This window comes from Mya arenaria, chromosome 11 (assembly GCF_026914265.1).
Source record: "Mya arenaria isolate MELC-2E11 chromosome 11, ASM2691426v1".
Classification (NCBI taxonomy): Eukaryota; Metazoa; Mollusca; class Bivalvia; order Myida; family Myidae; genus Mya; species Mya arenaria.
Genome location: NC_069132.1, coordinates 8,185,535 through 8,322,753, shown reverse-complemented (window position 1 = coordinate 8,322,753; position 137,219 = coordinate 8,185,535). Strand labels below are relative to the sequence as shown.

The 137,219-nt window shown below is 36.3% G+C and overlaps 12 protein-coding genes and 1 long non-coding RNA gene across 21 annotated transcripts in view; 6 read left to right on the top strand and 7 right to left on the bottom strand.

Annotated features, from left to right (window-relative positions):
• Window positions 1-5,213: 5,213 nt before the first annotated feature.
• Window positions 5,214-13,759, bottom strand: LOC128207874 (protein asteroid homolog 1-like). Its single transcript, XM_052911052.1, has 2 exons — window positions 13,708-13,759; window positions 5,214-7,327 (listed from the first exon to the last, which is right to left on the bottom strand). The coding sequence occupies exon 2, from the start codon at window positions 7,293-7,295 to the stop codon at window positions 5,214-5,216; it is 2,082 nt and encodes a 693-aa protein (XP_052767012.1). The 5' UTR covers window positions 7,296-7,327; window positions 13,708-13,759.
• A 14,230-nt stretch (window positions 13,760-27,989) lies between these two features.
• On the top strand, window positions 27,990-31,937 carry LOC128207873 (uncharacterized). Its single transcript, XM_052911051.1, has 3 exons — window positions 27,990-28,325; window positions 28,922-29,610; window positions 30,042-31,937. Exons 1-3 carry the CDS (start codon window positions 28,004-28,006, stop codon window positions 31,797-31,799), a joined length of 2,769 nt encoding a protein of 922 aa, XP_052767011.1. The 5' UTR covers window positions 27,990-28,003; the 3' UTR covers window positions 31,800-31,937.
• A 1,261-nt stretch (window positions 31,938-33,198) lies between these two features.
• Window positions 33,199-34,557, bottom strand: LOC128207870 (neuronal acetylcholine receptor subunit beta-3-like). The gene is made up of 2 exons (XM_052911048.1): window positions 34,070-34,557; window positions 33,199-33,931 (listed from the first exon to the last, which is right to left on the bottom strand). The coding sequence occupies exons 1-2, from the start codon at window positions 34,555-34,557 to the stop codon at window positions 33,199-33,201; spliced, it is 1,221 nt and encodes a 406-aa protein (XP_052767008.1).
• A 7,798-nt stretch (window positions 34,558-42,355) lies between these two features.
• LOC128209669 (uncharacterized) lies at window positions 42,356-52,648 on the top strand. The gene is made up of 3 exons (XM_052913807.1): window positions 42,356-42,499; window positions 49,227-49,946; window positions 50,934-52,648. The coding sequence occupies exons 1-3, from the start codon at window positions 42,479-42,481 to the stop codon at window positions 51,591-51,593; spliced, it is 1,401 nt and encodes a 466-aa protein (XP_052769767.1). The 5' UTR covers window positions 42,356-42,478; the 3' UTR covers window positions 51,594-52,648.
• A 1,532-nt stretch (window positions 52,649-54,180) lies between these two features.
• Window positions 54,181-71,859, top strand: LOC128209028 (uncharacterized). Of its 6 annotated transcripts, none has more exons than XM_052912830.1 (8): window positions 54,181-54,599; window positions 62,231-62,423; window positions 65,173-65,199; window positions 65,885-66,105; window positions 66,501-66,592; window positions 66,733-66,957; window positions 69,667-69,747; window positions 71,015-71,859. In XM_052912830.1, the coding sequence occupies exons 1-7, from the start codon at window positions 54,553-54,555 to the stop codon at window positions 69,744-69,746; spliced, it is 885 nt and encodes a 294-aa protein (XP_052768790.1). In that variant the 5' UTR covers window positions 54,181-54,552; the 3' UTR covers window position 69,747; window positions 71,015-71,859. The 6 variants fall into 6 exon arrangements, with proteins under 6 accessions (XP_052768790.1, XP_052768794.1, XP_052768795.1 ...); XM_052912834.1 differs by lacking the exon at window positions 69,667-69,747 and adding an exon at window positions 69,401-69,450 and having other exon boundaries at window positions 54,182-54,599; XM_052912836.1 differs by lacking the exon at window positions 69,667-69,747 and adding an exon at window positions 70,088-70,113 and having other exon boundaries at window positions 54,184-54,599.
• A 589-nt stretch (window positions 71,860-72,448) lies between these two features.
• On the bottom strand, window positions 72,449-83,949 carry LOC128209027 (coiled-coil domain-containing protein 97-like). 3 transcript variants are annotated; one of them, XM_052912827.1, is made up of 7 exons: window positions 83,857-83,914; window positions 83,573-83,659; window positions 81,993-82,039; window positions 80,496-81,292; window positions 80,030-80,144; window positions 79,666-79,795; window positions 72,449-73,154 (listed from the first exon to the last, which is right to left on the bottom strand). In XM_052912827.1, the coding sequence occupies exons 2-7, from the start codon at window positions 83,620-83,622 to the stop codon at window positions 73,040-73,042; spliced, it is 1,254 nt and encodes a 417-aa protein (XP_052768787.1). In that variant the 5' UTR covers window positions 83,623-83,659; window positions 83,857-83,914; the 3' UTR covers window positions 72,449-73,039. The 3 variants fall into 3 exon arrangements, with proteins under 3 accessions (XP_052768787.1, XP_052768789.1, XP_052768788.1); XM_052912829.1 differs by lacking the exon at window positions 81,993-82,039 and having other exon boundaries at window positions 83,857-83,907; XM_052912828.1 differs by lacking the exons at window positions 81,993-82,039; window positions 83,573-83,659 and having other exon boundaries at window positions 83,857-83,949.
• A 55-nt stretch (window positions 83,950-84,004) lies between these two features.
• On the top strand, window positions 84,005-92,088 carry LOC128208168 (dynein axonemal assembly factor 10-like). Its single transcript, XM_052911585.1, has 8 exons — window positions 84,005-84,277; window positions 87,047-87,147; window positions 87,540-87,670; window positions 88,409-88,510; window positions 89,030-89,145; window positions 89,381-89,515; window positions 89,968-90,065; window positions 91,410-92,088. Exons 1-8 carry the CDS (start codon window positions 84,104-84,106, stop codon window positions 91,615-91,617), a joined length of 1,065 nt encoding a protein of 354 aa, XP_052767545.1. The 5' UTR covers window positions 84,005-84,103; the 3' UTR covers window positions 91,618-92,088.
• A 1,640-nt stretch (window positions 92,089-93,728) lies between these two features.
• LOC128208167 (adenylate kinase 7-like) lies at window positions 93,729-102,281 on the bottom strand. Its single transcript, XM_052911583.1, has 16 exons — window positions 102,124-102,281; window positions 101,610-101,786; window positions 100,886-100,994; window positions 100,672-100,766; window positions 100,290-100,400; window positions 99,230-99,313; window positions 98,838-98,923; window positions 98,395-98,485; window positions 97,948-98,025; window positions 97,455-97,604; window positions 96,390-96,518; window positions 95,901-96,141; window positions 95,378-95,641; window positions 94,948-95,168; window positions 94,277-94,435; window positions 93,729-93,969 (listed from the first exon to the last, which is right to left on the bottom strand). Exons 1-16 carry the CDS (start codon window positions 102,214-102,216, stop codon window positions 93,931-93,933), a joined length of 2,127 nt encoding a protein of 708 aa, XP_052767543.1. The 5' UTR covers window positions 102,217-102,281; the 3' UTR covers window positions 93,729-93,930.
• Window positions 102,272-105,618, top strand: LOC128208169 (protein FAM89A-like). Its single transcript, XM_052911586.1, has 2 exons — window positions 102,272-102,695; window positions 103,147-105,618. Exons 1-2 carry the CDS (start codon window positions 102,393-102,395, stop codon window positions 103,441-103,443), a joined length of 600 nt encoding a protein of 199 aa, XP_052767546.1. The 5' UTR covers window positions 102,272-102,392; the 3' UTR covers window positions 103,444-105,618.
• Window positions 105,619-109,647: 4,029 nt separating this feature from the next.
• Window positions 109,648-117,787, bottom strand: LOC128209328 (ribonuclease H2 subunit C-like). Its single transcript, XM_052913318.1, has 4 exons — window positions 117,587-117,787; window positions 112,799-112,867; window positions 111,998-112,161; window positions 109,648-111,313 (listed from the first exon to the last, which is right to left on the bottom strand). Exons 1-4 carry the CDS (start codon window positions 117,726-117,728, stop codon window positions 111,245-111,247), a joined length of 444 nt encoding a protein of 147 aa, XP_052769278.1. The 5' UTR covers window positions 117,729-117,787; the 3' UTR covers window positions 109,648-111,244.
• An 88-nt stretch (window positions 117,788-117,875) lies between these two features.
• On the top strand, window positions 117,876-123,526 carry LOC128209329 (uncharacterized). The gene is made up of 3 exons (XR_008256976.1): window positions 117,876-118,072; window positions 122,730-122,893; window positions 123,333-123,526. It is a non-coding gene; the product is annotated as an uncharacterized LOC128209329 (long non-coding RNA).
• A 1,777-nt stretch (window positions 123,527-125,303) lies between these two features.
• On the bottom strand, window positions 125,304-127,865 carry LOC128209406 (solute carrier family 52, riboflavin transporter, member 3-B-like). The gene is made up of 3 exons (XM_052913429.1): window positions 127,658-127,865; window positions 125,947-127,091; window positions 125,304-125,705 (listed from the first exon to the last, which is right to left on the bottom strand). Exons 2-3 carry the CDS (start codon window positions 127,081-127,083, stop codon window positions 125,508-125,510), a joined length of 1,335 nt encoding a protein of 444 aa, XP_052769389.1. The 5' UTR covers window positions 127,084-127,091; window positions 127,658-127,865; the 3' UTR covers window positions 125,304-125,507.
• Window positions 127,866-130,029: 2,164 nt separating this feature from the next.
• LOC128208034 (tectonin beta-propeller repeat-containing protein 2-like) overlaps window positions 130,030-137,219 on the bottom strand; it is a 17,803-nt gene continuing 10,613 nt past the window's right edge. For both annotated transcript variants that reach the window (XM_052911319.1, XM_052911320.1), the window contains 4 exons: window positions 136,650-136,837; window positions 135,609-135,699; window positions 131,857-132,006; window positions 130,030-131,526 (listed from right to left, as the gene is read on the bottom strand). In XM_052911319.1, the coding sequence (XP_052767279.1) occupies window positions 131,351-131,526; window positions 131,857-132,006; window positions 135,609-135,699; window positions 136,650-136,837 (605 nt within the window). In that variant the 3' untranslated portion in view covers window positions 130,030-131,350. The remainder of the gene's footprint in view (window positions 131,527-131,856; window positions 132,007-135,608; window positions 135,700-136,649; window positions 136,838-137,219) is intronic.

Sequence of the window (137,219 nt, the reverse complement as noted above, 5' to 3'; positions counted from 1 at the left end):
GTACGGAAACATTTAAAACAATGGAGAGGGTTGGTGACAGTGATGAAACCACAGTTACTTGGATTTTGGGAAGCATTTGGTCGGTTCGATTAAGTTCACAAATCGTCCGTTAGCCAAGATGGAGAAATAGTAGTTAGCTCAGAAATTCCGGCCACTTAACTATCTAGTATTGAATTGTGGACGTGTTTAGCTTCATTTTTCTGGCGGCTAATCCGCATGGAACACAGGAACTTCTTAAATATGTCCGGGACCAACGGTTAGCAGGTAAGAAATATGTAGGATTAGGATGGAGGGGTTGCGACCAACAATTTCGCTTTAGGCTCTACAACATGTTCAGTCCCTTTTCGTTTCGCATTGGCGCGGCGACATCAGCAGCTATGATGATTCCGCTTGTAATCATGTCGACCGCACGCTGGCGTTCAGATACATATAAAACATACATCCAAAATAGAATCAGTTATTGAAATTCCAGTTAAAAATATGAAAATATTGTTAATTTTTGTTGTTCTAATTCCGGGCTTAGGACCGACAACTTATAATTCACTGTGGTGGAATTGACTTAAAGATGTTAAAAACTTTAGCATCTCAAATATGCTTGAGAAAATGTTTGCTTGGTTTAAACTTTTGTTTCCTTTTACATTTATTTTTCTCAAATACTACCAAGAACTCAAGTGCGACATTCACACAACAGAATGGCAATGGAAACGCCCGACGTAGAATAAACTGTGGTGTATGGAATAAATGCGGCTAAATGGGGGATTCAACCTATATAAATACAACATCCCACTTGAAAGCGGATGTGGTGCATCCCTCAGACGCCGGCAATGCCTTATATTTAGCCAGAATATCAGAATGTGTTTTGCGAATTACGGCAAACCGAACCATTGTAGAAATATAGTTATTATCTACACAAAGAGTTTTTTACCAATTTAGTGTTGTTCATTGTAATTAGTTTTTGAATGCTTCCGTGCCAAAAATATTTAGTTATTTTTAGCAGAGTCGGCTCATTCAAACTTTCCTGATTATACGACAAATTGATGGCATTCTACGATTGGTTTATCTGCTGGGCACGTTTATGTTGAGCCGTTCGGCATATATAATAAGAACGTGTTTCAATGCACTTTCTGGTCTTCAAGAAGTTTCATTAACTAAATAATGAGGCAATAGTCGGGCATCGACAACAAAGTGGTCAGTTCATGTATTTTTAAGTAATAAATATACATATAGTGGGCGAAAAGTCCTGTTCCCACAACACTTTCTTGTCAATGAACTGACCGCCCATCCTTTAAAAAAATACCATTCTTAAACGTTTATGTTTTTTGAGATACAATGCAATAGCAAATTTAGTAGTTAAGACTAGAGAAATGAAACCATATCCAATTGTCACAGCTGTGGGACCACTCTAGATGTCATTCATCGCTGGTTTCGTGGCATTTTGGGTACAAAATTACTCCTTTGGCGAATATCCCATCAACCGATGGGGGTAAAACTCCTCCTTTGGCTTCAAAATTATGTGTAAGTCACACTTTAGGATGTGACGGGGTCAAGCCATAATGCAGCCATTATAGGGTGCGGGCAGACCTTTATAAACTCAACAACAACAACAACCTACCTGGGCATATTTGTTGATTTGGCCGTTGGGCCCAAATGTCCATAAAGTTTAATTTGTTATCAGTGAAAGAAAAATGACATTTTTGACATTTTGTGAATTTGAACAACAGTCTATACTTTAAAGTAAGCATAACTTCAGCGTTGTTTACCGCGCTGAGCATTTGTTTTCGTCCGTTTTAAGAAATGTTAAATATCTTAATCAACGTAGAAACTACGCATGCCATTACCGCCAAGTTGGACGGCAGCTTAGTAGACTTGTCGTTTGTGTGTTGCATGTATTGTGTTTTTCACAGAGCCATGCCATTTACTGGCAAACCAAAATAAAACATCTCTTATTGAAAAAATACAGAGTTTTTGTGTTTACCTATGACATTCATAGTCTGGGAGGTGCCATGGTTGTTAAAGATTTAAGATTATTGAAGTGACAACTAAGATCCTTAATTGAAACCAGATTTTTAAATCGCCAATATGAAAGCTTCCGTACGAGAAGGCCATTCATAATTAAAGTGATTGAAGTCTATTCAAAGCAATGAGTAATCTTTGAGCCTTGAACACTGATCGGTTGATTATGTTTTAACTTACCAATCATGTTTTAATCATGTGTTCCAATCGTTAGGCAACGTAGCCTGAGAAAAATTAAAGAGCGATCTCTTTAAGCTCTAAGACATCGATTGAACATACAGCCGACACGTTACAGACACAGTCAGCACTGGCAAAACAATTTTTTTTCTTAAAGATGCACTCTTACTACCAAATAAGATTTAACGCAATAAGTAATATGGTTTTAATATTCCAAAAAGGAGGCATAAATGTCGAAAACAATGCTTCTTATGAAGGATAGCGTTTAATTATTTTGCGTTTTCAGCTATTAAATACACAGTTACAATTTTGTTATCAGTAATTTATTTTTTTCCATAAATTCATTATTAATTAAGTAGTTAAAGGTGTATCACTCAAAATTTATGTTTGCTATGCATGTGTATGTATTGATTTTGAATAAGAGTGTCACTTTAAAAACGCTCTGCTGCGTTCAACACTGAATTAACGGCACTGAGTTTGGACACACGAGTCTGTCAAAACCAAAATTCATATAAATACTCATGGACGTCTATTAAAACTATTATTCATTTTAGGTAAGATAATTACATATATGTGAGATGGTTGCTTGTATCTTTACACACCTCACAATAATTCTAAAAATGTGACACAGTCTTGAAGAGAAGTCGTTAACATTTATCAGTCTCAGAGTCATCAATTAGATTTGATATCATTATCTTTACTAGCCAGGGATCCGTTTCAGTAAAGATCTAAGCCGATTTTAGTCGTTAATTGAAATGATAAAATCAGTGTGTTGCCGTTTGTGAAGATTATCTATGTTTAAGATTATTGAAGTTACGGTTAAAATCCTTTATTGAAACGGCTTCATAAACAAGGAGTTCTGCTAAATCAGGGGGTGCCTTTGTGTCGGTTTTGATCGCTTCTAGTGAACAAGGTCAGTACTGGCAAAACAGGATGCATATTCTTAAATTAGTCTTGATATAAGATTATTACCTTAATTTAAGCCGATGAAATCGCCAAACGGCCTTTGATAAGTAGTTATACGCTTAATCGTTGAATCTAATCTACATCTTTAGATACGTCATCATTTGGTTCCCCGCCTTCTAAACACTGGTTTAAATCTAAATCAGTTTGAACTCTTTTTGTAAATCTTTCCTATGAATGTATACCAGTAAATAATCTAATGTTACATGTTAAAACACTGATAGCGTATGCGCGCTGCGTGTCATTGTCCGTATCCAGTGTATATATATCACTGTCAAACTAAATGTAGGACTTCACGGCCTTCAACCCGGTTAAACATGACTAAGTTTCGGGAACGAACTGTTCAACACGTTCGAAATACACGTTTTATTGTCAATATTCACACAGTCTACATATCAACACTCAAAAAAGGTTATCCGAAATTAACAATGAACTTAAGTTTGATAATGGTTCACAATTAAACGATGAAGATTTAACACACAAAGCTATTGAATACGCATTGGACAATAATGTAGTTTGCGTCTACACAAAAATAAAATGAAATTGTTAATAAAATGTTTAAAGTAAATATAATTTGGTTTTCATTACTTTACAGAAAACACAACAAACGTGAACTTACTGAACAATGTCATCTTTATTCGAACAAAGATCTGAATGGCTGAATGCAAATGTAGCATTTTAGGTGATTGTTTTTGCCAAAAATATTCACTATACATAGTGTTTGTCCAATAAAATGCTGAATCATGGTCACGAGGCAAATGACGCCTTCAAACATTTAGAGTCGAGCATTATTCTGAAATATTTTAAGACCAAAGAGCAATGATGTAACACAGTCAGCCAGTCAGCAATAATATATTGCTCGATTAACACTACGACAATTGAAACAACAATTTATCTATCAGAAATGGGTCATAGAATATCTATTCTCCTAACACTCAATACATTCTGATAATTTTTTGAGTTTAGATCAAAATTATTTAATATTTTATATCTTAACAATAAATTAATCATAAACATTATTTGATACAAATTGTCACTATAATTGTCAAGGCAAGTACACTTCATTGAATCCCTCCGGCCCTTTATGCGGCCACATGAGCAATGCTTCTACTCAAAACTATATGTAGAGTACACTTCAATTGAAATTATTTGTAATAATACTATTAAATAGTATAAATAGCAATTAAAAAACAATACAGCAACTCTAAAGTTTAGATAACCATAGCATATTTCAACTTGTTCATGTAGTGGGAAAAGCAGTTTGCAAAATGGTAGAAAACGAGGAAAAACCGTTGGTGACATTTCAAATTCATTATTTCATGATTTCCTTTTAACAGATTCACAATTTCAACTTCACGAATTCACCATTTCACGATTTCAACTTCCCGAATTCACGAAATCATAAATTCGCGAAATCATGAAAGGGAAATCATAAAATACTGTATTTGAAATGTCACTGGTCTCTCGTAGATACTGAATATATTTGATTTTGTGGTGATTTCAACATTTAACGGGATACATTTTATGTATCATAGCTACATATGTTTACTTAAGTTTAAGTGTTCAAAAACTAAGGAAAATGCATAGCGAAAAATGGATGTTTATATATGTTTAAACGGTTATATGTGAATTAGCTATAATTAAGATTTTGTTATATTTATCAGATATTCGACGAAAATAGCTTTTCGTAGAAGTTTAAAATATTTTGCCTGCATCAACTCTTTACTCTTAATAACATTCAGTTTTATAAGGTTAGGTTTCTTTTTCTGTGAAATACTTGAGATTTAAAGCGGCATTTTTAAATACATGCATTGATTGAGATCTAATATGTTACCAAAAACGAGACAGAAATTAATTAAACATATACAATTATAAACATATTGAAAACAAACAGGCTTAATTATAAATGGCAACCTGTCGAGAATAAATCACTTTTAAATTTGTGTTCCCATTCAAGTTGTTATAGAAAATCATCGCCAGTTTAGAAATTCATCTCGAAATTAGTATTCTTTGAGTCCACTGAAGAGTGATTGTAACCATATATGTGATGCAATATAGATCTAACATCTGAGTATTTCCATGTTTTCTCTCTGGTATATTACTTTCTCGTCAACTGCCGGGCGGTCTTCAAGCTCGGTGACAGCGGTTTTCCATGACTTAAACAAATCATGCAGCGGTGACTCCAAAGGGAACATGTCTGAAAAGTCGTTATTTTGTAAAGTCTCAAGGCTTTTGCAAACATTGAACATAAACGTAAAATTGAAGAGAACGCCAGGGCTGGGGAGGTCAACTGGAGACATCAGAGCCTGGTTCAGGTACAAAGCGCTTAGGTAGCAGGTCTGTAACTGTGAAAAGCCGTGAATAATCGTTATTTCTTCGTTGTCCCGTGATGCTTGATCGGTACTTTTGTCTTTGTGTTTTTTTATTTCACTAGCAAACTGATTCATCCGAGTTTTTCCTTGGCCTTCGATTGCTTTCACGATACTTGGAACTAAGCATGGTAGTTTGACTGTTTTACCAACATCCGGACTACATTTCATATCTTGAAAGAAGTGAGAGTGCAATGAAATGAAACCAATAACAGCGGAACTCAAATAATTTTCTGTAATCTTTGGATCTGCATGTGTCCACCAAAAGCGCAGGACACCTATAAGGAACTTGGTACACGGGTCGGCAGTTAAAGAATCGACAAGTTCAGAATTTAGTCCTAAAGTGCCAAAAATGAATTTTTGATTTTCCTCTCCGGTAATACCCGGGACATTTCGAAACGTAGGCCTAATACGAACTTTCATCATTTCGTTTTCCAGTCTGTCATTTTCTTCAATGCAAAATTTCCTTATGTCGTTTGTTAAAAAAGTTTTCCTTTCATATCTTGTATATTTGGGCCTTTTGAATTGCGTTATTAAACCATACAGGACACTTCTGATGTGCTGGGAGCATTCATAAGTGGACGGGTTAGCCAAGTGTTCTATCTGGCAATTGAAGATAACTCTGTGGTTCACAGCTACATTCTGCAGAAAAGTTGCCATTTCGCAGGTTCTTAACATCTCCGAAAACCAAGCTGGCAATGGATGCTTGGTGACGTAATCAATCAGCGTTCCCCGATCTGGTCTCGATTCGTCATCTGTGTTTGCATCGAAGAACTTAACCAAGTCAATGGTAGCGAAATTCCTGATGTCTGTGTAGCTATCTATAGAGTTCCTAAGGGCATCTCGCAATTTTGATTTCCCAACGGGAGCTAGGTTTTCAACGTGATTTAATACGTAATTAATAGCGTATTCTTCCGATTGTATGCCCATTGCCCAATGTACGACCGACATCAATTTCGGACTGGCTGCTCTCAGGTTAAGCTCTTTATTTCTATGCTTCCATCGTATCGCTTCGTGGAAACCCTCCAAATTTCTGGGGTCTACATAATCATTACCACTAAATGTAGCAAGAATTGGTAGGAACTTCCATGGAACATTGATAGTCTTAATTAATGTGCTATATCGGTAACATTTTACGGAGATATATATATCTTCCTGGTCGGTTGGTGAAGTCTCTGATTCCTGTAAGGCCGACTGCTCCGTTTGAGTCTTGAGAGGTCGTAATGTCAAGTCGATTCCTTTGATAGGTATAACTCCATTTTCCAGCTTGAAAATAAAGAAATCGCTATCATCACTAAGAACTGGGCAGTCCCACTTATTGGCCAATACTGATATTTCTCTGTTTGCCTCATATGGACACGCGACGTGTGGTATCTGAAGCTCACGTAGGACATGGTAGAAAGTTTCTTCACACAAAATCGGCAGAACATGATCCGTGGTTTCTTTGGGGCTCCTGCCACAAATTGTACCAACGCTTTTTATTCTAGATGCCTTACGTTTTAAGACAGTCTTCCATTTTCGGTCATCTGGGTCATAACCGCCATCCATGACAACGTACGCATCCACCTTACATTTCGTGAGGGTTCTGAAGAAGGTTTTACACGTGTTTGCATAAGTGTCATAGTTTCCACCATACTCGTTTGGCACATGATTGTTGTATAAAATGTGGTACAGATTTGAGCCATCAATGATGAGTCGAGTGTCATGAAGTCGGATCTTTTCAAAAATATTATTGTTGGTGTATATCAGTGAAGATAAACCTAGCACGCCCATCCTTCACTTCACATGATATGGATTCGGTCGCTCTGCAATAGGATTACTTGTAATCGTAAGACATTTAAGTACAAATTGCAACATAATGCCTGTTTTTCTGATCGGCTACTTTGGTAATTGTTCATCAAAAGTTAGCAAAAACTGCATTATGATTCCACAGCAATTTAAGTCAAAGTCGTACAACTCGAGTATCTTGTATCGTTGTCTTAAGTAGGGCTATTTCGATAAATGAGAGATTTTAGAGGAATTGATGTCTGATGTATGTCAATCTATTGGCTTAATCTTGTGAAATTCTTTGGCCGTTTTGATAAAGCAGCTAAGTGAACATTTTAACTTAGTCAAAATATGTCTTTTCAAAGCAACGTTCAAATAAAACTAACAATGTTTATAACCAAATAAATTAAAATAAGCAAGACAATACTCTAAATGGAAAATGCATATGAATATATACTCGGCAAAAAAGTCATGCCACAACGTGTTCCCTAACGTTTTTTGGGGGGCACTTGAAATATTCATCATAAATGGTATTTATTTTGTGAAAGAACTGTTATGTTGAACAACCGCATGTATATTAAAGATAATGCATTGGTTATTCACTTAAGATAATACGGTTAGAAATGGGTAGGGGTCTACACTCTACAGTCAAAACTCACAAAATGGAAGTGCTTTTTTTAGATTTACGGAGAAGTTGCATAACTTGTTTTGTTCGCATAATTGGTTCCGTTTTACAAAATGAGGATTTCATTTTGAATAAGGCACATATTGTTTTACTTGTGTACGTCCAAACAGTATTTTAGTAGAAATGAATCGTAACCATTTTTCCGTTGAAAGCATTGCAAGGCGCAAGGTTCATTAAACACGTTTGGGTTGTTCTTTGACATCGCGTTTCTTTGCGTTTAACGCCACATAGCACCCTAGTAGACATATGAAGATTTTTTTTTAAATAAGAATGGGATGCGATTCCACAACATGAAATGAAAAAAACTCGTTTATTCCTCAAGAGCCAGAATGATTAAATGCAGGGACAATTTTGGGTGAATTAAATATTATTAACGTTCTAAAAGAGAAAGTATACCATCTTATTAACAATACAAACTAAAAATAAGGCTTTGCAGTCATATGATATTCTGTTGATATTGTTAACTTTTCATTGTTTTACATTATTTTTGTTGATTTGTATTTCATTCCAAGCAAATTTTTGAACATCGAATCAAAATCTGCACTGAAACTCAATCACACATGGGTTTCCTGGTATTCGAATGAAACTAGGAGCATATGGGAACATGTTTATATATAAATAACTACCAAATATTGTAAAGATAAAAACTGGAGGATTTTTATAGCCGTTAAAGAACCTGGGTGGAAAATCTCAAAGTCGGTCTCTAATTATCCTACAAATTTTATTTTGAAGTTATTTTTTATCGATTGTGGTGGACGATGAAAGCTGAATGTTGAGTCACAATAGGGTCCGTTTTCTAGGAAGAAAGCAATTGCCCGTTATATATGTATAGTGAAAATTAGTGGCCTATGTGGCCTTATATAAATTTATGTAATTGTATGTCCAATTTAAATCGCTTAAATCATTTGTTGAACTCAAATATATAATAAATATTATAAATATTATTTTTCGGTGACCACTCGTAATATAGAATACTGAATTCAACAAATTTTCGTTTTATTTCATGCATATATCGTGTTTTTCCCCCGCTAGAGTAATCTTTTCTGTGGCCTCTTTGCGAAGGGAAGGAACTGTGGCATGATCGCTATGTCAAAGTTACCTCCTTTTCGCGCGAGCAGTCCTTCCACTAAAAAAAGTTCCACATTTTATGGAAATGGTGGTTGGAATTGAAATTATTTTTAGATTAAACCCTACTTCCATTAACGAAACTTATCATGTTTAACATTTTATGAGGCAAAAAACAAGTATTTAAACAAAAGCATTTCGGAAATAAAAAAATGTATCGCGAAGAATATAAGTATCTTCCATGGCCGAGAGTGTAAGATAGGTTCATTCCGACCCGAGCGTAGGGTGTTTTGCGGAAACGAGGTTTACCGAGTTTCCGCAAAACACCCTGCGCGAGGGTCGAGATGAACCTATCTTACACGAGCGGCTATGGTAGATGCTTTTTCTCCCACCTCAGTTAAACAAAATTAAGTAAAATTGTATTTTTTTGCCGGAACTCTTTTGTGCTTAGTGGAAATAATTGCGTACGGATATGCAATAATTTGTGGTTGTCATGGATACTCGCGCAGTGATTCAGAGTATGTAAATAGTCAGATCGGTCTTTAAATAGTTCTAAGAAGAGTGAAGCATTATTTCTTGAAAGGTGCGTGAAAACTGTTTTCTGGTGACATTTGAAGCGAGAAATAATTAACTCGCGTTCTAAATATTGCCACCAGACAAGGTTTCCATGATGCGCTACAGACGACAGTCTTCAACAAGGGAGGTAATTACAATGTGGTGAACTTTAAAAGAAGTTCCATACGGGCATTTTATCTTCGCCCGTGGGCAAGATAAGAATTTCTAGCATGGTTAAATTAATGGATCTACTTATCTGAGGTGGGAGAAATACAATTCAATAAAACATGAGCATGTGACATTTTTGTACATTCAAAAACAATTTCAACAGATTTAAATTAACAATAATGGACTTATACAAGTGTATACTCGTAAAAGCAACGGATGTCTGTGTTTAGTGTTTTTCGTAGTGTATATCCAGTCACTGTCGTTTTCAGACTCTGGATCTTACGGTATTTTTTCGGGGTGAATTTATGCTCAGTACAGCCGAAGTATGTTTTGTTGTTGAGACAGCGAATTAGTTTCATATCTTTTAAAGTTGAATTTCACGTTCCCGTGTGTTTACGAAGACCCCAGAGGAAATGTCAAGGATGTGCCCGAAGATGCTTTTGAGAGGGATGCAACCCAGACTTTGAAAGTTTTTAAAAAGAAAAATGAATTGTTGAACTGATGAATGTAAACTGGAAATTGATCAAATTAAAAATGCTTGTGCATACATTTACGCGGTTAGAGTTTGTGGGAAGAAATGATATATCAACTCTCTTACTAGCACATGTGGCCAATACCTACCAATCGGGTTAATTGTAACAGTATGTTCCATGAAATAGTTTTTACATAAATTGGTAAGCTTGTTCTTTTTAAATAGTTATAATCAATCGCAAAAAATGTTGTTTTTTTATTTAAACTATTGCATAAATTGATTTTGACAATTCAATACGATTCGGTCAATGCGTGTATATTACTGCACTACAGACGACAACAAACATGTACTTGTGACATACATGTATTTTTTCAAAGTCAAGGGAAGCAAATCTTCTAAAAGATTGTAAAAATAGTTCCGAGTTGTCTGTACAGAGTTGAATGAGCAAGGGTTATCAAGTTATCAATCATTAATATTTTTCACTCTTTCACCGGTATGCATGAAATAAATATCGGTTATTGACTATGTAATCGCATCGAGCGATTCGCTTTCGTTTTTGTTTTGTTTTTTCAAGATTTTAGAGTAAGAATATATTGTTCCCTTTTCTCTAATGTCCATTGGTGTATCAATTTTAAACTAGTCACAGAAAAATAAAACAAATCTGATAACGATGCAAATGAAGAAGAAAATCCAAAGAAAAAAGTAAAAACTAGTTTATAATATCAATATGCATACTATAGGTGATGCTATGGAGAATCTATCTAAGAGCGATGGCAATCTAGATTAAACTAAACTAGGTGAAATAGTAAATTCTATTATTAATAAAAGAGCATTAGTAGAATCTGCCAGAACCACATTCCGGGTGTGTAAAACTTACCATTTTAAAAGTAAGAATACTTGTTGAAAAAAATATGGTTTTATAATATATGGTGATCTTTAGAAATAAGTTCCATGCCTGTTAACGTAGGTATTGTCATATAAAGAACACAGATACAAAACATGATGTGACCCAGTCATCGAAAACATACATGGTTATCATTAGAAAATATGTAGTAGCAAATACAAGAGACATGCGGATATAAAGCGTAGTAAGTCTCCAGAAGATTATTGGAATTATATAAAGAGTTTAAACACTAGAAATAAGACTGGTGATGTTAACCTTTATGTATTTTTTTATTTCTTTTAAAACTTAAATGCTTATAACGTTGATGCAAATGAGCATGTTGAAGCTGAATTTCCAAATGTGAGAATAAACCATAATCTTAAGAAAGAAATTTCAACTGATGAAATTATTGTTTGTACAAATAAATTAAATTTTGGCAATGCTACTGGTTTTGATATGGTATCATATGAATATTTAAGCGTCTTGTGATCTGTTAATGCCTTTTTACCATAAGTTATTTAACATAGTCTTTGGCACGGGTTGTATCCCTGAATCTTGGCTAATTGGCTCTATTATACCAATGTATAAAAGCAAAAGAGATAAAGATGATCCTCAAACCTATAGACCTATCGCAATTTTCAGATATGTTGGAAAAGTGTTACTGCTGTGTTAAACAATAGGCTTACTTAATACTAAGAATGCTAAAATATTCTCAATGAAAATCAAGCGGGCTTTAGAAAAAAATCACTGAAATTTGTAAAAGTAAAAATAAAAAGTTGTTCGTTTATTTTACTGTTGTCCAGAAAGCTTTTGACTCTGTATGGAGAACCGGCCTTTGGAGTAAGTTAATGTGTCATAGTATAAATGAAAAAATTGTTAACTATTATAATATAAAATATGTAAAGTGGTATCAAATATTGTATTTCTGTTAACTATTACTTTTCCCCTGTGTTAGAGGTGTACGCCAAGGCGAAAATCTTTCTCCGATACTTTCTCTGTTTTAAATTATCTAGAGACCTACTGTTTGACAAAAATGGCATACATTTAGTCCTAGCTGACAACTTCGACATGTATATAAAACAGATTGTTATATTATATGCTGACGACACAGTAGTTTTGAAAACACAGAGGAGGCTCTCGTGTCAGTGCTTAATACGTTTAACAATTATTGCGCATAATGGAAATAAGATATAAATTTTGGCAAAACTGAGATTATGGTATTTGGAGATCGTTTCCGTAGAAAAAGAAACTTTATCATAAATAACCACCAAATCAAGGTGGTGGATACATTTAAATACCTTGGAGTTCTTTTCTCTAAAAACAGACAGTTTACATCGTTAAAACGCATATAGCTGGACGGACAAGGAAGGCTTATTTAGTCTATACAGAAAATTAAGTAATAAGTAATAGCAATGTCTAGATTCCAGTAAATGCCCTAATAACCGTATGTACACACGCGAACGTATATGTGAACAGTATTTTGAACGATAGAATTTGTAATGTTTCTGGAGAGGTCGGAGACGAATTTTATTACTTATTCAAATGTAGTGGTTATAATCAATTACGAAAAAAGCAAATTTCAGAGCGATTCCAAAGAAACACAAATTGTCTTTGTTTCGGATCGAATGTAACCACTTTTCTACATTATTGCTTCGTTCTTATAGTAAAAACCCATAGCGTGGTTATTGTAGTTATTAGAATACTATTGTATAACCTTATATTACATGTATGCGTGTGCTAAGTGTACCAATAAACTTGTAAAGTTTTATTACTTTACTTACGAGATAATTGTTTGCAACCTATGTTTGGGACATGAAACCACTGATCTGAAGTCTTGTTTTGTTCTTGCTTAGAGATGCAGCTTAACCCTTGTACAGTAATGGATAGATTGTGTCGAACTGATATCAATATTTTGTCATTGCTCTTGTTCATTGTTTAAAGACGCATTGTTATTGCCAATTGTTAACATACAGCGTAATTGGTAGCTTGATACTTGTTAAAGAACTACATTTGACTAGTCACACTCTTAAAATATAGGCTAGATAAGTGCTTAATAAAATTACTTAAAGAGCTTCTGTTGAAGATGTTTGGTTTCTATACCTTATTAGCTAGAATGCAGCAAATACAAAAAAGTATTGTCTAATAACAAGAACTTCATGCTTATAACTCCTACAACACTTAATAATTTATAAAACCTGTTAGAATCATCTGCAGCAACTAACATGTATTAGGTATATTGAAAATATTTATCGCGATCCATATCGTGTATCGCGACACGTGATACTTATTGTATCGCGATCTGGGTAAGGATACGCAGCCGTAATATTTTGAAGTTGTAGCGTCGAGCTCGGGCGCAGAATTGCAAGATTATTTGTAAAGAAGATAGCCAGTTTACGGATGTCGCTGGTTCTTTCAAGACAACTTTTATTTTTTAATATTTCCTTCTTAATGTTAACCATTTTTGCCAAAAAATTATCATAATAAGTTGAGTAGAAAACAGTCAAGATATAATGCAGTACGTTTGTTTGCAGTTTCATTATATAAAATAATAAACTCACTGTGTGTATCAATCACATTCCTTAACACTTACTATCATAAACTTCCTGAGTCTTTGTCCAAATCCCTCAGTTTCTATATATTTACCTTGAATGTAGTCACTGATTGATCACCTAGATCGAAATCACTGCTTTTATATGTTTTGCGTGCGTCTCGAGAAATCACGTGCTTATTTCTGCCAATTAAACTCAATTATGCAAATGGTATTATGTTAACGTTGTTAAGCCCAACTTAAGGTAATTTAAAACCGTAACATAAAATACTCGTTAATTTAATGTACGTGAAGTGCGCGGCCTAGCGGCCAAGCGGAGTGAGGTTAGCGACATAGCGGCCAGCGGCCCAGCGGCGTGAAGTTAGAGGCCAGTTATTGTAGTAAAAATATGTTACTTTAGATATTGCCTTTGCGTTTTTATTTAATAAAGAGCTAATTACTGTCTTTAACCACGTTATGAAGGTACTTATCATTCAACCGTTTTTTTCCTTGTTTGAACTTCATGATGTTTTATATGAATATCGGTCCAGCGGCATAAGGTCCTAAATTTTTCGATTAACCTTTGCAGAAACAGTACCATTTGCATTGAATCAAGTGAGACATAATCCTCCTTTACGTCTTTTTGCGGGACGTATAATAATAAAATTCAAAATTCAAACATATTTATTTAGTAACGTAAACATATTGTTTCTTGTTACATGATAAGTTTAATATACATTATATATCACGTGACATACTTATTTCTAATCAATTAATTGCATATTAAAATATATATAAATGAAAGAGAAAATTAATAAACATATGCATTCATAAATAAAGACATCACAAGAGGTTGGACAGCTACGGTATTCATTCAACAGAGAACAATTCAAATCCATTTCTATTATTGCACTACATTGTTAACAATATTAGAACGTATAACAAATGCTTCATGAATAAATTTACACAACCGTAGGAGAAGGGTTAGGGTTATTAACTGTTTGTAAAAGTTCAATGAATTTGACAACACTTGGTTTTACAGAGTGGGTTTTCGAAAGATACTTTTTCCGATTATTTTCATATGTTTTACAAATACAGACAAAATGATAATCATCTTCCAAACCGCCAGAACCACATATTAAACCATATCGATGCTCATTATTTATTCTATCATTGCCGTTTCGGCCAGGTTCAATACGTAAAGGGTGAGAAGACAACCTTAATTTTGTAAAAGCAATGCGGTATATATTCGGTACAGTGTCCAATTAACCAGAAAATTCAAATATATGTTTTAACTCTCTATACATAAATAAAACAGGCTGATCTTTACAGAGTTAAACCATGTTTGTTTGAACTGGTCTATCAATCTTTGTTTATACAATACATGGAAATATTTTACATTCATGTCATTTGGGTTATACCAAATATCTGTGAAACCTGCATTTTCTAATAAAGTCTTCACATTTGATGCCCAATTACTTTTACCTCTTGCAACATCAACCAACATACTTTCATATAAACGCTGTACAATAATATTATTACTTTCTAATATTTTACACCAAAACATGATCATTCTAACATATCTATTAATGTTCAAGGGGTATCTACCTAGCTCGCCATACACAGCTGCTGTACAAGCTGAGGCTTTAACATGTAATATTGTTTTACAAAATTTCACATGTATACGTTCTATTTCCATTATTTTTACTAAAACCCCTTATCTCACCTCTATAATTTAATATTGAAACATCAAAAGAATCGAATAATTGACAAATAGTATTTGGCTTAAGTATAAAGTGTTTGACATTCACTAACAAAGTATTTAGTGCTTTTAGACCTTTACCAGCTAAAGTGCTTTGATTTAGTACTAAACTTCCGGTCTAATTAGATACAGTGCCCAAGGTTTTATCTCCATATAGCCAGTTCTCAGTAATTTTAACATTGCCTCTTTTTCCCAACACAATGACTTTACTTTTATCAGGGTTAGTTTAAACATATTTATTATGCAGAAAAACAACAATACAGCATTTGTTACAAACATATAAAATAAAGGATTGGAACGGTAGAATTAACTAGGTAAAATTTCAAATTTAAAGGAATTTAATATCAGATAATGAAAGAAAAAAAGAAATGCAAAAGAAGATAATGATAAGCTATGTTGAGATAGGAGAAGGAAAGAAGGAAGGCAGAGTAAAAGTCATAGGATGGATTTAAACTGGAGTCGATTAATCAAATCTTTTTGTTAAGTGAATATATTGGTGGACTGCATCAAACAGTTTGAAATTCTGTTCTTCAGTCAGAGTGTCAGCACCATACAATAGTGAACGAAGAGTTACTTCAGTCAGTGCTTCCACTGAGTCGATCAGAGTTAACATCTAGTCCCCATGTTTGGCAGTATGCATATAAAAGATAAAGAGTGTTTTGTAATTATTCAACCCTTTTGCCAAGTATAGCCATATCGTCAGCAAATAACATTAATATAAATAAAATTTCAACTATTGTAATACCACTATTATAATCATCTTGCAAACACATCTCTTAATCTTCTAAAAACAAAAACAAAACAGTACAGGGAACATAACTTCGCCTTGTTTTAAACCAACAAAGCATTCGAAAAAAATCAAAATATGAAGAACAACACCATTAAACCATGCCAAGATATTTAAAACTATCGACAACTTCAAATTCAAAGTTTCTTATGTTTTATATAACACTGAAGTTTACCGTTCACATTATACTTAATCAGTTTCGACCAGAGTCCTGCACACCATACAGAATCAAATGCTTTACGGAAGTCAATAAATGCACAAAACAGTTTAGATTTCCTATACTTACAATATTCTGACAACATTTGTAACACAAAGATATATATACAGTGCTATGATTTCGTCTAAAACCAGGTTGACTTTTTAACAAAAGTTCGTTTTCTTCCACTTATACTAGTTCGAACATGTTCAGTACTAACAACATGATTATACATTTGTATGGGTATACAAAACACGTTAGGTGTATGATCAGACCAAACATTGAATTGACAAACAGTAAATTTGTGTGCGATGTCAAAATACTGGTCACCTAACAAAAGATAGTCAATATTAATCGAACCACTTGTGCACATATAAGTATAATCCCCTAATCCATGGTTATTACCCAATCCACCATTTGCAATACGCAATGATGTTTTTTTAATGGTACCCAAATAAATACTGTATCTTTTTACAAATACATGGGGTTACTACTAACTCCCCAATTATCGTGGAGTGCAGCTGATCATGATAAATTATTTGCACAAGCACAAAAGGCAATTTTTTAATATATAGCTATAAGAAACATTTTGAAGTATTCCCAACAAAAGAATTATTTTTACTCTTTGATAACATGGTTAAGACAATTTTGGGCTATGGATCGCAGATTTGGGGATATATATATATATATATATATATATATATATATATATATATATATATATATATTGATACCATAGAGACAGTTCAAAATAAATTCTGCAAGAGACATTTGTATGTTAAAAGAACTACAAATACATGTATATATCTGGGCGAATGTGGACGTCTTCCTCTGTGTGTTAATTTTATTTTTAACCGCATTAAATACTGGTATAAGCTATTAACTATGTCTAATCATAGATATCCTAAACACTGCTACAAAATGTTAAAATCGTTAGATGACGCCGGGCGAAATTGTTGGGCATCCAATATTAAATCTTTGTTATTCACGTACGGTTTTGGATATATTTCGATTGCTCAAGATGTAGGAAATATAGATCTATTTAAATATACTTTTAGACAACGGTTAATTGACTGTTTCGTCCAAAACTGGCATAGCGACATTAGTGAGTCCTCAATGTGACATCATTTTAAACATTACAAAACATTATTAAATACAGAATGGTATCTACATCTGGAAAATCCATTAAAATATAAGATTGCTTTTGCTAGGTTTCTCTGTTCAAACCATAAACTGAATATGGAACTTGGAAAATATATAATGGGAGACTTTGTATATACTGTCTGAGTCAAAATCTGACAGTTATTGATTGTGAATATCATGCATTCTTTCAATGTTCTTAATTCGATATTATTCGTAGACAATATATTTTTAATTGGTATTTAATTGGTATTCATCTGATTATAGTTTAAATGTTTTTTTTTCTTTAATATCTACAGAAAATGATAATACAATATTGAAGTACATTCTATGTATACCATCTGTTAGACATGATAAATGTGTAAATCGTATGTTGCAAGTACTATACTATGTTTGTTTTCTGTACATTTTGTGTATTTTGTGGCGGTGGCCTTTATTTACTTGAATAAAATGTATTAAATTGAAAAAAATGATTTTTTTTTAATGATGTCGACTTACAAAGATCAAGTAATTTTATTCCGAATTTGTTGCAAACATGATCTTTAAATAACAAAAAAATTGGTAAATCCGGACATGATTCATCATAGTCTAAATTATCAACAACTCTGTCACATTCGATATAATCCTTTTACCCCCATTTCCGACCCTCGAATTCCAGTCACAACAAAACAGTGCACGCCCTTTGCGTTGAAAGTAATGCACATCATTATGTATTATGTCATATAAATCTTTATTAATTAAATTACAAGCTGGCAAATATACACTCCTGCGAAATAAATGTCATTTTCTAGGCCAAGATACTGCCTTTATAGTTTTAACCATACTATTGTAATCGTGATGATTTCTGACAACAGTTACCCCTTTATAAATGTTATTTCGAATGTAGACAACAACATCCCACTATTCCTTTTTGCCCGACGGTTCTGAAATTTACAAAAAAAGTTGTAACATTTATACCCATTAATTTCAAATTTTGATTGTTTATTACCCCAATTTCCATATTAGAAAATGATATGATTTGCAAAAATGAAATCATTTTCTAATATGGAAATATATATGGAACAAAATATTGGTCGTACCATTTGTTGCTAAGACGATTAACTTTCCATGACATAATGGATAGCCGAACCTCTTCATGCCACTACACCGACCCTCTGTCGCATCGTCCGTTGTCGAAAAGGCCCTCCGTCCGTCTGTCTCGCTGGCCCTCGTCTCCGTGACAGTAGCTCTAGCGCTACCAGTCCTACTTCCGGTACAGGCGCCCTCTGGCCCACCACGCTGCTGGTCGGTGTAAACTGCCGTTAAATTAAAGTCCATCGTAGGCAAGCCATGCACGTTTACCCTGGCGTTTGGCAGCCTTCAGTGCTTACATGTGCGCCCGACGACGAGCGGAAATTTCAAGCGGGGGGGGGGGGGGGGGGGCTCGTGCAAGAAATAATCCGGGTCATGCAGATTTTCGCGTTGACGTCGCATGGTCTCACGGTCCTTAAAGCTGAAGAACTTGGCCACAAACTTCCGGGGATACCTGCTGTTCGGGTAGAAATCGCCCATTCCGTGCACGCGCTCAAATTCATGATTCGATAACAAATCATTTTTCACAAACTTTAAATGTAATACGGCAGAAAATACATTTGCATTTTCGTTCAATACATGGCTAAGTTTTTACCATGTAATCAAACCGCTTTCCTTCATTTTTTCCCGCTTTTCGCCAATTTGAACTTCTTCGATATTTCTTTTTTGTAAGTATCTTTGTCGCGAGCTAGCGGCCTATCGGCGTGACCTTAGCTGCCTGACAGCCTTGGCTCCGTTTCAATAAGATATCTTAGACGTTAACCTTACAGATAGCGGCCTTATAGTTCGTATACCGTAGCATTATTATGAAAAAATCGAATTAGTTAAAAAGTCATTGACTTCTAGTGCCAATATCTTTGCATCCGATGTAGGGATCTTGGCATTCCCGATCTTTTTAAAGTTCTCGACAGGATTTGCCGAAATATCTGTCAGCAATCGGGTCAGGCGCCGGTTCTGGGCTCAAGCCCGAACTTGCGGGCCTGGTGAAAATTGAACGAAGGAGAAAGTAGTCGGATATGGACAAGGCCAATCTCCTATACAGTTATCTCCCCTGACAAGCAGAATATATATCAGCCACCATCAGCGAGTATAACTAGATTTCGTTTTAATTAACGATATAAAAAAAAATCTTAAATATTTTATCATTTCTCTTCGTCGAATAAATTTTATCAAATTTCAGTTATTAGAGGTACATTAAGGTTAAAATAAATCAAATAAAAATAAAGATAATTTTCAATCTTTACCGATATCATGTATGGTCACGTGATTTGCATGATGTCAGTGATTAGTGTACCACTGTATGGGAAGAAGCACTGTATCGAGTCGAGTCTGGGAAAGGGCTTGCCGAGACGTTTCCAATGGTACCTCGATCGTCTGGATCGCCAAAGAAGTTAAAGATAAATTATCTTTCAAAAATGCATGCTTTCACTAATAATCGAGCTTAGAGTGGTGAATGCGAAAAGGTTCTAAGAGACATTAAATAAAGAAGGAAATAAAACCTTTTCGCTCGAGGTGGTTGACCGGGAAGCTTTGCTAACGCGACAGTTTAGGGTATCTTTTGCCGAAACCTTTTTCAGTGGTACCTTGGTCCAGCGTATCACACTACGGGACGAGGAAAAATCTACAACACAGAATATAATACACTCCCACTGTCAACCCTACCCTAGTTTGCCCAGAACGGATCACGATTTCCAAAATCTGTGACGGATTCGTCTTCTATGTGAAAACTGCCGTAAATATAAAGTCGCAAGGCATTCTGATATCAATATTTTAAGATAGATGTAACCAAGCATTATCCATGATCTGCTTTAGCTTATTTTAAAGTGAAAAGACACCAGGTGAAACAATTTCAGAAAAAAAAGATTATTATCTAAATCTTAGGTGAAAATGATATCGTTGTGCACAACACATTGAATCTTACTTACTGGTGTATCCCATCGCAAACGACACAAGAATCTTTCGCGGTTTTTGCGTATTTTTTCCAATTTGAAATTTACTGGGTGTGTCTACCACATAAATACAACTAAATTAAAAAAAAAAAAACATTAGCGTATATGTTTTATATGTATGTTTACTAATCACGTGACTTTCATGTGTTGAATATACACACTATGAACTGGGAAACCGTTATGCGAGCTAGTATCTAACAATACTAGTATTCTTTTTTTTCTTGCTATTGAATCATCAGGTGCCTAGTAACGCAAGGTAGTCGATGTACAGTTATGTTACCTAAACTCATTTTAAATGCCCGGTGACCCCACCTCTGATATCTATCAGTCTATGTAGGAGACATCATAAGTTATTTTCAGTCATTTCATATCAAGTAAGAATATACGGAATGCGCATCTGTACTGTTGAAGTGTGTATCACGGTGCGCTTTACCCTAAAACCAGTGTACTATTGTATGTTTACACCTTTAGTGTTAGTGAATCAATTTATATAAAAAAAAATCATGTATTTTCAAATATGTCGAACTTACGAATAATGTCTTTTCTATGGACAATTCACCACCAACGGTAAACTCAACAACAGTGCCATGACGTTTACAGGAAGATGTAATCACAGCACTATTTTATTGTTGATGTCATTGAGGTTGTTTCCCTTCGATAGATATTTAACATGGATGCCTTATTATGGTATGTACAAGCAAACCTAATGCAGTGATGCATACAAAAATACAATAACTCATTTAGCACCATTATTATCTTTCGTTATCAGCGCTTTCATCAGTTATCATCGCCGTTATGGTCGCCGTTGATGTTATCGAATGCTTTCATTTTCACTAATAAGGTTCGACTTGTAACAAATTAAAGCAGCATCATTATGACAGTTGTCATCTTCGCTGCGTACCATCGTTATCGTTGACTTTGTAGTCATAGTGGTAAATTTCTTGCCTCAGTTAAAGACTGCATTATATGCCATGGAGTGAACAACCAAAACTGTATTTTACGAGCACAATAAATAAAAAGGATATGAAAATAACATTGCATTGTAGATTTTCAGAATAGCGCACCAAAGTGTATTCTATCACAAGGCGTTTGGGAAAGCCGTCATCGAAAGTGTTTCCCAGCCTTGTACGTAATGACGTTTTATTTAAATTTGAAAATGTCTCAAAATTCAAAGAAGTTAAAAATTTGGCAATTCACTCTTTGTGAAGTATCATTTTTAGTTCATTGATAAATCTGTAATAGTATAATAAATCTCGCATTAATATTTCGAATGCACTTGCCTTGTTATAAAAGGTAACGCGCATGGTTTGTTAAATGCGATTTTTATGAATAAAAAATGTATTACGAAATAAAGTGTGGCAAATCATGAAGCGTGTTAAAAATAAGATACTGACAGCTGAAACCCTTCAGCAAATGCTGATATTTGCTCATACATCATATTTGAAGACTATAAGTTTGAAAAGCTTAACTAACGGGATTCAGTGATTCGTTGTAGTTTTCAAACGTCAAACGTCAAAAAATCCACCTTTAGTTGTGCAAGTCCTCTTGGCCTAGTGTTTCAGGCATAAGATGCTACTTTTATTAACTTTACCGGCGTGGGTTCGCACCCCCACATCAATCAAAATATTGTATTTATACTTTCATTGTATTTTTTTGCGATTTCGCTACCATAGAGTGAAATAATGATAATAAGTATTTCAGATGCTTTGCCGAAAAAACTAATTTTTGGTCAGAAATCTGAGCGAGTCCCTTTAAGCTGTTATGGAGAGTGTTATTCCTTTTAAGAATACATGTGGTACATTTAAATCACTCAAAAATTCGACGTTTTGTTTTTCACGTATAGTGCTGTCATTGATATTAGTTTTTGAGTCGAACTACACAAAGCCGTACAATCGTATCGCATTATAGTTTTTTGTTGGTATAACGTGTAGTTGGGATGGGAGTGCTGATATGATGGTGTGAGGGAATGCACTATAATGTCAACCCATCATCATCATCATCATCATCATCATCATCATCATCATCATCATCTTCATCATCATCATCAGCAGCAGCAGCAGCAGCATCACCATCATCATCAGCAGCATCATCGGCAGCATCATCATCATCATTATCATCATCATCATCATCATCATAACTATCATCATCATCATCATCATCATCATCATCATCATCATCATCATCTGACTTTCATAATTGTTGAGTAAACAACAATATCATCCTGCAGTAACAAAACTCTAATACTGTTCGAGCTATTCAACAGAAAATTGGTAAACATGTTGCCAGAGACAAAACGCACATGCATGAATTATCATACATGTCCGATATAACCGACAATATTTAGGCCTGGTTATCTGGACTAAACAATGTTGCCTAACATACGACACATGATATTGTTATATGAATACCCAAAGTGCTGGTGTCGAATGGACGACCATTTAAGACAACCTTCAACTGAACAAAATATTTCGTTATGGTATTTGTCACATAATCACAATCTTGTCATTGTCACGAATTAAAACAGAACACTAGTTTACTATATGTGACTACTTTATCGAAATGTTAGACAAGCAGATGAACATTTACCATAATAGAAAAAAACGGCTAGGTTCCGCCGTAGTGGCAGCGGTGTAACGCCGCATAGCAGCATCGCCGCATAAACGTGTTTTTTTCAATTTATGCGGTGATTTTCAACGCATTAACAGGGCGACCACGTTTATGCGGTGACGCTCAACGCATAAAGCAGAAATTGCTTATATGAGGCGCAACTGTGCCTTTTTGCCACATACAGAGGATTAACTAAACCATTTATTATAAAGCTAAATATAGAGTTCTATTATTTCAACAAAATCGATATAGAGCGGAGAGTTTTTTCGTAGCATGTTCTGTGTTCGTGTTAAAAATGTGCTCTAACATAGCCCAGTTCAAAATTTACTGCGTAGTTGTTGCTTTAAAATTGCGGTCGAGTAAACTGATAGGTAGAAAGATTTCTATCTTTTGTGATAATGAAGCAGTGTGTTGTGTGTTCAATTCTGGTTAAACCAAAGATTCAGTGTTCCTCCCTTTTTTTGCGAGAGGTGGCTTTTCTCGCGTGTACTCGCGAGTTCGAGATTCGCGCCATCCACCTGACTTCCGCAGACAATAGACTCGCGGATCTACTAAGCCGTTGACACATTGATGCACACTATAAGACTCTGTTTCTTAAACATGTTAAAGAAACTTCCACATTGAATACAAAGGAGATTAACGTGGATGAACCATTGTTCATGTTTGAGAATAGATGGTGATGCGCGTATTGCATCTTTAGACATTATTCACTTGTACAGGTGTTTGAGGCAACTGTTGATTTTAGTTTGTTTACATTATCAGTACTGCTTATTTCTATTTGAAATCTTGTATTTGTCAAAAACAGCTAAATTTAATTTGATAAACTTAATCCATTTCTCGTTTCTAGTTTTCTGCATATCATTAAATAATGTTTATTTTGTTCCGTGTGAATGCCACATAGTTTCTTTAATAGTATTTTTAGAAAAATTCATTATCAGATGTTGCTGACGAAGATACAAGTGGCCTTGATTGCCTCAGTAATAAGTTACTCAGAAATCAGCTTTTGCTGTTGAAACTTACAAAAAACAAAAGACGCAAATTCGTTCCTTTTTATTGTTTTGTGAATATTACGACCAAAAAGAATGTCCTGTATTTGTAGAAACAATGTGTTTGTACGCTCAATTTTTAAATAGTGAAGTATGAAGTCTTTACAATCTATCAAGATTATCTATGAATTTATATCACATTTTCAGGGGATTTGTTTTTCTCGACATTTCTAATATTTCTTTACAGATGACTTTTAGAGGTCTAGCTAAGCGTTTGTTTCATTCTCCGCACCAGGCACTTCCGATTACGCCTGGTATATTGCTAAAAATCAGAGACGTTATTGATACAGAAATTCCATTTTACGCCACAGTTTGGCGTGTTCTTATATTTGTTTTTATATGATGTGTAGAAAATCGAGTATTGTGACACCTGCGAAATTGTCTTTAGATGGCGCTTAATATTTATGTCGCAATAATGTGATCTTGTCCGATTTTGGTATTTTTGTTAACCTAAAATACGCTAAGACAAATCAATTTGGAGACAAGAATGGTGTTGTACCGATATATTAGAGAGACAAATCTCCGGTATGTCCAGTTGCCGCATATAATAATATGTGTAATCTAAATCCAGTCAACTCATTAGATCCTCTGTTTTGTGTCGAAGAGTCTCATTCTTTAATTCCGCTTGATGCAAGTAAGCTTGACAGAACTTTTAAGCGCGTCATGAAACTCACTTCTGTATATGGATCCTCTGAGTATACTTTACATTCTTTTAGAAGAGAAGGTGCTTTTTTTACTTGTGGAGTTCCAGGTCAACTTGTTCAATTACTTGGCAACTGGAAGTCGGACTGCTATTTACGTTATTTATGTTTTCTAACGAATCTTTTATTCTCTGTCAATTTAATTTTTGGCCGGGTTTTTGTTTTGGGTGATTTGGCTGCTATTGTTCTGTATCATATGTGTGTAATAATTATGCAGCCTTTTTTCGGCCAAAATCAATTATATTTTCATATCATGTGTTTTAAATATTCCCGACTGAATATGCAATTTTGCTTCAAAAATCTTAATTATAAGGGAGTTAACTCTTGTACCTCTAGTACCTTTAATTCCTTTTCGGTAATTCTTCGCTTGATTTCCTTTATTTGGCGCTCGCATTCAGAATTTAAGTCGAGTTTTATTCATATTTCCCCGATTTAATGATGATTTGGCTGCTATTGTTCTGTATCATATGTGTGTAATAATTATGCAGCCTTTTTTCGGCCAAATAAAATATATTTTCATATCATGTGTTTAAATATTTCCGACATAATTATTAAACTGTTGACATGATGTTTGTCAAATTCATTCATCACTTCAAATAATTCAAGTTTTCATAAAGCTTTGAAACAATAAGAATATGTCCTCTATTCTAACTGTCAAGTAACTGAGATGTTTTGCAGATGTAGTGTCAGAGTTGCTTGCTGCAAATAGTTCATAGACAAGTACAGAGTTGCGTATTTATGTTGAAATGAGTAGGAAATCTCAATTTTTGATCATATATAACTATAACTTCAACTATAACGTGTCCGGCAATGATAATTCAAGCACGTAGAGGCAGCGCCTTAGTTCATATTAATTATATTAAACATGGCCCAAAAGGCCATTACTGTTAGAAATTGATGTACATTTTTATGACGACAGACAGACGGACAGAGTTGTTTATTTTCGAAAATATGTAAATAATGGTTTCTTGACAATACATGATATGCCAAATAATAAATATCGGCTTGTTTCAATATATAATTTATGTGGCGGCAATCTTAGCTGAAAGCCCTGACTATTTTTGGTAAAACATCTAGATAGAATTTCGATTCCAAAGCGTTCCTTTAGGTATTTATACCTACATAGGGTACTACTGTTGTTAACACTGTTGTTAACAAACCATGACTGTTTAAATACATCGAGCACTCTATTTTTAAACACAATATGAAAACTTTTTAAATTAACAGTGTTTGGGTTTATCCACACATAAGAAAAACCATACCCATCTAACAAAGTGTTTACATCGCTGGCCCAATATTATTGAATAGCTAATTTATAATTATATTATCTGAAGAAATAGTTTTACACCAACATTTTATAATTCTAGCATATTTATTAACATACATTGTACATATGTATGCATATCTCCTTTTAGGAGGAAATAAAGATTTTGATTTGATTTGATTTGACTTACAAAAGCGTCAAACAATTAGCAAGAACGCTAGGTTTCTAATTATAATATTTAGTTTTATTAATAAGTACATTTAGAGCCTATAGACACTTCCTTGTGAGGGTTTCTTGGTTCAAAACAAAAGATCCAGTAAAGTGAAAAACAGTACCAAGGTAATCACAATTATCAACCGTTCCAATGTTCTTATTGCCGTATAACCATTGTTCATTCTTACGTGCTTTGCCCCTTTTACGAAAAACCATGACCTTCGTTTTATCTACATTAACTTCTAGGCCCCCTTTAACACAGTATTTGGAGGAAATATCCCGAATCGAGAATAGCATTAAATAAATCAACGAGATGGGACGACAGAATATCAATTATTCGATGAAATAATCTTTTAATAATTGATCGCCTCCAAAAGCTGTTCCCATCTGAGGTGATTCAATGACCTTTAAAATTTCTTCATATGTAATATGATTATATAGTTCCTTAACCCTGCAATGCTAGTTTTCAAAATCATGATTGTTGGTAAAATCGCCTGCCTCATAGTTTTCAGCAGTAGGTATTTCATTTGGCAATGATGAAAATAATTGTTAACATCTTCATTAGAAACATTGTTATCAATAGCTGTTTAGGCTTTTAAAAAAACTTCCAAAAATCACGAGGCTTAGAATGCATTTTAAAACAACGATTTTGTTTCATGGCACTCTAAGTCAAACCATTAGACTTTTTAAAATGACTATTTTGAAAAATCGTGAACAGTATTTTCAATACTTTCGGCATTTTGTATATCAATATTATTGATCAAATAATTGAAATCGGTGAATTTGCCAAACTTCCCACGGCGGAAGTCATTATTCAAATTTTCATCCCATTGTTCTTTTATACGCTCGGATTGTGGCTCTACAAAACATACATCACTATTTGTTTTCAAATGACAGTGAACAATGATCAGCCCATTCACTTAAAGTTGTCGATACTAATGCACCAGTCAATCGTAACCACGGGCCCCCCTGGTCCGGGGGTATACCGGGGATAGCCGGGGAAATGGGCCGTGTTTTTACCTTTCAGGTGGCCCCGTAGTGCCGAGTGAATGCGATGGTTTTGTCTTCGCACAAAATATAGCGGGAAATGGGCCTTACCTAGGGTTCCTTGGGTGCGGGGGCATTTGAGGGGATATTACCATCAGTTCGTCCCCGCAAGGCGGGGATTTTACCCGGGTTGGCTGGACCGAAAGTCCCTGCTATTCCCCGGATCTGAGAGGGCCGTGGTTACAATTGACTGGTGCATAAAACTATCAATACTATGAAAAATCATGCTTTTTCATAATCAAATAATCTATTACGCTTGATCTCATGTGACTCATGAATGTAAATGATCCCGTCGCGTGAAATGGCCGACCGTTAGCTATACGCAAGGCAGTATATTAAATTAATCTAATAATTTTAACCCAAATTGATTATTATCAATAGAATTTCTGAACAAGGCAGAATCGGATACAAAATCTTCACAACATATTACGTACAACACGCATTTAACCGTAAATAGATATAGCTACTGATGCGTGTGTGTGATTTTGCCTTATGACTATTAACTAAATTGCGACTGATCGTGACTTTTAAGCGAAATACGGATGTACTTATATAACTTTACAAAAGGAATCAACGATGTTCAAGAATAAAATCATTGTTTTCTCGTTCGTATTGTTCTGGAAATGTGTTTATTATGCATCGTGCATTTCATTCAATGTCACGGAAATTGCTATGTTAAAAGCGGTGCAGACCGGGTTCTGTGGAACGGAAACGGCTTGTAGCAATTCACTTCCGCCAACGCTAGAGAAGGGCCAGGAGTCGAACCTTCCCACTTTGCCGCTACCGCTTCCCGCTGTTCTACCTGACCGATGCTGTGACAGGTGCTCGTGCAACATTACCACGTGTCCGATCTATGGCAACTGCTGTGCGGACATTCTAGATCAAGTGGACTTTTCCAGTAAGTTTAAACATGTATACGCGCATCTTCAATCATTGGTCGCGTGCCTTATTATACGATTGCTTTGTTATAATATATCATTTGAAACCAAATGATTTAGTGTCCAATAAGATACGATTATCTCCTGAAAGATATAAGACCATGTGCTTAAAGATCTAAATGCTTTTATAGTTGGGTTGTTTGGAAAATCTCATACTGTATGGTCTCTTTTTCAAAAGCAATACATGCACATGTATAACAAACATACATTTTGAGTGATAAACTAAGTTCTTACATAATAATGCATTTATGGAAAATATTGATTACAGATAACAAGATTGTAACAATGTTTTTAATAGCTGAAAAGCTAAAAATATTAAATGATTGGGGATTGCTTAGAGTTTTACTGTGATATCCTATCGTCTCATAAGGTAGAAATACCGTGTTTTCTGCACCTTTCTTTCAAATTTAACTCGGTATCCTTCATAAGAACCATTGTTTTTGACATTTATTTATCTTTCTTGGTATATTTAAACAATTGTATTAATTGTGGTAAATCCTATTCGTGAGTAAGAGTTCATCTTTAACTATCTATCTAAATATAAGGATTGTTTTAGACTGGAAGTATTTAACGTGCGAGCAGGCACAGTACAGGACTGGTGACGACAACTACCAGACAGGGAGGCAGCTGTTCATGTATACCGCCTGCGACCCGCGCTACACAGGAGCAGACGACATAGCCCGCTGCGCCAACCGTGACACCTTAAATGGCATTTCGATACGTCGACCGGTCACTGATTTACTCACAGGCAACACGTACATCAACCAGTTTTGTGCCCGCTGTAACTTCGCCGAGGAGACGGTCAGTTGGCTACCCTACGTAAAGTGCACGAACGACGCAGAAGCAGTCAATCTACTTCAAGCCACTAATGAGGACATTTTATCCTTGCTAGAACAAACAGTGTCCTGCAATATCGTATTCGAAAAGCCACCGGGGAATTTTAACACATCTTATTGTTTCAAATCGACAAAAGACACATGTAACTTCACCGGTAATTGGAAACAATACGATTCATTCATTGACAGAGCATGTGGATCTTACCATTCACCCTTTGATGGGTACAACAACGTGTTTTGTCACCTCTGCAACGCATTGGACACCCCGGAACAGTGCACGGGGGCGTCTATTGTAACACTGTTCCCCTCGTTTTCAACACTTCTGGATTTCACTGGTGATGAGACCGACGTCGTGTCCCAGGCTCCTGATACCAAATGTCGCTCAAATCAGTTCTATGATCCAGTTAAGGTATGCGTACTAATACTTCTTTCAAAATTGGTATTTGATGATGTAGTGCATGGTCCTGTGGTAAAGATGTCCAGCATTCAACTGAAAACGTACTGTTTCCCAACAGCTATTACCTGTTTTTAAAACTGAGCATGAACTAAAATTGGTATATAAATTATCATAAAACTAAAGTCATGCAAATGAAGTTTACATGTTACGGACCAATAACACTTACTCTTCAATGGACACGAATTAAACACAGTGTATTTAATTATGAAGTGCTGTTTACACAAACGTCCTTAAAGAAATCGTATTGGCGACAAATAAAATCGTATTTGAAAAAACTACCCTTATCTCTCTCTCTTGATCAGTTTTGATCAAATGCTCCCATAACTCCAGGTATATGAATGTATATTGACTGATATCCATCATGGATGTTTTCACATTTCAAGGGCGAATGCCGAGACGTGACATGCCGGTTTCCGAAGCGATATTCCTCTGCCGGGGTTTGTGTAAACAGAGCTCAGACGCTGCGTGGTGTGGCATACCGGATCTACATTAAACTGACACCGATGACCGCCCTCCACGCTGACACACTGCAGGAATCAATCGACCTGGTTCAGGGGGATATAACCTTACTTCTATTGGACCTGTCATTGTACAGAGCAGTTCGCAACTTCACCATACTGTTTCTGCCTGAAAACAATCCTACTACAACAACAACGATATCAGATATGCCAACACAAGCAACGGAAACAACATTGTTACCTTTACCACCAAACATTTACCTAGGCCTACCTGTGAAGTATGTTTTAGTTCGAGTACAGCTCTATCTCCAGGCTCCGGAAACTGACCCTCCTTTTAATGTCAGTTCCTTGGACGAAATTCTTGCCCTTGATGGGAAGCCAATCACCTTTATATCAACATATACTGACTTTAACATAACTTTTTTAGTAAATTTCGAAGACTACTCTAAAACCGACTTCACAAAGGGCCGATATGTCAACATGTCAGACCCTACGACAATGGAAACCTTAGAAGAACTGTCAATTTTGTTCCGAATACAAAAAACATTTTACGAGTTTTATGGGAACGAAACGCCGCCTGCACTAACAACGAGATTTAGTTGCCCATTGATAACTTTAACATTAAACGAGATAGTTGATGTAGACGGGAATGACTATATCTTACATTCAGGGGAAGCCATAAACGCTAAGTATGTCTTCAATATGGTCACTGACCTAAATGATACAGTGTACCAAGTGTGTTTGGATGAATACATCGCAAGACAAAATCTAACAACAAACGGACCCACAACTCTAACAACAGAAGGCCAATCGATCCGCGCTAATGGCATTGTCACAATGGTGTTCACCTGTCTGTCAGTGCTGTGTCTGCTCTTGACGCTTCTAACCTACTGCATATTCCCAGAACTCCGGACACAGCCGGGAATCAACAATATTGGGCTCATACTGAGCCTAATTCCTGCCCAACTGTTGTTCCAGTTCGGAGCCGGGCAGTATTCCGTGATAGCGTCCTGGTCATGTGTTCTTATTGGGATTCTTGGTCATTTTGCTTGGCTAATGGTGATATTTTGGATGAACGTCTGTTGTTGGCATATGTTCCGATCATTTACAAACCTACAATGGAAATCAGGGTCTAAAGTGAAAACTACGGCGTTCTATACACTATACACTGTCAGTGCTTCCGGTTTGTTTGTAGGTATAACGGTAGTTACCGATCATGTTCGGTCCAATGGTAGCAGCGTAGGTTATGGAGACGGCATATGCAATTTGTCAGCGCTTTACTTGATTGGCTTCACGTTTGCACTGCCCGTATTTGTTGTCATCGTTGCAAACTTGGTGTTATTCCTAATGGTTATCGTAAAAATTAGCCGTCTTCCGTCAATCAAATCATCGACACAATCAAATAGAAATTACTTCAAAATATATGCCAAACTGGCGACACTGACCGGGGTCTCGTGGATATTTGGCTTTATTTTCATTTTTACGAACGTGGCAGTGTTTGAGTACCTGTTTATCATACTAACGAACGGCCAGGGTGTCTTTATATTTGTCTCGTTTGTTGCGAATGCCCGCGTATATCGTATGTACAATGGTAAAATATCTGAATTCACCCATTCATTTTCCGACGCCGACGGCACAAAGAATACCAAAACCGGATCGACAGCCAGTAGCTCAAAACTTTAATGTATGAATGGATTTAATTTGAAATACGTTGTTTGAAATTAATAAAGTGTATGAATCTCGATAAATGTGAAATTTCATAAACACAATCAAAATTCCCAAGTGCATGATAAGGCCCGTATTTTTATTGACGCAAAGACGTCATTGACAATGCTGGAATATGAATTTGCTGAAAAATAATCTGTAGTGGTTATCATGTTTGGAAACAACAGATAACATTGTTGTTTCAAGTATAACAATAACATTTGTACTATTTTGTATTTATTTATATTATATTTAAAACAAAAAACAAACGTTCTGGGCGCATTGTTACTTATTCATTCAGTGTTTCAAAGTTTTCGTAACTACTCATTAGATATTATTAATCACCTTAAGTAATGTGAGCCAAGCCTTTTTATCATATTTGCCATCAAGTCTTCAGGTGGGTTCATACTAACAACCTTTAACCAATACTCAGTATAAACCTTACAAAGTGAAACACTTGACTTTAAATTTTTATTTCTTAACCACGGTTGATATAATTTTATTACGTTCACACAGGGTTAAGAAATGTTAGCATTCCTAACTCGAATCCGCTCCAGTGATTTAGTTAATATCACCATTTAAATTGTAAAAAAACAACACTTAAAAACTGATTTCTTATTTTAAATAAAAGTGTTCGTGTTTAGTAATGGTAAATAGTTGTTAGTATGTACTTGCGAAGATAAATGGTCTGATGCGACACAGCCACAAAACCATTTATTTAGTGCAAGTACAAAACAAAAGTATTAAAGCTTTTAAATGGTCTACATCATATTATACAAAGTACTCAGCCACTGTTCATATCAACCTTTTCTCCTGATTAAAATCATTAACGGTTGACTGCGGGTATACTGGATTTAATGTATTGGAAAACTGTCTTCTCATGGGACATAATATAATGTTGACCACTATATGTATACACAAGAATTTAATAGGGCCTATTCCAGAATGCTTTTTATAGAGTTAGATTTTATTTCAAATACATAAGGCGTACATAAGCAGTAAAAGATATATGTGATATGTCATGGTCAAAATATAATTTTTATCAATTGTTATTTAATAATACAATACAATACAATACAATACAATAAAGTGTGAGGAGAGTATAGATATGTACCCTTATTGATTTGTTTTTTTTTCTTTAATCTATAGCCGTAAATACATATACATGTATCGCTAGTTTTATATTTACATTGATATTTTGAGACGTGAATAATTCTACAAATGTTATCGCATTTGGCCGAACATTATAACTCTTACATATCTATGCTCTTTTTTCTAATGTCAGTTATGAGTTTACAGTCAAGGTCAAAAATCCTGACAGTCTGTTTACAAGTGGAAAGTTAAGCCTTGAAATGTCTTTCCATGTTTCAACACCGCGTCAAGCGTTGCTGTTCATCACGACGACGAACGATGCACTGATGACGGCCAGGCAGACCATGCTGAAACAGAACATGAAAACATCAAGCCGCCTCAGGAACTCCGTCCATGTGATCTCCTCATTCCCATTCAGTCGGAGCTTCCGGTCGTCCGCTTGCTTCTGCGCCTGTCCTACCTTACGTTTAGTTTTATAGCGCATTTTCTTCAGCAGTGAACATGGCTGGCCGCCGTAGCAGTGGTGGATACGGCTCTGTGCGCACACGTACACGTAATGGGCGACGCTGAAAAACAGGATTACGCTCAGGTACTTTATATACAGCGAAATTTCCGGGGTGGTGTTGTGGGGCAACATATTCGTCACGTACGTGATGAAAAACGCGTACGCCAGGAAGACGGTGATGGAAAGGCAGCCTTTCTCTCCAGACTCGACAGGAACGAGGAAAGAGACGGAGTTAATCACCGACAGGCATGCCAATGGAAATATCATTGTGTACGCCACGAACCCTGTCCGCCGCTTTAGAGTGAACGCGAACCTGACAAAGTCTACGGTGTTGACGGGCACGACTTTGGATGACGTTTCGACAAGCTCCCACTCGCCGTTCTCGGTGAACTCCGCTAGATTGACATCTTCCGGCTCCATGGACACGGCGATGTTCACGGCTGCCGGGTAAATTACCATCGTGCACGTCTGTTTGTCAAACGGGTAGTAGCGGACGTCCGCGTCACACTGGAAACTGGTTTTGAAAATCGTATTGTCTTTAAGACAGTTAAACAGGAGCCATATAAATATATATGAAAAATGATGGATCAAACATATAATTACAAAATTATTTGTATTTATTGAAATGAAAAATTAAATAATAAAAACAAACCTGAAGGATCCAGAAGGCATCCATGTAACGTTTCCATTGTCGAGAATCCGGACGGTATCATCCAATGGGTCGCCAATGATGCGGTTATCCAGTGCCCTGTCGAGATGAAGGCCGGGATACCAGATCTTGCCCAACTGCTGCCTAAGCTCTGTGGTACCACCGTTCCCGTGGCTGTCCCATGTGAGCATGTGGTCCTGCCATACCACCCGGAAGTGGCCGGTCATTGTGAGCACTTGTTGTGTGGTATCCAGGCTTGTGATCGACTGTGGGGTGAATAAGATGCCCACCTTCACCACGTCCCCCTGCTGATGTCGCGGTCGAATAGTTTTGTCGTAACCGAAAAATAAATCCGTGAATAGTCCTTCCATTTCATCATACGAGAGCGTAGTCAGCCCGACGGCCGGCGGTACGTAACCCAACGGGTCGGACAGGCATTGCACCACCTTCAAATAAATAAACACAAACAATAGCACGTTCATAGTCAGCATTGTGCTCATAGATTTTGTTGATTTGTTTTCTAGTTATAGAAAATAAAATTTTCCGAAGTCATGTCGTTAGAAGGGTAGCTTAAACATTATAAGTACATTTACCTGAATGTGCACAATGAAAATTCTGGTCGAATTTATTATTAAAGTCAATTATTCAGATTCAACCATTACTATTGCATTAAGGTCATGTGGGAAGTTTGTAGCCAATAAGAGTACTGTGTTATAGATTCAAAATTAATTGAATTCGACCGATACGTTTGTCGGAAACACTCTGACATCAATATATTTAATAGTACATTTGATGTCGCACGCTTTCTCGGTACCTGGCAATATTGTTTTCCATTTTGTTTGGTTGCGTGTATAATTCTTGTTTGCATGTTGTAGAACTGTCTTACTATTTTCCCTCGAGGCATCCCATATCCAAGATGAAATCCGGGGCGCCGTTTCCATAAAGGAACTTTGTCGTAGCTTCGATAATCTTAAATCTGTATAAACGTCACAAACGATTAAATATTGAGTTTTTTTATGTCCTCATCTTAATGTTCATCTTTGATACGGGCTCAGGTTAAAATCACAAAAATATCAAGCAAAGTAATGAAACTATGGTTCTAAGATAATTTCAATTTGCGACTAAAATCTTTATTGAGATGGCCTCGGGACGCCCGACGGACGCGCCTAAGACGGGTAAAGAAAAGTGCATGTTTTGACCTACACACTGAACTTCTCGGTATCTGCCAAATGAACTAATGATAGTTGAACCGATTGCCTGAAGTTAGTTAAAGCCTAGTCGACTTCTATGGTAGCACCATATCTCCATAATCTAGCAAAAGGTATGTACATGTATATACGTACCTTTAATGTCTGCGAACGGTATAATGTCAAATTTTGGAAAAAATTCAGCCAACCTTGAACACATGCAATGCACTCCGCTAAAAGCCTCTGAATACCGCGTACCAGACTCATATAACTATACTGGTAAATATAGTTGTGTGTAACCTAGGGGTTCTCCGAATAAAAGTCCACGATTAATTGGATTATAATTAGTGTCATTTTCTAAGCGTAACTTTTATATATTATTCTGTTTTTGTTGAAAGTTTAAATATCCTATTTATTTTGAAAATAACGAAATTTACTATCGACAGTAAACCGAGGAGTAAGTGAAGGTGGCCGAAACTGGATCCTCGGTGGCTCACATCCACAGTGTTATTTACAGTGTGGACATACCACGTGGTTTATAACGTCACATTTTGTTATAACGTGAAGCAAAATACCGCTCGATTCGGAAATGATTATCGTTGTAAGTTTGTTATTTTCATATCAATTTTTATAAAACCTAGCGGAGGCTAAGCGTAAAAATGTACACTATACTCGGTTACTGAGCGATATGTTGAGCAATTTTTAGTGTTTTCAAAAATCGTGGGCAAATGTTGATAATGTTTGTTATAGCGAAAAGCAAATTACGTTTCTGGTCCAAAAAGTTGTTCATATATATATATTCACCATGTTTGTCTTAAAAGGAAAGTCTAGGAATGCATATTCTATCCCCATGATATATTCATACCTACGAATGAGGCACACACTACATAAAAATATTAAATGTTTTTATTTTGTTATGACGAAAAGCAAAAACTATTTGGTTATTACGTAAAACAGTTTTTTGGAGGAACTATTGCCGACCTCCCAATTAAAACCCGTTTTGCAATATCAGTTTACATAGACAGTGGGTATGAGCATCGGTTATGTTTTACAGCAATTAAAAGACATTTGTGTTTCAATTAGAACCATTTAAACAATTGAATGTAACTTAAACAAACGTACATTGAAGTAAACGTTTCCATTTTGCCTTTTTTCATTATCAAACTTGATTAAATGCATATTGATACACATCTGTTAAAGTGGATACTTCAGGGATAAACCTTGATGTCGAACAACTGAAGCAACACCGTGTTTATCCGCACAATTTACCGTGGGGAAGCGCAGCAGGCGAGCAAAGAAAACAAGGGGGGACGTAATTTCGTTTCATGCAAACATTAAGTGAGAAAAATGTTTCATGGCAAACAAAATGGCGGATTTTGAATGAAAAGTACCGATTCAGGTACCAACTTCTACATCATGGCCCGATTTGGAAGGCGAACGATCCTCATGTTATACAGAAAATCACACAAGACCGCATTGGCAAAGAAATCCGTCAATACAAGAACATAAAATGCAAGCCTGTCGCCAATGAAAAAAACACTTGCTTCTGTAATTACAACTCCCAAAGTAGTTAGATTCTCAGTGTACAAAAGGAAATGTTTAACGTGTTTTACTCGTAACAGAACACCCAAAAGCACACGATCAACCCTCGAAATACCTCATAAACATATGCGTGTTTAACGCGCCTGATAAAATATGGAAAGTATTCAATGAAGTCAATTTCCTACAAGATATTTGAAGACACATTAAAATGGTATGATTCGGAAAACACTTCCGCCATGCATTATTATGAGGAGACGAAAGATTCCTATCGGACTTATTTGGCATGGTTACTCCCTGCTGTGCATCCCTTGTTTATGGCACTGGGTCACAGAAGGGGACAATTTCCTGTGTATTTGTTTATTGACACAGTGGCATTTAGAGCTGACACTTTTAGCGTAGATAGTCTCATTGTCTCACTAATACATAATAAATTCTTGTATAATTTGTATTTCCAATGTATATATTTTTTTGACCGATGGGAAATAAATAATAAACAAATAAGAGTAATACGTAATTTAATAGTTATAGAACTGATATATTTCAATCGACTTTAAATACATGGTCACCATCACAGGTGCTCGTAACATTGCCTGGATACAGTAATACATACTTATTTCATATTTTGTTTTTAATTATTTATTTATTTCGGTCAAGATAGTGAATACATGTCATTTTTCATGAAAGAAAATTAGTATAATATATAAATAAATATATGGTAAATATGTGCAAAAAATCATCAATTCCAAACGGACCTAATCAATAGAGCATAGTTCCTAAAATAATTGAAATAATCTAATATTTTTTACTGTTCTGATAAGGTAAGATTCCCATCTACAAGAAAAATATAACTTTTATGCTAGTAAGATTGACCTTTACGGCATATTCAAACAAAATGCACCGACCAGAAACTGAAATTCGCCATTACGAAAGAACCGGGAGGTTGAGAAACAACGGATGTTTCCCCCTAAAACACGTTAAGAACAGACTGACTTATGCAAACTTTGCGTATGCATTAGAAAGAGAAGCTTAAAATATCATTCCTACCGATAAAAACTCGTTGAGTAAGACGCGTATTTATCCAAATAGAACGTTTTTTGTTGCAGTATTTCTACTTTCACTTTGGATAACATTTGAATGGTAGCCGTCCAATGAAAACGCTTCGTGTATTTAAGTCATAGCCGAGTGTGCGGTCAAGGCGTGAGAATGTTCTTACGGGCTGTGTAAGCACCGAAATGTACTTGCTATGCAATCAGATCTCAAAATATGCACAAGTCCGATTCGGGAGAAAAGCTCCTGGCACCACAGTTTGCACAATATTGCAAATAGCAACCAACCTACAGTAGAAGTGTTCTTACACGGTACCACATTCTCCGATGTTTGAATTATGTCCGTTAAATGAAATTATCAAATAAAATATAAATCATACTCAGGTTTGTTCATGTAAACATAGGGCACAGCTCCACCACGGAAGTGTCGACAGCTCTTTTTATTTGCACCACCGTAAAGTGGTGGAGCTGGCGTTTAGAGGCCGTGTCAAATAATGTTAGTAAAATTAAAGACCTCGCTGTACTTGTCTATGGAGCTTTGGACATAGGAAAACAGTTTACTGTGTAGCTTAAAATGTTTACAGATATTATTTTATTGTAGTTATAAAGATTATATAATAAGTTGCATTTGGTGACGTGTACAGCAACCAGAACAGTTTTAAATAATAATTATATATCAGCTATTATACGAACAATACTATGATTATCAATTACTTGACTTTCACAGCAATATTTTAATGCATTTCTCTGTTTCTATTGCTTCAGAATAAATATATGTAAAAGTCCAAATAGTATATTTTTTGACTTCCGTGCTGATAAAGTGTGTCCCGTAAATGAATACTTTGCCTCATAAATGACTTAAATTTAAGCGTCTTGATAAGGGATGATTATTATATGACTAAAAAGGATATAGAGAGGTATTTAATTGCATTTTGTTCAAGCGCACTGACTTGTATTCGAACATAACGTCAGTAACTTTGTTGAAAGTGTATCCCAGCCCTGAGGTAAAGTCTTTAAAGGAAAATAATAAGAACTGAAAATCAGAAGAAAAAAATGAATAAGAAGAATAAAAATGTTTCCTTTTGATTTTACTTCTTTTTTGCCTTATTTTATTTAGATTTATAAAAACAATCAATTTTTGCTCTTTGCTTAGGCATCATTATAATATGGTGATATAATCTATGGTAAACTACTATGCCTTACATTACAATGAAACATATTTGTTAAACATGTGAACACTGGTAATAGATTTCTGATTTCCTTAAACGCTACGTAAACAACATCCTATAGGTATCTCATTCATTGAAAATATATCTGGTGAAAACTAATATAACTAATCGAAAAAAAACATAACATACTTCTAGCGCTCCACCCTCCCCCCCCCACACACACACCCTCCACCCTCGAACGTGTTAAAAATATTTTGGGGGAGTACCCCCCACCCCTGCCAACATTTTGAAACCAAATAAATTTCCGTTCTAAGGGAGAGGTGCAAGTTAAAAGGTTACGCTTCCAAAGTTACGCCCCCTCTAACATCGAATCCTGGATTTGCCCCTGGATACTATAACATTGGAACGAACAAACATATTATTTTTTTCAAATCAAGATCGAAATTAACTTATAAAAAACACAAAATACAATAGCAAGACAATATTTCTTCTTATTATTCGAAAAACAATCAACTACATGTTGGAGACTGTAATGGCTACATGTTGGAGACTGTAATGGCTACATGTTGGAGACTGTAATGGCTACATGTTGGAGACTGTAATGGCTACATGTTGGAGACTGTAATGGCTACATGTTGGGGACTGTAATGGCTACATGTTGGAGACTGTAATGGCTACATGTTGGAGACTGTAATGGCTACATGTTGGAGACTGTAATGGCTACATGTTGGAGACTGTAATGGCTACATGTTGGAGACTGTAATGGCTACATGTTGGGGACTGTAATGGCTACATGTTGGAGACTGTAATGGCTACATGTTGGAGACTGTAATGGCTACATGTTGGAGACTGTAATGGCTACATGTTGGAGACTGTAATGGCTACATGTTGGGGACTGTAATGGCTACATGTTGGGGACTGTAATGGCTACATGTTGGAGACTGTAATGGCTACATGTTGGAGACTGTAATGGCTACATGTTGGAGACTGTAATGGCTACATGTTGGAGACTGTAATGGCTACATGTTGGAGACTGTAATGGCTACATGTTGGAGACTGTAATGGCTACATGTTGGGGACTGTAATGGCTACATGTTGGAGACTGTAATGGCTACATGTTGGGGACTGTAATGGCTACATGTTGGAGACTGTAATGGCTACATGTTGGAGACTGTAATGGCTACATGTTGGAGACTGTAATGGCTACATGTTAGGGAAAAGATTGGTCTCAACGACAAGGGCTGGATATTGTAAACTATTGATATACAATATATTATATATCATGTGATGGAGAATTTAATCAAAGCGTCGAAGATGACTTGGTATAGTGGAAGCTTTATGGCCTGTTGATTTTCAGATAGTTTAGATTTGTCAATGATATGTTATATTAATCGCATTCACGTCTTGCGGTGATGCTTGTCCTTATGAAATATTAATATATCTTGGAAATATGGAATGAATTAAACTGACAAAATTGCCGTTGTTTTGTTGGGGTTACCTGTGCGGCAGTTATTGCTATAGTGACAATGTTTTGAAGCGCAATTAGTGGAAATCTCCGCACGCGAACCTGAAAGTATCCGCATAAATAATAGATGATGAATGGACTCCATCCTTCACTGGGGAACAAGAGGCAATGTGGCGAGAAGGGAAATGAATATGGCCATTTAAAGTGTCTGAGACCTCCGGTATATGACAAATATCTCAGTCCTCCAAACCAAGTTGTTTCTGTCTGTTTGTCTGTTTGTCTGTCTGCCTGCATGCATGCCTGCCCCTGCCTGCCTGTCTGTCTGTCTGTCTGTCTGTCTGTCTGTCTGTCATTATCAGCAGCAGCAACAGCAGCATTGTCATCGTCATCAGCAACAACATAGCAATAACAAATCATTATCATCACATTATAGTCATCGTCGTCGCCGTTGAAATCGCCACCGTCGTCAGCGTGATCATCGGTAGCAGCAGCAGCAACAGCAACATCACCATAAAAATACACCATTGTTATCGTTGTCGCCGTTGACATCATTCTCGCCGCTGTAATGTATTGCAGTATTGTTATTTTTCTCTACAATTATACTTTTTACAACGTTACTCGGTTGGCTTGTTCTCTGAACCTTTCTGCGTTAAACACCTCGCACTACTGAAGAAATTGTATATGGACATTAACTTAATGCATAAATACATGCTTTAATCTTATTCTGGTATTTCTTAGTGTTTATTTTGATAAATGAATAGTTAATTACTTTTTTACCTTCTTCTAAGTATGACATACTTGTTCACATATTCCACTTTCAGCGTAGATCGATCTTATCAGCAGAAACAATACCTGTTAATTGTTGGTAAATCGATATGCGCATCATTAATTGATACTCTGTAAAATGGGTCGTTCCAAAAGTTCAGGCCTACATGATCTCAAGCAGCATACACGTAATTTAGCCGTTTTTTACATTATACAAATATTGATGTTTGCAGCAAGGATGAAGCGGCAAGGACGAAGCCAAACATTTCAATGTATTAGATAGAAAATATGGTATCTAGTCAAGTAAGGCTTTGTCAGGCATATGTTCAATAAATGGGTGAGGGAGAGCGTGAATATTTTATTTAAACTATTTGTTCACTTCAAGACTGAAACCAATTATGCCCTTAAGCACTGTGAAAATGACACTTATAAGGGTGTGGACAAAATATTACACATGTTTTACATAATACAAAAGGAATATACGCGTTTGATATCAAAATAGGTATTTGCACGAAAACATGTAGCCACAGGATCATCTAAATTTGGCTCAAAAAGAAAAAAGTACTTCATATTTTGGAATAAAAGAGATGTAGTGTGGGTAAGAAAATGAATGTGACGGTGCCTGAGAAACTAGATTATACGGACACGTTTGGTCTAACCACCATATAGAAAGCTTAGCCTATCATTTAAATTAAATGTCGGCCTTTTTGTACAACCTTTTGGTTTTGAAGATTAGAATAAAACATAACCCAGTCAGTTAGTATTAGTGTGTGCAATGAATCAGTCTCTACGCATACCATGGGACAAAAAACTCCACCCCCCCCCCTCCCCCACTCTCCCTCGATGAAAAGTCAGACGGTATTCAGATCCTTTAAAAGTGATTTCTTGAAGATACAAAATGACCAGAATGTCATATTATATCTGATTCGTTTTATGTTAAATTATGATAAGTACACACATCTTTCAATTCCCACACAAAACCCTGTTAAGGCGGTTACGTAAACACGTCTCGTGTCGCTTGCAGCCCTCGCCGTTTGTTTAACGCCCCTCTCACCACAGCCATCTGGCGTGAAGTGTGCCGATGGACTGAAGACAGACCAACCGATCACGGACATCCATAATTGAAGGTCTCTACCAGTCGTGCATTTCGAAATCTTCTTGGTTATATGACTATTTGAAGAAAAATATACAAGTTTCATTTGTTGTTATTGTTGGTGAATACAGAAAGAAAAACAACGATGGTTCGTCGTTATCAAGAGGTAAATAAATGTACTTTTCATTATTTATTCAATAAAAGCATAAATATTTGACGAACATTTTGGATTTAACCGAAATCTTCAATTGAAACAGCTATTTCTTTTTTTCGGAATTGAATCTCAAATAGTAAAACACGCAGAAAAAAATGCCTTAGAAATAATTGTAACTGAATTTGGCATCAAAAATCGGAGACATGGCCGGGAGAAAGCGTTCTTAACTTATCTTATTTCTATCAACATGTATATCAGAGCGTTCATTAACAGTGCCGTTTCTTCTGATTTAGTGATTATAGGAATGTAAAATAATATATACTTTTCACTAGCAAATATTAAATGCCACGGCACATGACTTAGGCTTAGACAATCCGTTATTTGGCTCTCCACCTTCGCTGTAATTTGGATCTATAATTTTCATTACATCTGCTATATATGGAATTATATCCGTATGTAACCATGGCAGCTTCCAGCTTATTAATACCATATAATTATCATGTTTTGTCATGTTTTGGCTGAAAACTATTTATTCCGAAGAGAGAAAATCATCGAATTGCCGCTTATGGCTTTGCAAGGCATACGTTCATTACTCATCTATACATTTCCTATTTCACTAACTGCCAGGTTGCTAAGTTGACGATTTCTATTTCAAATGATTAAATATTATATTAAAACAGACTAATTTCCAACCGTTTCGGACTTTAAATTTCTCTGTAAGATTAGTTTTTGCTTCAAATTTATGTTTCTTAGACCTTTCATTTGCGGCTTCTTGTTTCAAAACTAATACTACACAGATGACTTTGAATAACCGTGCTATTATTCATTTTCCTTACATGTCTTTACAATTCTTTCGTGGTCAATGGTGATAAGATACGTGTTTGTTTTAGTACAAGTTATTGATTATTTCAAAATGAGTTTTGGTAGTAACTACTAAATTCAGCCGGTCGAAATAGTCACTACGAACATTCAAAGCTTCCAAAACACGGCGGAGCATACATGCTCACGTTTTGAAGTGACAGGTTGGCCAGGTTTGGTAGTTACTACCAAAGTTCGTAACCGCCCATGAAGTTTGGTAATTCAATTACCAAACCTCGACTGGTATTGACACACTGAAAAAATGGGAGATGTTATAGAAAACAACAGCAACAGCCACAATAAAAACAATTACAACGTTAATGAAAAAATTGTGGTCGTTCCTAAGCACGCTTAAAGATAACACACAAACATGTTTATAATATATTTTAGCCGCTAGCAGGGGCAGTTCCAGGAATTGAAGTTAGATGGGGCGAAACTAAGAGGTGTAACCTTTTCACTTGCGATCCTCCCACAGAACCGATTTTGTGTTTGTTTTAAGTGTTGGCAAGGGGTTTGGATGTATTCCCCCTTGAAACTTGTAACACTTTCTAGTCCGAATTGTTGCACTCTGAGTGCATTTTATTATTTTTTATACTGAAATAAAATTAAACTTGGATGATTGAAGGAGAGGGCGGATGCGCCCGCACATTCTACCCTCCAAAATGCGTAGCAGACAACATTTTCGGATGTCTGGTTATACAACGACATGGTTGACTACGCGGCAGTTACTCCCCTTTGAATTTTGACTTAAAGCTTTAACCTTTACATATATACAGGCGATGACATGCATACTGCAAATAAAACTTAAAAATAGTTAAAGACTCGATTCGATCATTAACATGTTAATGTATGTTTAGTACTGCATTTAATCTTGAACAACTGGGGTATTTTTTCTCCATTTGCAACACATTAATTACAATATTGTTAAATAATGTTAAATAAACAAGCAGCTGTAACATATTAATAGGTAAACAGTATTAGACTGGTAATGAAAAATCTTTATTATAGAATATACACATCAGTTTAACCAGCGTATCCGCAATTACTTGAATATTGTAAACAATATAAATACAATTCGTATCGCAATATATCGTGATACGGGTCTAGCTTTACTAAATATATATCGCGATACATTCTTTGACGAATCGTTACACCCCTAAATGTACACTGTACACTGACTGTTAGAGAGCAATCACGTGTTGTTTTATTGGAACCGATAAATGAATATTCGTATGACTAGATTTCTATTGTAAATCAGTCCCGTACGAATTTGTTAACATCACATATTAAAGATGAACCCTTTATTGCTTTGCATCAATGGTCAACTCTGGAGTGTTTAAGATATTGGTCTTCAATAAAAGCTGTCAAAACCATGCCATTGGGATGTAACGGATAACTTGTAAATCGTCACCTTAGTGCATTAACTCAATAACTGCATATAGAAATAGAAGTAGATATTGAGTTCTTGCGCTAAGATGACGAAATACTCAAACCATGCACATCTGATAACTTGGATTATAAGTATCTCCCATGGCCGCGAGTGTAAGATAGGTTCATCTCAATCCGAGCGAAGGGTGTTTCGAGGTTTACCGTGTTTCCGTAAAACACCCTGCGCGAGAGTTGGGATGAATCTATCTTATCTGATCGGCTATGGTAGATGCTTTTTCTGCCACCTCATTTAAACAAAATAAAAATGATTTTTTTCGCTGGAACTCTTTTCTGCGTAGTGAAAACAATTTGCGTATAGCTATGTGACAATTCATGGTTGTCATTGATATGCGCGCATTGATTCAGATTATGTAAATGTCAAATCGTTCTTTAAATAGTTATAATGAGAATGCAGCATTATTTCTTGAATGCAGCGTGAAAACTTTTTTTGGTGCCATTTGAATAATAAGTATTGAATATTGCCACATGACAAGGTTTCAATGATGCTTCAGACGACGGTCTTTAGCAAGGGAGGTAATTATGTGATGACAATAAAAAAACAAGTACCATGCGGGTACTTGTTTTATCTTTGCCCGTGGGCAAGATAAAGATTTGCAGCATGATCCAGTTTTGGGATGTACTTATCTGAGGTGGGAGAAAAAATGGTCTTCAAAAAAGCTGCCCAAACCATGCCATTGGGATGTATTGATAACTTAGTCTTCAACAAAAGTTTCCCAGACCATGCTATTGGGTGGTAAGGGATAACTTGGTCTTTAACAAAAGCTTCCGAAACCATGCTATTGGATAGAAATGGCTGACTTGGTCTTCACAAAAGCTACCCAAACCATGCTCTTTGATAGAAATGGCTGACTTGGTCTTCATCAAAAGCTTCGGAAACCAGGCTATTTGGTAGTAATGGATAACTTGGTATTCAACAAAAAGTTGCTCGAACCATGCTAATTGGTAGTAATGCATCACTTTGTTTTCAACACATTTTGCTCAAACCATGTCATTTGGTAGTAATGGATAACTTGGTTTTTAACACTTATTGCTAAAACCATGTCATTTGGTAGTAATGGATAACTTGGTTTGCAAAAAAAAAAAGTTGCCCGAACCATGCTTATTGGTAGTAATGGATAACTTGGTTTTCAACACTTATTGCTAAAACCATGTCATTTGGTAGTAATGGATAACTTGGTTTCCAAAAAAAGTTGCCCGAACCATTCTTATTGGTAGTAATGGATCACTTTGTTTTCAACACATATTGCTAAAACCATGTGATTTGGAAGTAATGGATAACTTGGTTGTCAATACATTTTGCTCAAACCATGTCATTTGGTAGAAATGGATAACTTGGTTTTCAACACATATTGCTAAAGCCATGTGATTTTTGCTCAAACCATGTCATTTGGTAGAAATGGATAACTTGGTTTTCAACACATATTGCTAAAGCCATGTGATTTGGAAGTAATGGATAACTTGGTATTCGACAAAAAGTTGCCCAAACCATGCTTAATGGATAACTTTGTTTTCAACACATTTTGCTCAAACCATGTCATTTGGTAGTAATGGATAACTTGGTTTTCAATACATACATGTATTGCTCAAACCATGTCATTTGGATGTAAAGGATCTCTTGTAAATGTATTTTGACTTATCCGGCGTCTTTAGAAAATAAACAGGAGGTTTTGGGCCTAGAAAGTACTACATCTACAATGTCAACAGAGGTCACCCAAACCATGATTACGTGGTCTGTTAAGCTCCACCCTTTTTGTTAGGCTTTGCATGAGCATTATATTTGGCGATCCTGTACCAACTTTATCCGATCGATGTTTTACTTGCACGTTTAAATACACGAACATTGTTTAAAGGACTAGGATGGAAAGTCATCGTCATCAAATATTCAACACACACACACAATTGATCACGTACCGTGAATTTACTAGCGTCATCATTTAAATTTCAAAGTAGAAAAAACCTATGTCAGTCGGTTTATTATCAGTTCCGAGCTATTGCTTAGTAACAGTCTAAACATATTGATGATACTCTGCTGGGGACCTCTAATCGTATAAGATTCTGCTGTATGACGGTAACGTTGGGAGGTAGTTTGTTGTTGGTTAATTTAGTTTAAACATATTTATTTTACAACGATTGTGGAGAAGGTATTACAAAAATATACGCAATATAAATTATTCACTCTCGTTGGCACGATTTTACACGAAAGTGTGGTCTTGTGTTGTGGGGAAAATCGGAGAACACGGAGAAAAGCCTCATGCGCTAAGGCCGTGAATCGAACCCGGGTCCGCCTATGCAAGAAGCGAGTGCGCTAACCACTGCGCTAATCGGACATCCTTCAACTTGTTGTTGGTAGTTGGGGATTCGAATATTCAATTTACTACTCGTTGGTATTTAGATGATGATGTTAAGCTACTCGACCATTTTCAGTTGGTAATTTGCGAATATCCAACTACCAATCAGTTGCTAGTTACCAACCAGTTGGTAGTTGGTATATCAAATTGTGTCTTGTTTCATGGTTGAAAGGTACACATTTGGAAAAAAATCACAGGCTAAATGTATTATTTTGCATGTACATATATGTATCTTCGCTACAAACACTTTTTTAAATCACTATTTTTCGTGCATTCGCCAATAGGTTATTCAAACACTGCCATTCGGTTATTCTCGAATATCCAATATCAACCAGTTGGTAGTTGAGGATTCAGATTATACCTTGGTTGTTGGATATTCACAAATGACCAACTTGAAACGGTCGGGTAGCTTAATATCAACATCAACATCTTACTACTATGTAGTTGATTAATTGAATTCCCAAATGCCAACTAGTAGATGGTTGGATATTCGAATCTCCAACTGCCAACTACCTTCTAACTTTACCGTTATGTCTGGCGTCTGGGTAGCTTTAGATGTGGTGATTATGTTGTATTCCCTCTGTTAACAATATCTTATGTATCAAATCTGTAGTAAACGCATGATGGAACAAGATGATGGAACAATATGATGGACGAGATGATGTTTGAATTATAGATGTTTAGAACTCGGTGCATATGACCGTCATTCGTGACTTTATGAAAAAAAGGCTTTTGCATGTCAGCCGTCAAATGAAGCATTTCATGTTTCCATTAGTCGACAGTCAACGTTTATATTAGAAAACAATCCTGAAACATTGACTCGCAAGCATTGGTCATTGTTTTGATTGATTAGTACTGTTTTGCGAAATAGCCTTGACAACCATTATATTTGCAACTAGAAGACATACTCCGTCGGGGGATATGGCTGAAGTCGCCCAGCCGACGTATTTACTCCGTACGACATGGGCATTATATTATCAGGGTGGGAATCGTATATTCGTATACAATACATTTACGTTCAACACGAACAATTAACCATCAAAGTAAATGTTACCCAAATGACCAGTAGCACGCTGAGAGGTACTGTTTATCAAAATATTGACATGGAAACGCGGGGGAAATCAATTGTTTGTATTACCTATGGAAAAGGCGATGAATTATTAAAATTTCTAATCGTCCGGCGTCACCGTTCATGTTAATGGGAAAATCGGACGTGGAATCTGCGACTGACATATATTTTATTACAGGTAACCTTGTATCATTTCTGCTAATTAGTATGCACCAAGTAACATTGAAGTAGTATGTTTATCTTTTTTTAAAGAAATTTCACTGAAAAATACAAGCAGAAACGTGTCTGTCGATTCGAAGTCAGGAACTGAACGTCATTTTAAACGTTTCTTGCGATGAACGTGTTTTTGTTTACAAAGTGAATATAACGGACGTACTCGATACTCTTTAAACAAATGTTCACTTGGTTTCATATATAACGATCGAACGGCCGATAGAAAATAAAGTATCTTTGACTAATAGAGTTCATTAGTACAGCAATTACTAATAGTAAATTATTCAAAAACCATTTGTTTGTGAAGTCAGAGAAGTGTGACAATTGTTGATGAAATCTTGATAACTCGGTTTAATTCTAGCTGTTTCAAAGAAGCCAGCCATCATATATTATGAGCAACGTCGTAATCACGACACATTTTAAGTCAAGTCAACGCTTAAAGCCGTCGATGTTAACTAACACTGGGTGTTTGTTTAACAAAGTAAATTATCTAAAAAATAAAAACGGTTTTGCTTAGAAACAGTTTTCCTAAACTTCATGTTAATGGTGATCATTCATTTAACCTTTATGTGTGAATTTAAGATATAATTATTTTTCATTTTTAAGTACTTTGGGTGAACAACCGTGTTGGACTTAGTGTTTAATTACTCTTACCACATTGAACATTCATCAGGTACTGGTTGCTATTCACGAAATAGAAACTGCGAATCGTAGCAGCTGTCTTTGTCGCGACGATGAATTAAATTGGAATCGACAAAATAGTAACGCACGTTTGTTATTGTGTTGTTGTTTTTCATTTTAGATGGACGACGAGAACTACGATGAGTACGCGCGGTACCAGCAGCAGAACCAGCGGAAGCAGCCGCGGGACGGCGGGCGCTATGAGGTCAGCCGGCCCTCACTCAAGAGCCTGCAGACGGGAATCAGGGCCAAGTTTCTAACCATCTACACAAATGGCGAAAAAAACAAATTCGACAAACCCGTCAAGGTCTCATTTAAGCTGAAAACGTTCCCCACTCTGGACAGCCTGCTGGACGAAATCGCTCGCACAAAGGAGCGCATAAACAAGACACTGGTGCGTTATTTGTTTAAGTGGCCGAGTGGTGAGCAGGTACTCGACGTACACGAAATTCATGAGGACGATGAGACGACCATCTACATATGTTCAGATACAAGGAAATTGTACAAGCGTTGGCGGTACGGAGATCTGGAGTACGGCGGTCCTAGCGCGGGATCCGGTGGTAGTGGCCGCAACAGCTACGACAGCCGCGGCGCAAACCGCTCACAAAAGGTGTCACCGACGGCCCCACGGTCAAATGGTTCCATGAACGGTGGCGGACGGGGAAGGCCACTCACGATCACGGTCATATCGAACACTGTCCGCTCCAGTAAACAGACATACTTTTTCGACCCGCGGAGCAACATGCAGTTCGAGGACATCCTTCGGAGTATCACGGAGATGATCGAGATGAAAGAGCCGCCCTGCAGCGCCCTCTTCAGCATCCGTCCACCATACAAGAAGGTACTTTATAAGTATTTTATATAAAAATGGGCCATATTACAGCATCCGTCCACCATACAAGAAGGTACATAATAAGTATTTTATATAAAAATATATACATATTACAGCTAACAAACTCTGTATCTTTGTCATACTTCAGTTAATTTTATAAGTGGTGATGATTCCATATGGTATTAACTTTAACTTTGAATATTTTTGGAACATGACTGTGACGTCAAATGAATCAATCAAGACCAGCAACAAAGTGTTTGAGCAAAATACTAGGCTCATTCAATTCCCTGTTATACAGATGCTGCTGATGCATGTCCCCAAGTTTTGGAATAATTAAGCACCAGTGTGTATTGGTATCGCTAACAACCGTTCCACAAATAGTTTACTTTCCATCGATCCACATTTAGCACCGGAATGAGTAATCGATCTGTTGTATTTCATATCGCTGCTGTCGTGCAGATTCCAATTAATTAAATTTTATTCGTCGTGGGGGCAAAACTAAAACATTGGTCCCTGGTAAACGTGTAAAAAAACTTGGGAACCACTTAAAGTCTACTTTGATATTTAAAGTACATGTTTGATAGACTGTTGTAGCTGATAATGGTTAACTACAATTGAGCAGCTTGTCCTCACGTCAATCCAGGTTTCACATTTATGCTACAGCGCTATGCTTATTTTTTATTGTGAAGTTAAACAGTATTTAACCGAAGTGTTAAGTTCTTTTAAAAAGCGTATTGTCATACAATAGTGTTACATGTACAGGTATAGGTGTCAACTTCTCACCCAAGAGGTCGTGGGTTAGAATCCCATCAAAGGAACATTCTCTTGGCTTCTTAAAATGTACATCAGTCCTTGTTTCTACCCAGCAAACGGGCTAGAAAGTGATCCATATCAGATTACAGATGTCTTTATAAATGAAAAGGATACATTAAAAAGGTTTAAAAAAGCAAAGATTTGATATGACTTCGCTTGATAACCACGTTTGTATCTTTCTAGGTGGTCAGCATCAGCGGTTTGAACAGCGTTACTTCAAAGAGCGGTGATGTTTTCTGGGCTTGTGGTCAGGAGGGCGCGCCGGAAGAGACCATGAGACGCTCACCGCAACGTAACGGGTCACCACAGCGCAACGGTGGCGGCGCCACGCACAGGGCGAAAAACGGGGACGCACACCAGAATGGAAATGGAGATGACAGCCGCTACGGCCAGCAGCGTCGGTCGTCTGAGCGATATGAGGACGCACAGGGACGTGAATATCAACGCTACCAGAATCAAAACGGTAACGAAGAGGACGAGGATGCCGAGGAATACGACGATCGTACACAAGTTGAACCGCCACAGCGGAGAAACTCCCCGCCCCGCAGGTCAGAAGACAAACGTCGCCAGCCGATTCAGAACAGGTACGACGAAGAGGAAGATGAGCAGTCGCCACCGCGGCGAGGTGGCAAGGAGCCACCAAACCGACAAAAGCAGAAGCCACCGCAGAACACACAGAGGCGAAACAACGACCGCCATGAGAACGGTGGCGCCACAGCCCGCAACGATGACGGCGATGATGGTAAGTCACGCAGTAGCTCCCCTGACGACGAAGAGATGGGCCGGCGTATAGAGGCAATAGAGGAAGTGAAAAAAGATCTGGACGAGGACATCGACTATTAGCGAGGACCGGGTGTTAAAGAGTATGTTTTGTAGTATCGGTACGCCGGATGGTGTGGGTGGGGAAAGGGTGGTAGTAAGTATATAATTATATGCATGATTGACTATTTACATTTTTACTGCATATTTATATATACTCATAAACTGATATAAGTTTCGTAATATGACTTATTAAGATTGTTATTTTATTGTTGATTAGTCATATATACACATATTTTGACATTAAACATAATTTTTTGGCACCTTTAACACAATTTTATAATCTGCTCTAGGTCGAACATTTATCACATTATTTAAATGAAAATGATTTTTTTATCGTTTTCATTTTTTTTTTACTATTGTTCAGATTTTAAAAGCATTTGGGGCTCAATTGATACAAGTATAGAACGCAGTGTCATATTTTCAGTTTTCGCTTTTAATGCTTTCTTTTCGAAAATATATCACTGTGTTTTTTTACTATGTTTGTGCTTATATTTTTCTTAATTGAACAGTCAACGATTTATACGATATAACTAAATATAGCACAGAGACTATGAATACGAGCGGTGTCAAGTCCAAGTCTAAACTCAGACCCACAAAAGCATTGTTATCTTATTGCAAAGAATCATCTTTATCCCATTCTGTTTTCAAAGATAAAGTGAGTACCTGTACACTTTCGGATAGTTATGAAATTCAGCGAATGTCATCATAAATACTCAACTCGAAGTTATAATGAAATGAAGATTTTTAGTTTTAGCACTGAGTCTGAACTCAGACTTGAGACTGTTCGTAATCATGGCCCCTGGAGATAACTCAATTTGACAACATATATTTTAAACCCACCCACTGTTGATGAAAGAATCATGGTATCAGCTTTTTTTTAAACCGTGTGATGTACTAAATGTTTTTAATAGGAATATGCGCCTTTACACTATAATGATATTAAGGACGAATATGATATTAATTGTTTTATACATATTTTTGTTCCAATGATATTTTTTATTATATACTTAATTATATTTAAATTTATTGTAAACTAAACAGTCTCTGTGATCATTCCAAATAAATGTTAAAGTCGTTTGAATTTTTTCTCTTTCAAACTTTCGTTAAATAGGTACCGAGACTGAATGACAATGAGGATCTGTCTCAACTACCTTACCATGATCGAGACTGTATGATCAAGAGGATCTGTCTCAACTACCTTACCCTGATTGAGACTTATGATCATGAGAGACTGTATGATCATGAGGATCTTTTTTAACTACCTCACCATGATCGAGACTGTATGATCATGAGGATCTGTCTCAAATACCTCACCATGATCGAGACTGTATGCTCATGAGGATCTGTCTCAACTACCTTACTATGATCGAGACTGTATGATCATGAGGATCTGTCTCAACTACCTTACTATGATCGAGACTGTATGATCATGAGGATCTGTCTCAACTTCCTTACTATGATCGAGACTGTATGATCATGAGGATCTGTCTCAACTTCCTTACTATGATCGAGACTGTATGATCATGAGGATCTGCCTCAAATACCTCACCATGCTCGAGACTGTATGATCATGAGGATCTGTCTCAACTACCTTACTATGATCGAGACTGTATGATCATGAGGATCTGTCTCAACTTCCTTACTATGATCGAGATTGTATGATCATGAGGATCTGTCTCAACTTCCTTACTATGATCGAGACTGTATGATCATGAGGATCTGCCTCAAATACCTCACCATGATCGAGAATGTATGATCATGAGGATCTGTCTCAACTACCTCACCATGATCGAGACTGTATGATCATGAGGATCTGTCTCAACTACCTCACCATGATCGAGACTGTATGATTATGAGGAATTGTCGCAACTACGTTACCATGGTTACCGTTCGTAAAGTCATGGCATTTGTTGAGTACGCATCTGCACGTGGGGTTTATGCACGGGCTATATAGCACACGGAAAGATAAATACATTTTAGTACTGACGACTAAGTCACGAGGAAATCATAAGCACTGGAGCGGTATTCATAAAACTTCTTAAGCCATTTCATGACTTAAGTTACTTTCCTTACTTTGGCATCTCTTTAGTCATATGAAATAAAACAAAAGAATTTCCCAAATACATTATTTTCTTTGATCGTATTGAAAACACAGCAACATACTTTAATGTTAAAAATGGTTATATATTTATTTTAATTTGACTTTGAAAACTTAAACGAATCGAATTAAGTTAGGAAATGACTTAAGATGTTTTCTATGCTCCCCGCGGGAGCCAATGGTAAGCAGATGTTTTAAGGCTAAAAAAAAGAATAGAAGGATACATAAAAGATCTTTCAACTTTCCAACGGAAATAGAAAATTATATTTATTTATTGAAGGAAAAACTTCGGTTTCCTGATTTTTAAAATGGATTTTACATTTATTTTATTGAAAAATTATTCTTTGTGCCTGTCTTTATTGAATGCAAAATTGGACAATTAAAATAAGTCAGTGAATTCTATAGGTTGTATTGGACAATTAATACCCTAAAATTAAAAATCGAGTTTGGATTATTTTCGATTCTCTGGTAGATTATTTCTATAATGTGTATACTTCAGTGTACCTTTTTACAGCACTCTATGAAAGGAATATCTATTCCAATATATAAAGCCATTCATAATTTATTGAAAGTTAATGGTTGAAATTTGTTTGTATTGCGTATTCAAATAAGGTTCGTCGCTTTTAGCATTAGAAACGGGAGCAAAGGCATTTATTTGCTGATAATAGAACCTGTCTGGGTGCAATCGAAAATAGAAAGCGAGCATTTAAAACCCTGGATACAAGTTTAACCGAGTTCACTGGGAGGATGGAATGATTAGGACAGGAATCAATTTTTCGAGTGTTAACATTTAAAAATTATGACAAATGCCAGTGCTTTGAAAGTAATCTAATACACGTGTAACGTATCTCAATCCCGTGGGAGCTCCTGACGTGGACCATCATGCCTGGCATACAGAGAGCCTACACGTCGTACGACGTATATAGAGAGTAAGTACTGACCAACGTAGTGGCCGAATTTTAGTAAAAGCGGTACAATAGTATAGCATATACTGTGTTCACCTCTCACCCAGGAGGTCGTGGGTTTGAGTCCCACCAGGAGCACGAGGGGTATTTATTGGCCGCCTGCTCGCTCAGGGAACAGAGCCGAGAGTGATTATATATCAGCTTAAAGTACTCCTGTATCTTAAATAAATGAGTATGTTTATGGACGTTCCCTAAAGAGTTCTTGCCTCATTACCCAACAGCGTTCCTTCTCCTAGAACATTTATGATTGCAATAAATATTCTTCGGTAGTTAAAAAATAACAATATTTACAGTAATAACGGGTTCATTCTACTTCATAATTAAAATAAGTATGTTCCTTTCTTTGATCAAATGTGATTTGTGCGTTTAAAAAGTATGTGAACGTTAATATTATGCGCTTGATGGCCAACTATTCTTAATAGCTTCGTGGAACAGTAAGCCCGACCGCTGGTGACCTTTTGTCTGTACATAATAATAGTTCAACTAATTTACAGTAAGGACTTCTGAAATACCTCTGAGGGAAGCCGTTTGCTAATTTGGAAATCAATTTATAATCATATCTTGATTGCAATCCTAATGATTTGGTTTTAAATTTGGAACGAATGTTTCATTATAAAAACACGTGACAATTTAATTTTTAATTTTCTTAAAAGATATCCTCACAGACTTTTGAAGTTACCAAGGTGCCTTGAAGTGCAAGGACAACTATTCAGTTTCGATGTCGAGAGATAATCTTATTGATTGAAATATACAGCATTCTGCAGTATTTGAGTAGTAATTTAAATGTTTGCTTTACAAATTCTATAAAAATAGAGTTTCAACTTACCCGTAATCAATATGTTAAGTCAATACTTTAGTTAAACAGATAGATTGGATTAGAACATATAAAATAAATTCTGCAATTACGTAATTCATTAGCACTGAATATTAAATTACAATTGACCTACTAGATATATTCAACGTAGACGTGTTATGTGTGCTTTGCAAATTGCAAGGAATACCATAGGAATTAAGAATATTGGTTTTTTTGTGGGAGGGTTAGGGTGGCCACGACTTCTGGTCCGGGGGCCCTCTAGGCAGGGAAGGGGTAGCGGTATTGTGATGATGAAGTGTAGGGGTTACTGGCGGTAGTCTAAGGAGTGGTACCCGTAATAGGGATCTACATGGTCGGTAGGGCTGGGGATAGGTTGACGGTGGAGTATAAGGGTTAATAGCCACTGTCTAGGAAGTGGTACCGGTTAGATGGATCTACTTGGCCGGGAGGGCTGGATATAGGGTGACCGTGGAGTATAAGGGTTACTAGCCACTGTCTAGGGAGTGGTACCGGTTAGAGGGATCTACTTGGCCGGGAGGGATGGAGATAGGGTGACCGTGGAGTATAAGGGTGACTAGCCACTGTCTAGGGAGTGGTACCGGTTAGATGGATCTACTTGGCCGGGAGGGCTGGATATAGGGTGACCGTGGAGTATAAGGGTGACTAGCCACTGTCTAGGGAGTGGTACCGGTTAGAGGGATCTACTTGGCCGGGAGGGATGGAGATAGGATGACGGTGGAGTATAAGGGTGACTAGCCACTGTCTAGGGAGTGGTACCGGTTAGATGGATCTACTTGGCCGGGAGGGCTGGATATAGGGTGACCGTGGAGTATAAGGGTGACTAGCCACTGTCTAGGGAGTGGTACCGGTTAGAGGAATCTATTTGGCGCGGGGAGGGATGGAGATAGGGTGACGGTGGAGTATAAGGGTTAATAGCCACCGTCTACGGAGAGGTACCGGTTAGAGGAATCTATTTGGCGCGGGGAGGGGTGGAGATAGGGTGACGGTGGAGTATAAGGGTTACTAGCCACTGTCTAGGGAGTGGTACCGGTTAGAGGGATCTATTTGGCGCGGGGAGGGAGGGAGATAGAGTGACGGTGGAGTATAAGGGTTAATAGCCACCGTCTACTGAGAGGTACCGGTTAGAGGAATCTATTTGGCGCGGGGAGGGATGGAGATAGGGTGACGGTGGAGTATAAGGGTTACTAGCCACTGTCTAGGGAGTGGTACCGGTTAGAGGGATCTACTTGGCCGGGAGGGATGGAGATAGGGTGACCGTGGAGTATAAGGGTGACTAGCCACTGTCTAGTGAGTGGTACCGGTTAGAGGAATCTATTTGGCGCGGAGAGGGATGGAGATAGGGTGACGGTGGAGTATAAGGGTGACTAGCCACTGTCTAGGGAGTGGTACCGGTTAGAGGAATCTATTTGGCACGGGGAGGGATGGAGATAGGGTGACGGTGGAGTATAAGGGTTACTAGCCACTGTCTACGGAGAGGTACCGGTTAGAGGAATATATTTGGCGCGGGGAGGGATGGAGATAGGGTGACGGTGGAGTATAAGGGTTAATAGCCACCGTCTACGGAGAGGTACCGGTTAGAGGAATCTATTTGGCGCGGGGAGGGATGGAGATAGGGTGATGATGTATTGTAGGGTTAGTGATCTAGTGTCTGGCCTTTAGTAATGCAGGTATAGCACCATTACTCGGCCAAACGAGCAAATGCCATTCATACTAACTTCACACACCATGCTAATCAATTAAATCATAAATTACTGGTGCTGTCATACCCGTTCTATTTAAAGTTAAAACAAAATGCTTTATTCAAAAATGCTTTATTCTTAATACCACTCATATCAATGCAAAGATCGTAAGGATCGATGATTATCTGAATAGTATTCGTAGTAAACATAATAAATAAGAAGGTATAGCACCATAACTCGGCCAAACGAGCCAATGCCATTCATACTAACTTCACACACCATGCTAATCAATTAAATCATAAATTACTGGTGCTGTCATACCCGTTCTATTTAAAGTTAAAACAAAATGCTTTATTCAAAAAATGCTTTATTCTTAATACCACTCATATCAATGCAAAGATCGTAAGGATCGATGATTATCTGAATAGTATTCGTAGTAAACATAATAAATAAGAATATCACCTTTGATCTTGTATTGTGTATATTGGAAGCTGTGCCCAAATGTCAATTAATAAACGCGAATCTGGGCGGATGATCGGAAGAACTGAGACTGTATTACATAAAATGTTTACAGACCTACAAAACTCTTTGTCTTTATTGTAGTTTTATTACATGGTCGTTCATGAAAAAGTTCGGCTTATTCATGTTATTATTGTCAAAGAGTCATTTACCGTAATTAATCCGGCTATTATACGATTAACTTTTGAAAGTGTGGGATGAAGGGATTAAAGTCAACAATAAGTTAACACAATCATTCAAAGGTAAGGCTTGTTGACATTTTCTTTGACTCGTAAATCGTAGGTCACTATTTAATAGTTTAATAGTATTTATGTTATCGAATCCTTTACGTAATAGCATGTGGTAACTACCAAACACGCACACGTAAACATACGCATAATGGTTGTAGAGCTACTGTCGTTTCTATGACACCAGTCAGCTACTGTCGTCTCTATAACGCCAGTCAGCTACTGTCGTCTCTATAACGCCAGTCAGCTTCTGTCGTCTCTATAACGCCAGTCAGCTACTGTCGTCTCTATAACGCCAGTCAGCTACTGTCGTCTCTATAACGCCAGTCAGCTACTGTCGTCTCTATAACGCCAGTCAGCTACTGTCGTCTCTATAACGCCAGTCAGCTACTGTCGTCTCTATAACGCCAGTCAGCTACTGTCGTCTCTATAACGCCAGTCAGCTACTGTCGTCTCTATAACGCCAGTCAGCTACTGTCGCCTCTATAACACCAGCCAGCTACTGTCGCCTCTATAACACCAGTCAGCTACTGTCGCCTCTATAACACCAGTCAGTTAATGTTGCCTCTATGACACCAGTCAGATACTGTCGTCTCTATGACACCAGTCAGCTTCTGTCGTCTCTATAACACCAGTCAGATACTGTCGTCTCTATGACACCAGCCAGCTAATGTCGTCTCTATGACACCAGTAAGCTACTGTCGCCTCTATGACACCAGTAAGCTACTGTCGCCTCTATAACACCAGTAAGCTACTGTCGCCTCTATAACACCAGTCAGCTACTGTCGCCTCTATAACAACAGTCTATAAAGAACACTCTGTACCCTGACTGTTACACTACTTGGTTCTTGTTCATGTTCTTCGCCCATCACTTTCCTCTTTATGTACAGTTCATCGCTCATCACTTTCCTTTTTATGTACAGTTCTTCGTCGTGTCCTTTGCTCTATAAAACCCCTTGGTCATGCACTTTGCTCTATACAGCCCTATGTCATGCTCTTTGCTCTATACAGCCATTGGTAATTTACTCTGCTTCATACAGCCCTTTGTCATGTTCTTTGCTCTATACAGTCCTTAGTCATGCTCTTTGCTCTATACAGCCCTTTGTCATGCGCTTTGCTCTATACAGCCCTTAGTCATGTTCTTTGCTCTATACAGCACTTTGTCATGTTCTTTGCTATATACAGCCCTTAGTCATGTTCTTTGCTCTATACAGCGCTTAGTCATATACTTTGCTCTATACAGCCCTTAGTCATGTACTTTGCTCTATACAGCCCTTTGTCATGCTCAATGCTCTATACGGCCCTTAGTCATGTACTTTGCTCTATACAGCCCTTTGTCATGCTCTTTGCTCTATACAGCCCTTTGTCATGTTCTTTGCTCTATACAAACCTTTATCATGTTCTTTGCTCTACACAGCTCTTTGTCATGCCCTTTGCTCTATATAGCCCCTAGTTATGCTCTTTATCATGTTCTTTGCTCTATACAGCCCTTTGTCATGCTCTTTGCTCTATACAGCCCTTAGTCATGTTTTTTGCTCTATACAGCCCTTTATCATGTTCTTTGCTCTATACAGCCCTTAGTCATGCGCTTTGCTCTATACAGCCCTTAGTCATGTTCTTTGCTCTATACAGCCCTTAGTCATGCGCTTTGCTCTATACAGCCCTTATTCCTGTTCTTTGCTCTATACAGCCCTTAGTCATGCTCTTTGCTCTATACAGCCCTTTGTCTTGCGCTTTGCTCTATACAGCCCTTAGTCATGTTCTTTGCTCTATACAGCCCTTAGTCATGCGCTTTGCTCTATACAGCCCTTAGTCATGTTCTTTGCTCTATACAGCCCTTAGTCATGCGCTTTGCTCTATACAGCCCTTAGTCATGTTCTTTGCTCTATTCAGCCCTTTGTCATGTTCTTTGCTCTATACAGCCCTTTGTCATGTTCTTTGCTCTATACAGCCCTTAGTCATGTTCTTTGCTCTATACAGCTCTTTGTCATACCCTTTGCTCTATACAGCCATTAGTTATGCTCTTTATCATGTTCTTTGCTCTATACAGCCCTTTGTCATGCTCTTTGCTCTATACAGCCTTTAGGCATGTTTTTTGCTCTATACAGCCCTTTATCATGTTCTTTGCTCTAAACAGCCCTTAGTCATGTTCTTTGCTCTATACAGCCCTTTGTCATGCGCTTTGCTCTATACAGCCCTTAGTCATGTTCTTTGCTCTATACAGCCCTTAGTCATGCGCTTTGCTCTATACAGCCCTTAGTCATGTTCTTTGCTCTATACAGCCCTTTGTCATGTTCTTTGCTCTATACAGCCCTTAGTCATGTTCTTTGCTCTTTACAGCCCTTAGTCATGTTCTTTGCTCTATACAGCTCTTTGTCATGCCCTTTGCTCTATACAGCCCTTAGTTATGCTCTTTATCATGTTCTTTGCTCTATACAGCCCTTTGTCATGTTATTTGCTCTATACAGCCCTTAGTCATGCACTTTGCTCTATACAGCCCTTAGTTATGCTCTTTGCTCTATACAGCCCTTTGTCATGTTCTTTGCTCTATACAGCCCTTAGTCATGTTATTTGCTCTATACAGCCCTTAGTCATGCGCTTTGCTATATACAACCCTAAGTTATGTTCTTTGCTCTATACAGCCCTTAGTCATGCGCTTTGCTCTATACAGCCCTTAGTCATGCGCTTTGCTCTATACAGCCCTTAGTCATGCGCTTTGCTCTATACAGCCCTTAGTCATGTTATTTGCTCTATACAGCCCTTAGTCATGCTCTTTGCTCTATACAGCCCTTAGTTATGTTCTTTGCCCTATACAGCCCTTTGTCATGCTCGTTGCTGTTTGTACTTTGTTCTATTCAGTCCTTGGTCATATACTTTCATATTTTGATGGTATTGTGTCAACACTATACTCTTAAGCTGTCTGATGGCTTCAGCAATGTTTTCATATGGATTTTCTTGGATTACTTCAACAAACTATCTTAGCTTAGCGTTCCTTAGCTGGTTACACATTATTGCTGACTTAATCACTCGTTCAAAGATAGCGATGTTCGGCATTAAAGAACCGCTTATACGATATATTTGTAAAGCAGATCTTATAATATATTCACTCGTGCATGTTTATTTAAAAAAAAAAGTTTTGAAGATGTTTGGCTTTGTGTGGTTTTAAATAAAATCTTTTGAAGGAAACCGCATGTGTCAAGTTAGTGCAAGTTCTGAAATTTTCAGCAATGAACTTAAGTTTAAACGCATGTGCATAAACAGGTTTGTTACTGGATAGAGGCTTTGTTGTCCCCATCGGCGTGATGCATGTAAATGTTCTAAAACTGGTTATACGAGTACTATATGATTTGGTCACTTTTAACCGTTTATTGATTGGTCAATATTTTTTTCCATTTATTGCGTTTATCCAATCAACTGATTTCAATGTGCAAGGTAGGCTCAAGATAACCTCTGGGCAACTTATCCAAGATTTATACAATTGGCTGAATATTTTAATCAGAGCTTATAAGGCTTATATCTATTTTCAAATAATTGTCAGCACACCTATTGCTCCAATGCTATCTGTAAGATAAGTTAAAGTAATTATTTGTATACGATAAACAAAATATATCAGTTAAACCGTGTTCAGATTAGCATTGAACTTCTGCAACACCTCAGTGATCGGGCAACGATACGACTATTTGAAAATTAAATTTGATATATAAAACAATATTAGCTTTGTGTTATTTATAGTTTATGTAATTCAGGAAATGAAATTTCATTTATACAGGAATTTTATATCGTTAATTCCATTTAATCTCGACGGTAATGACAGCGAATCAATCGCGGAGAAACCAGTACTGAACTTTTATGGGACAAAAACCCACGACCCGTTGGGCATGTAGGCTTAACTGCACTAGGCAGCCAAGGGCAAATACTTCTATACACACTTGATAACATACAAATTAGTGATACACTTGTACTGGACAGTTACATAATCAGTGCTAAAATTGAAAAAAACAAATGCAAAATAAAACGACAAAAATAAGAAATATGTTTAACTCCACACGGAATGGCCTATTTCGCATGTATTTCATGTATACATATATAAATATTTATTTAAAAAATAAAGCTGACTGTCTGCAATGCAAAGTTGAATGTTTGCTCCCACCGTAACAGAGTATGTCATATACGCAAATTAGATTTCGTAAACTTGAGATAAAATGGAACATTAATATGCTGTCACGATCAATACATGCATCCTTGATTCCTTAAATTCAACAAAATACTTGACAACGTCACGAGTCGTGACACAATATGCGCTGATAAGCCTACATGACTCTCCCTTCTTTCCAGCTACGACGAAGACGAGGTACTCGACTCCTATCCTATAGAGGGCGTATTTACTCCCCAGCCGCTTGACGGTCGCCTCACACCACAGACACCCCATAACGGCCTTCAGCGGACGGCCCGCGCCACTTCCTGCCGCCCCGGGTCGCGGACCCTCTCGCCAAGTCGGCCCAAGTCCAGGATGAACGTCGGCGTACAGGTACTGTTATGATGTGTTTAACTGTATTTGAATATGAACATGCTTTATGACACTTACATAGTTTATAAACATACATGTAGTCGTCTTTGAGCTTGACGAATACTTTAAACGTATATCCTGCTTAAAAACTCCTGAATGTTTGTACATGCATGCAGAGAAATATATACATTGTACAATTTTGAACAAGAACAAACAAGTTAAGAAATGTACCAAGATATTCCGTATTTCATAACAAACACAATATACACAGTGGACATTCTTTCGAACGAACAACAAAGTGTACTGGTAAAATTAATGTTAACGGTAAGATAAATGAACATGAAAGAACCGTGATAGAAGTGAAATAAAAGGCATCTTTCTATTCATTTTTTATATAGTTTGCAATGGATAAAAAGGTTAGTGTGCATGTCTGGGAAACGATCCAAGTAGTGATTGTATTTACAGGAAATCCTTTAGAACCATATAACCATACATCTATCTATGCATGCAACCTTGAATGTCATCCTTCCAGTAGTTAATCCAAGTTTTGTATACAGTTACGCCGTATTTGTAGCGACGTTGTATATACAACATAGCCTACCATACGAATTTAGTAGCCAACAAAATATGTTCCATGGCACGATCCCGACCATGTCATATATACTCGTTCAACATATTGTGGCGCTACGAAAATTCGGCCGAATTTTGGAAAATCAAAACCAAAATAACAGAGCTATAAACTTTGACAACAAACGAAGGTTAAAGAAAACAAAGGAAGATGAAAATTATGCATGACCTTGACAGTAGATGCAATGGCGAAACTGAAAAAGTGTATTCATGATAATGAAAAAGGACTTTGTCTATTGATGCAATGAAGAAACAACTGACAATAATAGCGACGATGGACTTTGAAAGCATTGGCTGACTTTAACACCAATGCCGGTCTTTGACAATAAATGAAATGATGGACTTTGACAATAAAGGAAATGACGGACATTGACAATAAAGGCAATGACGGACTTGGACAATAAGGGCAATATCGAACTTCGAAAATAAAGGCAATACGATACTTTGACAAGAATGGCAATGACGGAGTTTTGAATAATAGGGCAATTGCGGACTTTGACTATATATATATATATATATATATATATATATATATATATATATATATATATATATGCAATGACAGACAATTAATGCAATGACGGACTTTGGCAACAAAGGCAACGACGGACTTTTACAGTAAAGACAAATGACATACTTTGACATAAAGGCCTTTGGCAATAAAGTCAATGCTGGATTTTGATAATAAAGCAATGATGAACTTTGCCACTAAAGGCAATGGCATACATTTGTTCTTTGACAATAAAGGCAATGACGGAATGCGCAATATCGATTTTCGACAATAAAGGCAATGAGATACAAGAATAGCAAGGCAAAAAAGCAATGTCACGGACTTTGAATAAATATGCAAATGACATACTTTGACAAAAAGGCAATTATGGCCTTTGGCAATAAAGCCAATGATGGATTTTGATAAAGCAATGATTGCCGCATGTTGTTAATAAAAGCAATGACGGACACTGACAATTAAGGCAAATTGACATTGCGAGCATGTTAAATACGTTCCCGGTGTTTTGGTATTAACTTTTATTATCTAGTTGACATACGGTTTGTCTGGTAAGACGGGCAATTACGTTTCTATGACAACATATCGATTACATTGATCATGTTGTTAATTCTAAATGATGACACCCTTTCCATTCTAATTCAAACAAAACATTAAACAGCAACAAAGATCGTCATTAATATAAGTTCGTTATCCCTGGAAATAAAGCGGCAATATCTCCTGGCTAATGAACAGTTGATGTCTCACCAAGTAAGATTACATTTCGTGTCGGGTAGGCAATAAACATAACCACAACGGAATTGATTCAAATTGCTTGGAGAAGAATTTCTCTCAAACAATTATTATAAATAGCATAGAGATCAATATGAATGAAAATGCTGCACCCAATATGGAATTCGGACATATTACAATTTGCAGGTGATTGAATGTCGTTCTTTATTTAAAATATGCAAACTTTTGTGTAGAATTAGTATTAGGCGTTGTTGTTTTTTTCACCTACCTGACCGACCCTTTTTTCTCCCGTCACCATACTCCTTTCATGCCGTAGTGTCGAATTTTTCGTAATTTCCTAAAAAGGTGTATTTTTGATTTGAAATTTTGACCACTTTATACTTTAAATTTTCTACAATAGTAATATACCTTGATATAGGACGGTTTGGTACAGAATCCTGGTTCTCAAACAAAATTAGAAAACAGTTATGCCGACTACCTACCTTTTTTTTTGAAGATGTATATGAACTTTTTAGAGGGCCTTAGAAGAAGCTCTGTTGGTTTAGGGAACTCGACAAACGTTAGGGGTGAGAGTGGTCTAGTGGTATAGGTTGTAACAAGAGGTTGTGGGTTCGATCCCCACCAGGAATACTTTCTCATTGTCTCTCACAAGGACACCAGTACTGGTTTCTGCCCATGAAACGGACCCGAGAGTGACTCTATTAGCTCAGCTTTCGTCGCAATCGAGCTAAAATAAATTAGTCCAACTAAGGTGTACAGTCCCTTTAAAAGCAATGGTTTTATAGACCAATTATTTCCATATGTATTGTACTAACAACCGGCTATGAAGATACGTAGCTCTTTCATTAAATAGTTAAACACCATTGATAAAATTTCTTTGAACACAGAAATGTTATGTTTTTCAAGGACTTTTACAACACACCGCCTATACATGTAAGTGGTGACTAGGTAGCTTGGCTCTTGCTTTAGGTGGTGGATTTCTTAGCTTTCGTCTTTTCCACAACATTGAGCGAAATAAAAAAATATATTCAGTTAATTAGATATATGTGTACAATTAAAACATTTAAAACCGTTCTTTTTCTCAAATAATCATTAAATTTTGACATATTATTTAACATGTAATGTCTAAATTGATATTCGTTACTATAGAGTATGTTGCTGTAGATATACCTGAATAATACATTTAAAAAATACTAATCTATTAAAATGCATTATGTGTTTAGTTGAGGCCTGTTTAGTTGTATGTGTTTTGTGCAGAACGTGTGTGCCGAGTGGATTGTTATAAGTGCCTAATAAAAACACGGTGATGGCTAGTCTGGATTATGTTTGTGATGTAAGACTTGATTAATAACTTAATAAACACGGCAACAGTACTGAAATTACGAATTTTGGTAGACAATACTAGATTGTCTTATTAAGAAAACTGTTGATAACTATGTAGATAAATTTCTTTTGCTTCTTGTTAACTGCACATAGCGGAATTGTATTTCTTCGTCAAAAGCAAAAAAAATGACAATGCTGTTGCGCTTTTTCCGATGCCTATTACCTATCTGCCTCTAAGATTTCTCGGTTGTCGCTAAGGATTAACAGTAACATTCTCATCTCTCGCTCAAAACAGACGGAGAAGAAGATACGCCCAGTGCCCAGTGAGACCCAGTACAACTACGCGATCCCAAACCAGGGTGGGCGCCCCACTTCCCCTGTGCAGCGCCTCCTGGAGCGGAGCCACACCCAGCCGTACATGAGTCTGCAAGGGTCGCTCCCGGGGTCAGACATGGACCCCATCACCAGGCAGTACTACCATCGCCTCTGGAAGAGCCAGGAACAGGCAAACAATCTGTAAGTTTACATATTTACACTGGCTTGTTCTACATAGTTGTATAATGTCTGAGGCTTGACATTCATGGGGTGGACGTAACCCCAGTGTCGCCATAAAGTTTGTAAACGGCGGGAACCATAAAACAAAAGCTTGTAAACGGCGGGAACCATAAAACAAAAGCTTGTAAACGGCGGGAACCATAAAACAATATGTAATGTTTGCAGTCCTTGTATAATGTTTTAGTCTTACGTTTGGCACCTTCGAACATCGTCCTATGTCACATTCAGATTTGTCACCGTAAGTGGAAGCGTACGTCAGTTTAATACGGTTGTTGTTTGTTGTTACAAATGAAATGGAAATAAAGATACGTATCTATTCAACATCTGCAGCTGATTCATATGTTGATCTTCTTCAGGAACCTGAACAGATACGGTAGAGCTGGTGGTGTGTGGCGTCACGTGAGGGCTTGTATCGCCAACACGGGCTCGCAGCTCGCATTTATAGACGGTAAATTCGGTGGTATTGCTTGAAAAGCATGTGTCACACATAATACGTAGAACCTTAAAAATATCATAGTTTTGCAATGAACGCCCAAATATTGACGTCGATAAGTGCAAGATACATTTCAATGTTTTGTTCCTCCATAGGAACGGTTAAGGAGGAGGACAACGTGTATTTCCCGCCGTGGAACAAAGGCACGGCCCCTCAGGCGACGTATACCGCCTACCGCCCGACGATCCCCAGCTATGGCGGCGGCGTCCCACAGACGCGTAAGGTGCTGGCTCCCCGCTCAGCCACATACATGAACAAGTTCAACTCCCACGCAAAGGGCGGCTTCAAGTATTGGTACCAGGAGCCGAAGCCTATAGACTGTAAGTATTAATTGTACGTGCATCCTTAAATATGTCTTCCTCGATAGTTTATCAAAGAACGAGGAATTTAATAAGGAGAGTACTTAATGTTAACGTTAATATGTTCTTTATTATACCCGTAAACAGCCGTTTATATTTAAGGTATATACATGTTTGTTTATATTACGGAGAAAAAAAATGGTTTTAACGGAAAATGTATGGCACTATACACAGCCGCAATGTTCGCGCGGCGACGGATCATCCATCAGAGAAGCAAGGCCCCGGCCCTGTCGTGCTAGCCTGTAAGGTTTTCTCGTGCACCACGCCGCTATTATCGCATACTTTAGTTCATAACTACTATAGAATAGGTGTTTTTTCATATGAGAGGTTACAAAACACAATTTGACATAACACGTTTCATAATATATCAAAATCGTCTAAATAATGTTTATAAAATTATATACTTCAACTTTTCTTTCGCTTTTTTTACTTGTTAGACACAACTGTTTTGTGGCCTCTCCTTTTGAGCACCATGCAGTATATTTGAGTTTATTCTGGCAAAATTCTAACTGGCCAATGGCCAATTAATGTAGAAAGCTTTACATAATGTTTAGAGCTGCACATTTAATAAACATCTGGATAGGTCACGGATTCCCTGTAAATAGGTCAAGAAACGTAGCTCTCTATAAAGGTCACGAAACGTAGCCCTGTATATAGGTCACGAAACGTAGCTCTGTATAATAAGTCACTGAACGTAACCCTGTATATAGGTCACGAAACGATATGTATAAAGATCACGGAACTAAACTCTGTATATAGGCCACAGACACGTAGCTCTGTACATAGGTCACGGAACGTAGCTCTGTGCATAAGTCACGAAACGTAGCTCTGTACATAGGTCAGGGAACGTAGCTCTGTATAAAGGTCACGGAACGTAGCTCTGTACATAGTTCAAGGAACGTAGCTCTGTACATATGTCACAGAACGTAGCTCTGTACATAGGTCACGGAACGTAGCTCTGTACATAGTTCACTGAACGTAGCTCTGTACATAGGTCAGGGAACCTAGCTCTGTAAATAGGTCAAGAAACGTAGCTCTGTACATAGTTCACTGAACGTAGCTCTGTACGTAGGTCAGGGAACGTAGCTCTGTATGAAGGTCACGAAAAGCAGCTCTGTATATAGGTCAGGGAACGTAGCCCTGTATTAAGGTCACGGAACGCTGCTCTATATATAGGTCACGGAACGTAGCTCTGTACATAGGTCACGGAACGTAGCCCTGTATAAAGGTCGCGAAAAGCAGCTCTGTATGTAAGTCACGGAACGTAGCGTTGTATATAGGCCACGGAACGTAGCCCTGAATGTAGGTCACGAAAAGCAGCTTTGTATATGGATCACGGAGCGTAGCTCTGTATATAGGTCACGGAACGTAGCTCTGTACATAGGTCACTGAGCGTAGCCCTGTATAAAGGTCACGGAACGTAGCTCTGAATATAGGTCACGAAATAAAGCCCTGCATATCGGGCACACATACGTATTCCTGTATATAGGTCAAGGGGCGTAGCTCTGTATATAGGTCAAGAAGCGAAGGTTTGTATATAGTCAAGGGACGTAACCCTGTATATAGGTCACGAAAACAGCTCTGTATATATGTCAATGGACGTAGTTCTGTATAAAGGTCACGGACCGTAGTCTGTATATAGGTCATGTAACGTAGCCCTGCATAAAGGTCACGAAACGCAGCTCTATATATGTCAGGAAACGTAGTCCTGCATATAGGCCACAGAAACTAAGCCCTATGTAAAGGTCGGGAAAAGTAGCTCTGTATATGGTTACGTTATGTAGCTCTGTATATAGGTCACGAAACGTAGCCCTGCATATAGGTCACAGAAACGTAGCCCTGCATATAGGTCACGAAACGTAGCCCTGTATAAAGGTCACGGAACGTTGCTCTGAATAATAGGTCACTGAGCGTAGCCCTGTATATAGGTCACGAAACGTAGCCCTGTTTATAGGTCACGGAACGTAGCTCCATATAAAGGTCACGAAACGTAGCCCTGTATACAAGTCACAGAACGTAGCCCTGTATATAGGTTACGGAACGTAGACCTGTATAGGTCACGAAATGAGCCCTGTATATAGATCACGGAATTAAGCCATGTGTAAGTTCTTTACAGCGCATATTAATTACGTTTTTTTCCATGTTTTTTTTTATTTCTTTACTTTTTTGAAGGGGAGGTTTTTTTTTTAAGAATTCAGTGTAAATCATTCGTATGACAAGTCAAAGACACAGAGACATACGTATTTACACTGACAATCGTCGGACCATTCTGTAATACCACTGCATTTGTGTCAAGTAATCACTTAGCCAGATCACTCTGTAAAATTACTACACTTGTGTATTTTTTCACTAAGCCGGACCACACTGCTATATCACTACATTTGTGTATTATTTTTTTCCTAAGGGCGTCAGAAGGACTTTATTTCACTCAATGAAATATCGAAACACCTCAAGGTATTTTCTGTAATGTCACGTGTCTGATTGAGTGATGGTGGTATACGTTTTCAGGGAGCGCTTGTTTCTTGACACGCCCGTGTTTATTTCTAGAAAGTGTAACCATAATAACCATGTATTTGTCACCTGTTTCCATATAGGACGCCACATGTAATTCCATAGGCACATTATGTTACGTAAGGTTGTTAATATATGCACATCAATTGTGCTTCTTAGATTCTGCAAAGTATTCGTTCGGCGCTAGGAGCCGCTGGATGGGCCTCCAGGGGGAGTCGCTGCATCCACTTCCGGCCTAAGGTTACTGTCATTTAAGCTGCCAGACGTTTGTTTCAGGCTAGATAAAAAGGCATTAATAAGCGCACACACGTTCAACTGGCCAGAAAGTGCTTGGACCAAGGATTGAGGCTCGTCCCTATATATTTGGACATTTCATGTTACAAATTAAAATTTACGTTATTGGCCTTATTTGTATCAGTAGGCCATTTTTATGTTAGTGTTATTAGTAGTTTGTACAAGCACATCAAGGATTGCAGTGTCGCATTTTGTTGTTTGCTTTTGTGCAATTTGGAAAGTAGACGCTATGTTTTAGAGTGTTGTTTTCAAGCCTTAATGTTGCACAAATACCTTACAATTTCAGTAAGAAAACTGCAATTTGTTCAGAAGGTATACTATCAATTGTAACTATATTTTTTCTGTTTTATTCAGTTTCTAAGTTCATGGCTATTATACTAGTAATTTATTCTTAAACATGTTCACATGTTTTTCTGTCTTATATTTCATTTATCAATCACCCTCAGTGGCTTTATGGTATTAAACTGTTAACATGATCTAGCTGCCATACACATAATAACGAGATAATATCATTTGTAGATCTATGCTTCACCTTTCACTGCTTTAAGAGTTTCATTATGTACGTTCGTATACAATTAATCACAGCTCTATATTCAAATTAACCCAATACAATAGTGAAAGCATTAGGTATCAATAACTTCTCTTTTGAAGTTCAATTTGAAGGCCTTGTGTGTCACAGATTTATTTAATGTACAGGTCCAGAAACACCATTTTCATTCATCAGAGGTTTGATAATGATAAATCTAAGGCATAACATAATTTCATTGGTGTAGGGAATGATACATATGTACATATATACCCCATAAGAAAGCTTACAATTCTCTTGAGTTATTTAGTACATAAGATGGAATATTTCTGTACATTAGTTATGGTTTAACACATTTTTTTAAAGCATTGTGACTCTTTACATTATTGTTCAAAAATGCCTTTACATTACTGTTGTCTGCCTTTATAATACAAAGATAATTTTTGATTTGTTTAAACATTAAACTGTGTCAAATGTTAAAAAAGTTAAAATGCTCAGTTTAAGAGTCTAACATCAATGATAATTGGCTCAAATTCTCATGTGAAATGATATGTGACATTTTATAAATTATAAATATATAGATATTTGTTTATCTACATTAAAATAAAGCAACATTTTTATACAGCTGTAGTACTGTCCGATAATCACATAAGTATGTGTTAATATGGTGGCATATTTTTGTTCCAGTGAGAGGCACCACCACAAGACTTCGAGCCCGGATAGTTGGCAATGGATACTGACACAACAAATAATGACAAACCATACATCAAACATCCATGCAAAAAATTGTTTAAATAATGTGTTCAGATAACAAAACATTGATTTACATATCTCTGTAGTCAAACAAATCCCATCTACTCAAAATAAAGTATTGTCTCAGATGTCATGTTTATATAAATTGCCGGTAAATAGCTTTCTTTAACAAACTTCAAAACATACTTCAGCAAAATCAGAATGTTTCCTTTCATGTCTCTACTTTTATTATTGTGTGAAGTCTTGAACTGCGATGTGTGTCTTTATATTTCTATGTAATGAAGATATTATTCTTCCTTATTGTCAAAACATGTATTTAAGATTGTATAAAGATACTTGTTATAAACTACCTGTGATAATATTTTTATTGCTGTATAAATATTTCATTATGAACTTTCAAATTTGAAGAAGTTTGTGTTAAAAGGTTTTCCAATTGTAATAAAAACAAAACCAGGTTTTCCAATTTGCTTAAAAACTAAAGAATATATATAAAAGGAACAAATAAATAAGTTTGTACTTTTTTTATTATTATTAAGCTTATTTTTATTATTATAAAGCTTAGCTAAATGACCCGCTCATTATCCAACTGATCAAGTAAACAAGTATTTTCCTATCATTCTCTCCCTTGGTTTTTCATGTTGTCTTTTTTTTTGTCTAGTTTTTGCAGTATTGAACGTAAAGTATTACCATTGTATTGTTATTTTATAAATAGTATTTATAAGTAGAAGTCGGACATTTGTCATATGGCTCAATATCTCAATAAACTTGAGAAACAACAATGTTTGTGTTATACCCGTTATTTATTATCCATTCAAAATAAGAAGTTTAATTATGAAGCAACACCACTAGACACATGTGTTGAATGTTACACTTTAATGGTAAAATCAACAAGGTTTTTTTAAACAATAATACAGTATTGCTCATAATTACAAAGAGTACCTGTAACATATCAATGCCTCAGTGGTCCAGTGCCTCATCTAGCAAACCAGCAGTCATGGGATCAAATCATGCTGACAATTGTAACTGGCTTCATAGTGTTTATATTATTTTTTTGGTTATTTATAGATTTCAGTTCTCATGTCTCTTTTATGCATGTGAATCAAAATTTATTTTAGAATGTTTTTGTTTTTTTATTACTTCAGTACCGCCTCCTATGGGCCTTTAAATCAATGTCTTGTATTATACTAAGGTGGAACTGTAAATAACTGCTGTGGATAATGCAATAAGGTATCAAGGAACATCAGGAGATACCTATGGATATATTCCATGTAATTGTACATATAGCATTGCACTCAATCTCATGATGTACATGTACATACATTGCCAACTCAAGCTCTCAAGTTATGAAAATAAGACATAACAAATATAATTAATAAATGTCTTTTTACTTGTAAATAACTCATAGAATGGAACTCAAAATCTGAAACACAAGGATATAATCAAATGATATCATATTGCCAACCCTGCCAGCAGAGTTAGTTGATTGACCTTAATAACAGTAAATTCTGGAGCATTGCCACTAATTATGCATTTTTTAAATACTTTCCATCAGGGTTAAACTTGTCTGTATGTTCACTCAAGACAGTTTCAGTGAACATTTTCATTTCCTTTTAATTAACCTTAGACCATGGTTTACAAATTGGCTTCAATGTAGAATTTTATATCCCATATAACTTGTAGTTCATTGCCGACTGTCACCCATGCTTATCAAACAGCAAATGTGTTACTTATTAATCAATACTCATGATTACATCAAAACCAGCTCTTAGCCACAAGCAAGTTGCTGGCACCTTCATCTTTTCAGCATGCATGGTCAATGGTTCCAAAGTTCAGTACATGTTAATGTACGAGTTTTCATCTGACAAAACTCCTTATGCACATGTGACTTTCACTTCTTATACAGCATACTCATGTGATACTAAGCCACTATGAACGTTAACATCACATAAATGCTCCTGTTCACAAGTTGCTGTCAGAATGAATGCTCTCTGGGTCTTCATCCTCAAAGTATTTCTCCTCAGCATCGGCATTCAGGATGGAGAGGTCGTCGTATGCTTCATTGTTGTCCACTGCACTGAAACAACAGACACATGAGCTATACAGTGGTAGTATGTAAGACACATGGGCTATACAGTGGTAGTAGGTAAGACACATAGGCTATACAGTGGTAGTAGGTAAGACACATAGGCTATACAGTGGTAGTATGTAAGACACATGGGCTATACAGTGGTAGTATGTAAGACACATGGGCTATACAGTGGTAGTATGTAAGACACATGGGCTATACAGTGGTAGTATGTAAGACACATGGGCTATACAGTGGTAGTATGTAAGACACATGGGCTATACAGTGGTAGTATGTAAGACACATGGGCTATACAGTGGTAGTATGTAAGACACATGGGCTATACAGTGGTAGTATGTAAGACACATGGGCTATACAGTGGTAGTATGTAAGACACATGGGCTATACAGTGGTAGTATGTAAGACACATGGGCTATACAGTGGTAGTATGTAAGACACATGGGCTATACAGTGGTAGTATGTAAGACACATGGGCTATACAGTGGTAGTATGTAAGACACATGGGCTATACAGTGGTAGTATGTAAGACACATGGGCTATACAGTGGTAGTATGTAAGACACATGGGCTATACAGTGGTAGTATGTAAGACACATGGGCTATACAGTGGTAGTATGTAAGACACATGGGCTATACAGTGGTAGTATGTAAGACACATGGGCTATACAGTGGTAGTATGTAAGACACATGGGCTATACAGTGGTAGTATGTAAGACACATGGGCTATACAGTGGTAGTATGTAAGACACATGGGCTATACAGTGGTAGTATGTAAGACACATGGGCTATACAGTGGAAGTATGTAAGACACATGGGCTATACAGTGGTAGTATGTAAGACACATAGGCTATACAGTGGTAGTATGTAAGACACATGGGCTATACAGTGGTAGTATGTAAGACACATGGGCTATACAGTGGTAGTATGTAAGACACATGGGCTATACAGTGGTAGTATGTAAGACACATGGGCTATACAGTGGTAGTATGTAAGACACATTGGCTATACAGTGGTAGTATGTAAGACACATGGGCTATACAGTGGTAGTATGTAAGACACATGGGCTATACAGTGGTAGTATGTAAGACACATTGGCTATACAGTGGTAGTATGTAAGACACATGGGCTATACAGTGGTAGTATGTAAGACATATGGGCTATACAGTGGTAGTATGTAAGACATATGGGCTATACAGTGGTAGTATGTAAGACACATTGGCTATACAGTGGTAGTATGTAAGACACATGGGCTATACAGTGGTAGTATGTAAGACACATGGGCTATACAGTGGTAGTATGTAAGACACATGGGCTATACAGTGGTAGTATGTAAGACACATGGGCTATACAGTGGTAGTATGTAAGACATATGGGCTATACAGTGGTAGTATGTAAGACACATTGGCTATACAGTGGTAGTATGTAAGACACATGGGCTATACAGTGGTAGTAGGTAAGACACATGGGCTATACAGTGGTAGTATGTAAGACACATGGTCTATACAGTGGTAGTATGTAAGACACATGGGCTATACAGTGGTAGTAGGTAAGACACATGGGCTATACAGTGGTAGTATGTAAGACACATGGGCTATACAGTGGTAGTATGTAAGACACATGGGCTATACAGTGGTAGTAGGTAAGACACATGGGCTATACAGTGGTAGTATGTAAGACACATGGGTTATACAGTGGTAGTATGTAAGACACATTGGCTATACAGTGGTAGTATGTAAGACACATGGTCTATACAGTGGTAGTATGTAAGACACATGGGCTATACAGTGGTAGTATGTAAGACACATTGGCTATACAGTGGTAGTATGTAAGACACATGGGCTATACAGTGGTAGTATGTAAGACACATGGTCTATACAGTGGTAGTATGTAAGACACATGGGCTATACAGTGGTAGTATGTAAGACACATAGGCTATACAGTGGTAGTATGTAAGACACATGGGCTATACAGTGTAGACACATGGTCTATACAGTGGTAGTATGTAAGACACATAGGCTATACAGTGGTAGTATGTAAGACACATGATCTATACAGTGGTAGTATGTAAGACACATGGGCTATACAGTGGTAGTAGGTAAGACACATAGGCTATACAGTGGTAGTATGTAAGACACATAGGCTATACAGTGGTAGTATGTAAGACACATTGGCTATACAGTGGTGGTATGTATGACACATGGGCTATACAGTGGTAGTATGTAAGACACATGGGCTATACAGTGGTAGTATGTAAGACACATGGGCTATACAGTGGTAGTATGTAAGACACATGGGCTATACAGTGGTAGTATGTAAGACACATGGGCTATACAGTGGTAGTATGTAAGACACATAGGCTATACAGTGGTAGTATGTAAGACACATGGGCTATACAGTGGTAGTATGTAAGACACATTGGCTATACAGTGGTAGTATGTAAGACACATGGGCTATACAGTGGTAGTATGTAAGACACATGGGCTATACAGTGGTAGTATGTAAGACACATGGGCTATACAGTGGTAGTATGTAAGACACATGGGCTATACAGTGGAAGTATGTAAGACACATGGGCTATACAGTGGTAGTATGTAAGACACATGGGCTATACAGTGGTAGTATGTAAGACACATGGGCTATACAGTGGTAGTATGTAAGACACATGGTCTATACAGTGGTAGTATGTAAGACACATGGTCTATACAGTGGTAGTATGTAAGACACATGGTCTATACAGTGGTAGTATGTAAGACACATAGGCTATACAGTGGTAGTATGTAAGACACATTGGCTATACAGTGGTAGTATGTAAGACACATTGGCTATACAGTGGTAGTATGTAAGACACATAGGCTATACAGTGGTAGTATGTAAGACACATGGGCTATACAGTGGTAGTATGTAAGACACATGGGCTTTACAGTGGTAGTATGTAAGACACATGGGCTATACAGTGGTAGTATGTAAGACACATGGGCTATACAGTGGTAGTATGTAAGACACATGGGCTATACAGTGGTAGTATGTAAGACACATAGGCTATACAGTGGTAGTATGTAAGACACATATGCTATACAGTGGTAGTATGTAAGACACATGGGCTATACAGTGGTAGTATGTAAGACACATGGGCTATACAGTGGTAGTATGTAAGACACATATGCTATACAGTGGTAGTATGTAAGACACATGGGCTATACAGTGGTAGTATGTAAGACACATGGGCTATACAGTGGTAGTATGTAAGACACATAGGCTATACAGTGGTAGTATGTAAGACACACAGGCTATACAGTGGTAGTATGTAAGACACATGGGCTATACAGTGGTAGTATGTAAGACACATGGGCTATACAGTGGTAGTATGTAAGACACATGGGCTATACAGTGGTAGTATGTAAGACACATGGGCTATACAGTGTAGACACATGGTCTATACAGTGGTAGTATGTAAGACACATGAGCTATACAGTGGTAGTATGTAAGACACATAGGCTATACAGTGGTAGTATGTAAGACACATGTGCTATACAGTGGTAGTATGTAAGACTCATGGGCTATACAGTGGTAGTATGTAAGACACATGGTCTATACAGTGGTAGTATGTAAGACACATGGTCTATACAGTGGTAGTATGTAAGACACATGGGCTATACAGTGGTAGTATGTAAGACACATGGGCTATACAGTGGTAGTATGTAAGACACATGGGCTATACAGTGGTAGTATGTAAGACACATGGGCTATACAGTGGTAGTATGTAAGACACATGGGCTATACAGTGGTAGTATGTAAGACACATGGGCTATACAGTGGTAGTATGTAAGACACATGGTCTATACAGTGGTAGTATGTAAGACACATGGTCTATACAGTGGTAGTATGTAAGACACATGGGCTATACAGTGGTAGTATGTAAGACACATGGGCTATACAGTGGTAGTATGTAAGACACATGGGCTATACAGTGGTAGTATGTAAGACACATGGGCTATACAGTGGTAGTATGTAAGACACATGGGCTATACAGTGGTAGTATGTAAGACACATGGGCTATACAGTGTAGACACATGGTCTATACAGTGGTAGTATGTAAGACACATGAGCTATACAGTGGTAGTATGTAAGACACATGGGCTATACAGTGGTAGTATGTAAGACACATGGGCTATACAGTGGTAGTATGTAAGACTCATGGGCTATACAGTGGTAGTATGTAAGACACATGGTCTATACAGTGGTAGTATGTAAGACACATGGGCTATACAGTGGTAGTATGTAAGACACATGGGCTATACAGTGGTAGTATGTAAGACACATGGGCTATACAGTGGTAGTATGTAAGACACATGGGCTATACAGTGGTAGTATGTAAGACACATGGGCTATACAGTGGTAGTATGTAAGACACATGGGCTATACAGTGGTAGTATGTAAGACACATGGGCTATACAGTGGTAGTATGTAAGACACATGGTCTATACAGTGGTAGTATGTAAGACACATGGGCTATACAGTGGTAGTATGTAAGACACATGGGCTATACAGTGGTAGTATGTAAGACACATGGGCTATACAGTGGTAGTATGTAAGACACATGGGCTATACAGTGGTAGTATGTAAGACACATGGGCTATACAGTGGTAGTATGTAAGACACATGGGCTATACAGTGGTAGTATGTAAGACACAGTATAGGCTATACAGTGGTAGTATGTAAGACACATGGGCTATACAGTGGTAGTATGTAAGACACATGGGCTATACAGTGGTAGTATGTAAGACACATGGGCTATACAGTGGTAGTATGTAAGGCACATAGGCTATACAGTGGTAGTATGTAAGACACATGGGCTATACAGTGGTAGTATGTAAGACACATGGGCTATACAGTGGTAGTATGTAAGACACATGGGCTATACAGTGGTAGTATGTAAGACACATGGGCTATACAGTGGTAGTATGTAAGACACATGGGCTATACAGTGGTAGTATGTAAGACACATGGGCTATACAGTGGTAGTATGTAAGACACATGGGCTATACAGTGGTAGTATGTAAGACACATGGGCTATACAGTGGTAGTATGTAAGACACATGGGCTATACAGTGGTAGTATGTAAGACACAGTATAGGCTATACAGTGGTAGTATGTAAGACACATGGGCTATACAGTGGTAGTATGTAAGACACATGGGCTATACAGTGGTAGTATGTAAGACACATGGGCTATACAGTGTAGACACATGGTCTATACAGTGGTAGTATGTAAGACACATGGGCTATACAGTGTAGACACATGGTCTATACAGTGGTAGTATGTAAGACACATGGGCTATACAGTGGTAGTATGTAAGACACATGGGCTATACAGTGGTAGTATGTAAGACACATGGGCTATACAGTGGTAGTATGTAAGACACATGGGCTATACAGTGGTAGTATGTAAGACACATGGGCTATACAGTGGTAGTATGTAAGACACATGGGCTATACAGTGGTAGTATGTAAGACACAGTATAGGCTATACAGTGGTAGTATGTAAGACACATGGGCTATACAGTGGTAGTATGTAAGACACATGGGCTATACAGTGGTAGTATGTAAGACACATGGGCTATACAGTGTAGACACATGGTCTATACAGTGGTAGTATGTAAGACACATGGGCTATACAGTGGTAGTATGTAAGACACATGGGCTATACAGTGGTAGTATGTAAGACACATGGGCTATACAGTGGTAGTATGTAAGACACATGGTCTATACAGTGGTAGTATGTAAGACACATAGGCTATACAGTGGTAGTATGTAAGACACATGGGCTATACAGTGGTAGTATGTAAGACACATTGGCTATACAGTGGTAGTATGTAAGACACATGGGCTATACAGTGGTAGTATGTAAGACACATGGGCTATACATTACAGTGCTAGTATGCAAGCATATGCCAACTTTCACTGGTTTGTATCAGCCTATAGTTAGAATTGCACAGCAATTAAAAAATGAAAAGCTTTGGGCCTTGCTATATGCATGCATATTGGCACTGTTAACATGGGTTACAGATTTCATTTGAGTTTAGTTTGGACAGTGTTTGTTTCAATTTGAGTATGCACCCACATTTCAAACAATTAAAGGGCATCACTGAATAACTATGAAAGTAAGGGTTATTGACCTTGCTGCACATATGCAAAATGTTACTAGTAATATGATTTAGTTTCATGTGAATATCTTGAAAGCTCTTCGAGTTATGGCCAAGGTTAAACTTGTGCACTACAGCAATACACTAACACCAAGGCTTCATGTTTTCACAATAACTCAACTTTTGTCTGAAAAACTAACAAGCTCATAATTATGAACAACACATAATATTTTAAACCCTTCTATGAAATGTCACTAACTCTTATGATAAACAGATAATCATAATTTAATTTTTCAGACAGGCAATAGATAATAATAACATTTTCGAAACACTGATGATGTCATGTTGTGCATTATACCTGTAATCAAATGTTATGTCAGCACCACTGAGGAACCTTTCCTGCATGATAGTCAGGAACTCGGCCTTCAGAGCTTGCTTCTCTACGTCCGGTATCTTCGGCTTACTGTCCTCATCAATTTGGAAAAAATCTACAAAAAGTTTCAACAGTATTGCTTGATATTGAAATATTCATAAATAAAGTAAAGAGAACTAAATAAAAATTTCATCCTAACTCATACCAAACTCCTTATTTATTTTTTTAAAGGGCCTAAATCGAAAACTTATCTATTTTAACTTATTTTGGATTTGACTGACCATGATCAATATATTTTCAACACAATTAGCCTAATTACATATATTACTATTTGAAAGTGCCTCCATACCTTCATTTTCAGTGATATCTTCACTCTCACTTATCCCCTTGCCCCCGTCCTTCTGGTCATCCCCCTGGTCGTCCTCTTCCTCTTCACTGTCTTCTTCCTCTTCCATTTGGCCATTCTGAACATCAAACACAAACCCGTAAGCAAGCAGTCCATACATATTATCATCATTAATTATCAGTGTCAGAGACTTCCGTTTTTCATAGTTTAAACAAAACTAACAAATAAGTATCTGTAAACTTGAATTGATAGGTTGCACTTTGGAATTCTGAAGGAATGTAAAACAGTTACTTGAAAAAAGACATTTGTTTGGGTCTGATTTAAAATGTAGGATATAAAATCTCCATTTACATACTTGTTCAATATTGATTTTTTGTACATGTACATCACACAAGAGGTTGAACAAATGTTAAAAATCTACATTTACTAAAATTATAATACAAAAATGCAATGTTGCACCCATAGTTACCTCTGTATCTTTTTCTTTAGCATATCTAACATTTTCATCCAGTTGATCAATGTGTTTTAACAGTATATTTGAGAATGTTAAATCAGACTTGTCCACTTTTGCCTGTATCTCATCACCTGTTAAATACTGTCCTACCATTTGCTCATATAAATAAGGTTCTCTAAACTTCATTTCATCATCACTGAAATAATCCCCTTGGGAAATAAGTTCCTTCATGGCTTCATAACGCCTATTTTTCACTCTGTTTCTCTGCACTTCAGAATTCTTAGATTTAAGGATCTGTTTAATGTAAAAGTCTACTTCATAAACACTCTTAGAATCATTAAAGAATTCTAAGTCTTCAAGTTCCAAATAACTCCAGAACTTCGAAAGAAATTTAACTTTGCTTGCATCCAGAATAGTTTGAGCAATGTCTATTTTCTCATCTAGTGTCAAGTCTGGTTCACCTATCTGTTGGTGTTTAAAGTGTGCATTAGATAAGGCCACTCTTGCAAGCATGTTCACTCTCACAGATGAATCTGTAGATACTGCACCAGATGAAGTCTCAGATGGACACTGTTTGTCTTCCAAAACACTTGAATCTTCATCTGTGATCATTTTCGTTTCTGAACATGCATCACCTATGTCTATTTTCTCAACAGCAGAGTTGTCACATACATCTCCTGTGCCTTCACTGTCCTGTATCGTAAATCTGTTATTTGGACACTCACTAGCTCTTTGATCTGGACTTTCCTCCATTTTCTCCTCTTTAGACCAGTTTGGAAACAGAGGAATGACAACTAGTTTTTTTGCCAACCCTGTAAAAAACATATTCACTGTTACTAAAAATAGAAAAACGGTTGAAACTAAATAACTTTAGTTAGGGATGACATATCTTGACTAAACTTAGTCTATAGGAAAAGTTTATGGAGACATTTCATGGGATTGCGTTTTGGGTCCCTAGGGTCAAGGTCAAGGTCACTGTTAGTAAAAATAGAAAAACGTTTGAAACTGAATAACTTTAGTTAGGGATGACATAATATCTTGACTAAACTTGGTCTATAGGAAAAGTTTATGGAGACCTTTCATGGGATTGTGATTGGGGTCCCTAGGGTCAACGTCAAGGTCATTGTTACTAAAAATAGAAAAAATGGTTCAAACTGAATATCTTAAGTTAGGGTTGACATTTCTTGACCAAACTTGGTCTATAGGAAAAGTTTATGGATACTTTAATGGGATTGCGTTTTGGGGTCCCTAGATTCAAGGTCAAGGTCACTGTTACTAAAAATAGAAAAACAGTTGAAACTGAATAATTTTAGTCAAGGTCTACATATCTTGACCAAACCAGGTATAAAGGAAGAGTTTATGGATACCTTTCATTGGATTGCGTTTGTGGTCCCTAGATTCAAGGTCAAGGTCACTGTTACTAAAAACAGAAAAATGGTTGAAACTGCATAACTTAAGTTAGGGTTGACATATCCTGACACAACTTGGTATAAAGGAAGAGTTTATGGATACCTTTCAATGGATTGCATTTAGGGTCCCTAGGTTCAAGGTCACTGTTACTAAAAATAGAAAAACAGACACAGGCTAAAGTTCTTCTGTCAAGCATTAAAAACCTGGTTATGTCGCATTGCGGCGTTTCTTGTTTTTCTTGAAATTACGTTACCAGCTGTCTGGTTAGCTCAGTCAGAAGTGCTCTGTGCTAGAATTTCAGAGAATGATGCTAAGTACTCTAACTAACAGTTACATAATTTTTAATGTCTTAAGTATGACACAAGCCTGCAACCTCCCCTTCCCAAAGTGGACTCTACCAGAGACACTATGATATCCAGGCAGAATAATAATGGAGGAAGACAGGAAAAGGAGAGATATTTATTCTGGTTATTTGTAAATACAATAATTTATAGTCATTTAGGCATAGGTGCTGGGGCAGTGTTTGCTGCTCCAATATTTTGATGAAAAAAATGCTATAATAGTGAAAGAATGCTCCAGTCCTTGATACAATAAAATGTTCACCAATTACGGGCATACAAATGGTGTCTGGTGTAGGCCACCTTGGTAACAAAATACTGTACACCATTGTTTATCCGTAACGCCTCTGGACTCTTCTCAAGTTATTGACCAGAAACCTTGAATTATTGGCCATAATTGTCAAACAGTCTAAGCCTAAAAATAAATACATTTGGTTCAGGTTACCTGACCCTACCTACGAAAAAGGGGCTGACCCTACTGTTTTTTTAGTCAGTTGGTAAAAAAAAAGTGACAAATACATACACAAGTATAACAAACATTTATTTTTGATAATAAACCTTTAATTAGTTACTAATAATGCATTTATGAAAAATATTAACATCTGATTACAAGATTGTAACCATGTATTTAATAGTGAAAACGCACATATTAAATGACTGGTGGATCGTAAAAGATTAAAATTTAACTCTTTATACAAAATATTACTTTAACACCATTCTCCAATGATGAATTAACGTTCTTATATAAAGCTTAATAAAAAAAATAAAAATGCCTATCTACCCTACCTAATTTTGAAAAGAATGCTACCCTAACCAAATCATGTTGTTTTTTGCCAGACCGTCAATTTCTAAAGATTGCACACATAAAATACACTTGCAATTATAAAATTATTGTTTCTCATATTTTGCCATCAAAGGTTAGTAACTTTTGTGTGAAAAACACACACAAAGCGGTGTAAAGTAAATCTGGGAGGAAAACTGCGCCCGGTGTGGGGATCAAACCCATAACTGCCGGTGGTCTAGCATGGCTCTTTAAACCATATGAGCTAACTGGGCAGCTGGTTATTACAATCATACACACATCATTCCTCCCCCTATTAACTTTTCAGGCCGATGCAGGCACTCTTGCCTTTTACTACTGACACCAGTAAAGTAAACCTAGGAGGAAAAGTCACAGGGCACACTTTTCCTCCCAGGTTTACCTTACAGGTGTCAGAAGTAGATGTCAAGAGTGTCGGTGTGTAGTCCAAATAATTGTACGTTGACATATTTTTTTACGATTTTTGATATGACAAATTAGGGATTGGAAGAATCCTGTATAACATGTCTATTATTTTAGACTACCTGGTAGCCGGTGTGGGGCTCGAACTGACGACTGCTGGAGATCTAACCATCTGAGCTTACTGGGCTGCTGGTTTTTAACCACACACACTACAGATCGCACCATTGAATATAGATGGTTGTAAAAAAAATCCATAAATAGACACAGTGAAACGAAAGTAGACTAGACTCGCGAAAACATGTTACAATATATGTTTGCTTCATAAAGCGAAAAAAAACTTATATGACGGAAAATTTACGAGTAGGAAATTGCAAATTTAATTTTTTTCAAATAAATCGGGTCCTACCTGTAAATAGGTTAAAACGAATATTGACGTCTGTCAAATATTAGCTATGGGCGCAGCCATTTTTGCTCCAGATTAAGGCCAATCAGCTGTGAGCTTTCATTTACATCGGCCAATCAAAACCTTTCTGACAAACGTAAACTAACCGGTGTCGGATTTGTTTCAGCTTGTTGTCGTGTTGCCAGGTTAAGTTCTCGAAAATTCGTCTACTTTTCACATTTTTAGAAAGAAAACTTGAATTATCATAAAAATGGATAAGCCACAAATAATTTTACATGCACAGAAATCAATGAACTACACGATATTTGACACTAAATGGATTCCATGCAGTGCGAAGTTCGTTGTGCTAGGGAATTATGCCAGAGGGACAGGAGCTCTACAGATTTATGAAGTTTCACATGGAGATGTCAGCCTCGTCAAAGAGGTAACCATTATTTTCCATCCGTATTCTTCTGCACATAATCATATAATGAGATATATTGAGCTCGGATCCTCTGAACAATCTGAAAGGCACTGTCTAAAGCTTGTAAAATCACTTTGGTCTACAGACATATAGTGTTACTGTTACACACCGGGCCTTGTAATTTTTTGTTATATTACAAAATTATGTATATACGATTGGGTCTATGAATATACTTTTTAGCTCGACTATTCGAAGAATAGGTGGGCTATACTTCTCGCCCCAGCGTCGGCATCGGCGTCCTGTTAAAGTTTTAGGGCAAGTTGGGATTTTTACTTATAAGTCCAATACCCAACATTCAATTGACTTAATACTTCACGCAGTTGTTCAGGGCCATCACATGATGAGGTTAGATACAGTACACTCCACGCGGAACTACCATTTTCCGTTTTCCTCGGCGGATTTCATTCATCGCGGACACGACATCCAATTGATCATAATCCTCTTTCCTCGGCGTTTTTACTCGTTCACACACCGAGGCTGATCAGTGGGCCGTATAATTACAATCGCCGCGTTACTCGGAGGTAAAAACACCGCGAAACTCGGAGGCAAACCGATAAGAATCTCCCACTATATCTAATTTTGTTTAATTTATTTGATAATTTTTGCAAAACCCGTAATTGTGTATAAAAATAATTTATTTTGCTTAACTTATACCACACTTATAGACTGTGAGAAGCAATTATGTACAGTTATACTTATTGAATCATCAATAAAAGTCAACACATTCAATGATATAGGTAACTAATTAATGTGATGAATTAAAGTTGGAAATGCAATACTCCAGTTACATTCGAAAACACCACTCAGACTCATTAATCCTGCATAACAATATACATGCTCTCCATGAGATCCTCGTGGGTAAAAATGTGAGTTATGTGACGTCACACAGAGTGACTGTTTGATCTGAAGCCGATAGAATGTGTTATTCATTTCAATGCATGTATAAAATGGTGTTGAATGGGATTTTAATTAACTTGATAAAGGATTTACACTTATATGCGTAATAAATAAGTTTAGAACCATTGATAACTACGGATAAATTAATAAGTCAGGTAAAATGCAAATTAGGAAAAAAGACCGAAAAATATTCACACTTACAAAGTTCTCAACACCTTCATTACTCCAATCTAATTTAAGTTCTCAACACCTTAATATAGTAAGAGAAAGATAACAATGACAAACACAAACGCACGCTATGGTATATCTTTTAATTACATAATGTGAAAAACAACAGTTGTTTGACGATGCTGATGAAAATTGATATGGAAATTTTCGATAATTGTTGTTAAAAAGAAACTTACTGTACTTTGAAAAATTAATTATTTAATTATTTAATACTGTTTTAACAGAAGCAATGTACTGTAGTAGCTATGCACAACACGCGGAGTTCCGCGATTAGGTCAATAAATCGATACGATCACCGGCGCTACCGGCAATAAAACCCTCCATAGAAAATGATTGACTCGGTGCAACTCGGCGAAATTTAGCGAGGAAAAAGGTTGCGTACTCGGCGGAAATCCGCGATAAATTAAAAACGCCTCCGAGTCACCGAGGAAAGTGGTAGTTCCGCGTGGAGTGTACTGTAACTCCATATCATTCTTAACACAGATTATGGCCCCTGATTGACTATTGAACTTAGGTTAAAGTTTTAGGGCAAGTTGGAATATTTATTAATAACTTCTATATCCTTTGTTCAATTGACTTAATACTTCACACAGTTGTTCAGGACCATCACACAATGAGGTTTCATAACTCCATATTATCCTAAGTACAAGTTATGGCCCCTGATTGACTTAGGTTAAAGTTTTAGGGCAGGTTAAAGTTTTAGGGCAAGTTGGGATTTTAATAAAAAAACTTCTATACCGTTCATTAAATGCACTTAATAAAATTCAAAATTATTTACGACCATCTTACAACAAGAAACATAACTCCTTTTTAAGCCTAAATACAAATTATGGCCCTTGATTTTTTTATTATTTTTTTTTATTTCCTTTGAAAGGTATATTTGTATATTCTTAACCACATTTTCATAATGGGAAATCAAGTTATTTGAATGACTTGCGTCATTGTTTGGGCGGGCTGGTGGAAGGGCAGCATCAAAGTCACCTTATGTATCAAATAGTTTTAGTAAGGTTTGACATAAAGAGACCAAACTTGGTATTATTACATCGTTATTGTATTCTAAGACAAAGCGGTGTAGTCGAGCGCGCTGTCTTACGACGGCTCTTGTTTTATACCTAGCAACCCCAGACCATTTTTTTCAGTTGAATATTGCTTATTCATGAATATCATGAGAAGCGGCTCATTAATATTAATTAAGACCTTTACAGAACATCTTGATTTTTTTTATCTAAATAAATAAAAAGGAAATGGCATTTTATACCTATGTGCCAAAAATCATTTGGCTCAGACTAAATCATATTCAAAAGTCCTGAAGATAGTTTGGCTAGTCTATTTGCTGAACATCAAGGACTGCCCTAGGTCTGTTTACCTGTGAGTGTAAGTGGTAAACAAGTCAGATCAATGGCCAGATTTTCTCTATCTGTATTTACTCTTGTTTTATGAGATTGATTTGATATTCATCTATATCATAGTTGAGTGTCGATGAATAATACATATACATTGTATTTTTTTTTTTTTTTTCAGTTTGTTTTTTAACACTGCTTTAAAATCAACCAGTATTATCTGTAGTGCTTATATCTTTGTACTGGATCTGTTTTTGTTTTTTAGGCAGAGAAATCTAAAGCTTTTAAATGTGGAACATTTGGAGCTTCAAGTCTTCAACAAAGATTCCTCGCAACAGGTGACTTTGATGGAAAGATGGCAATATGGTAAGTACATTGTATGTGTTAGACATAGCTCATACTGTAAGTCATGAAATTGTCTCGACAGATGCACAATTTTAAGGGCAAGGCTTCTAATGTGCGCCCGATGTGGGGCTCGAACCCATAATTCTGAAGTGCTCTATTTTAATTTTAAACAAAGAGACAATACATGTTATAATGATCTTGTAATTATTTGTAACAAAAATTGCAAAGTTTTGTGCATTTACATGCCAACCCTGGGAGTATGATTGTTACTGGTCCTACACCAACTCAGTGGCATAACTTGCTTAACACTCAGACACATATTTGATTATCAATCATTCATATTTCATGATGTATATATATGTCAAATTTATCTTTTTCTGCTATTTACAATATTGCTTGACTGATCTTTCTAGGAACCTTGAAGCTCTGGAGGTGCCAGTATACTCTGTAAAGGGCCACAGTGAGATCATAAACTGTATAGACGGTGTGGGGGGCCTGGGGATTGGGGAGGGAGCCCCAGAGATTGTCACAGGCAGCAGAGATGGTGAGACTTGAAACTGTGCTATAATTTTCAAGGAATTTGTATATTTTAAACCAAACAAAAACCAGAAAGGCCAACTGTATGTATATAAGAAATCTTAAGCCTATGTTACAGTGTGTGTATACCACATGATAAATTGCACCATAAACGCTTCGTCTAAATGCAATATTTTGATTTGAAAAAATACTTTAAACAAAGATAACTTCACTATTTCTTCACCATTTTAAATGAAACATAGTGCAGTCTATGCCGCTTACCATGGCCATGCCTTCTGTCTATTACAGGAGTTTGATTGAGTGTTTAGTTTTTTTAAACACTTCGACAAAACTTTCACAATACGGCCGTCTGACAGAGCACTGTCAAAACATTATTTTGTAAACCGGTTTGTCAAAGTGTTTGATGAAACTAATGACTTTATCAAATTTCAGTAATAAAACAAATGTGGGGTTCTTTAAGCGGCATACACTGCCCTTTGTTTAATTTAAAATGGTGTTGTAAAAGCAAAATTATCTTTGATTCATGTCTTCATTTTAGGCTAAATGTTGCCTTCCGACGTAGCATATATGACATAATTTATCACACACAATGTGTAAGCTGTTGTTAAAAAGAAAATCAACACAATATTATGTACATTTGTATTTTTCTTTTTTCCAATTAACATTAAGTTATTGTACTTTGTCCTAGCTTTTTCTCAGTGCAAATTATGATACTTACCTACATTCCCTATAACAATCTTTACAGGCAGTGTAAAGGTTTGGGACCCCCGGCAGAAGAATGACCCTGTAGCCACCATGGAGCCGGGGGAGGGTGAAACCAAGAGAGACTGCTGGACTGTTGCCTTTGGTAAAAAAAACTCATTATTTCACATTTAAATTTAAAGAATTGTTAATTAACAATATTATTCCTCCTTTAATTATCAATATAACACAAAGCAACTACAGTAGACAACAATTTTACTGTCTATTATCAGATTTACCATTTGAGTTTGCCCAAATGTTTGTTGGTTTGCAAAATAAAGACAGAATAACAATATTTTGTGTACTTTTTTCATGTGTTTTTTTTAAACCTAAATTCACTTAAGATGTTGTTTATCATGTTTAAGTAGTAATTTTGGAATTGTTCGGTATAGTAATCTGGATCCCAAGATTCTCAAAATACATTTCCATGTAAGTGTGATGGTAATTAACCAATTCAGCCATACAAGTGAATTCATAAAACAGTAGTTCTACATGAAGATGTATTCTTAAATGCACATGAGACCGTTTCCAAAACAAGTGTAAAGCACTTTAATAATATTGAATTGTTGATAAATGTCAATTATACATGTTTTCATGTTCTTCCATATTTCTGTGTTATTACCAGGCAATGCCTATACCCCGCATGAGCGGTGTGTGTGTGCTGGCTATGACAACGGGGACATCAAGCTGTTTGATCTGAAAACCATGTCTCTCCGGTGGGAAACCAATGTCAAAAACGGGGTATGATCACTAGAACACATTTCTTTCACAATACACATTTCTTATAACATTAAATAGATTTGTCAATGGTATAACATTCCTTGTAAAAATATATATTATCTATTCATTTACAGTTAACACTTTTTAACTGAATATATATTTTTTTAAACCATCCATAATATGTTATATTTGTTTTTGTTCTTCCTTTAAGTTTGGAAACTGATAATGGGTATTAACATTGTTTTGATGTTTGAAGGTATGTCATATGGAGTTTGACCGTAAAGACATCAACATGAACAAACTGGTAGCTACCACCCTTGAGTCAAAGTTCCATGTATATGACACCAGAACACAGCATCCAACAAAAGGGTTTGCTTCTGTCACTGAAAAGGTACTTTAAAAATCACATCTCTGTGAATTATGCTATATTTTTAATTCATTCCACTCTTTGCAAATGAGCTAATTATTGTGGCTCTGCCCCGATCTCTCGAGTGAATTTAAAATCAAGTGTTAGATCTATGGCCTGTTGCTTGTCTTTATACATAAAAGAAACCATTTGATGCCAACAGCAATGTTGCATAAATCCTTTAAAAGCATCCATGCAAGTAAAGTTTGCATTGGTTTCACTTCAACCGACCATTTCAATTGTTGCTTTAAATTGCTATTGCAAGAAAGCCAGTAGTAAATGTATATTCCCATTCTGTTAGTAACCAATGATTAGAACTATATTTGTCTTCTTTTACCTCTGTCAGTTATTTGTCTCTCAGACATGCCCTAGTAGTTTCCATTAAAGTATTATAGAAGTTTTCTAATACTGATTGCAAAAATGCCATGATTTTTCAGGCCCACAAATCCACGGTCTGGCAGGCAAAGCACCTTCCACAGAATAGAGATGTGTTCATGACTTGTGGAGGAAATGGCACAGTGAACTTGTGGAAATAGTAAGTTTCATGTTACACATAGCCAGGACACCACAGAATATTTGCAGGAGCCCAGTAGTAATCATTGACTTTCTGTCTGTCTTTAATTTTAGTTCACTTTTTTCACAAAAAGTAATGCACCAGTCAATTGTAACCACGGCACCCCCAGGTCTGGGCAATAGCGGGGACTTTGACTTTCGGTCCAGCCAACCCCCGGTAAAATCCCTGCCCTGCAAGACGATCTGAAGGTAAAACCCCAGCCAAATACCCCTGCACCCCAGAGACTCTATATAAGGCCCAATCTCCGCTAAATTTGGCGCTAAGACAAAACCACCGCGGAAGGTGAAAACATGACCCTTTTCCCCGGTATAACCCCGGACCTGGGGGGGCCGTGGTTACAATTGACTGGTGCATTACTTTTTGTGAAAAAAGTGAACTGAAATTAAAGACTGGTTAATTGCAGAAGAGACTTGTAAGAAAAAAAGAAAAGTAACTGTTCTTTTGTTTATAAATTACCTCTCTTGACAAACAAATATGTTGTATAAGATATGTTGTGTGAATATTTAAAATAAGCTAATGGAAATATATTTGTACCCATTTATATAACTAGTTAACTCCCTTGATATTTATCAAGTTTAAAAATAACTATATAAATGTTTCTTTAAGTGCTTGGGCAAGATGGCAATGTGAACTTGTACACAATGCAAGAATTTTTTAACCATACTTTTAAACATGCATTTTTATTGATGATCAAATCCCCTTGATTATTCTTCACACAAGAGATATTGAAAAGAAGAAACTTTATTTATAATTCAGTACAAATTGAAATATCTCAAACAAAATGTTTATGGTTTAAGAGCAACATTTTACTGCATGGCCCATGTTTGCATATTTATCACGATCAACTTCCAGTTGCTCCCCCTGTCAAATATGCTATCATTGGGGGCTCTTAGCACATCCTGTGTTTCAGTTATTTTTATACATGTACATCTCAGATATTGCACACTCCTAATATAAAGTTCTTAAATGCAGAATTTCCATTTGGATTTTCCATTCCCAATAAATAAAAAGTTGTGATAAAATTGGCTAAGTATTCTAATGATATCGTCCCTATAATAAGTCTGCTCATGTGATCATTAGCAGTAGAATGAACTCTCTGTAACTATCTGTGAGTTCTTAAGACTTGTTCACATAAAGTTTTGTAATTTAAGCAATACCATATACTGGAATAATGATAATATGTTAAGTGGGGAATAACAAGTATTTTATTAAAAATCTCTTACGAACAGTCAAATGACAAATTGTATTACTAGTATATATATGTAATGATGTAAATTAAACTAATCATCTCGTTCTTTCCTACAGTAACTACCCAGCTAGCCGTGTAGCCAAGGACAATGATGAGGTTGAGATGGGTGTGGCGGGAACGTTACAGCTTGTGCAGAACACAGTACTCTCCACCCAGCCAATCAGCTCCTTCGACTGGAGCCCCGACAAGGAAGGGCTTTGTGTTTGCACGTCCTTCGACCAGATGCTCCGAGTTCTTGTAGTCACGCGGCTCAAGTCCATATGAGGTGGATACAAAGGCTTCAGAAGGACAAAATCTGGGAATGAGTAGAATCTGTGAAAACAATATGGTGCATCTGTCAAGAATTCTTAAATGGTCTTAAAACAAACTATTATGCCTTGATTTAGGCTATGTACGGACCATGATTAAAGATCTGAGCTCTGCATATTATGTGTGATATGAGTACCATTTTGATAGAATATTCTTGTGTTTATTACATTCCAAAATCCAAAGTCAGCATTGACATGTCAGATTATATATAATTATGTGTGCCTGATTTCATGTTTGTCATCAAAGAGATTTCCCATGCATTGGGTATTATTATTCGTCAAATAGTCATTATTTTTATGAAAAAAATGTTTGATGTTTATGTACATAATTATGTTGCAATGTAAAAAAAAATTTGCAGGAGTTCTGCAAAGTTATTATTTATTGTGTTCATGGTTGTAAAATTAAATCCTATAAAGATAAAACATATTTTAGTTGATCTTTTATTCTTCCGAAGTTTGATGCAGTTTGTAGGTATAAGGCCATTGGGAGATCCAGTGCTTGTCAATAAAATACTGCAAAAAAGTCAAATATACAAGTATACATGTAATTCTCTGTGGTTCTTAAATTAATTGATTGGTCTTTGTGGAAAAACAGTTCTGGTGTCTGATATTAAAACCAGTTAGAGAAACCCTACAAGAGTGTTTCACAGTTTGGTGAGAGTTTGACACCAAGGTCACAATACCAGTCCAAGGGTTTCAGTTTTGTTGGTAATGGTGACATGCATTTTAAGCCAAGTCAACAAGGTAGAGGTCACAATACCAGTTCAAGGTCACAATACCAGTTCAAGGTCACAATACCAGTTCAAGGGTTGCAGTCTTGTCGAGTCTTGCAGTTCAATTCTAGACCTATTAATGAGTCAATGAATGGGTCACATTACTTATTATTCACAATTCAATGAAAATGAAAATGAGATGGCTAAAAATATATACAGATACTAGTTATTGGGCTTGTAGTTTCTATTGTAGTTAAACATGAAATGGCTGATTTTTGCATTATCTTTCAGCAATATCCCCTAGGAACATTATATCTAGTATGTTAAAATATTTAGGTCATTAATGTACCTTCTCTACAAATAATTGGCTTTCTCTTCAGATAATTGGCTATCATTCATAACCAATAGTCTGTTAGGTTACCATACATCCTAATTAAGGTAGCACACCCCTAATGAAACTCTTCAATTTTAATGCTTGAGCCTATGTTGTTAAGCATAGGACTACAAATCTTTTTAGGGTTTCAAGGTAGTGGTTCGAATCAAGCCAGAAGCACAAATATTTTTTTATTTATTTCTTCTTTGTTTTCATTAGCTAACATTTTTTACAGAAGTTCATATTGTATTTTCATTAAAAAGTAGTTAAATACATTTCTACACATAAATATTAGCTTCTGTGAAGGTTTTATAACTTGCAGGCACGGCTGAAATAGGTGGTTGGGAATTACAAACTTTTTATTTCAAATGAGACGGTAAAACATTTTGATTTTTTGGCATAATTTTCCCAAAAGATTAAAGATAATCATTAATAAAGGACAGGTCATGAGTATTTCTAGAACTTGTTAATTTTGCTTTTAAACATTGATGTTCCAATTTTACACGGTCAAAACTGGATGTTAAAATTGAAATACCATATGGCTATTTCAGTACAGTATGATTGTATTTGTTGGTGATGTGATCAATTATGTATTATTTTTGAAAGCAAATATATTTCTTGTTACTCTGATACCATATTATTATCAAAATGTTGAAAAATAAATAAAATAATTTTAAGGATTTTTCTTGTCTCTCGGGTGATGTCGTTTTTATCGACAATTCTGAAATGGGGGTAGGGTAATTCAAATTTAAATAAAATTATTATTTAAAGAAAAATTTCTTTTAAATTTTGTTTTTGAATCCAGGAATTGATACACATTAAGAAATTATCAAGCTGGTCATAGTTGGAAATGGTGCCCATTAGGGGTGTGCTACCTTAAATGGTGAATGGAGTATTTTAAGGGTTTTCAATGAACTGTCAATGAAAATGTTTTTATCTATGACACTGATTATTGATTTGAACTAGCAAAATGAGACAGAATTTCCTTATAACAAATTTTATTACACATTAAATAAACAAAAAGGCATTCTCACATGTTCTACTGAAATGCATTAGATACATAGATATTTAGACATAAATACTGAAATTAATCATTCACAAAAAACAGCTTTATCACAGTAACACATCCATGGATGAGAGAATATAAATGTTAAGTCCATGTAATATTCATTATCAATAATTATCAGTCGACCTGCGGGTTCTGCTGGAACAGGTACTCTGCCTGAAAACATAAACATTATTGTCATTAGTTTTGAGACTTTTACACAGTGAAATTTATGGAGACTAGCTCAAAGCTGTAACTTGAATTATTTCCTATAAATTTCTGTGTTTTCCTGAAAATCAATGTAAGGTTGCACCCCAAAACAAATGTTGTTACCCTAGAACACCTTTGGAATAATTTGATACTAGTCTAAAATCATATTTTTATGCCTTGTTGGACTAAACAAGATTTTTCCACATAACAAAACCCCCCAATACTTTTAAAGATTATGAAGGATAAAAAAAGACATCAAGATGAAACAACTCACCAGGTAATCAATGGCGTCATCAGGTCGGACCTTGCAGCACTGGATGAGCCCCTGTGTGAGTGTGGGCATCACATGTTTCATCAGATAGTTCCTCAGCGGGATGGACTCTGCCTCCAACTTCTCATACTCTTCACGTTTCACGTCATTCAACTGCTGGGTCTGCACACGGAGAAACAACAGGTTTGTTGAGGTGTTTATGAGACAGATGAACAATTAAGCTTATGTTACAAATAACATTTACATTTAGCTCAATATATTCTTCATCAGAAACAGCATAGCAATTTTGCTGCATTTAGTTCATCTGCTTAGGGCAGTTAAGGAGATCTTGTAATTAAACTATTTAACAATACAAGGTGTATTGACCCTGTATTTTACACATTTCATTGAATGTGTAAACTGATATGATTATTTTGCAAGAATCTAGACCTAGAATATTGGAAACAAAATTATGAACTAATTGCCTTTCGTGGACCCTGTTTTTTGCTGAATTGTTACAAAGACTATCAATATCCATATAGTTCTAATGGCAGTTTCAGTGTTTTGTATCAGGAGCTGAACTATACAGGTGAAACTATGCAGGGTTAAATGTACCAACAGGTGGTAGCCACAAAAAGAACAACAGGATGTGTTAATATTTGAAACTTTTTGAATACACTTGCTTCTCCACGTACCCATTCCTCCTGGCGTTTCTTCCTCTCAGCAGCCTCCTCAGCCTCCTGTCTCTCACGTTCCAGGCGTGCCTGCTGTTCAAGTCGCTGGAGTTCCTCCTCCGCAGCCCGACGCTGCTGCTCAAGCTCCTCCAGAGTCGGACCATAGTTGCGGGCCTTTCCAATATGAGCCTTTAGCTTCCCAACTGTCACCTTCATCATAGGAGATAAGTCCTTTGTGACATCTGAATAGGATTGAACATGTACAGACCATCATTTATTCAAGTATCTTTATTAACTTTAATTAAATGCTAAAAGTATCATGCTTTATATGACATGTGGATGGTTTCAAGGTAATGGAATCCTTAACTAATAGGCAGATTAATTGATTCAGGGAATATTTACCACCTAGTAGTAATAAATAACAAGCATTGAATCTTGAAATTCATCTTACCAATTCTAATTGGGTGGAACTCCAGCTCATCAAAGTAGTTGAGGATGGTCTCATCCTCGGTGTTGATGGACCTGTAAGCCTCTAGTCTACGGACAAGTCCTTCCTCCGTGTTGTGAGTGTCCACCACCTGGCTCTCTGGCAGGTTCATAATTCGGTTCTTGAGGAACTCATCTGTAGCCTCAAGGGAGACAATAAACTCAGGCATAATGAGCTTGTTGAAGCTGCCTCCCTTGGCTGCTTCCTCCGGCTCGTCATCATCCTCAGCTGTAAAAGAAATGTCATTATTTTATACTTATTTTACTTATTTACCTGCAATGATCATTAGGTGTTTCCACAAAACAAAATGTTCAGTACAGAATAATAATTAAGCTTAATAGATTTTATGTATTAAGAATTGTAAAAATCAAAACATTGAAAATTAATCATCATTCCTTTTATGTCCGATAAGATATAATGTGCTATGTTGTTACTGAAACTTGAATATGACAATTTATACAAAAAATGCCACTGTAGTTTCCATTACCCTGGAAGAGCTCCTTGGCCTGATCCATGGTTTTGGGGAAGCCATCCAGAATAAAACCCTGGTTTTGACATGGCATGGACAAGAGCTTGTCACGCATGAAGCGGAGGACATACTGGTCCTCGACACGGTTGTTGTTCTCCTTCATGCCCTCATTGATGGTGTCCAGCAGCTCCTGGGCATCCTGGGCTTTCCCCTCATCCTCTTCCTGGTCCTCAGAGTCAGCACGACGGGCAGTCGTTGTCTAAAGTCAAATATATAAGTATACATGTAATTCTCTGTGATTCTTTAATCAATTAGTTTTTGCTGAAAAACAGTGCTAGTGTCTTATATTTAAACCAGTTAGAGAAACTCTACAAGAGTATTTTACAGTTTGGTGAGAGGGTGACATCCATTGTTACTAGTAGTTACTACCATATCACAAATGTAATAGCATTAAGCCGTTTTTGACTGATTTTGAACGTTCTTATTTATGAAGTAGAAATGCTTTACCAGGTTTTCCATGGCCTCATCAATGACGTCCTTCAGCTTGATGTGGTGCAGCTTGTAGTGCTCGCACAGCTGGTTGATGGTTGTGGTCTTTCCGACCGCTGGTGGGCCTATGATACACACACGCAGGGGCTGAAAACATAAATAGGATGCTATGATTCTACTGCAGAAATAATATTAGCTTAATCAAGATAAATTTATAGACCAACAAATCTATTTTATGTTTAAAATTGTCTTAAACTGGAATTATGGAATCAGACATTTCACCGGTCAGGAGCGCCCATCATTGTTGAACCAAACCTAGTGGCAAGATTGTACATGCAAAAGCGAAGGCATATGTTTTTACTCAAAACATTTGAAATATAGTTGCTAAATCTTTGATATGTCATTCATGTAAATTAAGCATTGCTCAGTCAAGGGATATAGTCGAATCATGGTCCTAAATGAAGGGTTTGCCTACTGAAATTGACACATGGGATTTGGTGAAGTTTTGACAATTCATGGACTGTAACTCGAATTAGAAATGTGATGTGCTTGTTTATCAAAACAATTGAGATTTCATACCAATTACCATTATCACCCCACATGTTTAGGATTGGCTAAGAAATGCTTCAGTATGACTGGACTGACTGGATTCAAATTGAATTTGGTCAAATATTGACAACTTAAGGGCCATAACTCCAGATTGAATGGTGAGATATGGCTGTTGATCAAACTTGTTTGAGTTGTTATGCCCTTAAACAGTGTAACTTATTGTAGTAAAGAAAGTACCATCAGAAAGCAGTTAAAGTGAATTCTGTCAAATTATGACAATTCACGGGTCAAGCTCAAGTTTGGCTTTAGATTGAACTCAGTCGAGATATTATGCCCATAACAATGTAAATAAGTTTAGTAAAGATTGGATATGTGTTCATTTCAGAGAATGTAGTTATCAAGAACACTTTCGATAAAATCTTAGTCAAAAAATGGAAATTTGCATATTTTAATATAAATAATACTCAAAGCTCCAACTTCAGCCCTTGATTGAAACTGGGCTGGAGTTGGACTATTGAGTGTCAGTATGCTAACATGAAGGTTCCGTGTATCCTTGTACTCCTTGATGATGGCAGAAATATTTTCCATCATGCCTGCCTCTGACACCCAGCTGATACGCATGTTCTCCTTTACGTTCACGGCGTCCATACGTAGGTCCACCAGCAACATGTCAAAGTCACTTTGCTGCAATGCATACAACAATAAACTAAATATGCCTTTACCCTAAGAATTTTACATGAGTGTCATTTTTCATCCTTTGTATGTAATAAGAAGAAAGGATTTCAAAATGATTTTACATTTGCCTTTCAACATGCTTTTTTCAGAGCTTACCAGTACTTCACTTTATATTGTTACTTTTTATTAATATTTTTCTTTCTAAATCAAAAATTATTTTGAACAGCAATCAAACTTTACAATCAAGTAGGACTTCGAAAAAATAGTGACTTTGAATGTTTAAAATTTTGAAATAACATGACAACCATGCATGAAGATATTCACTCTATACCCCATACATGTGTGTATTTACCTCAATCTCCTTGTTAAGTAGGGCCTCTTCTTTAGTGATGTCCTTCACCTTCCCAGTTCCAAGGTTGCTACTAACAGCCTGAAGGAATATATATCAATAAATAGCCATATACATACAAGATAAAAAAGTTTCATCTATTTAGGATTCAATTTCATTTTCATTATGTTTCATTATGTTTAAAATAATTGCTGTCTAGAATACAATGACCGAATTCGCAATTTTAACGCAATGAAGCACACTATATTCCGATATGAATTTGAAGATTATTAAAGTCTGCCCAGACTTCTTCAAAGCGTTACATGTAACAGATAATGCATAACAAATTTAGGTGCTGAAAGTATACGTATTTAGATGCAAATGCTGAAAAACTGAAAAAGCTTTAGCCAAAACTGTTCATGTTTATAAGACAAATAGAATTGTTTGAAATATATACTAAATAGTAGATACCTTAACAAGTTCCTCCAATGTATTGTTGGAATCATCTTTTGCAATCAGGTAGCGAACTTTTGGTCGGCTGTCAGCAATGTTCTGTATGACCCTGCAGTGATGAATAAATACATCAGATCACTTTACTGCAGTGATAAAACCATGTTGCATTTAAATAAATAAATAAATCATATCACACTTTATTGCAGAGTTGAGATTATCTAAAAGTTGCCAAGGCAAAGATCACACAGCAATCAAGCTGAGGTTGTTTTTTTCCAAGAACTCAATTGGCTATTTAAAGTACTGTTATGCAGCTATGTGCTACTAATTAATAACAAATAAAAGTCATGAATTGTGACAGCAGATTGTTTGATGTTAACTGCAAACTGGTCAATTGATCTTTAATACTTAATCATTTATCTTATATATAATAACAACAACAACTGATAGGGAATGGATCGTACCCTGCGAGGTCCTTAATGTGAATGGTGGGAACAACATTCCTTCCATTACCAAAACACAGCAGCTCCGGTGCATTGTGCCATGCCGACTGAAAAACAATAACAACATTGGAAATTATGAATAAGGAATTGATTTGGTTCAAAAAAGTTAAAGTTAGTTGCAAATCTTTCAGAAGAATATAACACCTTTTCTTGTGCATGCTACAACAGGACAGAGTGTGTCATGATGCCATAGAATGTTGAGAGTAAAGGCTTCTCATCAGGGCTTGACAATTGCTAAAATGAACATGAAGAAATAATTTAAGACTTCAAATCAGACTTGTCACATTTTTTAACCAGTCTTATTTCAGCTTATTTTTAAAAAAAAAGTCAATAAATGTAAGAGTGGGAAATACCTTGAAGAGGTAGTGGAAAATTTCCTCTTCCGCTCCATATGTCAAACCTGAGGCCACAACGTAGGTCACCAGCTTATTCTTGTTCTGAAAAGATTATCAAGCATCTTCAGAAACTGGTTTACAGCATTATGAACACATATAAAATCTGACATTTTTTTCTAGAATAAGATGGCCAAGATGGCCCTATATCACTCATCTGAGTAAAACTTAAATGGTGCTCTAGACATTTCTACAATTTAAAGGCAATAACTCTTGTGTGACTACAGTGATTAATAGCTACAGAGCTTGAATTTGTCCGATATATTATGCATATACACATTCTGACCAAATCCTGCTAAGTTTGATTTGAGGTTGTTTGAGGGAAAATACTGACAACAGACGGAGAACTGACAATCGCCCTATCACAACAGCTCAGACTGAGCACTTTGTTCTCAGGTGAGCTAAAAACACTGAAGAGTCTATTACTAGAAGATGGAAAAAAATGAAGAAAATATACTTGAAAACAACTAAGATATCTGATAAAAAGTTAATATAACTGTGAAATAAAATTATCAATAAATAAGTCATATACAGCAAAGACCAACATGCTTTGTGATCTACAAACTGGCAAGTCAAAAACAATTTTACTTGTACACATCAGTTATTTACATGGAGCACAAAAACTGTGCAGAATCACAACATGCTATGATAGGTCATTCCAGTGCTGAAAACAGTTAAGTGGACACATAGGGTACAACATTAACAAGTCTGTCTGCCTTACAGGAGAGGATGCCATCACAGGGCCAGGTGAGGACATTTCACTACTACGACCATCCTTCAGCAATTAGAGCAGTGTTAGCATCTTGACTTATTATTTATAATACATCATTTAAAGTTTCAATCATTTCACAAAATAAGAAATTAATATACAGCCAATCACAATATTATTAAATCTACATTTTGTAACTATAAGTAAGATTTTTTTCAACAACAAGGCAGAACACTGGTCATCAATATAATTCTAATTTAGATTTTAACATTTTCTAATTTACATTCTTAAATTCAAACATAAATTGCTTACAGTTTTCCCCATCTTGATGACAGTCTTTTCTGCACTGATGTGTTCCTTGAAGTTGGGGTGTGGTTTCCTGCGGCGATAGTCATCCTCTGTGAACGGAATCTCTGGATCATCCTGCAGAGGTTCACATGTTGGTGTTAACAGTTAAATATGTTATTGTCAAATATAAGCATAATTGACCAAAATCATTCCATTGATTTAATGAAAATGATAAATGTCATATTGATTATTTTAAATCTCTGAGACAAAGCATAAATTTAAAACTTTCAATGATCATCTTATATAATCATAAGGGCTGATCAAAATGTTTCAAATTATTTTATCTGATAAAGACAGGTTATTTTTTATAGTAGGAGTTTAATAATCCAGTCTCAAAAATACTTACAGGATCCAGAGGTTTGCTCTTGGCCCAGGTCATGACGGAGGAGATGAGTATAAACATTTTTGGCTTCTCTATCTTATCAAGGTCAGAGTGGAGCTCTGAAAAGCAGTGTTTAATGCAATGATTATTTTACAAAGAACTAAGTCAAGATAATTGCAAAGGCATGATGATTTCAATGGACCTTACACAAACACATGAAGTATGATTGTATATTTACCTGAGACTGCCCAAACAGCTTCATCTATCTGGTCCGGGTCAGCGGTAATGTCATACACAATCACATCACACTCTACCAGATACTCATACAGCTGGTCTTTGTTTTCAAACTAAAACAAAACAGTGTTGTTCCTATGGTCAATTACAGTTTATCAGTTACAACTGTTTTCCTATTTTAAGTAACAGTGATCTTGACCCTAGGTCCCAAATGCAATCTGATGAAAGGTCTCCAAGTTTAGCTCTTCCTGCAGAGTGAAGTGTTTGTACAAGCATGATTTGTTTTTATTTCTCTGATAAATAAAACTAGACTGATTCCCTGCACTAAACTAAATCAATTTCCTATATTTGCTGTGTGACCCATTTACCAAGAAATTAAGACTTTGTGAACATCAATTGGAATGAAAAAAAAATATCCAATCATATTTTAGTTATACTATTTAATGACTATGATATTAAAACGTATGATTTATTTGCAGTTGCATACATGTAACAAACATGTTTACATTGTTTATGTCAACCCAGGGTCACCTTCCAATTTGTTTTTTTTTGGACTGTATTACCTATATGATTAAATTTATTTGATAGAAAAATATTTACAAAACATCAGAAAGTGACCGATACTTTTGCAACATTTAATTAAACCTATTTTGTATGTTTAAAAATTACATAATAGAAATCAAATTTGCAATCCAATCTTAAGTTGATTTTTGGCTACATGAACTTACATTAACTAACTCCTTAACACATTCTGGTTTTACAGCATTTTGTCCCCTCTCTTTGGTTGTGCCAACTATCTCATAGCAGCCTTCTTTAGGTGGGGGGATGAAGCTATCAGTCGACTTGGCATCGTCTTCTTCCTCTGGCTCTTCAAGAGATGCTCCAACCGCGCATCGTGACAGATACTGTTTTATTTATTAGAATGAATTACTATGTCTATTGTGGAGGTCGTAATCAGTAAATGGAAAAAAAAAGAATTCTAAGTTCTATCGCAGTTTGGCAAAACCTTTTTTTAACCAAATCATATGAATCATTCAATGTTAAACTTTACAGAATTGAATAATCAGATAACTTGTCTGTTTAGCTATGAAACTGTACATGCGTTAAGATATTTGTGAAAAAATAACAAACAAGTAGAATGCAATAGTCGCGAAATCATATGACAGAAAAATAACATCAATTGTAACTTTAATAGAAACTAAAAATACTATGTAATCGAAAGAGATTTTGTGTAAAACATACCTTCGCTAAATTTTTGCCCTGGAATTGGTCAACCTGGTTAACAAAAAGGCGCTTGCTCTTTGGTTTATCTCCATCGTCCTGTGTGCTCGCCATTTTTGTTGTTTACATGAGCCGTTGCTAAGCGGTTCGTGTCGTTCCGTATTTATACCGAATTCTACCGGACTTTGCTCAATGTCAAGAGACGCATGAACTGTCAAAATCAAAATGGCTGACAAATGAAAAAACTTTTAAAAGTTTTACCAAATGCTAGATTGTGCATTTGAACCGTAATGTCTCAAATACATGGTCTGCCTCCGTTGCCGCAATGCTTTGGCGGTTTAATACAGGTGCAAAGAACTGTCTCAGAAAGCAGTCTAGGGGATATACAAGAGGGAACTTGCCACTCCTTAAATGTTGAAGGTGTCAATAAAAACAATGTCAGCAATGTAGATGAAAATATTTGCCCCAGAGATCTTCGAGAGAGAAGTCATAACAATGATGATGTTTTAGTTACGGATGAAGCATCACCAAATTTTACGGAAACACCATTTTCCAAGTTAAACAACGCTCTTCATCGGCTTAAAATGGAAATGGCAAGTGCACATACTGTATGGTAAAATTCACACTATTTGAGATATAAATTCATATTGATATGTATATTATTAAACACAGAATAATTGGTACAGTAATTATAGTATAAAATTTAAATAACTGTAAGACTTAATAAATGAAATAGTTGTTAAGACAAACAACAGAGACTTGCCAGCTTTTATAATATCAGTGTACACTAACATTTTGAGCCAGCCATTTTAGTGGAAATTTTACCTGATGTCTACATGGTAAAGGCTTGACACTTTTAGGTCACATTGACAAAATAGAATTATCCTTGAATTAATTAATATATTTGGACTTCTACACAGACAATTTTGTCTGACGTATGGTGTGTACAACTTGGCAATATCCAGTTGTTAAATGTTCTTTGGGACCCTTATGTTTTGTGAAGCAAATATGAATACTAAGTTATACTTTTATTTTGCATTTCAGCAAGGCCTACGTAAGCTAGATGTCACTCTACTTTACCAGCTATGGAACCTTCATGAAGCCATACAGGAGTATAAGGTGGTTATGCAGGAACAGTACTCTGATATAGGTTCAGAGTACTCCTGGGGTGGCCTAAGTAGCAGGGCCTGTTCTATCACAAGTATCGACTCATGTGAAGACCTGGGAGAGGATTTCATATTGCAGTCCAACCCATCGCTGATCGAATCCCTCCAGGGCAGCACAACAAGCCTCATACAGCAGATAGAAGAGCTGAAGGTGCGAGCAGAGACAGAATTCTAATGTTTTTCTAGTTAACAACGATACTTTTAAATTGATATCGTTAATTATCCTTATTTATATAATCTCGATATTGTCCTAGATAAAGGTTGTGGTGAGTGTTGTGCTAGTTTTACATATGTATAAAAATGTTTAGCATACCAATGTTTATCTTTGAGGAGTCGATGTTCAATTTTACGTTATGGTATTTAAGTAAAATTACTTCCAATGTTGTTTATGCAGTCAATTTTGACTTTCCAATTTCGTCTTCCTAGAGATCGTTGTTTTCTCTTTGGAATATATGGCAGTGATATTTATCATTTTTATATTTATAATATCAGATGATCAGAGTCAAATGCATTTATATGAATTGTCTTAACTATAATTTTATTTTAGATCTGAGTCATTCATATATCAGGGTTTTGTGTTCTATTATTGCATTTTATGTTAAAGTTTTAATTGTATATTGATGACATATCTTTATGTTTTCATTTTAACAAACCTGACATTAAATGGTTCTTGCACAATATGCCAAATTCTATTTCGAACAGATAAAACATGTGCCAATTTGTATACATGTAACATGTAGTCTTATAGAAAATTTAATAGAAATTTAATTTAATTATCATTTGTTTTGCCTTCAAAGTATCCTTTAGTTATATGAAAACAGAAGTATTTGACAATCTGTTACAGACACTTTTCATACATGCATGAACAATCTTGGTTGCACTGAATGTACTAATTGTCATTGGATTCATGGCATGCATGTACATGTTAGTTTCTGGTTCTTTCATTTTTAGAAGGGTACAGTTAATAAAAAAACACTTGATCCAAAATGAATCTTATAACAGCTTGATGACAAGGGGAAGAGTTCTTATATCTGAAGCAACACCACCTGATAATCATATTTACATCTGTCTGACTATGTTTGCTGTGTTCACAATTATTTACAGAGATTTATGTATTGTTTCACAGTACACTATTGTTTAATTATAAAACACATTTTTATGTACATGTAGTAAATGGTGGTGCTCAGTTGGAAATAATCAGAGCAATTATTACAAGGTTTAGTTTAGTAATTGGTATATGGTAGATACTTGACCCCAAATAAATATGGGTCATTAAGATGTCCACCATGGGTCATTATGATGTCCACCATGGGGCATTAAGATGTCCACTTTACACCAAAGAGATTGTTGATATGATACCCACCTGTGGCACGTTTTTTGTTGCCTCAAAATGGACACATGTTTTCATGTTCAAGAGTGCCATAATTATATTATGCAGGCTGAAATATGTCTCCAAACGAGTTGTTCAGAAACTTAAATGTTTTAAAAAGTATATGTTGTAAGGTTTTGCTTTATCAATCTATATTCCATAAGTATTAAATTACATATTTTAACTTAAAGCTGGAGTGAAAAATGTCAATTCTTGACATGAAAAGGAATACAATACACATTTTTATACCTTAAGTTAATTGACCTCTGTATCTGTATTTATCCTCCTACATGTTGTACTAGTATACATATAAAGCCACTTGTACTAGTATACATATAAAGCCACTTGTTTGGATTATTTATCAGTCGTTGTAAAAAATATAAAATGCAAATATTTTTATTGTGGCATACTGCTCCTTTTGTAGATGTAAACAAGTATTCTATTACATGTACAATATATATTCATGTAGTGTTGTAGCCAAAGATGGTAGACTGTGATGACTCAATTTCTTCCCTACCTAACAGTAATACATTGCAAATGCATACAAGGGAGGTAATTTGTTTTAAGCATTATTCAATAGAACAGATTTAGAGGCCAGTATGAAATAAGAGAAAAGAATTATACAATGCACTGTTGTTAAGAAGACCTAACATTTTCTGTTGTTAGCCATGACACTCAGTCACTCACTGATATTATTTAATCATACATGTATTACATTTATTGTTTTTAAAATCTTTGACCAAACTTGACTAAACTAATTTAAAGTAAGTGGGAACATTGTGTTATATGATATATGCCTATTTTTATATTTTGAAAGTATTTAGCAGAATTATATTTAATTGTTTCTTTAGTTTGAATATATACCAGCAAGTTATCAACGAATACATTTTGTTGTGATCTGTGCACCATCCGTGCACCTAGATGTTAGTGGACCATAAAGTGCCTTTTGTATGAATTTTGATATTAAATGTTAGATTTGTTTGTGTTTGTCATTTTCGAACTAGTGACTCTGTACCTTGTGTGTCAGGGTAGAATTGAGCATTTATGTTCACATAATGAGAGTATTCGGATTATTGACTGCTCAGAGAAAAACAGTCTGAAATTTTGGCCTCAGCATATAAGACTTATTTCATTGTCAAGATGATGTGTGAACAGTAAGAACAAGTGGCCCTTTTTCTAAAAAATAAAAAAACCTGCCCAGAAACACTCTAGCCTAGGTTCATAAAGATTGAGTAATAAGTAACTTACTATTCAGTGATGGCCTAGGTTGGCCTAGGTTAAAGTATTTTGAATGAACACAAAAACTCTTGTATGCTGTGATCTAAATGACAAACCTTCAATCTTCTTTGGTGAACAATTCAACATGTGTGCCAAGTCATTCTAAAATTTGCCAATGCATGACCAAGTTAAGTCTGGACAAGCCAAATTAAAAGTTATAAATTAATTGACCAAAGATGTCAAAGTAAATTTTTACAGCTCATAAAGTACCAGAAAAGTGCATGGAAAACTATTGAGCTTTTACAGGGGTAATAATGTATGATAATTGTCAATCCTAAAAAATAGACAGAGTCTGTTGAGTATGTGGGAGCCATGCCCTGCACAAGGCAGCGTAAAGGGGCTTGATCCATTTTAAAATTGTTTCTAAGTCCTCTATATTCATTTCAAGATACGTTTATTGTCCACTTTTGTGACACTTGGGCAAGAGTTTCGACAAAAAGTTGGAAAGTCAGAAATTTTGTACATCAGTTGAAGATTATTATACAGCAAAACACATTTTTTAATGTATTGTACCTATTTCATCAAACCCTTAATAAAAGCAAGGTTGAAATTAAAATGTTTACAACCATCAGGCCAGCACTGTTTCAATTTACTTATATGCGCCACTTTGGTCTTGCATTGAAGGTGATCACTGAAAAAACAAAGACTGATTAATGAATCAGCATTTTCACAAAAAAATAAGCATACCAGGTAATTAGTTTTAACAAGTAGAAGAAAAAAAATGGAATGCCTTTTCAAAAGTAGGAACACTGGAATGACTGCAATTTTTTATAAAGCATCTGGCATTATTGACAATGAAAAAAATTAGACTGATTACTGAATTTCACTTTTTTCAAGCACAAAGGGTTAACTATTCGTGTTGTTGGATTTTTAAATTCTTTTTTTTAAATAGGGTCAGCATGTCCAAGTCACCAAAAAACAAAACAAACTTATGTTAAGTTCATCACCACTATTAGGCACAAGATAATGAACCTTGTCCAGTACATTTAAACAAGAGGGCCATGATGGCCCTAAATCGCTCACCTGAGTAAAAGAGTTTAACCTTTGTTATTAATATAGCTTGTTTCTCAAAGAATATTGAACAAGAGCTGTCAAAGTATGTGACAAATGCCCCGCAATGTGACATTGATCTATGAACAAGTACATAAAAAGTTGATCTTGCCTTTATGTGTCAAATACATATTGCAAGTTATATTAAATTGCCTCTGAGCACAGAAAAAAAACCCAATCTTACTAAATGACAGCCAACACTCTTTATGTCCTCATATTCAGCATTCCATTGTGAATAAACACTTAGTGTATCTTTCACCTTAGAGGTAGGGACATGGGTCTTGCACACGACACGTTGTCTTGGTATGTCGAAAACATATGGCAAGTCATTTTAAAATCTGTCCATATAAGAGAAAGTCACAGCGCGGACACGACAGCCTATATTTTCCTTCAGGTTGCCATGGCAACCAGAGTTCTGCATGGAATTAATTTTTTTGAACAATTTTGAAAAAGCACCAACCAAGGATCATTCCTATGAAGTTTCATCAAAATTGTCCAAGCGGTTTAGGAGAAGAAGATGATTGTAACCAATTGTTGACACTTTTTCTTTAGGTTGCCATGTCAACCAGAGTTCTACATGGAATTAATTTCTTTGAACAATTTTGAAAAAGCACCAACCAAGGATCATTCCTATGAAGTTTCATCAAAATTGTCAAAGCGGTTTAGGAGAAGAAGATGATTATAACCAATTGTTGACATTTTCCTTTAGGTTGCCATGGCAACCGGGCCAAACAAAATTATGTAAACAAATTTAAGAGAGGTCCATGCAAGGACACTTCAAACCAAATTTGCTGAAGATCTATCAAGGGGTTCATGCGAAGAAAATGTTAAGTTTTTTTTACTAATTTTAGCTCTGGTGGCCCTTAAAAGGGGCCAAACAAAATTATTTGAAAAGACCTGACAGAGGCCCATGCTAGGATGCTTCAGACTTGAAGATCCATCAAGCAGTTAATAAAATCAAGTTGTTTAAAGGTTTTTCTATTTTTTGCTCTGGTGACCCCTAAAAGGGGCCAAACAAAACCATTTGAACACAGTTGAGAGAGGACCATGTAAGGATGCTACATATCAAGTATGGAGTCATTCTGACCTTTACTTTCAGAGGAAAAGATGTTTAAGTGACAAGACAATGTAAAAACAAATGACCCCTGAGCAAGGCCAATTTGACCCCGGGACAATAATTTGAATACCTTTGGTGTAGGTCCACTAGGTAACACTATATACCAAATATGAAAGCTCTAGGTCTTAAATTTTGGAGAAGAGGATTTTTAAAGTTTTATTATATAAGACTATATAAAAATATTGAAAACCTAAGCCTATGAACACGGGGCGTGGCCAATTTTGACCCCAGGGCTAAAGTTTGAACAATCTAAATAGTGGTCCGATAAACAATGCTTCATACCAAATATCTAAGGCCTTCGCCTTTTGGTTTCGGAGAAGAAGATTTTTTAAGTTTTCATCATATACATATATAAGGAAACCCATGACCGCCCGGGTGGGGCCATTTTTTGACCCCAGGGCCAAAGATTGAACAATATTGGTACAAGTCAACTAGATGATATATCATGCCAAATATCTAAGCTCTTGTCACTACTTGATTTTACGTGTGTATCTATATACTTATGTATATTTGTTATTAATTGTTGCATGTGGCCCATATTGAAAATTGGTATGTGTACTAAATATGTTATCCAGTTTAAATTAAGACGTTACTTGTCTTTGTGAGTTCAGAGAAGATTTTTTAAGTTTTCACTATAACACATATAGAGAAAACCCATCAGCCCCGGGGTGTGGCCAATTTTGACCCCAGGGCCATAATTTGAACAATCTTTGTAAAGGTCCACTAGACGATGAATCATGCCAAATATCTAAGCTCTAAGCAACGTAGGTTCAGAGGAGATGATTTTTGAAGTTTTCACTATAAACATATAGAGAAAACCCATGACCCCCCAAGGGGGCGGGGCCAATTTTGACCCCAAGGCCATAATTTGAACAATCTTTGTAGAGGTCCACTAGACGATGAATCATGCCAAATATCGAAGCTCTAGTCCAAGTAAGTTCAGAGGAGAAGATTTTTGAAGTTTTAACTATAAACATATAGAGCATACCCATGACCCCAGGGCCATAATTTGAACAAACTTTGTTGAGGTCCACTAGACGATGAATCATGACAAATATCTAAGCTTTAGGCCAAGTAAGTTCAGAGGAGAAGATTTTTTAAGTTTTCACTATAAACATATAGAGAAAACCCATGACCCCCCGGGGCGGGGCCAATTTTGACCCAAGGGCCAAAATTTAAACAATCTTGGTAGAGGACCATTTGGTGATCCTACCTACCATATATCAACAGCCTAAGCCTTGTGGTTTGGGAGAAGAAGATTTTTAAAGTTTTTCCTTTCCATTGCCATGGCAACCAGAGTTCTGCATGGAATTCAATTCTTTGAACAATTTTCAAAGGGGACCACCCAAGGAACATTCCTGTGAAGTTTGGATGAAATTGGCTAAGCGGTTTATGAGGAGATGTCGTTTAAAGTAAAAGTTTACGGACGGACAGACGGACGGACGCCGGACAAATTGTGATCACAAAAGCTCACCTTGTCACTATGTGACAGGTGAGCTAAAAACAACACCATCAATGCTTATTTCAAACTTGTATTCAGTATTTATGAAAATCATAACGGAAAATTTATTAGAGATGGGTTTTATTGGTAAAAACATGTCACAAAATTTCATAAGTGTATTGCCTAACATATGGCAGAACATTGTTTGAGAATTAAAACAAGAGCATTCAAAGAGACAAATGTTATCACTTTTAACCAGAATTTCCAATTTGAAATATACAGAGCCATAATTTTCATGTAAGATAATTACCTGACATGATTAGTTCAGAAGCTCTGAAGGTTAGATGGTTGAAAGCCATTCTATATAGTTTTATTGCAATACATCAAGTAGTTGCTTAGATAATGGCATATACGTAACCAGAATTTCTAAGTCGAATAATCGAGGGTCATATTTTGATTGATATGCAACACAGAGTTATCTCACTTGATGAGGTAAGTAGGTTAACATCTTAGGAAGTTGGATATTGACTTATGTGATCTTACATAAAAAATCTTTATCAGAATGTCCAAGTCGAATAATAAAGAACCATAATTTGCATTATATGCAATGTAGTGATCTATAACTTACTCAATTTGTTAAATTGGTTTGATGGTTGGGAACACTTGCCTAAAGTTTCAATGAAATACATGATGTATTTGCTGAGAGATTGACCAAAATGTGCTGTAATACATGCAAAACCCCAACCAAGGTTTGATGCCAACTCTAGGGGGAATAGTATTTTTTGAAAATGCATGTAGTGTTCAGGTTTATATATTTCTGTTTTGGCATTATTTAAATACCACATAAAAGTAATGCTTATATTTGCCCCACCTGGCTTTGCACCTTAGTAACATCACCAGTTTGACTACAATAGGGATGTATGACAACCATTTAATGACAAGATATGCTGTAATCATTACTGACTATATTGTTCCAAAAAAAAAAAAAATGTCAATGAATATACTTGTAGCTATCAGGAACTGATAGATTACAATCAGAACAGGCAAACGCAGGATAATGCAGTTTGATAAAGTTAAGTATTTGAATACTTAGAACTTAAACTCATGTCTGTAAAATCTTATTAACTAAAATAGTATTGCAAGGTTATTTGTATATTATGAGACCTATTTTAAGTAAATTATAACAATAATAATAGTATGTCGCAACCAAATTCCCTACCAAGGTTTGAGCATATTCTATATCAATTTAAAAGTAATCTTCTGATCATGTTGAATTTCCCTACCAAGTTAGGACCTTAGACTGAAGCATTCTCTAGTTATCGAACAGACAAGATTTGGTCTGACTGATTGATGAACCAACCAACCGACACGTGCAAAGCAATATACCCCCAGGAGGCATAACAAGTGGTATTATGTTCTTCCCTTAAACATCACTTTATACAAATAAATGGTAAAATACTATTAACAACATGTTTAAATGTTGCGCACCATTACATAACTGAACCGTGACCATCACATTGCTGAACACCATTACATAACTGAACCATGACCATCACATTGCTGAACCATGACCATCACATTGCTGAACACCATCACATAAATATAATAACCAATGAACACATTGTGACATTTGAAACTCTAGTGCCACATGCAGACTTCAGGCTGCATTGACTACAGTGTATGTTTATGACATCTGACTTTAAGCTGTCTTCAATTTAGTGTCACATGGAGATCTCAGACTTCAGGCTGCCTTGACTATCGCTGATATCCTCATCAACTGGACCGTGCAGCTTAAATATAACATGTAACATAAATTCTTAATACACATCCATGCAAAAATACCTTTTGAACCTTTCAGATGCAGATGCTTATTTGTTTTGTTTTTTGTTTCTTTAAACAATCAAGAATCTTTATTTGACAAAGTCCGAAATATAGGCCTTACTACTCAAGGTTTTTGTCATTACTCACTAGTAAGCATTTGTTTAGTTATGACATTTTTATACATGATGCTGACATTGAAAACAACACCAAGGCAATGACAAAACCTTGGCTTAGATTCACAAACAAGCTATAAAACATGCTGTAAAAAGGGCTTATCCACTATAATATACAACTTGCCACTGGAAGGCAATTTCTAATGTCCACCTTTTAAAGTTTTTCGTAAAAATGTGGATAACCGTAAACAAACAGGAGCTGCCTCCTCCTATAGAATGAAAAAAATTTTTTTTTGTCTTTCTAGGGTAGGTTGTTTATTCAAATGGAGAAGCGCTATGTACTGAATTATAAAACCATGCTTCCAAAACTTTTAAGGATTTATAAACAAATAATGAGTGTGAATACTGTGACATTTTATGGAGATTAATATAAATTTGTATTACCCAGGTACATTGTAGTGAACTTCACATTAAAATGATAGTATTTATCATTTCAATTGAAATACATTGATCATCAAAGTATTAACATGAAATGCTTACTGCCTTTGCAATATCAATCCATGTTAGTGCCTGCAAGAGCGGGTCACCCTGGCCAGGAACCTGGTCAAGATTCCAGTAACGAAATCCCTTAAAGCTCCTTGAGGCTGTTATTTCTCGATCATCACCCTCGATGAGTGGCTTGTGTGTTTCTGTCATCAGCAGGCCTTAAAAACACACAAATGATTCAAATAACAAGAACTGTCACAAGAAAAGGTCAAATGCCCCCAAAAGGCCGCATTGGACAGACAACCTTAGATTTTGGGCCTATATGAACAGATAGCCTTAAGTATGTATGTAACATATTTTCAAGATGACCTTCTCTACCTTCCCATGATGTTTGGGAATATTGATCTGGAACATATTAGAAATATGCAGAAAGTCCCTTTTGGTAGAGCCCCCACTTATTCTTCTACAGCAGAAAGTCCCTGGTCCCTGTTGGAAAAGCCCCATGAATTCTTCTACAGCAGAAAGTCCCAGTTGAAAGAGCCCCACCCCCCACCCATTCTGTTACAGCAGGAATTCTCTGTTAGAAGTGCCCCCACCCTTTCTGTTACAGCAGAAAGTCCCTGTTGGAAGTGCCCCCACCCATTCTGTTACAGCAGAAAGTCCCTGTTGGAAGTGCCCCCACCCATTCTTCTACAGCAGAAAGTCCCTGTTGGAAGAGCCCCCACCCATTCCGTTACAGCAGAAAGTCCCTGTTGGAAGTGCCCCCACCCATTCTGTTACAGCAGAAAGTCCCTGTTGGAAGAGTCCCCACCCATTCTGTTACAGCAAAAAGACAGCCCTGTTGTAACTCTGTACCTGAATAGCCAGAAGGTACGTCAAACTTGGATCCATTGAGTGGCCTACCTCTAAGGCTAGCAGATAAATCTGAAATATAAGAACAGTGTTGTTTTGCAACATTTTTGGTATTGCACTGGGACCTTTCTGGTAAAAGTGTATCCAGTAGAGAAAGAGTTCATGTTTGTTTGGGGGTCCATAGGAAATAGAAAGAAAAAAATAAATAAATAAAAATCTAAATATATATAAAAATAGAGAACTATAATTCCACATTTGGGCAAAAGTACCAGATATATGTTAAGCATTGGGGATGGGACCAAAGTTCAGCCCCAAATTGGTCAGAAACCCCACACTGTACAGGTTTATCAATTTCTTTATTAAAACTAATTTCTAGACAAATCTTGCATGAGCAAAACCACACAGCCATTCTATAGGTTATACACACATGCATAACACAAGCATATTAATAAAATCATGTAGTGACATAATAACTAGGGATGCAAACGAATGGCAAAATTGATATTCGAATATTTGGTAATTCTTTCGAACGAATATTCAAATACCAAACTACATCTTTTAAAAGTTGTAGTAAACTATTATAATATTCGCTAAAGTAATAGAATGATTTTATATATATATTCCTCGGCCTTTATATTTGTAAACAACGTGAACTTCTGGCGTTATACGCCAGTGGAAGGTCTTTCTGAACAGCCTCGTTCTGGGATTGACCTATACTAAAAAAAACTATGGAAAAACCAAACCAACTCGGGAACTAGTTTATTCTTTAATTGGTAGAGGCATTTAATACCGAAAATAATTGGATTTTTGTGTCGCTTGGCTTACAGCTAGTTATTGTTAAATAACGAGGCCTTTTTATAGTACCCTACAATATGTCCCTAAATGACATATGACGAGTGTATAGTGTATTTCAACATTCACACCTCTCGTATTATGGGACAATCGTTGTAAAAACAAGACAAACAAATTTGAACAAAACAACAAAGTTGTAGGCAAAATATTTATTCTTATATTTATTCAACGGCAAAACATCGAATATTCGAATACCGATTTTGATATTCGATACCAAAACGTTTGATCGAATATTCGTTTGCATCCATAATAATAACGGTTTAGAATGGTTTCGGTCGATGTCCATCCACTCCTTTGTTCCAATTGTTGAGAACGTCAAGCAGGTCCCCCTCCTGTTTGTTCTTATGACATGGAGGACAAAAAAGGACTACATAGTTGTCCTATGTGCGGTGAATGAACGGCTTGGTGACCCAATTGTTGAGTGGTTTATGCTCCATTTTGAAGCTCAGGCAGTCCAGGAAGTATTTCTCAACACTGTCGTGAAGGGCTACAGCTTCCACTGGTCTCAGCGGGTATACAGGACGGTGACACGTCTGGGACGGGCACCAGCCTACACTCAGAAGGGAGGAGTGTATTACTTCATCAGAAAGCTTCTAGCTCTACCCTTCCTACCCACAAATCATGTGAGACCCGCCTTTGTTACGTTCAGTGAGCAGGCTGTGGAGTCGGAGAGTGAACATGTGCATAAGGCAGAAAACTGGTCCGTCTACATGGAGAACAAACAATGATGTTGAAGGATAACATTGCCGCCTTAACACCAGAGCCAGAGGAGGGAAGCTGCCCTTTTACGTGCTTGTAGCTCTCCTGTAAGGAGAGGCCCAGTATGTAGACATCCAGGCAGGCTGGTCTCAGTCAAAATCCTACAACGCCTCCACAGGAAGAAATACAGATCAACCCACGAAAAACTAAATCAAGCCTGGGCGAAGTAGAAAGAGAATGACATGAAGACGAACCAACTCCTGAGGACAGCCAGCCACATCATCGGACCAGGACCCATGGCAACATCTGGGGAGAATAATAGCGAGGACGAATAAAGTGTGAATGAAACCATAAGTGACTGTGCTACATTGTACAGTGTTTTAATTTGCTAAATCAATGTAGTGATATTCATTGATTATTGTTTTAAAATCCATCAGTTTATGTACTTATTTCTATTGTTGTATTTTGTTATCATTATTACTACCGGTATAACTATTGGTCATTTGCCGACATGTTTTTAACTTCCTATGTTCGTTATTGTATTTGTAATGTGCTGCATGTGATGTCTGTTTTATTCATGATCATTGGCCGTTTTTAACTTCTTGTGTGTTTATGTAACTAAGGTGCGTGTACTTCATTATTTATGTTTATTTCATGTCATTTATCAGGCGCGAAGCGTGGCATACTCGTTTACTCGTTTGAAATGTGAAAAAGACAATAAAAATATTTCGAATGGATGTAAGGGGGTCTAGCATATATGAAATTTTTTACTTACTGTAAGCATTAAACGGATACAATTCTTAACAAAATGCGCCAATTATTTAGTTGCTCAGCAGAGCTAGCGCTGTGTCAATACTGTTTACGGCCGGTAACATAGCTCGAGTATCTAATAATTATGTTTTATGCTGTTACTTCCCTTATCGTTTACATCACTGTTTTCCTGTGGTCATTTCGTTTCAGTAAACATGACCTTTCATCATCCGTATCCAGATGTTTTTGAAGAAAATAAAAACGCAGACAATATAAAACTTTGAATTAAAGATATTGACATCAAAGTGGGATTTGGCACACAAATCTTCCTTTCCATCCAGGTAAACATACAATATTTACTAGAGGTGTTCAGCAGCTAGCAGCTCAGGCTAGCAACAAGAGATGGAGAAAAGAACCAAACTTCAGCCTCTCTGTGCGACCCAGTGGGCTGCTATGGCTGACGCTCTATTTACGTTTGTGTCCGAATTAGCAGCAGTTAAATCAGCGCTGAATGAGCTCGCAACTGAACATGGAGATTCAAAGGCTGCATCATTCAGAAGCGGGATCTTAAGGCTGCACTCTCACAACTTTTTTTTATTTTTTTTGTCTTTTTTTGCGAAAATGCATGGAAACCAGTTATATAAGACTGCTGACAAAAAATAATAAAAAGCAGATTTTTAAATTTAAGTTCATTTTTATGCATTTTCTTAAACGGTTTAAGCAATAAAATATTGATTTCTGAACGGAAATATGAAATTCTGAGATCTGATCTTTTGTCAGCAGTCTTTTCTCATTGATTTGCAGATATTAACGCAAACAAACGCTCTTTCCAAGACAAAAAATAAAAAAGTTGTAAAAACGGTAAATCTGTGAGAGTGCAGCTTTAAGCTTCAACCTCATCGTCACTCTAGTAGCTGTCGAGTGCATTCTCAGTGCCGTCGTCCCTCTTTCCAAGATGTTGAAGAAAGATAATGCGATCTGGTTCAAGCTTCGTTAGAGGCAAGGGTTTTAACAACCCAACTCTATAGTAATAGGAACGATGATGGTATTAGGAACAATTTGTTCACTAAAGCGGTGGTTTTGGCACAGCAAGTTGGAGTGGAGCCTTCCATTTCTTGTAACGCTTAAAGTCAGGAAACAGCCTAATGCTCCAGCAGCAACACCATCAGACTTCTGGTGACAAAACATGTTGAATCCATTCGTAGACCATCTCATTACAGAATTAAAAGATTGTCTTCTTGTTCCACATGGGCGTTTAAGGGCGCAGTACCACATCCAAACCAGGTTGGTGAGCTGGAAAATGAAACGTTGCAGCAAATCTTTACAGAATTTGAGGCTGATATCAACGGTGTCAATGATCAATTATGCAACGAAGTTCGATGTGGAAAAACTAGATGGACAGCAGTGACGACGGAAGATGTCCCCAACTCACTTGAAACAGCTATGAAAAGAGCCCCGTTGGAATTGTATCCAAACATAAAAATGTGCTTGTCAATTTTACTAGCTATGCCAGTTTCTACGGCAACAGCAGAAAGGTCGTTTACGACGATGAAGAGCGTGAAAACGTATCTGAGAAACACAATGACTGAAGACCTTGTTTCAATTTGCTGTTATCCTTTAGGAAATAAATGAACACTGCAATCTGATTTTTTTTTTTTTTATTATTATTTTGCGAGGTAAAACAGTTTTCGGGCAAGTAATTGAAGAAAACCACTTGCCCGAAAACTGTAAAGGACAAGTGCGAAAACAAAATTAATGCAAAGACTGAATATAACGTCTCAAGTCATTTATACTTACCAAACTATAACGACTGATAGATATACATTTGAAGTAGATCATGATTTTGAACCTTGATATATTAGATCGGAAGAAAATGTGTTCTGTTAAAAGACTGGCAAGTCACATATATATATGATCTCGTTCATTTTATTTTGAAAAACTAGACAAAAAATCGACTTAAAAAACAATGTAGTTGATATCAATTTAAGCCTCTACACCCCTGATTTTGCGTTCTTTAAAAAAAAAATCTGGGGGATGACCTCCGAACCCCCCATAAACAGACTCTATATTTCGAGTAAACTCAGTTTTGCCCACGCTACGCCTGTTAATGTTCACTTCTGTTTATTTTTGAATTTGAATTTTATTATTGTTTATGTAATGTGCTGTATTAATGTCTGTTTAGTATGATTATTTGTGCTATTATATGAAAAAAATATCCATGATCTTAAATAAATATATATACATAATCGTACAATATACATAAGTCATAATCGTACAACACTTGTTGTGGTTGAGAACTGTTTTTCACACCATTCTTAACCTCAAGTATCCCAATTGTCTCCTTTAACGACCATGTTAGCACCACCTTTGAAACCCTTATATAGTGTGGTACGATGTCTCCAAGAATAATACGATATTGCCGTGGTACGAAGTCTACAACGGGTCTACAACACCCTTCACATATCGCGAAAATACATAACAAATCCTTACTTTGCTCATCTGTTTCACGGATTGATGTTGTGAAATAGGATTTCACCTTCGCTTGGCCGTCATATTCAATTTTAACAGGAATAAAATGCAGATCAGACTCATTTAACGAGCCAGAAGGTGGAAGTTTCAGCTTTGTTGACATTTTGCCGGGAAACCGTAGACGCTCGTGGTTAGCGTTTAATGACCTAGATCATTCAGAACTTGTAACATGTTTTTTGATTGGACATTTTTTTGGGACAGACCCAATCAAAACATCTAACACACGTACAAGTTGTAGGTTGTTGAAATGTCAAACCATGCGAATATCACTCACTTTTTTTCGTCGATACCGTTTTGGTGACCCCAAAAGTACTCGATCCAAGTATCGTGTTTATGGCCAGCTACTCAAATTCTTCATTGCATGGAATGGCATAGGTTACCTTTTATTCAGATTCATGAAAAAGAGAGGCAGGGAAATCGATCCGGATTTCGACTCTAAATCCTCAGGTAAAATTAAAAAATAGTCATCGCATGATGCTGAGGCCTAAAAAAAAAATTTGTTTGGTTAGGGTTACATCCTTTTCAAAAATAGGTAGGGTAGGTAGGCTTTTTTTTTTTTTTTTTTTTTTTTTTTTATTAGGCTTTATATAAGAATATCATTTTCATCATTGGAGAATGGTGTTAAAGCTATCTTCTGTATAAGCATTTAAGGTTTAAACTACATATTGAAAAGCAATAAAAAAAAAAGCGAAAAAATTTTTTTTTTTTTTTTTTTTTAGTTTTTCATTTTTTTTTCAAACTGACTATAAAAACAGTAGGGTCGGCGCCTATTCCGTAGGTAGGGTCGGGTAACCCGAACCAAATGTATTTTTTTTTTAGGCCTGAGTGAATACACTGTAATTTATACATCTTTATCTTACGATTTTTGATATGGCAAATCCTTCATGTACAAATTGTTTTGTACCAAAAGTGGGTAATAATTCTGATCGGGATTCCGGGTTAAAGCATATTGCGTCTATTAATTATCTTAAAAACAAGAAATATTATCAGATGATGTTATTTCATATTAGTTACACAAAAAATAAATATCTCACGGATAATTATGAGTTTGAAGTGTTTTTCTTAATTTCATACTGTCAAAGCATATTGATATTTACATGAAGGGCCCTAGCAAGGCTTCGGTTCACAGTTTTCAAACAATCAGAACACTTGGGCCATGGCCGAGTTGTTACAATTGTATTTACAAGGTCCATCTCGAAGCTTTCCCATCTCGTAGTCTAAAATAATAGACGTGTTATACGGGATTCTTCCAATCCCTAACGTCTAAACGAGAATGTGCAAAAAACGGGGGTGTTTTAAAAATATTGAAATTGTTTTAAGTGAAGTATTTTATGGTTGAAATTGATCATAAAGAGTTATATTCATATTTTACTATGTAAGTGAAATGTTATTTTGCACTAAACAAGCATTTAATGCATTAAAACAAGTTGTTTACCTTTCCAATAAAACGAAAGTTGACTGACACAGACAACAATTATGCGAAGGGGAACAACTCGATACAATCGTAATAGCTCGGCCTCCTCCGACAAAGCTTCGAGATAGACCTCGTTATACAATCGTAACAACTCGGCCATGGCCGAAATGTTCCGAGCGATTTAAAACTGTGCCCTAAAGCCTTGCAGGTGCCCTTCATGTATATATCGTTATGTTTTGACAGAATGAAATGAAAAAAAGCCGTCAAACTCATAATTATAAGTTGGATATTTATTTTTTTGTGTACGGAACTAATATAAAATAACATTATCTGGTAATATTTCTTGTTTTTATGATATTTTATAGACGCTATATCCTTTAACCCGGAATCCTGATCGGAACAACTACCCACTTTTGATACTAAACAATTTGTACGTAAAGGATTTGCCATATCAAAAATCTAAAAAAAATCCGTCAACGTACAATTATTTGGACTATCCCATCTCGAAGCTTGCCGGAGATGGCCTAGTTTTTATGATTGGGTCGAGTTGTTACGCTTGGCATAATTGTTGTCTGTGTGGAAGAATCCGGTATAACACGTCTATTATTTTAGACTAGGTATGCCAGTTGGTCATGATAAGTAGATGACCCTTATTGATTTTGAGATAGGAAAGACACAGGTCAAAGTCACTGTGACCTTAAGGGGAAAAAACAGTTTCAGCTCAATAACTTGCACCCAGGATCTATACTTGGTATGCGAGGTGATCATGCCAGTAGTTGATGAACCGTACTGTTTTTGGTATCAGTAGGTCAAAAGGACAAGGTCATGGCTGCCTTGAGGTGAAAAGATGTCCCCCCATTGAATAACTAAAGAACAAATTTCATGTCCATCATTGATTATTCCTCACCTACTACCATACAATGGAGGAGACAAGTGTATTTTATAAAAAGCATTCTTTAGTTCAAATTTTAGGCTACTAAATTCTTGTGATTTATGCTCTGGTTCATACCCGGTACTTGGATTGAAACCTCGGTCATTTGTCCAAGCTTTTTAGACTATGTACCATTATGTTAAAGGCTCTCAGGGTGTCTAAATCAAATACAGTACAGTCATATACCTGGTTACCTTTTTGCCCAAATGTGGAATTATAGTTCCCTATTTTATGTTGAGATTTTTAATTTTATTTTTTTTTATTTCTATTTCCTTTGGACCCCTTAGTAAACAAACATGAACTAGTCTATTTCTCTACTTGATACATTTTCCCCAGAAAGGTATAATGTAGCAAATCACCAGTCTTATGTCATAATTTTATGCATTATTGTTTTTTCGAAAATATTGTAAAGTAACCCCTTTTTAAAAGTAACCCCTTTTTAAACTTTTCTTGTGTTAGACAAATAATTTATTTTCTTAAATGAAAGTTATTAGTTATATAACTGTTAAAGGCAATCGTCACATCAAAGTTTTCAAAAGTTTCAATTACATTTCAATATCCACCATTGGTTTCATACTGATATAGTTGTAGATTTCCAAAGGGCCATTATTCATGTACTTGACTGTTTTGACTATTTGTCAAAAATCATGAAAATAAAAGGGCAATAACTGAGTCATGGAAGCTACAACTAACAAACCGTTTGAATTGCAAAGAAGTTTAAACACAGCATTGCATCTAAAACCTTCACCTCAAATTACCAGTTAAAACAGTTGTGGTGTGGTTGATTCTTATTGAAGTTATTCCATTGGTGGACAAACTATATATTTACAAGAAAGGACTTTTGAAAACAGGGTTTATTTCAGCAAATTTTGAGGAGTGGCTTGGCCTTTTAAATTTGGGGAACAAATTTGCATTAACTTTTCAAATTTTGAGAATTAATGTGTACTCACTTCAACCCATTTATTCAAAATAATGGAAATTGATATACAATTTGAAACAAACAACTATAACATCAGCTCAAACATGGACTTCATGATTTTTTTGTAGAAATTTAGAAAAATATGGAGTAAAAATTCAATTGGAAGTACATGTAGCTGAATTGCCGCCTCTGCTACAGATGGTTAAACAGCCATGGAAAAGCAAGTTCTTGCTTAGTACTGTAGCACCTATTTGTTGGTTTAGCGAAAGGAGCACTAAATACAAAATTTTCCTTGTAGGATGTCGTTATAAGTGATTCAGTGTTTAGTTTTTAGCTCTACTGGCCAAAGGCCAGAAGAGCTTATACGATGGTAATGTGTACGTAGTATGTGCATCCGTGCGTCAGTGCGGTCGTGCGTCCGTGCGTCTGTAAACAATTGCTTGTGAACACGATACAGTCTTCAGTTTTGATTGTATCTCCATGAAACTTGTACAGTATATAGATATCCATTAGAGCTCGGTTCCTTTCGAAAACCAGCCAGATCCGTCCATAAATGCCTAGATTATAGGCCATGAAAGTTCGTGCGTCCATGCAGTCGTGTGTCTGTAAACAATTGCTTGTGAACACGATACAGTCTTCAGTTTTGATTGTATCTCAATGAAACTTGTACAGTATATAGATATCCATTAGAGCTCGGTTCCTTTCGAAAACCAGCCAGATCCGTTTATAAATGCCTAGATTATAGGCCATGAAAGTTTTAAAGAAATGCTTTCTATTTTTAGCCAAGTTTACATGTACATGTAAATTCAAGTCTAGAGTTAAGGGAGACAATTTGCAAGTCTAGGATTTTGAGAGACAATTTGCTTTTTGCTTCTGCAGCTGATTTTGTGAATTACTCTGCCTTGTTCTTGTTGAAAGCCCAAAGGCCATTTTTTAGCTTTAAGTTCTGTAGTTTGCACATTCATCTTAACAAAATTGGTTGTGAATGTTTAAGTTATGCACCTGGTGTCATTACTGGCCACACCCAGGGTTCACAGGTTTGGTAAACATAAATCTGGAAAGGTTTGAAAATCTTTTTGTGTGTTCGTGCATCCATCTCAGCACAATTGATTGTGAATGTTTGTTCAAATTGATCAATGTTGTCCTAGGATGCCCTTGACTTTGACCTTTTGACCAACTTTTTTTAACTTCTAAAACTACAGAAATTTTTACTATGAGTACAGTTTTGAAAGCATTTTTTTTTTTTTGTCAGATGACTTTTACTTGGCACATATTAAAATAGTTCATGCAACTAATCTGCTTACAATACTTTCTGGGCTCAGATGTTGAACGTGCTACGTTTTCTGGTAACCCAAACACAAAACATAAAGTATATGTCTGTTGCCTTTTGCCCATACATACATGCTCTGGATTGATATGACCACAAAAGCCATGCCAGTAGAGCATAGGCCCTTTTGGGCCTCTTGTTTTTATTTGCTTTGCCATTTTAGGTCATTCACATTAATGATTACAAAACTTTGTTTACAAGTTACAAATGACAACACACATAATTGTCACATTATGTTTAGAAAGGCTAACGGCTCTGGCTAAAATATTATTTAATTATACTCCCTGGACAACTGACACATGCAGATAAGCATGACAAACAGACAAACAAACCTTGGACAAATATAAAGGCTCGACTACAGACCTCTTCATGCATGGTTGATAGGACATGTAATTAAGCTAGCATGGTGGAAGTTTTTAATTATTATCCTTCTTTTATCTTACATTAAAAATAATTATGTTTTTCTTGCTGAACTGGATTATTCCACAAAGTTTGACTTCATTCAACCTACAGGTATGCAGATTGCTAGTTTGATGGGCCACAGGGAAATGGCGGTCAAGTACACAGTTAGATATGACAAGGAAAAGGGTTTCCATGTTGACAAATCAGAGGAAAATGTGAAGCCAACGGATGATGCAACTTCTGTAGAGTCTTGAAACCAGGCAAGGATATTTAATGTAAGTTCATTGACCTTCATATAAAATGCATATATATACTTACTAGAACCTCTTAATATGAAGATGAAATGTCATGGTTAATGAACGATCCCAACTCCCCAGTAAAATTTAACACACATGTCCAATAGAATAAACTAGTATAGCAACTGTTGAATGGGTGACTGAAAGCTTTGTTGCTATTGAATTCTAAAACAATGGTGTTTAAATTAACCTTACACTAGTCTGAGTTAAAACTTTCTGTTTAATTGATTTTCAAGCCATAAGACATAATGAGTAGACACCTATCAAAGGCTAGTTGTGTCAAGAAATCTTCAGAAGCGATCATACATGGCAGGACAATAATGTTTCCTGCATTGCTGTACACAATCCATCATATCTGAATTTAAATAAACTGTTGCATTACCGCTGCCTTGATGATATTATAATATCATATTTTCAGGTGTTCAAAGGATAGCCATGCTTTTACCCTTACATTTGAAAACCAGAAGATACCAGGTCTACACTGTGATATGTGACTAAATGAGTTTGACATTTGCAGATGATAGTGATATCCGCCAAAAAAGGATGATTAATTGGAATTGTGGTTATAAATTTGTCAATGACTTTTCTATGAATTAAATGATTGTTGTCATTGATTCTGTTTGTTACTTAATTAGTTAAAGATGTTTTTTGTGATACTGAATGAGGTATTGATAATGAACTGAAATATTCCAGCTTTGAGTGTAACAATGATTTGTCTTGGTTGTAAATACTCGCATGTGGCAGGTGCATTTGTGTAGCAAGTACATGATTAAAAACCATAATCATTCTTCATTCTTTATGTCAGATTAAAATATGTGATACAGTCATTACAGGGCCTCAATTAAGAATTGGAAAGTGGAATTTTGAACTTCCTTGCCATCACTTTTGGAAGTTTTTTTCTCAAACATGGCGTTCAAGTCTCTCAAACACAAACACATTTTCGAACTTCATTTACTTGATATTGCTGGCTGTTATGAAGTATAGTGCAGAACGAATGTCTTAACGTGTTATGAGCGCAAATGCGCAGGTCATTTGAGCGTGAAAGTCACATGGTATTCGATCTAGGGTGGTTGTTTATATTGGCGGGCAAATCAGTTCTAGGCGTGACTTCTAACAGTGAACATCGATTTCATTCAAATTCGAAAAAGGATATTTGTATACATGTTTGATATGTGTTTATACATGCATACATGTCCGGAAGGATTCCGTAAATCCTATATTCTAAGGATGAATTAGGGGTTATCTGTTGTAGTTAAGCCTTACGTGCATCGCTACGGAAACACGTTTCATTCACCGGGTGTTTTTCCTGGGCGGCTGACATTCCTATGAAGAATATATGATCAAATCTGTATCATCGTTAGTAAGATTAAAAGGGGCAATTAAGACTCTTTGAAACTTTGTAACTATTAATTGTCATGATTGTTGACACCTGGTAGTATACAGGTTTGATCAGGGCATGTGCCGAAGGGGCCGGCAATATTTAGACAAAGGAACAGAAGGAAGGTGATGTTGTCCTAGATTGAAGAAGAAATAATATAAGTTGAAGGTATTGAATGTGTACTGATATTTGATATTAAGAAGTGTTGTAAAAGTATTTATGTAGAGAACTTGCTTTTTGTTTGTATGCGTTTGTGTATGCCACATTGCTTCAACAGTTGCCAAAATATATATCTAAGTCTTGCCCCCTGCAAACATGTGTTTGTCTTTTGTGCGGAGGGACGTTAAGACTAATAGATCATATTGAATTAAAGTGTAGTGCACATCAACCATAACTCTCGCTGTAATGGTTTTTAGTTATAGCCCATTGTTCATTTTCATATTTAATTTCTGTTGGGAGCACTACTCCCGAAGTCCTAGTATTAACATCAAACTTCTTATTAAGATAAGACATGTGCACAGAAAAAATAACTGTTGATACTTTTCAACACCCATATCATAATGGAAAATTAATGATTTAATGATTCTTTTCACAATTGGCACACTAGCTGATAACTTTTTAACTGTTACTAAAATAGAACAAAACCCATAGCTCAATTTCTGTATTTTTAAAGTTGTTGCCCTTTGTTCAACTATGTGAAGGAGTTCCTGTATTTCATTCAGCAGGGGATATGGCAGTCTGTGACTGCTGTTGTTTCATATGAAACATGTTGTAATTGTGGCTTTGAATGTTACACCAACACAAGGTTTTGATACTTTGAACATGCAAGATTTTACCCTGGGAAGTTTTATCTAAAATATTGAAAGTTTTTGTACTTCCAATGGCAAAGTTTCAGCATGTTTCTAGGAAATATTAACTTCCTGTAATGGAAGCTCTGTGATATTAAGTTAACTTTAAATACATTTGCTTTTGTTGACCATTAATAGTAATGTTCATCAGTTAAACAACAAATTACCGCTTGAAGCTTTATTATTTCAAAGTGTGCTACAAATGTTGGTCATCACCACAAATTAAACAGTTGATTTTGTCAGAAATATAAAGAAATCTGTAATATTAGAAAAAGAGATCATTTTGTTCTGTCTTTGCTTTCCAAGTCTGAATCACATCAGTTACAGAACAAGGTATATCACCATTTTGTCTGCAAGAAAATGTCAATTAAATACATGCTTGTTTGTCATGAAATAAATGCATTAAGTTGACGAGGATGAACATCAGTATGGCTCCGAGCATGGACCCGACCTGTGTAATAATGCCACACAACAAAAGTGCCCTCCGTCCATTCAGCCGCAGCACAGAGGCTATACTCACTTTGGAAAATGACATCAGACCACTGACTAGAACAGAGGCTATAACCTGAAATGGATTAATCAATAGTGGATACCAGTACATGTGTAACACCGTAAGCCATATGCTATTGATTTTCAATTAAAAAATATTGTTAGTGAAAACTGTTTCTAAATTTCTATATTATGATGTTTCAAAATTTTACAAACAATCTCAATCCAGTTACAGTCACTGACAATCTGACTTAAGTAATATTCATGGCTATTTAGGATACTGGGTCAGTTACCTTAACCTGGAATATTTAACTTACAATTAATGCTGGTCCACCATTGTCGGTGTACAGTGGGGGTGAGGGGCTGTATGCAGCAATTGTCAGTACAAATGTTGCCATAGCGATTCCTAGGAATGTTGATATACTTATCACAGGAAGTGACATCACAGGGAGAAAGAAAGCTAAGGCACATGCCAGTGGGTTTGCGATCATGCCCAATGTGTTGGATAGGTGGTACGCCTCAGTTCCGTACGGCAGAGTTGCGTAGGATGATACAGATGGTAAAATCCCATTTATAAGGGCATTTATAATGCCAACTAATACCAGCAGGTATACAAAGTTCCTTTTGTGAAGAAATGCTGTCTTTCCCAGTGTTGGTTGCTCAAATTCTAACTGTAGATTGTCGTCATTTCTGAACTCTGAATACCTATAGGACGCTGTACTTGCACTCAACATCTTGGTATTTGTTGAGATGTCCACATTGTTTGAAACATGCTCTTGCTTGCAGTATGGCAGGTAATGGAGTAATGAAAACGACAATCCACATGTTATCATGATTGCAAATAGGAAATAAAAGAAGTGTTCCAGTGGAAAATGAGGAGGTAGATATTCCGGGAACATCTTTGTCTCATTTGTAGTAGTGTTCACAGTCTGATTGACACACACAGTTTTACCCACACCCTGGCCCAGTGCCACCAGACTGGGCAGAAGGCCACTTAAGCCTTCACCTATGTACAGAGCTGAGATGTACTGGGGCTTGAACATAGACATGTACGGCAGAAACACCACTGACGATGTACAGTCTGCCATGGACAGAAGAAATGCCGAAAATATCAGCCCCGTGCTGTGCTTCACACCTCCAATATAAGCTGTCTTCCTCCACAAAAACACGAGCAATAGGCAGGCAGTGGCTCCAGCAGCGACAATGAAGAACACACCATGCTTCTCCTGCACCTTTCTAGGGGCCAGCTTGTTCAGGATTGTGTACACTAAGGGTCCTATGTTGGCTAGCTGGGCAATAATGATGATGTATGAGGGGAGCCCCCAGCCCTCAGGTGCTCCATCCACCAGAAGGGGTAGCTCCACCCAGAGCCCGTTCACCGCCACCCAGGAGCCCATACCAAACAGGACGACCAGCAGATAGACAGGCACCCGCACATCACTCACACACCTCATACCTGGACCTACACATGGAAAGGTATATATTAAAAAAACTATGTATGGTTTTTGTTTTTAGTTTTAAGCATTCAATACCTATATAAACAGGTTACTTGAGAGCAACTTCAATTTCATGCATTGTATATGCTTATTAATAGTATCAGTGTTAACTAATGCATCCTCTTTGCAAGTAATTGTTCATTCAGTCCCGTCTTGACTGAACAAGCTTATGGTCATGTTTTTTACCTACTTAGTATACTTATCACTTCAAGAAAGGAAACCGTTCTGGTACAATTGCTACTATGGGCAATTTCTTGTGTGTCTATTGTATTAGCAAGTTGTTATAATGTAGATTGCATCCACAACAACCTAGGCTGAGGGCATTTGCTTGACAGTTGTTATTTAACTCATGCATATCCATTAAGAGTTAAGCAGATTGATTTCCATTTTTACAATTAGTTTGCTTTCTTTGTATCAGTACAGTACTGACAATATAGTTGGTATTCAAATACTGTATCATTTAGTACAATCATATATTTTGATTAAATTTGATATCTTAGTTAAATCATGACTCAAAAATTGAAGAACATACCTGTTAATAACTCTTCATACTAACAAACTGTTTCTTAAACATGTGCACATTCACTTTGACGTTAGGTTTTCTTTGTTATGGTCTTACATAAAAGTCATTATAGAATGTGACCGGTCAGACCAAAGTTTAATCTATAAATAGATATGGTATTATAGATTTCTTTCTGAGTTGTTTCCCTTTATGTATGGTCACATCTGATACAGATTGCTTCATTTTGTACACAGACAGACAGACAGAAATATTTATTCCGACGTGTACATGGTACATTGTCTATAAACATTTACATATTTCATGAAATATACAAATAACATTCAATATGTATGATGATATGTATATATAAATAAATATAGTAAACATTCACGTGTCAGGTAAATACAAAAAAAAAAAAAAAAAAAAAAAAAAAACAAGACAGAGGTGTATGATATATTTTTTTCACAATGTATGTTATGTTTAAATATCCATACTGGTTGTTGTATGTGGATTTTATCAATGAATAGTTTGTTGTCAAAACAAGTGGAAGAAAGGCAAACACATTGTTTATATATTGGCAATATATATATATATATATATATATATATATATATATATATATATATATATATATATATATATTAGGGCTTCTAAAAACCGGCAATTTGCCGGTCTGGACCGATTTTGACCAAGCCAGACCGATTTTAGTTTCAAAAAGTGTAAAAAAATCGGTCCGAAATTTTCTAATTGTTCTTGTAATTTCGGTCCAAAACGACTTAGTTAGTAAAAGATGTAGAAATTGTAATACACAAACATTCATGGGTCATTCACACATTCAAAACTACATCCAATAGGTCATAAAAGTGTCTTGGTTACCATGAGACCGATGCGACCAGCTGCTTTTTCCGCTACGCTGATCACTCTTATAATAGCCTATCTGTTAATTAGCAGACGGTTGCAATCGGTCCAATCACGTGTTTTGGTATAAGCAGAAGACACAATTAAACAAACTATGTGTTAATTATCTGCTTGCAGCTTTCCTGATTAAGTGTTAAAATCGGTCCATATTTTCACATGGCAATATGCTATGTCGTCGTCGATCATTACTGGTACATGATATCCGTTTGTTGATTACAAAACGGTTAAATTTAAATTGTTATAAAGAACCATTGCTGGTTAAAAACGGCTTTAAAGATAAATGCATGTCATTGTTAAATCGTGAAAGCATTAAACTACCGAATAATATATAAGATATCAACAGCGATACGCTTGATTAACTACATTGTCTGACAGCTGAGTCCGCCGCTTACGTCATATTTATTCGCAGTAATGAAAAAATCGTTGTCGATATCACACTTAAAGTTTGTTGCCCCGATTAAAAATCTAGATATATACTATTATTCAAGATTATCAGTTGAATGTTGACCCACTAAAGAAGCATTAAGCAAATAAATCATGTTTCACTTTTTGTCGTCTGACCGCTTCCCGACAGCCACAGTTAATAACGATCGCAGTCTTTCTTGTTAGAAACGCCGCAGAACTCGATGAGAATCTCATTTGAATTAAACTTGTATCAATGACTAACCGAATCGGCTATGCTAGCTCTAGAGCCCTCTTATGAATTGCCACATCGCAAAAAATATTGACAGTAAAGACGTCGCGAAAATGTATGACATTTCTATAAAATCGGACTATTGAACAGGTTTGCAATGTAGTGTCTTCCAGTTCCTTGTCAATAAAATAATGATTATTCCCACACAAGATATCAACAGCGATACGCTTGATTAACTAAATTGTCTGACAGCTGAGTCCACCGCTTACGTCATATTTATTCGCAGTAATGAAAAAATCGTTGTCGATATCACACTTAAAGTTTGTTGCCCCGATTAAAAATCTAGATATATACTATTATTCAAGATTATCAGTTGAATGTTGACCCACTAAAGAAGCATTAAGCAAATAAATCATGTTTCACTTTTTGTCGTCTGACCGCTTCCCGACAGCCACAGTTAATTACGATCGCAGTCTTTCTTGTTAGAAACGCCGCAGAACTCGATGAGAATCTCATTTGAATTAAACTTGTATCAATGACTAACCGAATCGGCTATGCTAGCTCTAGAGCCCTCTTATGAATTGCCACATCGCAAAAAATATTGACAGAAAAGACGTCGCGAAAATGTATGACATTTCTATAAAATCGGACTATTGAACAGGTTTACAATGTAGTGTCTTCCAGTTCCTTGTCAATAAAATAATGATTATTCCCACTCAAGATATCAACAGCGATACGCTTGATTAACTACACACCACACAAACCACACCTCATGGATATTATAAAACACAAACTTGCAAAATTAATCCTGTTAAGTCTTAATTAAGGAGTACATGAAGACAACAATATATTGACATTTCACATTTTATTACTCAAAAACTTGAACAACAGTACATATTTATTGTCAAGGATTAAGCCAAGAATCATTGCACACATGCAGAAATAGCAGTAATAAAAGATATTAAACTAGAATAAATTAATGCTATTCAAATAACATTACTGAGCAGGCTGATTTTGGTTTGCTTACATAAACATAGTATGATATGCTACCTATATATGCATAACAGAAAATGATACAGCAATTTAAATTGCAACAACAATGAAGCATCAATAGACTGTAAAATATAATAATCTTAATAATAATATTGTATAAAATGACTACACAAGATATATTAAATTTCAGTTTACACAAATGTTTTTACAAACAGTTGAGAAACATGTTATAACAACATGATCTACTCTCATCACTGGCAGAACAGCACATACATGCACATTTTATACTTCATTATTTTCAAAATCCAAAATGCTATAAAGCAAGCATAGTACAATGACAACATCATATTTGCAACCACATTGCCTGGTTATCCATATTCTGCCCATACACTTTTAGTCCAAGTTTGGTGATAACAGACAAAAGTTTCTAGAGATACAACTTGGGATAACATAAAGTTTTGGTTACTTAAAAGGTCGTTACTCTGAATTGTCTTGGGCAACATCGTTGGTTATCAAACTTGGCGAGCATTTTCTACACATTCACATTTTATTCAAGTTTGGTGATGACAAAAGCTTATCGAGTTAGAGTGTACACAAATTCGAGGATACTGCTCGCTCATGGCTGGTAAATCCATAATTTGTCACATCTTATGACGGGTACACAAATAAATATCACAACCTTAACTGATTAATATCCTTATTCATAAAATTCTACTCTTTGAAACACCCAGAAATGCAAACATTGAATGAAGAATACTGTCTAAAGCAAGAGTATGACCAGATGATAGATGTGTTTTAATGTCCAGTCTTTCGAATGTTGGCAACTGAGTAAATTGCTAGTGGTTAGTGCACTTTATAGATTGAATATTTGTATATAATTCTAATACAAAAACAAATGTTTTGAATTGTATTGCTTCCTTCTACTGAAAATGTTTACAATGTTTGAAGTGTTATTGTTTTTAAAAAAATAATGGAAAAGAAAAATATACACAAACTCCCAGTCGTCAGTGCTTAATCTATGAGTCCATGATTGTCCTCTGTGTCCTTAGATGTATGCATTATGTAGCTAAATGTCCACCAACTCCCAGTCTCCATCATCACTGCAGACACTGGCATCACGGGCTGTTCTCCCTTTCCGAGGACTGTCCTCCTGGTCATTAGAAGTATGCATGATGTAGCTAAATGTCCACCAACTCCCAGTCTCCATCATCACTGCAGACACTGGCATCACGGGCTGTTCTCCCTTTCCGAGGACTGTCCTCCTGGTCCTTAGAGGTACGCATGATGTAGCGCGTGAACCGACGTACCAGCTGACCTTCCTTTGTGATAGCCCACACCGTGTCAGTAGGGGTGGCTGAAACCATACAGAACTGAAAATGCGGTGATCTGTATTTCACATGATTAATAAAGCTTAAGAAACTATAGATTATCATGATTCAGGTTCAGATATCTGTTGTGAATGGAAATGAATCCTATTTTCTGATTATATGATATTTAAAAGAAAACATCCTGGCCTTTAAACATGGACCTTTTGAATGAGCATGGATCTTTTGAATGAGCAGACACCAATGTCATTACAATAGGAATTTTCCTTTGACCAACTGCATTTGATAAAAGCATCCTGTTGGTCTATGAACTTAATACATCATAGCACATTAAAAAAAAAAACAGCTTATTTTTGTACCTGATATATAAGAGAAATTTCCTGGTATTTTCTTCCAGAATTCTCCGGTGATGTTGTCCTGAGTGATACCATAGCGACACAGCAGCTCCCCGGCATGGTTCAATGCCCACACAAAGTTGTTGGACATGCTGATCTGCTTCGCTGTCATACCTGTAGTTTTAATAAACTGTTTTTGTAATTGGTCTATATGTCAAAGCAAGATCTATTTTATTAGTGATCTTATAAGCTATCAGCTTTCATCACAAACTGACCTAAACTAAATAAGTATAAACCAAGATTAATCAGCTCGACTATTGGAAGAATAAGGAGAGCTATGCTACTCACCCTAGTGTCGGTGTCACACCTTGGTTAAAGTTTTGCATGTAAGCACCTTTAAGTCATTATCTCAGTAAATACATCATTTATTGCATTGAAACTTTGGATATGAATTCCCAACTATCTAACCTACTAAATTAATGAAGTTAGATAACACTTATTTGAATGTAATGCAAATTAATAGGCCTTTATTATTTGACTTAGAAATTCTGGTTACGGTTTTACATGTAAGCACACATAGGTTCAGCAACTTCAATGGTACTCAACCATCCAACCTACTTAGTTAACCAAGTTAGATAACTCTAGTTTGCATTTAATGCAAATAATTGCCCTTTATTATTCGATTTAGAAATTTTGGTTAAGGTTAATATCTCGGCAACTACTTGATGTATTGCATTTAGACTTAATAAGATGGTACTCAACCATCCAATCTACTTAAATAACCAAGTAAGATAACTCTAGTTTGCATTAAATTCAAATAATGGCCCTTTTTTATTCGACATAGAAGTTCTGGTTAAGGTTTTGCATGTAACCACTTTAAGTCAATACCTCAGCGAATACATCAACTTGAATATTACCCCGGTATACAATTTTTGCCCGTTTATTATGCCACTTAGAAATTCTGGTTAAGGTTTTGCATGTTAGCACACATAGGTTATATCTCAGCAACTACTTCATGTATTGCATTGAGACTTTATTCAGTGGTACTCAACCACCCAACCTACTTGAATAACCAAGTTAGATAACTGTATTTTGCAAATAATGGCCCTTTATTATTGGACTTAGAAATTCTGGTTAAAATTTTGCATGTAACCACATTTATTTTAATATCTCAGCAAATGCATCATGTATTGCATTTAAACTTTATACAAGGGCTCCCAGCCATTCAACCTTATTAATTCATCAAGTTAGATTACTCTTTCTTGCATGTAAATTTTGCACCTATATTATTCCACTTAGAAATTCTGGTAAAGGTTTTGCGTGTAAGCACATATAGGTTAATATCTCACCAACTACTATTTATTGAATTGAGACTTAATACAACGAAACTCAACGATCAAGCGTACCACATTTAAGTCAATATCTCAGAAAATACTAAGTGTATTGCAATGAAACAAGACAGGTGGCAGATTTCACGTTTTGGTGACCAAAAAGTTCCCGGCGAATATTGATTTTTAAAATTTATTGCAGATTTGTGATTTCAACATAATCTTTTACAGCAATTTCTTATCTATCATATTTTAGAACATTTGCAATGATTTATTCATGCATTTTTATAAAAAAAAGAATTTTGTATCACCATACCATTTGTGCTAGTGTTACAATATTGCCGGTAAAAACTTGTTTTTTTTAATATTTTGATCCAAAGAAGTATTTTGTCTTGCACTAAATGGTTCATTTATCTATAAAACAGATTGTACTGACAAAAAATAAAGATTGTTTCGTTTTTCTCAAATAAATTTATTGAAACAAACCCTAATTGGACAACAAGACAGAAAATGCTTTCTGCAAACATAGGTTTTCTTTTTATATCAGATCAGATAAGCTATAAACATAAATGTTTTGTTGTGGTAATATAAATGTCTCTAGTATGGTGCAATTATCATTACCTTTGATATTAAACATATATATTATAAATTGCTAATTGCAGTATGTGCTAGTGTTACCACAAAACAGAATGAGTAACATTAGCAGTATGTCACATTAGCAGTTGGACAGAATGTTTCACAACAAATTAAAATACAGACCTACCACAGACTGTTTGAGCTTGATACAGTATAAAACAAACTATATAAACGATTGATAAACACAGTCAATTGATAATCACAAAAATTCTTAATTCTGTCCAATAAATAACGATATCAAACACAAAAGCGGTATGAATTCAATATAAACTACGTACCTAATGAATGAATACTTACAAACGATAGTTTACAGACGACATTGTTATGTTCGAATAATTGACTCTGGGAAAGTCATCAAATTTCAACGATTTTCTTGCTTTATTAAGCGCTTGTCTTAATGCTAGCGTGACATAATGTTAACGTTACATCGAAGGACAGAATGAGCCAAACTTGGATTAAGTTTTTATCAACGGTATTCACCACTATTTTTATCATTTCAATGTCAACTGTGAACCAGTCCAATATAAAAGTAATCGCTACCCGGATGTTAACCCTCAGTCGGTGTAAATTATTCACGAATAGAAAAGGTGCTATCGTCATGCTAAAATGGGACAGAATCGATTTTGAGTAACATTAACACATTTTTAGACCTAAAAAACTTTATGATCGGGAATGACCAATTTCTTGTTACATGCAATACTGTTTTTATCCGACACGTAGTCTTTGTTTTCAGTGATTTAATAAAGGTGTGTTTAGGCTTAAAACAGTTAGCAGTGGATCATGTCTGCTAATGTTACACAACAATTCGAGGACAGATTACCGTAACGTTATCACCATGCGCAATTACCGAAAATTTAAGTATATTACGAACGAAATGCAATTATTTTAGATATATTATTGTTTTAATTAACATTTCTTGCAAACATTATTCAACAGACAAGAATAAAATACTTACCAGATGTTACTGAAAAGCATCCTCAAAAAAGTGGTATATTGGTACCGGGAAGATTTTCTGTCTTTTTTGTCCTAAATATCGGCATATTTTTACATTTTTTTACCTTATTTAACACAATATTTTCATTATTTTAATACAAATCACTTCTATTAGGTGTTCTTATTGGGTTGGGAAAGGCAATTGCTGTATATATGACGTTGACATGCAATAACAATAAATGAAAGCAAATGGGCCAAATAATTGCCTTTTTTGTGAAATCTGCCAGGTCTAACTATTGAATTTTACACAAATCTTCGAAGGCATCATTCTAATCTAATTTTATATCCATGCATGTTTCGCCAAACCTTTTCAATCCTTACACTGAAAAGCGGAATAGTCAAGCGCGCTGTCTCTGTGACAGTTCTTGTTTGACTTTGCAATGATGAACAAGTAACATAAACTGAAGAACTTTAAAGCAAAAAACATCTGCTATATCCACAAAAAACATATAAGAACCCATTGCAATTCATGGGTGATAACCAGTATTAATCATCAATGAGACCCACACGGGAGTCAATCCTGGGATCCACAGCCCAGAGACGGATGAACTAACCACTCAGCCATCACCACCAACAATTTAATTATTCACTTCTGTTTTAAAATGATTGTAATAAACTAAAATTAATATTCACTAGAATTAATGTAATAAATTTAAAGAAGGTGACATTAACATGATGCTTGCTGCAATTAGTTCTGCAATTTTCTCCATCATATTATACAATCAACATTTTAAATATATACGTCTGACTCAAATTTTTCAAATCCAAATCCTTCCACAAAACCTGTACAACATGTAGAACAAGAACCAGAAATAATACCTGAAACGTGTATCCACTTCCTGCCTATGGGCATCTCGGCTGTGACCTTGTCCCGTACAAACACCTGTCTCCTGTTGTCTAGGGCCCACACCTGAACAAACGAAACAACAAGCTTGGCTAAATGTATTTATTTAGTAACAGTTGATTGTTTTAATTTCGCAATCTTTGACAAATCATTCTTGCATACCAAACTTGTGTTTACGGTCATGTGACCAGTGCTGCAAAACCCCGTCATTCACCCCCTATGTAAGATGAGTCATGCGCAATAAGAGAAGTATATTACTAGTATGTCATTTCAATAAAGTTTAATCTAATATATAAGTATGCAAGATTTTTAGTAAAATTGAAAATAAATAATTGAAAAAACGTGCTTTTTAAAGGAACTATTTGACGTCAATAGTGACTTAAAATTACTGCACTTTATGACATCAGTAAACAAAGTGGTGAAACGTATAAAAGTGCATTTTCTATGTCTATTTTTCCACTAATTGATTATTTTAGATATGCAAGAAAAAAAATCATTCATTTTTTTCCGGTCCAGATCGAAAAATCTGACACTCAGCAAGCCTTGTTACTGGCTTACACGCGTGCCCTTGGGTCGGATTTTTCTATCCCTACCAGAAATACATGATAGATACTTATAAACTTGTTGCGTTGTTAATTTATCAATGTTTTTTGATGATATAAATAAAATAATGGCGTTGCAAATTCTTAACCTTACAAATTTGGCCCAAAACATATAAGTACATTCAATGATTTCATATAACAGCCAGCTTCTACAGATAATTTTTTAAACATGCAAAAGTACATGAACATTTATTTAATTTTTTTTTTTCAATATCTTAAACTCATAGGTGAAACTTACTAACAAAATCTTGTCATGAATTTGACAAATTAATGTTCATTCCCTTAGGTGGTAGCATTAATTACATCCTTTTTTATGTACGTTATTTCAAATTCAGTAGCCTTAATAAGGCAATACGTATGTTCTGGAACATTAGTGTACACATAGTTCAGTTTCAGAGATAACCCACAGCTAACCTTCCAATCCTGTTGGCCGGAGACAATCTGTGTGAAGACCGTTCCCCCGTTGTCCACTGGGAGCCAGGCAGCATTCAGGGAGAGTTCTGATGGTGCTCGCACCCCGATACGGTGGAACACACGCCCATCACTGTCCACTGCCCAGACCGTCTCATTGGCACATGACACATGCACAAGTTGGCTATCATCTACAAATATGATATTATAAACAAGAGCACCGCGGAGTGGGTGCCAACGCTCGTCTGATGAAATTCCAAGTCGAAAAGGGGGGATAACTCAATATTAATTAAAGGCAAAATTATATGACCTGCTATAAACATGCATAGTGTTAATAGGAACACGTGTAGCAAGTTTAATGTGAAAATGTTGAACGGTTTTTGAGTTATGAGGTAAGGTTAAAGTTTTTGGACGACGACGACGACGCAGACGCAGACGCAGACGACGCCGACGACGCCAAGGCTATCACAATAACTCGACTTTTTTTCTTCGAAAAACAGACGAGCTAAAAATCAGCTGACCAGTTTTAATATTTTCAAAATGTAATAGCAATTTCAATCAAGATCGATTAAA

Excerpts from the sequence above, each read along its gene's own strand:
- LOC128207874 (XM_052911052.1), bottom strand. The coding sequence starts at position 7,295 with ATGGGCGTGCTAGGTTTATCTTCACTGATATACACCAACAATAATATT.
- LOC128207873 (XM_052911051.1), top strand. The coding sequence starts at position 28,004 with ATGTTCAAGAATAAAATCATTGTTTTCTCGTTCGTATTGTTCTGGAAA. Across the intron at positions 28,326-28,921 it reads AGATCAAGTGGACTTTTCCA|ACTGGAAGTATTTAACGTGC; the intron begins GTAAGTTTAAAC and ends GGATTGTTTTAG. Across the intron at positions 29,611-30,041 it reads AGTTCTATGATCCAGTTAAG|GGCGAATGCCGAGACGTGAC; the intron begins GTATGCGTACTA and ends TCACATTTCAAG.
- LOC128207870 (XM_052911048.1), bottom strand. The coding sequence starts at position 34,557 with ATGCTGACTATGAACGTGCTATTGTTTGTGTTTATTTATTTGAAGGTG. Across the intron at positions 33,932-34,069 it reads ATGCCTTCTGGATCCTTCAG|TTTCCAGTGTGACGCGGACG; the intron begins GTTTGTTTTTAT and ends TTTCAAAACCAG.
- LOC128209669 (XM_052913807.1), top strand. The coding sequence starts at position 42,479 with ATGGTTCGTCGTTATCAAGAG. Across the intron at positions 42,500-49,226 it reads TGGTTCGTCGTTATCAAGAG|ATGGACGACGAGAACTACGA; the intron begins GTAAATAAATGT and ends TTTTCATTTTAG. Across the intron at positions 49,947-50,933 it reads TCCGTCCACCATACAAGAAG|GTGGTCAGCATCAGCGGTTT; the intron begins GTACTTTATAAG and ends GTATCTTTCTAG.
- LOC128209028 (XM_052912830.1), top strand. The coding sequence starts at position 54,553 with ATGCCTGGCATACAGAGAGCCTACACGTCGTACGACGTATATAGAGA. Across the intron at positions 62,424-65,172 it reads GGATGAACGTCGGCGTACAG|GACTTTTACAACACACCGCC; the intron begins GTACTGTTATGA and ends ATGTTTTTCAAG. Across the intron at positions 66,958-69,666 it reads GGAGCCGAAGCCTATAGACT|ATTCTGCAAAGTATTCGTTC; the intron begins GTAAGTATTAAT and ends TGTGCTTCTTAG.
- LOC128209027 (XM_052912827.1), bottom strand. The coding sequence starts at position 83,622 with ATGGTTAGATCTCCAGCAGTCGTCAGTTCGAGCCCCACACCGGCTACC. Across the intron at positions 82,040-83,572 it reads AGCCCCACACCGGCTACCAG|TAACAGTGACCTTGAACCTA; the intron begins GTAGTCTAAAAT and ends TTCTATTTTTAG. Across the intron at positions 73,155-79,665 it reads GACATAACATTTGATTACAG|TGCAGTGGACAACAATGAAG; the intron begins GTATAATGCACA and ends CTGTTGTTTCAG.
- LOC128208168 (XM_052911585.1), top strand. The coding sequence starts at position 84,104 with ATGGATAAGCCACAAATAATTTTACATGCACAGAAATCAATGAACTAC. Across the intron at positions 84,278-87,046 it reads ATGTCAGCCTCGTCAAAGAG|GCAGAGAAATCTAAAGCTTT; the intron begins GTAACCATTATT and ends TTTGTTTTTTAG. Across the intron at positions 87,148-87,539 it reads GATGGAAAGATGGCAATATG|GAACCTTGAAGCTCTGGAGG; the intron begins GTAAGTACATTG and ends TGATCTTTCTAG.
- LOC128208167 (XM_052911583.1), bottom strand. The coding sequence starts at position 102,216 with ATGGCGAGCACACAGGACGATGGAGATAAACCAAAGAGCAAGCGCCTT. Across the intron at positions 100,995-101,609 it reads GTGTTAAGGAGTTAGTTAAT|TTTGAAAACAAAGACCAGCT; the intron begins GTAAGTTCATGT and ends GTTTTGTTTTAG. Across the intron at positions 99,314-100,289 it reads TCATCAAGATGGGGAAAACT|AACAAGAATAAGCTGGTGAC; the intron begins GTAAGCAATTTA and ends TAATCTTTTCAG.
- LOC128208169 (XM_052911586.1), top strand. The coding sequence starts at position 102,393 with ATGTCTCAAATACATGGTCTGCCTCCGTTGCCGCAATGCTTTGGCGGT. Across the intron at positions 102,696-103,146 it reads ATCGGCTTAAAATGGAAATG|CAAGGCCTACGTAAGCTAGA; the intron begins GCAAGTGCACAT and ends TTTGCATTTCAG.
- LOC128209328 (XM_052913318.1), bottom strand. The coding sequence starts at position 117,728 with ATGTCAACAAAGCTGAAACTTCCACCTTCTGGCTCGTTAAATGAGTCT. Across the intron at positions 112,868-117,586 it reads CCGTGAAACAGATGAGCAAA|ATTTATCTGCTAGCCTTAGA; the intron begins GTAAGGATTTGT and ends CTTATATTTCAG. Across the intron at positions 111,314-111,997 it reads GGATTGATATTGCAAAGGCA|CTGCACGGTCCAGTTGATGA; the intron begins GTAAGCATTTCA and ends GTTATATTTAAG.
- LOC128209406 (XM_052913429.1), bottom strand. The coding sequence starts at position 127,083 with ATGAGGTGTGTGAGTGATGTGCGGGTGCCTGTCTATCTGCTGGTCGTC. Across the intron at positions 125,706-125,946 it reads ATGGTGGACCAGCATTAATT|GTTATAGCCTCTGTTCTAGT; the intron begins GTAAGTTAAATA and ends AATCCATTTCAG.